A 144,179-nucleotide genomic window follows, 5' to 3' on the forward strand; every position below is an offset into this window, starting at 1 on the left:
ACTCGAGTAACCCCTACTTCCCAACCCAGCCAGTGGAACTACCTTCTAGACAGAGGGGTAAAAAAAAAAAAGGAAAAGAAGAAAATTATGAAAATGAGGGTGTTTTTTTCCCTGTTAAATCATAGTGATTACTAATCACAAAAAAAGTGGGTTGTGGAATTTTCTTTCGAGGTGGTAGCCTATATAAATTACTCGGAAATTACTCAAAGAGCAAAGACTCACAGAGCTCAGCGCAATCAACAAGTCGACCCACCCTGACACCAGCACCCCGACCATGCCCTCTCTCCTGCACTGTGAGTACTGGCTTCTGAGTGCCTCCTCCTCCTCCTCCTCCTCCTCCTGCAGCTCTCTCTCACACACTCCTCTCTGTCTGTCTCTGCAGATCCTGGCTTGCTTCTGCTCGCACTGCTCCCCCTGGCCTCGCTCGGACTCTACAGCGGAGACACGGATTTCTACGAAACATCTGGAGGCGAGCTGCAGAAGGATGCGCTCGCGCCAGACCACAAGTGGCTTTCCATCGCCAGACAGATACGGAAAGACATCGCGAGCGTCGGGGAGCAGGTAATGCGCACTTACAATATTAGAGATCATAAGACAGAAGAGAATGTGCTGTGTTTGATCGGTGTGAATACCTCAACTGACTCGGGATATTTGAATCCAGTTGAAACGGGACTTCCCAGAAAGCGAATTCCCCAAAGCGAAGATTGATACTCCGCTCCTGAGCTCCACTGACGGGTGTCTGCCCTCCGACTTCAGCCCGGTAAGTCAGAGAAAACTATCACCACTGCGGCTGCAGTATCAGTATCTTTTAGCTTGTTACTACTGTCTTCTCACAAGATAACATCTCGTTATTGTGGGGGGGGGGGGGGGGGGGGGGGGGTGTTATTTCCTTAATCTACAACAAGCAACAAGATAGCATCCCGTTATTATGAAAATAAATCTCGTTATTAATCGACAACATTCAGTCGTTAAGAGAAAAGCGCGTTGTTACTGCAAGAAAACATCTCGTTATTACGAGAAAGAAAAGATGGATTATTTAGTCTAGAGAAAGGTGTCTTCTTACTACAATTAAAACATTTCGGTATTACGAGGGGGGACAAAAACATTTTCTTACTCCAAGAAAACATCTGGTTACTGCAAGAAAATGTTATCATTATTACAAGAGAAAAGTACGTTACTATAAGAAAACATCTGGTTACTACAAGAAAACATCTGGTTACTACAAGAGAAAATCTTGTTACTACAAGAAAACATCTGGTTACTAGAAGAAAACATCTGGTTACTACAAGAGAAAATCTTGTTACTAAAAGAAAACATCTGGTTACTACAAGAGAAAATCTCATTACTACAAGAAAACATCTGGTTATTATGAAAAGAAATTTCTTTACTCTGTGGCAACATTGAGTCGTTAAGAGAAAGGCCTGTTGTTCCTTCAAGAAAACATGAATTATTTAGAGAAAGGTGTCTCGTTATTACAACAAAACATCTCGGTATTAAGAAGGATGACAAAAACATTTTCTTACTACAAGATAACATCTTGTTACTACAAGAAAATATATCATTATTACATAGAGAAATGAGAGAAATCTCATTAATACAAGAAAACATTAATTATTAAGAGAAAAGTGTCGTTACTGAAAAAAAAATCTCTATCATAAATGGGATCATTATCATAGGATTAGATTATGTGGAGCTGTAGACACGATGACAAGTTCTCCATCATCTCTCTGATGTTATACATTTCTTAAAAACAACATGGCCTTATGGTCCTCTAAATAAAGATGCTCATGTTTTGTTTTGTTTTTCTTCTTGGTGTTATAACATCTTATGAACACTACTTATAAGATGTTAACCATTCATATTGCGTAATAAAGTTAGCTAGCTAGAGCTAAGGATGTAATGCATTTTCCTGAACAACTGAAATTTTGTGTAGAATTCCTTGAGTGTATTCTAACATGATATGAATGTGTTCGTAGTTCATTATTGCACCATAACCTTCACAGGAAGTGATTAGATTTAGTCCAGATTTACTTCATGATTGGCTTAAAGCAGAGACGCGAACGTTGATCAGACTTCTTACATATTGCTTTGCGGTCAACGTGAATGAGATGGGAAAGTTCATGGTCAGAGATTGAAGCGTATTAAAAGTCTACAGGCTGGGTATGTTGTTATGCAAAACACTTTCAGGGTGCTTGGACAAATTTCGAATCCTCGTGAAGTTGAGCTGAAACGTAGGAAATCAGTCAAATTGGACAAATTCTGTCAACTACGTAGATTGTAAAAACGATCCGTTTTGTTGTTTTTCTAACATCTCTCTCGTAATAAGGTGATGCTTTTTTATAATAAGATGTTGAGGGTTTATTTTCTCGTATGGGTGTGTTCAGTGAAAGCCCTGTCTTACATGGTGTGTGTGTATGTGTGTGTTTGTTTACAGCAAAAATGTCTGCAGCGGATCTACCATGGTTTGCGGGTGTACCAAGCTTACCTGCCCTATATAGAGAGAGAGAACCTGATGTCAGCTCGCATGATGGACGTTAAAGTCGGGACCACCAGGCTGTTACATTTAATCAAAGAAACAGTAAAAGTAAGTGATTACAAAACACACACACACACACACACACACACACACACACTGAAAAAAGAAAGTACAAAACTACTTTTCAGGTACAAGAACAAAAAATCCCTTTTTACATTGTGAGGGAAGCCATCTTCTGCCCCACTCATATATACAACAATCAGCCATAACATTAAAACCACCTGCCTAATATTGTGTAGGTCCTCCTTGTGTCACCAAAACAGCTCTGACCCGTTGAGGCGTGGACTCCACAAGACCTCTGAAGGTGTGCTGTGGTATCTAGCACCGAAACGTTAGCAGCGGATCATTTAAGTTGTGAGGTTATGGATTGGACTTGTTTGTCCAGAAAATCCTACAGATGCTCGATCGGATCGAGATCTGGGGAATTTGGAGGCCGAGTCAACACCTTGAACTCTTTGTCATGTTCCCAAACTGTTCCTGAAGGGTTTTTACAGTGTGTCAGGGAGCATTATCCTGCTGAAAGAGGCCACTGCTATTAGGGAATACCTTTAACCTGAAGGGGTGTACTTGGTCTGCAACAATGTTTAGTCAAAGTAACATCCACATGGATGTCACAAGGCCATTTTAATAGGTACTATCACATACCACACAAGACCTGCTGTTTTGGAGATGCTCTGACCCAGTCATCTAACCATCAAAATTTGAGCCTTGTCAAAGTCACTCAGATCCTTACGCTTGCCCATTTTTCCTGCGTCCAACACGTTAACTTAAAGAACTGACTGTTCACTTGCTGCCTAATATATCCCACCGCTCAACAGGTGCCACTGTAAGTGAGATAATTTACGTTATTCATCTCACCTGCCAGTGGTTTTAATCTTAAGGCTGACCGGTGTGTGTGTACATATATATATATATATATATATATATATATATATATATAGCATGCACATTCACACACTATGGACAATTTGGAAATGCAAATCAGGCTACATCACATGCCTTTGGACGAAGTATCTGGAGGAAACCCCCGGGGAGCACCGGGAGAACACGCAAACTGCACGCACACAGGGAAGAGGCGGGATTCAAACCCCAAAGACACGAGGCAAACGTGCTAACCACTAAGCCACCATGTCGCCCTATGTACACCATAAAAGTCTTATTGTTTATTGCACATTTGTTAATTCCGTGCTAAAGAAAAAACCTCAAACCTGTTACTCAAAACAAGCCTGAACCAAAAGCCTGCCACCCGTGCTTTCCATCATCAGTCTGACGAGTTCTAGTTTCTCATTAATGATCAAAAACTCAAAGTGCTCCAAGACTAAACTCCCTCCACTCACCATTATTATTATTATTACTACATCATACAGATTTGATTATTACACAGTGTGATGCAAACGGTGACTGGCGCTAACTTTATCCCGCTAACGTTCTTTGCATTTGTACCTGCAGGTAAATGAAGAAGTTCGCCCGACCTCCTTACCTGATGCTTCAGTGTGGACACGGAGAAGAAACATATACTTAATTCTGTCCAACTTCGCAGACTTCATGACTGATACCAGCAGGGCGATCAATTACATGAAGACTACGAAATTAATGCAACACATGGCGAAGGAACACGGGTGGCCCTCCAAACACGAGCAATGAATTTCCTGATGTTGTATCTATTTTATTTATCTAGTTACATATTTATTTATTTATCTATCTATCTATCTATCTATTTATTGCAGGTATTTAAAAAAAAAAAAAAGTTTAATATTTAAAATGTTACAAGTTTAATGTTCTAAAGTGAAGGGAATTAATATTGAGAGTGAAATTTAGTGGAAATTTGTATTTTGTAAAGCATCTGAACTGAAGATAATGGATGGTGACGAAGATAATGGTCTGAGTTACATTAACTCCACTTGGATGTGTTACATTAACACATATGTGACTGTTTTTGAGAGATAAATAAAGCTTTATGAGATGAAATATCTGCCATTTCGTCATTTATTAGCTGATGTTGGTGTAAACACTGAAAAAATTCGTTTGAGCAAAAACTGAATGTAGGGAATAACTTTGATACGACAAAAAAAAAAAAAAAAAAAAAAAAACACTCTAAATCACATTAAATATGTCCAGACACATTAAAAACACGACGATCCCAAACAGCGAGATGGAGAAGAAGGAAAACTGAAACAGTGCTGAAACTTTTCAAGGACACGTGCAAGGCATAGAGTCCCTTCCGAGATGACGAATAAACACCTTGGCTGTTTATTATGGGATGTAGCGACGGTTTGGTCTTCTGCAGGAGCGCTTCTTCATCACTCCTTCATCCCCAAAGCAAACTGGTGAAACACACAAAAAAAAAAAAAAAAAAACAAGTTGGTTACAATCAGGACAGCGCGAAAGAAGACACACAGCCTTGTATAACATGTACACAGTGCTAAAACACCAGACACGAGAGAGATGCTGAATTCTCAGTTCTGGTCAGAAGGTGTTGATTCATTTTCGATAGCAGCAGCTCGGACAGTCGTTCTGACTTCCTGGCGAATCAGAAGTCAGGGTCACCGGAGCACAGCGAGGGAGCTGGCATTCGACCCAGCACTTCAGACAGACAATAACAGACAGGTCTGACTCGGTTGAAAAACCAATCAAAACTTCCAGTTCAGCTGTGGGGTGTGACGTTTCTCCTAATGGTGATCTCCTATCATTGAGGAGTTAGCCATAAAGGGTTAGTCGCGCTTTGGCGCTTAATAATCGTGTGATGAATCAGTAGCGTTAAAGTTTCAGTATTTTAAGTGACATACAGTACCGTGCAAACGTCTTAAGCACCATTTTTTTTTTTAGGACAAACTTTTAGATTTTTATTTGATGACTTCTACATTATCGAGTCAGAACAAAAACTTTTTTAGATTCCCAAACATTAGTTTTCCAGCACAAAATTAAATGTTAGAGAAAAATGTTTGCGTGTCAGTAAAGAAAGCAGTATATTAAGTAGTAAGAGACGCTTTTCAGACAAAAACACAATGAACGCTGCTGGGTTTCGCTGCAAAAATAAGACGTGAGTGCGACAGTCAAAGTCTCCAGAAGAACCGTGACTGGTTCTGCACCACGCTCAATAAACCTTACAGCTCATTCCCTTATGAAACTGCACTGATTCTACCTCAGACTACTTTGTTTTTTAAGCAAAGAATCATCACACCAAATATTACCTTTGTTTCATTTATTACTGTTTACTACTCTTTACAGGATTTTTTTTTTTTTTTAAACGGAGAAACATTTAATTTCATTATTCTTGAAGGCATCTTTGCTTTACAGCATTTCTTGGCATGTACCTAAGACTTTCACACAGCACTGTATGCACATATTCTGTACTCTGGATCAATTACATGAACATCCTCGGGTGACATTCTTCAAATAAATCAACCTTAAAAAGGTTTTAACCGGAGAATTTGCTGGTCTCCAAACTAACTCCGAGGAATTGATATTTACCACTTGATATATTTCCTCGGTGTATGCAACACAATTGTATGTAGAAAACGTCACGCTCAGTCTAACGAACACTTCTGACTTGTGTTCTTGACGCTGTATCCGGAAGAAAAGTCGATCTCTACACACACTACAGGATGCAAATTTGAAAGAGTGTTTAATACTCAGCAATCTGCAAAAATTCTAAATATTTGCAGACAAAATGAGGACTTTTTATAACCTGTAGACACCCTGAATCAGCCGAACGCACAGTTTGGGCTGTCCCCGTAAGACTACTGGAAAATACACCATAAAAATTAGATTGTGGTGGTTTTCTCTTATTAATAAACCCTGTACAGAAAAGATTATGACTAATCAAATTCCCCAATCTAACACCGTAAATCCCATTCAGTGGGGATAAAAATCTTCTGATATCATCTTTCCACCCCCCAACCCCGAGTATCTGCTGAAACCAAATACTGACACTAGCTTTCCGATTGCACTCATTTGCATAAACCTACCATCGCTCGTACTGTTCACTGCTCGTCTACAACTTTCATGCTCAAAAGTCGTGGTGTTTAAAGTTAATCTACTGATTAAGGCTCGAGTTCATCAAAAACAAAACAAAACAAAACTAGTGAGTTTGTGTTACAGTTGGGGATTTTTAATAATTTTATTTAAAAAATTTAAATAATAAATCCAATCGAGTCATCAGTTATTATTTAAAATAATTTAAAATAAACAGCAGTTTTGGTGCTTGTCTAAAAATGATTTTGGCTTTTTAATAGCGGAAGGATAACAATTATAGTTAAACACTAATCGGCGAAAAAATTAAGCAGATGATTGAATTGAGTAAATAGTCAAGTAAAGCACATTTCAAGCGTTATATTAATGCAGAAGAAAAAAAATAACTGCGCAAAACACTAGCAGTAGCTCCATACCATGCTTTTAAATCTTATACAACAGAAGGAGAAAGTTTTGCTTAAAGAAGGAAAAAAAAAAACATGAGCCACCATCATCATTAGTCTTAAATGTTACTGATTTTATTCAGCCTTGATGCTGATATGATGTTATCTATTTACCTATTTATTTATCTCATCTTACTTTACACAGATTCTTCAGTTAAACTCCTTTAACACACAGGAAAGCCACATTACAAATGGCTTCTTGTTCACGGCATATGCTCTCACTACATAGGGTATAACCCCTCAGCAATGAAAAACTGAATGACAAGCCCAATAGTCTGACAATCAGAATTTCAGACACTGAAAAGGAACTACTTCAAGGAGTATCTATTAGCAAGTAAACGTCAGAAACTGAAGCACTGCATCATGGGATTTCCCCTAACATTTAAAAAAAAAAAAAAAAAAGACATATTTTAATTGAAAACTGAATGCAGTTTAAAGTTGCTGGATACAGAATGAATGAATGAATGAATGAATGAATGAATAAATAAATAAAGTGGATTTATTCACACCACCTTTCCTTTACAATATATGAGGGCCATTTATCAGTTTAGGAAAAAGACCTGTGTGGAATCGTAAAGTATTTGAAACTGAAATGAAAACTCATTCCAAAAGCTAAGAGAACAGACTTCCCTTTTTTTTTTTTTTTGGCTTGCGCAAGGCTGCTGTGGGGGGAAAAAAATCTCTTTGGTAAGGATTTGTCAGGAATAAATAATAACACCCCTCTGTGTGAGGAGACTCTTCTAGAACAATCTGAGGCCGATATGAGAACCGGTCCGTGTTTCGTTTTGTTAACCGTAGTGTGGACTCGATCAGACGAGTTCCCAGTTCTTCAGGTGAAGAGACCGGGTCACTCGAGGGCACAAGCTGTAATACCTTAGCACTGTGGGTTCTGGCATCCCGGGATCTGCTCCGCGCTTGAACCCTGCGGAAGGAGAAGAAGAAAAAGAAGTACATGTGAATGAAACGTGTCAGAAAGTGTGTTGCAGAAGCGTCATAGGCGCTGAAACCTGGTTTGCAGAAGTAAAACTTTCTGTCGGTGTAAACGCCGCATATCATTTCGATCACTAACACTGTCTCTGGGAGGGAGCTTCTAGGAAATCTGCAACAGATAACAGCAGTTGTGAAACACTTACGCTTAAGATTAATGACTGAAAAATAACTATTAGAGATAAACACCGGCATAAACTTCCTGTTTTTTTTTTAAATAATTTTTTTTGTACGTCTGTTTAAATGACCGTATTTTAAACATTTAAATCTAACCTAGCAACAGGTTTAAGAGACTTAAATGTTTAATATTAAATGCTGGTTTTTTGTCTTGAGCATTTCCCATTTTAGGGTGTTTTCATATACAAGTCTTTTATTGGTCACATGTACATTACAGCACAGTGAAATTCTTTTCTTCGCATACCACAGCATGTTAGGAGGTTGGGGTCAGACATGATACAGCACCCCTGGAGCAAAGAGGGTTAAGGGCCTTGCTCAAGGGCAGCTTGGCAGTGCTTGGGCTTGAACCCCCGACCTTCCGATTAGTAACCCAGAGCCTTAACCGTCAAGCCACCACTACTGCCTGTGTGGCGTTTATGTGTGGTGTTTAGTCCGAACGAATCGAACCCTGGGTCACACCAGTCACACCTGCTGATGACCAAACAACCGCTCCGAGAGCATGTCTCATTTCGGCTCCAAATGAACTCCAGTACGGTTCAACTCCTACGAGAGAGTAATTCGACTCTGAATCATCCTGACTGCAGGAAATGATCACACATTACACGTATTTTGGGTTCCAACATTTTATACCAATATGGACTGAGCCAAAAGAGCAGAGAACTGTAACACTGCGGAAATGCCGTGTGCTCCGGAGATTTAGACCGACAAACAAAAACAGAAAATGAACCCTGGATGTAATACACAAAAAGTTTTGAAGCTAGTTCTTCACAGCCTTGTCTACTAATTTATTTAACAATGAGCGCATGTTCTCCGTGCTCGGGATTTATTAGAGCACTTGGTAAAGGTTGGTTTATGCTTTTCCGTTGCTGTATTTCTAAGAGAAATTTAAAGAGATTTAAAAGGATATTTGAAGTGCTACACACACCTCAGCCAACATGTTTTGCTTTTTGGATTGAATTATGGGCAGCATGAACCAAATAACCCAACGGACCAAAAGTATTAATTACACTTTGACTTGGAAACAAATATAATAATGTAAAATAAATGTAATAAAAAAAAATAAATCGTAACAAACAACCCATTCCACTTCCAAGGAAAAATACTTTTTCCATTTCCCTACCGTTCCATTTGTTATGGGATTAGATTGAATTTATTCTTTTTCTCCCCCTCTGACCTCCAATTCAGCATTGTTTTTGCCAACATTGGCCTGATAAACATTACCATCTCTAAATAATCAAATTATAACATGGTTTTTTTATGGTTAATACTGTACCAGCATTCAAATAAAAGCCTCTACAAATACAGTGGATATCAAAAGTTTACACACCCCTGTTAAACCTGCAACATTTTGTGATGTACAAAAATAAAAACCCAGATAAATCACGTCAGATCATAGGGCTGGGTATTATGACCAATTGGGCGATTCGGTTTGATTCTTCTTTATACGGTTTTGATTCGATTATTTATCAATAGTTCATTTGAAATGTTAGTTTTGCAGACACGGAATCCATGTTTTAATATAAATGCTGGTAACTGAAACCCTCCTGCTTTGATATATTACTGTAATACACATTTACATTAACAATTGCCCACACAATTATGTTTAATTACTTTTTACTTTGAGTAGCAAACATTGTAACAAGAAATCATAAATGTGTGTACGATGCACACAAGGAAAGCACAAACTGCACATTACTGTTTAAAAAAAAAAAAAAAAAAAAAAAAAAAAAAACACGTAAATGTGCTGCAGTGAAATTTATTAACAACTTAAAACATGTTTAACAAACAAAACGTTTTCAAAACGTGAAAGACGGCGACGTGTTCAGGACGAGAGGGGAACTACAGATAATATCCACTTCCTCTCAAATAAAGCACGCACATTAAGGATCGATTCGGGGATTTCCTGTTTCGATATCGTTTCGTTAAATTGAAGATCGATTAAAATCGGAGAATCGATATTTTTTACCCAGCCCTATCAGATCGTTTTCTACCTTTAATATGATAGAGCAACCAACAGCTTATCACCCAAAGAACACCATTCCCCACGGTGAAGCGTGGTGGTGGCAGCATCATGCTATGGATCTGCTTCTCTCCAGCGAGGACTGGGGCTCTAGTCAAGATACAGGGCCTAATAAATAGCTCCAAACACCAAACCTTTGCGGGCCTCAGTTAGACAGCTGAAGATGAAGAAAAATGTCACCTTCCGGCATGACAACGACTGAAAGCACAACCCCAAACCAACAAAGGAACGAATTCAGAAAAGAAGATCAGTGTTTTGGAAAGGCCCAATCAGAGACCAGATCTAAACCCTCTCAAAAACCCGTGGAACGACTTGAAGAGGGCTGCGCACAGGAGATCGTCTCGCAATTTGATAGAAATGGAGCATGTTTGAAAGGAAGAGTGGAATAAAACTGCAAAATTGAGTTGTGCCAAGTTGGAAGAGTCTTACCCAAAAACTACAAGCAAAAATTGCTTTAAAAAAAGTATTAGTTAAAGAGTGTGTACACCTGTGCATAGGTTATTTTTAAGGGGGGGCGGTTCCCCCTAAAACATGTCTAGTTGTTTCCCATTTGAATTTTTTATTTATTTATTTTTTACTTGCTCTCAAATCAAAAGTGGAAAAAAAAAAATCAGACATGATTGATCTTGGTTTCCTTTTTTTTTTTTACATCATTAAAACCTGCAATTTTATCAGGGCGGTGGAGACGTTTTATACACCAGACTTACTAGAACTGTCAGTTATAACTACGATTTCAAAGAATAAAAGAACAGACGCTCAGCAGGACCCTACTGTGCGAAACTGAGCCTAGTGCTGCTGAAAGAAGAACAGCATTCAGAAGCAATAAAGCCTGATGTCATGAAATTTACAAGGTCACATTACACTTAACAGTCAGTTCGAAAGCATTTTAAACAGAACACCAGTGGCGCTGACGCTGATGCTGCCCCGGTATCCGGATGTTTTTCCTCGAAAAAAGGAAGAAAAACTTTTTTTTTTTTTTTTTTTTTAAAACAACTAAACTGCATCAAGCAATTCATCCAAGAAGTGACTCGGATGTTCGTAGAATATTGTTATTGCAATATTTTGTACATGTGCAAGGGGAACTCATCAGGAAGTGCTGATTCATGAAATAAAGCAGAAATGTGATGACCAGCCCTTCCGGTGAAAAAACTGCATTGTCACTGTCAGAAACCGGGTTTATCTCCAGGTCGCCACTGGGATCTGAACGGGCGGTAAATTAAAAAATTAAAATAAAATTTTAAAAAACTGAATTGTGCTATTTGGTGGGTTTCATTTTCTTTCAACGTGTTGAATGGCAAGGTGACTGCAATATGATCATCCATTTTTATACACACACACACACACATTCCATCGTTATACACGCTAATGACTACACCTTGGATTTAGGCTACATCTACATTAATCTGGGTAAATTTGAAAATGCATCGTTTCCTCCAGGTTTTGGTTTTCCCTCCACACCGAGAAGGCATTTCTGTCCAGTGAAAAATGAGCTGTTTGAAATCGCTCTCCCAAGTGGATAAACTTGAAAACCGCTGTTTTCGTGTTGTAGTGCGGACTGAGAAAACGCAGATATTCAAAAAACATTGACACGTTTTTAGTCATGTGATGCAGTCATGTGACCCATTCAACTCGACACAAACAAGACGGTGGACGACGTCGTGCTGCAGTTGTTGTGCCTGTTATCCAGATGGATATTCCCGACAGAAATGACGCAGGCCAAACCTCTACAGAAGTCTACACGTAGGGTGATAGGATATTTTGCTCATATCGCCCACCCCTAGAAGAAATGTGTAAAATCAAAAAAATAAAAAGTATTAAGCTGTAACTCAGTGAATCTAATCCTGCCCAGATTAGGATTTATTTCACCAGTCAGATTATAGATATGAACTTTGTCAGAACTATTACATGGTGCCTCAGCATGAAAAACTCTCTCCTATACTGTATCGCTCATCACTGCTCACGTGAAAGAAACCCAGTGTAAAGTAAATGGTTATGAAAACGAGAGTGCAGGGTTCTCAACAGGAAGTCTAAATATAACTCAATCCCGGCATCCCAGAAGATGATAAAGCCTGTATTTCACAGTCACGTAAAAAGTGGCCGGGGACTACGACGGTAAGCGATATGACGCAATGGACTGGTTGGGTTTTCCACTTCATGTAAATGGAGATGTTAGGAAACACAGGGTGAATCACAAAGTCTCCACATCCAATGAATCCACAAGGTGCCAAAGACTCCAATGATCTGCGACACACAGCCAGATGGTCCACAAGTGACTATTATTATTATTATTATTATTATTATTACTTAGTCAGTATAGTTACAGTCTAACTACTGGTTTTATTTAATAAAATTAGGGAAAGTGCTGTTAATAGAGTGACATCATAATACATCACAATACACCTTCATAAGTCTCATCAGTACTTACTGTAGAACACTAACCAGCTCCATTATTATGGATTAATAAGGAATAAAAGACGATGTCGTTATAGGCATCATCATAATCACCGACAGGATGGTGTGATGTGTTAACACCCAAAAGTTGCTGGTTTTCCAATAACAGCAAGTGTTTTACTCCTCTAACCCTACAGCAAGTTGAAAACCATTAAGCTATTTTTTTAATGACTTGATGTTTAATGATGCAGTTCACTGTTACAAAGCACCGACACTGGAGACTCCTTCCACAAATGTTAGGCTAAATAAACATCTCCATAAAGAAAACTTCAAAGGCATTCTTCTTATTTAAACGACATCAGGAATTTTTTTTACATCTGTTTATTATTAGTCTTAGATTATGTCAAGCACCTACCATACAGGTCATATATAAGTACATACGTACATTATACCAATCAGCCATTACATTAAAACCACTGACAGGTGATATGAATAACACTGATTATCTCGTTACAACGGCACCGTTCGAGCGGTGTCAGTCAGTTCTCGATGTTGATGTGTTGGAAGCAGGAAAAATGGGCAAGCGTAAGGATCTGGGCGACTTCCACAAGGGCCAGATTGTGATGGTTAGACGACTGGGTCAGACGGTAATTCAAAACTGCAGGTCTTGTGAGATGTTCCTGGTATGCAGTGGTTGGTACCTACTAAAAGTAGTCCAAGGAAGGATAACTGGTGAATCAGTGACAGTGTCAGAGGCTCCCAAGTCTCACTGATGTGTGTGTCCAGTGAAGGCTAGGACGTCTGATCCGATCCCACAGAAGGGCACAAACTGCTGAAAAAGTTAATGCTGGCTCTGATAGAAAGATGTCAGAACACACAGTGTATCACAGCTTGCTGTGTATGGAGCTGTGTAGCTGCAGAAGGGTCAGAGTGCCCATGCTGACTCCGGTACACCACCAAAAGAACCTACAACGGGTACGTGAGCATCAGAACTGGACCATGGAGCAATGGAAGAATGTGGCCTGGTCTGACGAATCACGTTTTCTTTTACATCATGTGGACGGCCGGGTGCATGTGTGTCGCTTACCTGGGGAAGAGATGCCACCAGGATGCACTATGGGAAGAAGGCAAGCTGTTGGAGGAAGTGTGATGCTCTTGGCAATGTTCTGCTGGGAAACCTTGGGTCCTGGTATTCATGTGGATGTTACTTTGACACGTACCACCTACCTAAATATTGCTGCAGACCAAGTACACCCCTTCATGTTAAAGGTATTCCCTATTAGCAGTGGCCTCTTTCAGCAGGATAATGCACCCTGACACACTGCAAAAACTGCTCAAGAACGGTTTTAGGACCATGACAAAGAGTTCAAGGTGTTGACTTGGACTCCAAATTCCCCAAATCGCAATCTCATTGAGCGTCTGTGGGATGTGTTGGACAAACAAGTCCGATCCATGGACTCGCAACTTACAGGACATTTTACAGAGCTTTTGTTTCTATAGCAACAGCGTACACAGGGATATGTAAGGCAGAAGCTCCACGTGTCATTCATTTCTTGCTAAACCATAAACTATTTAATAAGCGCTTCAATAAAACTGCCAGCATTGGCATATTGTTGTGAAAGGGGGAGGAATGGGGGGGGGGTCATCTTGGTGTCAGACTCCATCACACCACCGTGTTGTTGATTGTTTTCCTATAACAGCACGCCCCCAAGTGTTTTATTCCTTATTTAACAGCCACTCCATGCTGGAGTTTCTTTTTTAAATGTTAAGAATTTTAACAGATTTTTAAAAGGTTAATGACACTAAATGTATTTAGTGCTGTGCTCTTAATAATGTTTTGGTTTGGCAGTTGTTGTTTTTTTTAATGAAGGGCTCCCTCACTGTAAATAACCTCTCACTATGAAGTGCACACTAGCCAGCCATTTGAGACACAGCCATGAGGTGCAATTAAGCTATAGCTATACATGATATAAAAACATTAAAAAAATAAAATAAAATAAAAAAAACCCATCAAGCCCAGGTGTGATGTTAGGTCACGACTGCACTGAATGTCACCATAGTAACAAGCCTTTTTTTTTTTTAATTCATAGACAGGAACATACTCAGAGAGAACAGTGTACTAGCTAGCTACTAGCATTCACTAGCATAGCATGGAGTAAAAAGCTAAAGTTACTGACCTAGGTAAAGAACAGTGGGGATAAAACCCCACCGAATAAAGAACTGCCCGCACTGGAAGACCTGCTGCAGCCTCTGCTTCGTCTCTTTGCTCAGTTTCGGCATGTCTGCGATGTTGTAAAGGTTTAAGTTGCTACCTGAAGCAAAGCTACAGACTCTGTGAAGGACAGAAAGCGGAAACACAATCGAGCCACGCTGCCGTAAATTGACGCGATTGACGACAGGTTTTACGACAGTCGCCGTAACAGCGCCGCTTATGGTAAAATCCGCGTTACAACATGACGCCCCGAGTAGCATGTTTACTGTAGGGCACAGGTTCCTAATCCTGTACATTTCCCCCTGTGTTTTCCCTGCTACACGATGTACTACAGGACCTTGCTAAATATGATAACAATTTAATAACCATTTATGTTCACCTGCCATACACTGTATGTGTAAAATCACTGTTGCTATGTGTAATGTATCACTCCCTCTCTACTGCAAACCCTCAGAGCCGAGGACCAATAATGCAGAAGATCCACAGTCAACTACTATCATTATTATTGTTATTATAGTTACAGTCGAGTGGGAAAAATGTACACTATATGGCCAAATGTTTGTAGATAGAGTGCCCTCATCTAATATTGGCACCCTTGGTAAATATGAGCAAACATATCTGTGAAAACTTGACTTTATTGTTTAACCTTTTGATCTTCAAAAAATTCACAAAAATACTCTCGTGGATATCAAACAATTTCAAACAAAACATAGGTTTATAAAAAATATCTTTGGTAAATATAGGTGTGCAATAATTATCAGTACTTTGTGCTACCTCCCTTTGCCAAGATAACAGCTGAGTCTTCTCCTATAATGCCCGATGAAGTTGGAGAACACATGGCGAGGGATCTGAGACCGTTCCTCTATACAGAATCTCTCCAAATCCTTCATATTTCAAGGTCCACGCTGGTGGACTCTCCTCGTCAGTTCACCCCACAGGTTTTCTATGGGGTTCAAGTCAGGGGACTGGGATGGCCAGGGCAGGACCTTGATGTTGTGGTAGTAAACCATTTTTGTGTTGATTTTGATGTATGTTTTGGATCATTGTCCTGCTGGAAGATCCAACCACGGCCCATTTTAAGCTTTCTGGCAGAGGCAGTCAGGTTTTCATTTGATATCTGTTGATGATAGTCCATGATGCCATGTATCCTAACAAAATGTCCAGGTCCTCTGGCAGAAAAACAGCCCCAAAACATTAAAGAGCCACCACCATATTTAACCGTGGCCATGAGGTACTTTTCCATATGGCTACCTCTCTGTGTGCACCAAAACCACCTCTACTCTACATCCAAACACTTTGAATTTGTTTGTCAGGATTTGGCACCATTGAACACCACTGAGCTATCTAACAGACAAAGCGTCAATTCTCAATGAACGAATCACTGGAAAAAAAAAAACTGGACATGGTACTACTAACTGAAACCTGGCAAACACCTAATGACTTTTTACAACTAAATTTGCTTACTCCAGACGGATACAAATATTTATCTAAACCCCGACAGCACGGAAAAGGGGGCGGACTAGCTGTTGTTTGTCGAGATGGCATTGTTTTACTGATTTTTCAGCTTCCAAAGTATCAGCCTCATTTTTTCTCCAAACTTTGTGAAATACTCACTTTTGCCTGTGCTATGTTTCCCCATGTTATACTGCTTGGTGTTTTCAATATCCATGTTAATACTGACTGTTCAAATACAACTGAACTCATGATGTTCTTGAATGCATCAATTTAACACAGCATGTGAATTTTTCTACCCATACCCATGGACATGTACTTGACTTAGTTTTTACATCAGGTCTTAATAATGTTTCTACAACTGGTACACAAATTGGCATCTCCGATCACAAACTTATAGAATTTTCATAAAATTTTCCTCACTCTAAGTCTAAGAAAACTGCAGTATCCTATCGCAACCTAAAAGCAGCCGACCCCTCATCATTCTCCACCTCTGTTTGTACATCCTTACTTTCTACCTCTTTGAAACTGTCCTGCCCTAAAAAAACATCCTCTCCAATTATAATTCAGCTATCTCAGCTGCTCTTGAGGAGCACTTCCCCATCAAGACAAAGCTGGTGCCCTCTTCTCACTCATCGCCTTGGTTTACTCCTAAACTGCGGGCAATGAAGAGAGTTGGAACGCACCTGTAGAAAACTGTGCCTCACAGTTCATTCATTATCTCTTACAGACATCAGATGAAGTACAGAGCAGCACTCAACACGTTCAATGTACTTTTCCTCTATTATCTAACAAGCAAGTTGTAGACTTAGAGCCGTCTTTGCTACAGTGAACAAGCTAATTCCCTCGTCGGCTCAGGACTCACACAACTCATGAACTTTGTGATTCATTTCTGCACTTCTTTCAGGATAAAATTGTTTCCATTTACCAAACATTCACATCAACCATTTATGAAGATCCTCTGCAAGAATTTCTGTCTGAACACCCTATCCACCCTTTCTCCAACTTTACTCCCACTTACCCATCATCAGTCAGTGATTTTATCACATCATCGGGTCAGTTGGACCCTGTCCCAACCTCCCTTCTTAAACACTGTGAGTCAGTCATTTCGGCAACAATTTCACATACGATAAACACATCTCTTGCATCTGCCATTGTTCCAACTGATCTTAAAATGATTTGCAGCTGTTACACCAGGCCTTAAGGGTCCCAACTTAGATCCATCTTCCCTCTGCGACTATCGTCCTGTTTCTAATCCACCTTTAATATCTAATCTTTAATATCTACACTCCCAGTTACAATCACATCTTGCAGATAATACTCTCTATGACCCTTTCAAATCTGGATTTCGCCTATTCCACAGCACCGAAACTGCTCTCTTGAAGGTCCTTAATGAGCCACTCTTCTCTGCTGACTCTGGATTTCTCAGTATTCTGATCTTGCTTGACCTGAGAAACACTCCTTTCCTGACTTTCGGATATTGGTATTACTGACACTGCTCTATCCTGGTTTCCTTCCTACCTCACTAGCAGACAATATTTCATCTCAGTTAAGAAAAACAAATCCCCTACTGCTCCTCTCACTCAGGGTGTCCCACAGGGTTCTGTACTAGGTCCAATACTGTTCATAATTTACGTTCTCCCACTAGGTCAGATCATCCGTCGTCATGGTCTCAGGTATCACTGCTATGCTGATGACACCCAGATTTATACATCCGCACGTTTTGACGAAACACACGCCACCAGCTCATTCACTCCCTGTATCAATGATGTGCAAATTTAGTTAAACAGTAATTTCCACAAATTCAATGCTGACAAAACCGAGATCATGATTTCTGGTCCATAAACACTTATAAGAAATATTGACATTTGTGTCAATATTGATGTAAATCTGACCAAACCCTCTAAAACCATTAAGAATGAACCATTTCTTCCATCTACGTCACACTGCACGACTTCGTCCCATTCTCGGTTTGAAGGATGCAGAATCACCAGTTCATGCTTTCATATCATCACGTCTCGACTACTGTGATTCACTCTTTCCTGGCCTAAAAGCTAAAACTACTGCCCCATTACAATACATCCAAACCTCTGCAGCTGGAGTTCTCTCTAACACCAAGCGTTCTGCACACATTACTCCCATCATGTTTAGTCTTCACTGGGTGCCTGTCTCAGGCCGTATTAAGTTTAAAATTCTTCTCCTGAAACACAAAGCTCTCAATAATCTGGCACCTCGTTATACATGTGATCTGCTGCATCCATACACACCAGCACGCACTCTTCGCTCTTCTGATTCCACATTGATGTCTGTCCCTAGATATCGTCTATCCACGTTCGGTGGGAGATCCTTCAGTGTCGTTGCACCTAAACTGTGGATCTCTCTACCTCAGAGCCTCAGTGAGATCTCCACTATATCTATCTTTAAAACTCAGCTTAAAACACATCTATTCTCATGTGCTGTCTATTACGGATTGATGTTTTATTTCCTGCTTTGTTATAACTTCTGTTGAAATGTATATTAATGTACTTTTTCCTGATAAATGTATATGAAGTGTAACGTGTCCATGAACTTGTGGAAAGGCGCTATATAACTTATAAAACTTATTATTATGGTGTTTATTGCCAAAAAGCTCTCTTTTGGTTTCATCTGATCATAGAACCCGATCCCATTTGAAGTTCCAGTAGTGTCTGGCAAACTGAAGACGCTAGAGTTTGTTTTTGGATGAGAGTAACGGCTTTTTTTCTTGAAACCCCTCCAAACAACTTGGGGTGATGTAGGTGACTTCGGATTGTAGTCTTGGAGACTGATTTCTGACTTTTAATGCTTTCACGTGAGGTCCGCCCAGTCTTGAGCTATTTTTAAATCTTCTCTTAAAAACTATGTATATGTACAGCACTTTGGATCCTCTACTTTTGTATTCAAACATGCCTTATAAATAAAATATGACTTGACTTGACTGGAAAACCCCAAATGTTTGTTGACCAGTGCAGTCAAGCTGGAGAATAACTTCCCAGCTACCAGTTTGTGTAGCTCAGCCTGGGTTTCATTAAATTATATTACAGTACACTTGCTGTTCTGTGACATTTACAGTCATCCTCATACCTCCTTACCAGCTCTACACTACACTGTATTCTCTGTATCTATCCTTATAGAGAATATACAATGCAGTACATATTACTGTCCTCTTACGTTGTCTCTGTAGGTTATGTATGCATTTTAACGTCAGCTGTAGGAGCATGTTATGCCCAAGTCTTGTATAAAAACCACATACAGAGAAGGAATATTTCTTTACTCTGAGGTTTAATTAGCTAGTCTCTAGGATATAGGGTGCATTATTAAAGCAAACAGGAATCAAGTAACCAATTAAAATAAGGTGTTTGCACTAGATGACATCATTAACTCTGGGATTCTTTACTTTCTCAGGACTATTTGTGTTTCTGAACACTTTGTATCATCCATCAACTCTTTCAAGTGTGCACACCACACACTGAGAGTGCAGTCCGTTTATTTCTTATTTATGACGATGACGATGATTATTTATTTTTCCTTTGTGACATGGTTTGTTCCATATATAGGAACGCCTTTTATGGTTTCCAATTGATTTATTACCTATTAGTAACTGCATTGATTGATGAATCCGTAATCATTAAGCGTTTCAGAATGACTACGAAGCAGCTCTTAAAGTGTTTCTATGAGTAAAAATAGCAATTCAGACAGCTCCTCCTTCGTGCATGAGCGTTTGGGGGTTCTAGCCCCGGTGTAACGCAATGACCCGATCGGTGTGTGTTTCGTTTTAGACAAACACTAAAGCTGGTCAAAGGGCTGAAATTGTGAAGGGTTGAAATAATTCCCACGATTCGAATGCAAACGGTCACACTTTTGACAATAAATATTGATGCTTTTACATGCATAAAAAATACACAGCTTTCGATACTGTTCAACCATTTCAATTTATTAATTAAAAAAAACAAAAAAAACAAAACAAAAAAAAAACCACAACCTCAAATAAGCATTAACTTTTCAGACCAGACATTTTCAAAATTGGAGAGGAGGAAAAAAAAAAAAAAAATAATCATGGCTTTTATTTTTCCAAAACAAACACACAGGTTCATTACAATACCACAGTGTTTTGTCAGAGTTGCTCAATAAAAGCAATCCGACAGCTCAGTATGAAAAATCACGAAACTCTTCCAAACAGGAGAGCTCACACCAAACAGGATGAGACGAGGATTATTAGAATAATAATAATAATAATAATAATAATAATAATAATAATAATACAAAAAACCAAGAAGGATTAAATGGTGAAAACAATTTGGCTGTCCCACCAACTGTTTCTAGGTCTTCGACCTTCGAGTCACATTAATACTGGATTCTACTTCGGTGCAACACCACTGCTTATACTACGTACAAAAAATAATCAATACAAAAGTCAGATTCGGTTGCCAAAACAATGCTATTGCTTCGGAAATACAACATGAAGAAGTTGTAACATGTAAACAAATACTATAGTTTGGTCTTAAAATTCATAAAATCAGTTTTGATGGGACTTCAGTATTTGGGGATTTAAAAAGCAATATATTGCCAAAGTATCAGGAATCAGGAGTGTTCGTTTAATAGTGACGGCTTTCCTTAAAGCCAAGTACATACAGGAAGGCAGTGAAAATTCACCCCAAATTTATTTTAGGACCCATCCACCCACCCACACACACACACACACACACACACACACACACACACACTTAAAGAGCAAAGGAACCATCCTTTGCATACATAATCATCATCCTGCTTGGATGGAAAGCTACTTGAGCAGAAATGAGAAATCAGTACAGCATCAAAAATATCTTTAACATCCCAAAGTCAGACTTTTACATACAATCCACTGTATCAAGTTCATGATACAAACGAGGAAAAGTGGATTTTTACAAATTTATTTTTGTACACACACACATTTTTAAACACAACTTCAGAGAAGACACCACAAAAATAAAAAGAACTGGAGTTTCTTTAAGGTGCAACAGTTTTGATTTGCCACCAGGGGGCAGGAGTGGTCTCTTGATTCCTCCAAGAAATGACAAACTGCGAGTTCTTTTAGGACACCAGTGGAAAGTATGGCTCAATATTCGGCAGGTCTGGAAGCGAATCGGTACCGTCACGCGTCCGGGCCGAGCTGCAGGCTGACGTTAGCCGGGCTCAGGTGCTCTATGTAGGCTTCCTCTTGCAGACTGCAGGCTGAGTGCCTGTTCTCCTTGGGGCTGTGATTTGAGGCGGGGCTTGATGCCCGGTTGGTCACACCCAGCGCATTGCTGACCTGCTCGAAGGAGCGAGAGAAGGCGGCGCTGGCCGTGCGCGAGAGGTTCAGCGCACCTCCTTTAGGCACTGATTGGCTGGAGGTGAGCGTGAGGCGCTTGAGCGAGAGCAGCTCCAAGTTCTCGCTCATGGCCCGGCCGCACGACTGCTTGCGCGAGACCTCTCCTTCTTTCTCCTTCTCTCTCTCCTTGTCCTTGCTGGATTTGCTGCCCGTTAGGCGCCGCAGGCCCTTGCCAGCTGTTTTCCCGATGCTCGTCGTGACGTTGGTGCTGCTCACCACGATGATCGGCGGGCTGCCCTCCTTCACTCCGGCCTGTGTACAGATGCCCTCGTCCACCTCCGAGATCTCCATCAGCTCTTCCGGGGAACCCAGATCCACTGCATCTGTAACAAAAGAGGAAGGAGTTATACGCCTCAGCTTTATGTTCGAGTGTTTTCTATCGCCATTTACTGTAGCGGTGTGTCGAGCAGACTGGACTTCTCGAGTCCTGAAATTCTGCCACTCATCCTTTGAGATAATGATTGGGTATGCAATCATACGAGTCACACTACACCTTACTCCTCAGACACACCTCACCTTTCTAAGCTCCCATGAAACAATAACAGTGGATATTCAGCTGGCATATTCAAAGTACCCCAGAACATGTTATTTTAAACCATTAAACACCAACTACCACACACAATGGATCCCAGTACGCATTCAAATTTAGTGCGTGCAACTGGGAGGAAAGTGAAGATGTGCTGGAGATACCCACACTTTCACCAGCACCATATCTCCCTGCAGTGCTCACCTGGTTTCTCACTGAAGCTAAGCAGGGTTGAGCCTGGCCAGTACCTTGGATGGGAGACCTCCTAGGGAAAATAAGGTTGCTACTGGAAGTGGTATTAGTGAGGCGAGCTCACCATGTGGTGTGTGTGGGTCCTAATGCCCCAGTATAGTGACAGGGACACTATACTGTAAAAAAAAAACCATGGCCTTTCTGATGAGAGGTTAAACAGAGGTCCTGACTTTCTGGTCATTAAAAATCCCAGAACACTTCTTATAAAAGAAGTCCTGGTGAAATTCCCCTATTGGCCCTAATAATCCCCATCTCCTCTCCACTAACAGCTGGTGTATGGTGCCATTCTGGAGCACTATGCCTGCCATCACATCATCCTACACGCAAGTGGTGGTTGAGGAGATCCCCCAGGTGTTTGGGGTTTTTTTTGTTGTTTTTTTTTTTTTTTATAAACAGAGTCCAAATGGGTCTCTTTGAAAATAAGATGGAAAATTACCAGGAAACTAATTTTATACTACACACACACAGTTTTCTGGATTTCTATCTTACGTTCAGATAGCAAGGGTTAGGTGTACTGAAGAACAGTTTTAAATGTCCGTAACGTATTTGTAGCACCAATTTACAGGCAGAGGTAGCCATCCAACAGGAATTAACCCTCCTTTCTTTAATATATTCTTTTTTATAGAGAGTTCAGAGGTACTTTAAAGAAACCAGTCTTCAAGTGATTAATTGCAGATGTGTGTTTCATTTAAGTAAATTACAGCATAAATACAATCCATAGAGCAAAGTCATGAAATTACAAATGTGCTTTGGGAAGGAAAGGACAGGAACAGTTAAGAGAGGACAGGGGAAGAGAAGATGAGGAAAAGATAGGACAGGAACAGGCATGGAACGGGACACGGAAAGGAAGAGAGAAGGACAAGGACAGGTAAGGAAATCACAGGACCAGATAGGACAAGCAAAGAAAGGAAAGGACCTCATAACCCATCAGATTATTGCAGACAGGCCAGCTAGGCGTGTTAGACTGGTTATGAAATCTGAAGCAGGTTTCTGAGCACCTAATCCAAGTGGTTTGCATTAAAACAGGCTGCAGTCTTATCTCGAGCTGCCCCGGATATTGCAGTCCGTCTACACGGCGATGGTTTCCCATAGCAACCCAGCAGTCAAGCGTTGCAGCTAAATTACTTTTCACAAGGCCGTTGTTTCAGTTGCAGTGAGGAGAGAGGTGTCATTTTCTGACTCGTGAAGTTGTTAGTTGGCTCGGGGAATCCAACTGCGCGAAAACACTGGCGTCCAGTGTGCCATGCGATGGAGAAAGAATGCAGAGATGAAAGATGGCAATGGAGATGAAAGATGGGAAATGGTGAAGCAGAGCATGGGTGCAGGATACGTTACAAGAGTTAGGAAAAGATTTCAGCAAAGTCCTAGAGGTAGATAAGCTCGCCTAGATCCTCACAAGGAAATCTCAGCACAATATTTAAAAAGCACCAACAAATTCGTTATGTAAACTGTTATATTTAATTAAAGGTGCAGTTTGTAAGCTTCTTTTTCCCAAGTAAAAGTGTTTATTTATTTATTTATTTATGTATATATATAAAACCGTGATTCTAATTACAGCCATGCAATCAGTCTGACTTGTTTCTTCATTTATGGCTTTTATTTTATCTTTCCAAAGCAGAAATTAGCCCCGCCCCCAACCAAAACACTTTTGCCTCTTTAGCTGCAAAAAAAAGGCAACGTGTATGGAATAAACTGGTTTGCCATGGAGGTGAGGGTGATTTGAGGAAAAAGAAGGCTCAGTAGTCTTTTTACTGCTGTTGCAGTTCACCTCACAGGCAGCAGAGGGCTCCAAAAATTACAATCTGCTGCCTGAAATCTCTCAAATTTTACTAGGTGCTTATAACAAACAAGTTTTAATTTCCTTGTAGCATCTCCAGGCCAATCATGCAAAGTTAAAACTGGAGAAGTTTATACCCTGCCCGGTTAAAACATAGCTCCCCCCCACACACAGTACCTCTGGGCCTAAAGGGAGAGGGGAGGGATATCAGGTCACATTGTGTGTGGAGGGCCGAGGGGCTCTAGAACTGGAGCCTCCCTGCGGAGGGCGTCCCGTCCTCCACATGCCTCCGCAGAGACTTCTGCCTCCTGACCTCTTGACCTCTAGGGTCCAGCCCCAGCTCAGTGGTGCCCCCCAGCGTCTCTGCTTCCGTCCTGGCACGAAGCGCCTCGCCGTTAGCCACCCGGTCGCCGCTCACCCCCGTAACGCTAATGGTGGGGATGGGCCCGACTGGAGTCGAGTCTGGAGAGTCTACACTGTTCTCTTGAGACTCTGAATGGGATGACAGTGACACACACACAGATATAGAGACATATATGGACATAGGATGGCTGAAATGAAAATAAAAACAAAACTTCAACTGACCAGACACAAACAATACACATGAAATAATAAGCAAAACATGAAAATGGTAAATGAATGACAGAGTTCCTAAAGCTCAAGAGCAGGGACTTGCTGATAAATAGTCAAAGAATATTTGTGACATTTTTTGTCTTCTTATTTTTAAAGATTAGATTTAGATGTAGACACTTATGGCATACTTTATTTTTACAAATTTTTAACTGATCCATCTACTTTCCAGTTCATCCATTCATTTATTTTCAGGAGCCGGTTCATACCGGTTAAGATCGCAGTGGATTCGGAGCCTATCCCAGGCGTGAGGAGGGAATACACCCTGAACGGGACTTGATTTTTTTTTCCTTTGGCTGAATCTCTAACGATGTCCTAGTGGCCATGCAGTACAATATTACCCTGTTATACCCCATGTAGTGAGCATATACAGTGACTATGGAGGGATCTGCCTAACAGCGTTGGGAGGCCTGAATAAAAATAATAAACATTCCTCCTTGAGGGTAAGTTGAATCCTAACAACATCAACAAGAAGAGTTATGAATTTGTAACAAAAGTATGAGAAAATTCCTCCTCAGGATTTAATGCAGTTAAGAGGGTGATGATTTTCACTGTGTACGTGATATGAACACACAGTGTAGCGCTCCTGCTAATACGTCACTCTGTAGCAGTATAAATGATAGAAACAGTAATATTAAAATGCAATCGAATACTAAATATTAGAGGTCGCCCGACTGATCGAATTTACCCGTTAATCGGTACTGATAATCGATTGCTGGATATATCGGTTTAATCGGCAAAAATCCTCAGCGATTGTTTATCCCGGCTGCCTCCGTTGCTGAAGCGGCTGAGAAGGGTACGAGAGCGGCCTCTAGAGGCGAAATAAAAACTATCACTGACCAATATTATTGTGTTATTTGAAGTGGTTTTTTTTTTTTTTTTTTAATTAATTTTAGATGTCTATTTTTATTTGTTGTTTCGAGTGTTTATTCAGTTTGGATGTACATCTTATTTACTCTAATATTTATTAATAGCTAATAAATATACATTTTCATGGTACAGTCAGTACTGTTTATTTTTGTAATAAAGTTCAGCAATATTTGACTTGTTTTTTCATTTAGTATGAATTTTAAAAACTATCAGTTGATTAATCGGTTACCGGCAGGTAGGGACTGCCCGACTTCGTTATCGCTATCGGTAAAATCAGTCGACCTCTACTAAATATTTAAGTATTCTTTTTTGAGGAGCAGCTCTGGTAATGAATTAAGATGTTTTCAGTATGTGCGCCCTCATCCACCCACCCACACACACCCACACACACAACCACACAAACCTTAAGTCACAGTTCAAGCTTTTCAACTTAAGATTAAACTTGAAGTAAAGGAAGAAAGCGCTGCATGTGACGTGATGCTTAATTGGAGCTTTCTGTGGCACGGGCTGCTGAGACGGCTTACAGAAACACAAAGCTGTAATTTCTTCAGTGCTTCGTTGCAGACGTGAGCATGACAGGCTCTAATAGCAGTCAGCAGTACCAGCTCGCATCTCCACGCAGCTACAACTGCAGGCTGCTTACAGCCAGGAAGCCTCGCTATTTCACCATGGAAGTAGAGAACGAAGACAGGAGATCAAGATGAGAAATAAGAGCGTAAATGAGATATCTGTGCCCATATGATACAGTGGGGGAAATGAGTATTGAACAAGTCAGCATTTTTTTTCAGTAAATATATTTCCATTGAGGTTATTCACATTAAATTCTCACCAGATATTAGTATTAACTCAAGAAATCCGGAAGTATAAAGAATTCACAGCATTAAAGTCCATAAATGAAGTTATGTGTAATGAAGAGGAATGACACAGGAAGAAAGTATTGAACACGCTAACTGAAATGTATTTAATACTTAGTGGAGAAGTCTTTGTTTGTAATGACGCTTCAAAACACTTCCTGTATGAAGAAATTAATGGGCCGCAATATTCAGGTGCGATTTTCGGCCCATTCTTCTAAACATATCGTCTTTAAATCTTGTTCAATTGGATTCAAGTCAGGTGACTGACTGGGCCGTTCTAACACCTTGATTTTTTTTTGTCTGAAACCAAGTGAGAGTTGCCTTTGCTGTACGCTTTAGATCGTTGTCCTGCTGGAAGGTCCAAACACGTCTCATCTTCATCATCCTGGTGGATGGCAGCAGATTCTTCTCAAGAATCTCCCGGTAAAGGGCTCCATTCATCGTTCCTTCAATTATATGAAGTCTGCCAGTACCACGTGATGAAAAACAGCCCCACATCATGATGCTTCCACCTCCACACTTCACTGTTGGTATAGTGTTTTTAGGGTGATGTGCAGTGCCATTTCTTCTCCAAACATGGTGTGTGGTATGACAGCCAAAAAGTTCAATTTGCCCTCGTTTGACCAGACTACACTCTCCCAGTATTTCGTAGGCTTGTCCAAATGCGTGGTAGCAAACTTTAAATGAGCTTCGACGTGCCTTTTCTTTAGTAATGGAGTCTTGCGGGTGAGCGTGAGCAATGGAGTGCATTGCCAGGTGTTTTCTCAATGATGGTGTTTCTGGAGCTCTTTCCGAGTGGTCCTTGGCTCTTGGGCTACTCTTCTGACTATTCTTCTGACTCCCTGCTCAGAAATCTTGTGAGGAGCTCCTGTGCGTGGCCGGTTGATGACGGAGTGATGTTGCTTCCACTTGCGGATAACGGCACCAGTGGTGCTTACTGGAGGATTCAGAAGTTTTGAAATACGTCTGTATCTGATTCCATCAATATGTTTTGCAACAATAAGGTTGTGAAGGTCTTGGGAGAGCTCTTTGCTTTTACCCATCATGCGATGTTTTTTGTGTGACACCTTGGTAACAAAAAACCTTTTTACAGAGCATCAATTTACTAACCCAGCTGATTTCAATTTGTAAATTAATTACTTATGGATTTCCCTATGGTTCCTTGCCTTACCTTGCCTTGGAGAACTGCTTTTTCTTAGCGTGTTTAATATTTTTTTCCTGTGTGCTTCCACTTTATTTATGGACTTTAATGTAAATTCTTTAGATTTCCAGATTTCTTGAGTTAATATTGATGTCTGGTGAAAATTTAATGTGAATAACCTCATTGGAAATATATTTACTGAGAAAAATGCTGACTTGTTCAATACTTATTTCCCCCAACTATGTGTGTGTGTGAGATATATATATATATATATATATATATATATATATATATATATATATATATACACACACACACACACACACACACACACACACACACACACTCACACAGAGAGAGAGAGAGAGAGAGAGAGAGAGAGAGAGAGAAAGAGAGAGAGATATGAGATATGATGGAGAAACACAGTGGCGGGATCTCAGCTGGGCTGGATACAAGACACACTGTTCCCCCTGCATGTGTAAAAAGTGTGAGAAGAGCACAAGGTCTGGTCACACTGTCACAGTATGGAGTGTAGGTGGACAGCTCCTGCTGCTCACCGTGCCGTTTCCAGCGGTGGCCGCGGATGGAGAGACTGGTGACGGCGTTTCTGGAGATCCGTGAGGAAGTAGGCGTGATCTCGACCTGGATGGACCGCGTGCCTTCCTTATTGGACTTCAGAGCAGCACCACGGAGTGACGACTTGATGGCGTTTCCCACCTTTTAAACACAAACAGTGGTACTGAAATTTAACAAATCACAACAAATGATCCTTTTGAAAGACAGACAGTGGTGCAGTGTAATGTGCTAGAATAAATCTACTAAAAAACAAAACTAAAAAAAAAAAAAAAACAAATGCAAAGAGGCAAGTAATTAGTAGACACTGCTGCAGACCTTTATAATCCCTTCATAAAAAGACACAAAGTGAACCCACCAGCAAGACTTCTGGGTAAAGCTCCAACTGAGCTCGATACAGCACGTCATCCAGAGCTTTGGAGCCCAAATCAGGCTCTCCGTTACACCTACAGAGTGACAGAAAAGCACAAAGGAAATAATAAGAAGAGTGAATCTTAAAAGGATCTTCATCTCCTGTGTGCTGAAACTACAAAATTCTGTCCAAACAGAAGCCTGAAATGAACAAGCAGGCCAAATCCATTCCAATCCGTCTCCATAAAAATCCATCTTTTCAGATGGTACGATTATTACACGTCTTTATACCACAGTGCGGTTGAATTCTTTAATCGGATTTAATCAGAATAGCAGATCAGACGGTAGTTCCAGCTGCAATTCATTTATTAATGCATTCATTCTAATACATCATTGTTTCTATAGTAACAACATGTACACATTTATAAAAGGTGGACATTACACATAATCCAAGTCTAAAATACGTCATCGTTGATGTGGGGACGTTTTCAAGAATGTAAAGTCTAATGTTTATGGAAGGAGTCTCCAGTGAAAGTTTACTTCCCCGCGAGAGTCTTTTGGACAGATGACTTTTGCACGCTCCGGTTTCTCAGCAACATGACAAGCGTGTCTTTTTTAATTCACATTTTATTACAATTTCTTTTAAATTTTATGTGCTTCCAAAAGCACAAAAGAGAGGCTGCTGAGGGAATTACTGCATGTATCTCTTATAATGCAAGTAATCATAGGGACTAAATTGTTTCCTGGATGTTCCACAACAATAAATGTAATAACTACAAACCAATAAAACGTACCGTATGTCGTTCTTTAATAAAAGAAAATCTTGACTAACTGCTATGGATTAAGAGGAATAAAACATGCTGTTGTAGGAAAATAAGCATCTTTGAGATAACGGTAACTCAGCTTTGTATCAGGGCACATCACACCATCCTGTAGTTTATTATTTTCCTAAAACAGCACACTCCAGTACGTTTTATTTTATACTTAAACACCTTTAACCAACTTTTAATCTTTCTTGATCTAGTCTCTAAAGACAGACTTAAAAAAAAGATTTAAAAGTACAGATCTGCTTCTAAGACACACTGGAGGCATGCAGTGCTTCTGGTACAATAAGAGACAAACAGAAGTCACTCACAGAGCAAAGTGAATGCCCGTGATCAGCTGGACCAGGAACTCCGATGTCACGATCATCCTGCTGTTGATGCCTTTATACCGCCGAACCTGCTGCCTCGGATAGCCACAGATACACACTCTGCAGAGACGACGAGACATGTGTGAGCGCACGGACTACATCACTAATATTACTGCAATGTTGTCCCGGAGGAACAAACGGAGAAATAAAATTGGTGTGGATGATGAGAGTTATTGCTTGGGATGTTTGCAAGATGATTACAGTGTAAGTAGTAATAATGCCTTACTCACATGAGCATACTGAAGCAGATTGTAAGGACTTGTGTTTCTTATTGTGAAACTCTTTCACTTGCCTCCAGTTCTGTCTCTTACAGACATTTCCATAAGTTTATACAGTATGCATAAAAGCCTAAAGTTCTGTGTTGTTACGGTGGAAAATATGGCTTTACACTGAAAGGATTTTGTACTTGGGATCATTTTTTTTTTTTTTTTTTTTTTTTTCATTTTTTTTACGGTGACTAAGTGGTTAGCACGTTTGCCTCGCACCTCCGGGGTTGGGGAGGGGTTCAAATCCTGCTTCCGGCCAGCGTGTGCGGAGTTCGCATGTTCTTCCCGTGCTTTGGGGGTTTCCTCCAGGTACTCCAGTTTTCTCCCCGAGTCCAAAGACATGAGGCTGATTGTCGTTTCCAAATTGTCCGTAGTGTGTGAAAGTGTGCGCGAATGTGCCCTGCTATGGGTTGGCACCCCGTCCAGGGTGTCCCCCGCCTTGTGCCCAGAGTCCCCTGGGATAGGCTCCAGGCTCCTACGCAACCCTGTGTAGGATAAGCGGTAGGGAATATGGATGGATGGATGGATGGATAGATAAGTTCAAAAGTTGTGTTTATTCCTGCTAGAGCACAACGCAGCTCATTGATTCCCAATATAAAAGTTGGTTTTCTCCATAATCCAGACTTAGAGGTTTCAGTGCAAAAATTTACACCCCCCAATGTTTACAATTTATACTTAAAATATATATATATTTTTTTTAATACCAATGTTGAATGAAATGTGGGTTTACTTTTGTAATAAGTGTTTTAGGACAACTCCAGATCTGATTTAAAGAAAGCAGTGATTTCTCGAAGTTTGTCAAAAATGAACAAATAAAATGTATAGTACAGAATAGAATACAGATAGTACAGAATACTTTTTTAAAAAAAATAAAATAAAAAAATTAAATTAAAATATGAGATGAATGACCAACTAAGAGGATCCAACAGGTTGGAGCAGGTATCAAGGGAAAGATTAAATCATATCATTTATATTTGAATTAATTCATTTTTTTGATAATTTTTGGTCACCAGCATTTTCTCCAACTTACACCATCACTGCCTTTCAAGCGACAGGTTAATTTAAATTTCACCTAGTCTGATGATCACAGATCAGCAGAAAAAGACTAAATACAAAATCAACTGCACAGTCGAGACAGCTGTGCACAGCTGCTAACATTTCAGAGCCGCCATTCCTTTCCATTTGACCGCTCGGGACATCTTTCAGAAGAACCTGTACGCTGAACGTGCAGAGTCACGTGTCCCGTCATGAGACTTTACGAAGGAGATTTAGTGAGACCTTTGTCCGGCTTCTGAGCGGAGGAGTGTGAGGCGATTTCTGCTCTCACTGCACTAGCGCAGATCTGATCGCTCAGGACTCAGAGTGCTCGACACTTCGCTGTGCAATGCTAATTAAGAATGTGTGATGAGGGTGGGAAAGACTAACGGCAAGCAGGCCTCAGACTGGCTCACGGGACCACGCAGGGAGCTTGGAGTCGTTCCCAGATTTAAGTGTCTAAGAGGATCAGAAGGAAGCGGATAAGCAGAGAGGATTTATCTGGGGTGGCACGTGCGAGGATTTCAGGTGTTGGCCACCGCACAAGCAGTTTTCATAAACCTGAAGGGACGCGAACATCACGAACACGCTTTTGGGAGGCGTTAAGCATTCTATATTTTGTTGTTCACTTAACTAGACACGAATTATCCTTACTCTACACTCTCAAAGATATTATACAACAATTAAACGCTGTTTCACTAATCTGATTGGTCGAGCAGTGTTTCAAGAGCGCCTATATTTAGCAGAATGGCACTGGGACGTTTCAGTGTGTGTGTGTGTGTGTGTGTGTGTGTGTGTGTGGGTGTGTGTGGGTATCACGCCGCTCATTTGTGTTCACCACATCAAATTCCACTTCCTCATTCGAAACGGTTACTACAGTAGAGTTAACGACATTGTGATCAGGCATGGCGAATGTTATTTCCAGGATTATTTTCAGTTTTTGACTTAAAATATGAAGGCTTGTCAGATGAAAAGGAAGAAGGGAAGCTGATTTTACTGGAAGCACCTTTAACAGGAATGTACAAGTCAATGTGAGATCTAGCCAGTGCTATAAAGCGAGTGTGGCGTCCTTGGGATCTTTCATCTGAACATCTGTAAAAGACCTTATGCTAACATTTTAACTTAAGGACCACTGTTACACTAATAAATAAATAAATAATAAAAGAAACAACAATACAAGCATCTTCACAGACACAAAACACAAGGTTCAGGAACTACTTTTCTGCGAGTGAACTTTGTGTGCACGCGCGTGTCTCTCTTTCTAACCTGGAGCTGAGGTGACACAGAGACTGAAGGGAAGAACTGTTCATGTAGCTCAGAGCAGCATTGTAGCAAAGCAGCAGGAACGTCAGCACTTCAAACCTGAGACAGGAAACAACAACATCCAGAAATCACCAACACTCAATCTTCAAAGCAATACTCCCCCCCACCCCCCACCAAGCCATTTGAACATTAACAAGTATATAAATGTGATTACAAACAGTGCATCGGATGAACACAAGTGCTACACCAGGTATCATCATGTAGATTTAACATCCTGAATAAAAAAAACCCTCAACATTAATAATAATGTATTTAACACGACACTTCGATAACTGAAACAGTTCATGTTAAAAACATCATCAGATCTACGTTCCTACAGTGTGTGCTGTGCATACACCCTGTTCTACACCATACATAGTGCACTACATACAGTACAGAACACACCGTCTGATATTCGGCCAGAGACGACAATGTGGTGAAAAACAGCCGAATTTAACACAGCATATGCACATCTCTTTCAATATTTATTTAGTAAGATTTAATAAAAAAATCTCCACTATTACAATACAATGACTTTAAAAGGTCACAGCTGCTCGACACGTTTAACACTAAATGTGAGAGTGTGACAGTACTGAACTACATCTCTGCCTCTACTTTCTAGTACTGAATCCTCCTCACTTACATGCTCACTCCTCGATGTTTAACTAAAACTCAGTCTAACAGCACTCATGGGTTTTTTTTTTTTAGATTTACACTAGCAAATTATAGCAGTTTGGCTGAATATCTTTTTCACACTGTGATCTTACAGTAATGACCTCGTACGCGCGCATATACACACACACACACACACACACACACACAGACCTCGAGCATGAGAAAGAATCACCTTTACACAGTTATACATATATGTCTTGATGGTCTTCAAGATTTTTTTTCTTTTTAAAAACATACACAATTATAATGTAACAAAAAAAATTGTTAGAGGATGGTACCTGAGAAAAATACTGAAACCTTCTGTGTTCTAATTATTATATTATATTTTATACACACACACACACACACACACACACACACATATACATACACATATTTTCAGTAAAGCCGCAATATTTCAGATTTATTTATTACCACATTAACGGGTTCTTTGAACTGCTGGATTTAATATTTCTTATGCAACCTGTAATCTACATAAAAATCTACCTTCTTTAAACTGTATTCATTAAATTCATGTAAATTATTATTTTTTATTTAAGCTAAAACACAGTGAATAGGAAGCCATTTGACATTCATCCCCACTATATGTGGTTATTACATAGGGTTTAACATCCTATGAAAAAAGGTCATTTGAGGTTCAGCTCAACAGCAAATTTTACATGAGTTTTTACATGTAATATCACTATTAGGACACATACCTTGTTTATTTTTTATATGGAAAATTGATTTATACTTTTTTACGTCAACAGATTGTGCCAAACACGCCTTTGCTTAGATCCCTGATTTAGCCTGTGTTTGGGAAATGACCTTTTGATGGATGTACAATGTACACAAAGTGGATTTTTTTGCATTTGAATGTGTAAATATTAAAACTGGAACAGCGTTATTATATTTGTTCTGACTGTCCTAGTCTCGTGTGCACAAACACACACACACACACACACACACAGTCTGAAGTCTGCATTACCAATCCTCATTGATGTCTGAATAATAGATGGAGCAAATGAATGCAATGAATGTTTGATGAGCAGCTCCACCTGTTCTGCGCTGTGAACGTCTCTCTCTGGAGGTGCGGTCCACTGTAAACAACTCGACTAAGCCCGTGATTGGCTAGAGCTCCTTCAGTTAGGGCCATTGAACCGATGGTAGAAGGCTACGAGGGAAAGAAAAATAAAACTCGGTGACAGGAATTAGTTGACCCATGTCTTGGTTTGCAAGAAGGAGATGAAGTAAAGCTCTCTGAACATACCTCATGGTACACTGATGGTTTGGATAAGGAGGGGATGGTGAAGGATAACACTTTGCTTTGACCATCTTTATCAACTATTTCCTGAAACAGAAAGTTTAAATGAAGCCAAATAAGAAGTTAATATTTGATTGATAGCGCAAGTGAAATCCTAAGGCTGCACCAACCATTTGTGATATTTTGCTGACATACAGTTGCAATCAAAATGATTCAACCCCCATTGTAACAGGTTTATTGTCAAAATGTACAGACTTTCAGCTGTTTGTGATGAACAAATCAAACAAAAGCAATTGAAATAGTTCAACACAACGAATGCTTCAAGTGGTTTCCCCAAATTCAACTCAAAATGCAACTTATAATGATTTCTCCAGTTTCAGTCACTCGAGGGTTTTTCACAACCTGCCTCCTCAGAAATCTGGTTGCAGCCATTGATCGCTTCCTTTTTCTGCCCCGTCCTGGTATTTCATACATTTTCTGTCCCTAGCCAGTTCAGGTATTTCATATTTAGTTGCATCAGGTGTGCTTGATACAACACCTGTTTTGTATATGTGTGCTGTTGTGAGGGATTCTATTCAGGGGGTTGAATAATTCTGAGACTGAAGAAATCATTATAAGTTGCATTTTCAGTTGAATTTGGGGAAACACTTCAACTATTTCAAATTACTTTTGTTTGATTTGTTCTTGGCAAACTTTGGTGAAAGTCTGTACATTTGGACAATAAACTTGATTTGCAATGGGGGTTGAATCACTTTGATTGCAACGGTAGATCGTATACTGCCACACTCACAAACAGCTCAGATCAGATTTCTTGCACATCCGATACTTTCAAGTAAGTTTCTAAATCAGAAGCATATGCGATATCTAGGTCATTTGGCGCGCATATTCCTGTTAATTCAGTACAGCATTTAAACTGTATCCTTATCCTTCCTCTCACTTGCAGGAACTACACTCTGGTCACTACAACTGGTTACTCACAACCAACCCCCGTCTATCTAGAAACACAGACCTTGATCTGATTCAGGGATGTCTCACTGGATATCTTTCTTAGGTCATTTGTGAATTATTGCAGTTACCTCAAAAAAAAAAAAAAAATCAAAACAGTACGAATATCATCAAACTAAGGACGCAAGTTTTATTCCAATTTGTTTTCAATGAGATGCCAGCTTCATGGAGGCTTTCTAGAGCGCTGATGAAATCGCTAATGTTTTACAATCCCAAAACAATGCATCTTTGTATATGAATGAGCAGAATCCAGCAGGGGAAATTTTCTCCTCAGGGACAGAGTAAGCCATTATGGTCAAGCAGCATAAAAGCCCAGAGGCCAACATTTCTATGGACAGAAAATAACAGCATTCATCTATCTGTGTGTTTAAGAGATAGTATCTCTAACTTTCCACAAGCCGATTAAATAATGTGTGCGAGATCCCTCTATGGGAAAATGGCTGAAAGGAGTGGCATTCCCACACTATAACAAATCCCTATTAAGGCTTTATCTGACATGAGGCTCCAGGTTACTTCAGGGCACAGGGGCGACTGTAGAGTCAATAATGTCAGAATGATTAAACGCTGCCTGACACTGGATGGCGGGTGATTGGCAGTTGACCTACTCCGTTATTCGGGGGGGGGTGAGAAGGCAGGGGAACGAGTATAAAAAGCTTCAAACAGAGACACAGAGATCCCCCTCCTGGGTTTCCCCTTCTAAATAATACAGGCTGGTCTAAAAAAAAAACAAAAAAACTTTATCCTTAAAGCTAATCAGCTACACTCAAGTCTTGCATTAATGTCTGTTCAGCTTAGACCAAGGCAATCTTAATAAAACTATAATCATATTAGGGTGCTGAGAGAGAGAGAGAGAGAGAGAGTTGAGTTACATGCCAGTGGTGAGGATTTAATACTGAAACTGAACATCCATATTCAGTACTACAGACTTAAGCACTATTCAAAAGTTACATGAGAGCTGTGTGTACAGGTTAGATTTGCAGAAAACAAATGGTGCGTCTCAGATACATGCAATTCTCATCTTTATTCTCTCTCAATATCATTCAATATTAAATATGAAATCTTAAACACAATATTTCACACTGAAACACCTTTCTGACTATGTAAATACACTCAAATTGTGAAATAACTTTCAAAGGCTATATAAAACATACAGATATAATATTAGGAATAAACAAAACGGTATGAATCGTCCTTGTAGAGGCCACTCATCTTTTTTTTTTTATCTCATCTCGAACACCGAATTTTATTTGTTAACCAAGGGTGCAATATTAGTAGTGGGCACTGTACAGAAACTGACACTGGTTGTGATTACATAAACACAAATACAAAACCGAGGTTTACTGACCAGGTTGTACATGCCGAGCAGAAGAGCCTCGATGCAGCCGCTGTGGTGAGGGTTCCTGCTGGCGCTCACCGACAGATAGCTCCACACCAGCTCAGGCAGGAACTGCAGGGTGAAGCGCTGAAGACGAGCCTCTCCACTCCGGTAGAACTCAAACAGCTGGTGACATACTGGCTCCAAGAGCTGAGATACAAAAAGCAAAGGGAATTACCCGTCTAACTCGCACGTCAAATGATATGAACAAGAAAAAAAAAAAATCTATTATTCCAGCCATGTATTTAGTAAATGGTCTGCACTTATATAGCGGTTTTATCCAAAGCGCTTTATACTGTGTCTCATTCACCCATTCACACACACACACCAATGGTAGCAGAGCTGCCATGCAAGGCGCTAGCTTGCCATTGGGAGCAACTTAGGGTTCAGTGTCTTGCCTAAGGACACTTCGGTATGTGGAGTCATGTGGGGCGGGAATCAAACCGCTAACCTTACGATTAGTGGACAACCCGCTCTACCACCTGATCCACAGCCACCCTGTGTGGACAGCTATAGTGGACAACTATAGAGCTACTCATATTAACGCCTACAAGTTTTTTTACTGTGACTTCCTATCACACTACAGTTACCAATCAAGAGTGTGAAGGCTAACGCGTCCTTCCTATTGGACACGTGTGCCAGCCACAGCATCTTTTCAAACTGCTGGGTGCTAATGCTACGTCACGGGTGGAAAAACTCGAAGGAAAGCGCTATCTGCCCTCTTCCACATACATGAGCTCCATGACTGGTTAGTTTCGCTCTGACTGACAGGGAAGAGAGAGAGTAACAACATCCCTCCAGCCCAGAAAGGATTCAACCTTGTTATCCTGTTGTTTCACACTGAAGCACCACCTACAGATCTTTAAATAAGACCAAAAACGCTCGATTTTGCAGCACCTTTTCAAAATTTGCGATGTAATTTGTGGTTTTTTTGGGCTTCTTTTGGCTGAAAACTACTTGAATTGGTGAAACTGCAATTGCACGAAATTTTCTTTCGCACTGATGTTTATTGGTAAACGAGACCTTTTAGCTGTCTTATTGTTCGACGCACGTGAATTCAAGAAGGCTTTGATTGAATGCTCGTTGTGATGATGTCACATGACAAATCTTGGCCCAAATCTGCAGAAAATCTGTGGCAATTTTTACTTTTTTTTTTTTTTTTTTAAATTGCAAGCTCCTCCATATATTGCGCCGTTCGCTCGATTTCGCATTAATTTCGGTGATCGCAGAAATCACTAAATCCTGGAGGGACTGAGAAATGATAAAGAACTGCATAGAGTCGAAATAAAAGCGTGGCTCACATGATGTTCATACTGTAACCAACGACGATTCATCTTGTATTTGGTCTTTCCATGTGGATAGAACAGTGGTGGTTGAAAGACTGACACAATTACTGAGCAACAAAATACACAACCTTGATAACGTTCCCCTTCGACATATTTAAACGTCAAGTTAAAATCTGCCAACATGTGGTCTGGTGTGGTCTGTAATGTGCATCACTTGACTTCTGGGTTTTTGTTGTTGTGTTTAAATCATGCATAAGCATGGATGTGGCTTTGCAAGCCTACACACACAAACACACACAAACACACAAACACACACACCAGACTGAGAATACCAATAACCTTTCCCTCACACAGAGCTATGAGACAAGCAGCCTAACGTCCTCATTCAAATGACTGGCAGCCCACACTAAAGCCCCATTACACCAATCTACAATTCCCCAAAATCATCTAAGCGCATCATGATTGTTTGCACACAGCTTACAGCTTGTTACATTTTAATATTACAACACATTTAGGCGCTCATTAGCACAGACAGTTATTAGTAATGAGAAGTGTGTGCACAGTTTAGCTTCTCGAAGCACGGTCAGTCTTGCGTACATGTTCTCTTTCCCTTCAGTCAGTCACAGTTTGTTTTCCCATTAGTATTACAGTCTCATGGGATGAAAGACTAGCAGACTGTGTACCAGTTTTCCGAAAACAGTACCACAGTAGACGCTACACTGAAAAAAAAAGTTCCATTATAACAGGTACTATTGAATGAGACACGTTATTGTGTATCCTCATGACAATACATAAGCTCACGAGTGCATAACATTACACGTTAAATAAGAACACGGTCATGGCATCACATATAGAACAAAATCCATTAATAAATAAGTGATTTATTTTTCTTCCTATAACATACTTTGACAATTTCTCTTCAATATGTTTCAACAAATGACACAAATGTTTTTATTCAACCTTAAATCTGGTCTTTTCTTCCAGATTATCTTCCTGTAATGAGCATGTAATCTAAGCGAAACGTGATTTCCTCACATGGTCAACGTCACGCTTTGATGGAGTTGTTGGAGAACTATGCACTGTAGTACAATCAGTTCCTTCCAGGTTTTCCAAATTGTGATCGCAGAAATTAACATAAATTCAAGCAAACTCCACAGCATTCTGAGGCGCTTGGAATTTTTCCAAAATGACCGAAGATTTGGGCCAAGACGTGTCATGTGACGTCATCAGAACGTGCATTCTGCCAAAGCCCTCTTCGAGTACAGCTAAAAAAAAGTCTCGTTTACCAACAAACACCAGTGCGAAAGGCTGTGCAAAACAATTCCGTGCAACTGCGATTTCGACGATTCAATAGTTTTACGCAAAAAAAAAAAAAAAAAAAATCAATTTTGAAAAAGCAAAATCAAGCATTTTTGGACTCTAAAAATAAATAAATAAATAAATAAAAGGCTAATTCAGTTTGAAATCAGATACCGGCTGTCAAAATGCCCATGATGCTCCTGCAACACAGCTGGATTATGAAATATTTATAAACAGTGGGGGAAATAAGTACTGAACGCGTCAACTTTTTTGTTTTTTTCCCCAGTAAATATATTTCCAATGAAGCTATTCACATGAAATTTTCACCATTCTTTGGTATTAATTCAAGAAATCCACACATACAAAGAAATCCAAACATTAAAGTCTAAAGATCAAGGTTCACAAGAGGGGCCCTTGAAATCTTCAAGACACTATGTTTAGAAGAATGGGCGAAAATCACACCTGAATACTGCGGCTGATTAATTTCTTCGTACAGGAAGTGTCTTGAAGCATCATTACAAACAAAGGCTTCTCCACGAAGTATTAAATACATTTCAGTTAGCGTGTTCAATACTTTTTCCCCCGTTTCATTCCGTTTTATTACACATAACTTCGTTTATGGACTTTTATTTATGGATTTCTTTATAAGTGTAGATTTCTTGAGTTAATACAGATGTCTGGTTAAAATTTCATGTGAATAACCTCATTGGAAATATATTTACTGAAAAAAAATATTGACACGTCCAATACTCATTTCCCCTACTGCACCATTCCCCCCCCCTCGTTTCTCTTGTGTGTAATCAGACTTTAAAATGCAAGAACTTTACTCTTGGTGGTTGAGACGTGTGCAATCCAGGAAAACCTGTGGTTTTCAGAACTACCTGTAGTGCAAAAATGGGTTTTCCCCAGGCAGCCATGCATATATTTGGGCCATGACGAGCTTCAGCTGATTGGCCAGCTTCACCTCACCAGTCTCTCTGGAGCTTTTGTGTATAAAATGTCATATTTCTCCAAGATTTCCACCTCTATGGAGATAAGTGTGTGTAGGTGTATGTTGCCTTTCCAGAAATTTGTGTTTTATCAAACTGAACCAATTCATGTAACATTCGACCGTGTTCTATATCCACGTCTCTTCCCAAAACACTGACTGTTGATATTAAATGATCTTTTTTTATATTGGAAAGAGACGGATAAGCCAATACGGCCGTGTCTGCTTGTGTAACAGCTTGAGCAGGATGTCCGTGTGCGTGTTTGTGTGTGTCCCTGCAGATGGTGTACTGATGGAAGCCGGTGAAACATCGTGATTAGGGCTCTTTCACTGGACTAGACTCTTAGATCAAGCGTGGACTAAAATGGAAACTTCTGCCCCGAGAGTTGCAGCTGATGCCAGCCTGGAGAAAGAGAGCTACAGCCCACACACAAACCCAACACGCATTTAAAAGATCCATCCATCCCCTCTGGGTTTCTTTCATACAACACAAGCAGGAGAGAGTAAAACACAAATGTTTTAAACACCACCACAAAAGAGCTCGAGTCTTACATCGCTGTAGTTCTCTCGGATAACTTTATAGAGTGCCGGGACCAGTGAAGTCTTTTCCTTCAGAGACGCAGCATAGCTGGAGATGGCCGTCTCAGGCAACGTCTGCAACACAGCAAAGCACAGCAGAGTGAGAGGTCACAGAAAGCATAGCATTTGCACAATCATGCACGGAGGAGGGAGAGAGAAAAAAAAAAGGAGAAAAAAAAAAAACAAGACACTGCTAGGAGACCAAATTTTTTTCCAGAGAGAATTACTGGTTTATTAATTTGGTGGGTTTGAACTAAAAGGCAGCTTAGAAATGAGACGGGATGCAACACACTGCTATAGATGAGCACTTGGGAGTTAAAGGTGCACTGGGTAAGATTACTCTGACTATTGTGATGTTAAAATTCTGAGCTCCTATGAAAAATTCACAATGATGCCAGATTTTTTTATAATATTTTGACATTTATGAAAAGGAGGAATAATAATAATAATAATAATAATAATAATAATAATAATAATAATGTGCAAATCAGCTAAGTTACTGTGAGCTGGTCAGTAAACTATAATTCACTATCCAGAGAATATTGCAGATTTAAATCATACAATTTAAGACTGCCCAGGCCTAGTACAGCACTTCAGGCATACAGGCAGACGTGTAGAGGCAGGTCTGATGGACAGCCCAGCTGTAGTGCTTCAGGGGATTTCCAGAGGATCTCGTTTCAATATGTCACTCTGTTCTCCCAGCCTCCCCCTTGCTTCTTTTTCAGAAACCATCCTGCCGTTAAGCTTCCGCCTCCACCTCCATGCCTACAGAGAGGATCCTTCTGCTGAACACTTTAGTAGCCATTAGCACTTGAGGGGGTGTGAGTGAGAGTGAGTGTGTGTGAGGAGAGAGAGAGAGAGAGAGAGAGAGAGAGAGAGAGAGAGAGAGAGAGAGAGATAAAGAGCGTATTAAAGAGTTTAACAGAAATGAATAAAAGGAAGGAAGGAAATGACCGAGAGGCACAGAGAGACAGAGATAGAGAGAGAACGAGTGCATGTTTAATAGACACTGAGGCTGTAAGGAGTGTGATGGAGACGCTCCAGGCATCAAGTAGTCTCTACGCCCACCTGTGTCCACTCCACCAACACAACGTGTATACACACACAGACAGACAGACACAGAGAGAGAGAGAAGAAAAAGAAAAGAAAAAAATAAATAAAAATAAAATAAAAAAAAATAAAACAAACACACCTCACCTTGTACTCAGACAGCCATTCCTCCACCATACCTTGGTCCATGGCCAGCATTGTTCCTCATCTGGTACAAAGAACCTTCAATCTGCAAAAAAAAAAAAAAAAAAAAAATTCTAACACACACATTACAACAAAACACACAAAAATCCAAGATGCCTAATCTGATCTGATCTGTAATCTGATCTGAATTCACTTCATGCATGATAAAGCCTTTTAACCCCTAAATATCTGAGCGTTTCTCTACAAAATCTAAAAAATAATTCGTCTACAAACATTAGTAACAGTGTACAGTATTTTATTTGGCAATAACTTGTATATTGATTTCAATAACAGCTGGGCGATATGACAAAAATATCATAGCAGGATTCTTGAACTACGAGACACATCATGACGTATACGTACAACCTCCAGCAAAAAAGAAATAAAAATCACACAAAAAAAGTTTGACGACATTTTATTCAATGTCTACAAGACATGCAACTTTTATATTAAAAATATCTATTTTATATAAACAAAAATGCTTTTTTTTTAAAAACACTAAACAGGAGAAAGTAATTAAAATAAATTTTTAAAAAAAACTTTTACTCTCTTACACTCTTACAAAATATTAAGATCAGATGCTTCTAGTCAGTTAGTAATTAAATTCATATTTAAAAATATCATTTAAAAAATACAAAAAAGGATATCATGATGTCCATGATATCTCAGCAAAGCATAACACGAGATAACTGATGATAATATCTGTATCAGAGCATCCGATCGCACAGCTCTAAAACACATTTTATTTATGAAATAAAAGTTGTGTGTGAACTTAGGAATGTTAATATATAAAAGACTCGACCGTTTGTTAAAAAAAATTAATATTTTGTTAGGACTGAATCATACTTACACTTATTACATTTATTTATATTTACAATGTACAGGATTTATGTGTCAAAGAATTTTACTGTGAAGTGCTTCATTTTAAAAGCAATTATAACGCGTAGTCATTTTGAAAGAAAACGCTATCAGACGGGTAGAAGCTAATAATCAAGTTTTCATTAGAGGTATCGGAAAAGAAAAACGTGGCATCGTGCTCCGTACTCAAACTGTTTCGTATTTAACTGCATTAGAAAATTAACTGTCCTGGAAATCTGTGTGAACTTTAACCCACAGAACATTTTCCTTAAGGTCACTGACTCCAGGGCTTGGCAATACATCAATATAATATCCATATCGTGATAAATGATTATGCGATACATTTTTCTGAGATATCGTTGGTATGGTGATGTATTTTTTTTTAAACATTTTTAATAGTTACAATTTAAAATGGTACTGAACGGATGCTGCTGATTTGACTTTTTTTTTAACTTAAATCTTCTTTGTCTCCGTAGGGAGAAGACAAGACTCTGTCTTTCGTCAAACTGTTTCGCAGACATTTTGTTAGCTAAATGATATATTAGAAATGTCCTCGAGTATCGTGATATGATATTTGTGTCATATCGCCCAGCCCTAACTTACACTTAGAAATCGATGTACTTCCGTAACCACCCAACACACAGTTCAGTTACATCCCAAAGGGCTTCCTGTTACCTACATATGCTCACTACCTAGGGTATAACTACAATGTGTGCTGCCTACATAGCACAGATTATGAACGTGCCAACAAAAATGCACCACTAACACTTGCTGGAAATGGCCTACCGATACAGAAGATATTACTTCCTCTGAAAATATTTCTCCAAGAATTCTTTGGATTTTTTTAAAAGGAGGTCCAGGTCATTTCTAAAAGAGAAACAGACGACGCACGTTCCTCCAGACGGAAGACGCAAAAAACTGTAGTATACTAGAATAAACGTTTTCCCCGCTCGGAAGATTATTAACTGTTCAAATATGCATCAAGCAACTTAGACATTTAATTAGGAAATGTGATTTATTTGGTAACCACAACAGCTTAAACATCCAAATGTGGATCTTCTGTCTTCAGAATACAGAACTATTAGGATAAACCAGGTAGGGAGATCTGCGCTGACGTTCAGACCCTCAGTCTCTAGCCAGAGCTCCAGACAAGAGCGGCATTTCAGCACAGCATTACTGTTCCAAGTCCATTTAACACACACACACACACACACACACACACACACACACACACACACACACACACACCAGATCAACATTAACAGTATTAGCGCCGTTCGCTCCACAGCCTCCACTTCCTCTCCGGGGAGCAGTGAAATGAAGTGGAGCTGTAATGAGAGCGGTTTACCTGCAGCGTCCGAGCATCGCTCAGCCGACACACGATCCTGCATCACACACACACGCAACACACCGCTCAACAAATCGTCACGGATCTGAGACAGGACCACGGGGAGAGAGAAACACAGTGCAAAAACAAGTTCTGGTCATAAAGATGTTACATTGTGTTGCTCATGGAAAGTAAGCGAGGATGTACAGAGACTCACGGGCGCAGCACTGGAGAACGGTGTCACTCTCCTGAATAAATAAATAAACACACACACACACACACACACACACACCCCTCAGTCTCATGCCCTAATGATGCAAATCAAAATCCTCTCACTCCTTTAATCTCACAGCAGTACCTGCAGCTGCACTCACTCTCTCCATACATCCTCCTTTCACGTTTTAACTCAAGCGCCACTGCTCTTACCTTCTTTCCCCTCTTTTTCCTCCCACCCTGAAGAGACGGAGAGACAGAAAAAGAGCGCGTGCGTGAGAGAGAGAGAGAGAGAGAGAGAGAGAGAGAGAGAGAGAGAGAGAGAGAAACAGAAAAGAAAAAATCCTCACAGTGGCACTTCCCCCAGGTCACTGGCATTGCATAAGAGTGTATACAACACAATGTAATTAAAGAGAGAGAGAAGAGAGAGAGACAGACAAACAGACAAAGAAAGCTTAAGAAATGGACAAAGAAAGAGGATGTGAGAGAGAGAGAGAGAGAGAGACACACACACACACACACACACACACACACACACACACACACACACACACAAAGAGAGCCAGAGATAGCATAAGACAGAGAGAGATTATTGAATTTGCCCCACATTAGTGCATTAATTACTGGGTTAAAGTGAACTGAACATTTTTTCTCTGTACAAAGTACCAGAACTTACGTCACCTTTGCCATCAATAGCGAACGTTCCAGTTGTATGGGTTTGGTACTTGCTTAAGGTTTGTACAAATAAACACACTAACTACTGGGTGGGGCTAGCAGCACTGTGTGCAGGTTGACACGCGTTCACAACGCAACTAAACGTCATTCATACATTCAATCGTTTTTAAATGAGCGCGATTTCCAGTGACAGGACGCAGAGTAACTATCAGACGTGGAGAAGTTAACGCACGTGAGACGTGAAGTCGTTTGTTGACTCTAAATGGCAGCGATGGACTGTGACACACTTCCTTTTTCCCCCTGCTGTGAAACATTTTCCATGAGTCTGAATCCACATACTTGTTCCTATTTTCAGTAGATGATGCTCAGCTTTGTGAACAAGGGGAGAAAATGACTTGCCCAAAATAAAGCAGCGCCCAAACACTTTAAGCCTATCAAATAAGTGAGAGAAACTGTTAAGAGCAGAACATTGTGTTCAGTGCATTGTGACACATGACATGCTGCATCAATGCAACTTACTCATTCAATACTAAATAAATAAATAAATAAATAAATAAATAAATAAATAAATATCTATCTATCAAAGCTGCTGCTGGTGTGAACAAAGCGTAAAAAACTTACAATTATACTAAACTGCAGTAGACACATAATTAAATAAAAAGAAACAGCACACAAACATGATTTTTATGCACAAATATACTTTAGTTTTCTGATTTTATGGGTTGCCAACTTGTGCCCCAAACAATCCATGGTAACCGACTTGGAAAGAGTCTGATCGATTTTCCCGAGACCCGATCTAGACGCGATCCAGTGCTTCGGCTTGGAGAAACACGGATGCCCAAAGCAAGCTTATAATTGTATGGCTAGTCACAAAATTTTAGAAACATAGAAAGAGCTACGTTAACTATTCCTGCACGATTAGCGATTAGAAGCGTACAAGATATGAACAATATCGTTGCCCAAGTTTGGACTTTTCCCTTTTTGAGGTTTTCCGAGTGTTGAGCACAATGGATTGCCGCATTAATCTTTAGAGAATTATTCTCAATTTGCCATTTTTTCATAAACCAGTAGTGTTTCGATGGCAGATTTTTTTTTTTTTATAAAATGTTCATTTAAAAAATAAACAAATAAATGTGGATAATTATGTGCAGCTTATGTTAACCATTTAGCCAAACAGAGAAAAGAACAGTGTTGGACCGGGAGTTTGAACACCACAAAATGATCATTCTAACAGTTAGTAAATTGGAATTTATATAACCATACACACCAAGATGATGTTCATGATGCAATTAGGCACCAAATAAAAACCTGCTCATACCAAACTTGCACTAAACTCTCCACACATGCTACCGAAGCTACACTAATGCCAGATGCTCCCAGAGTGCACTAGGGCAGAGGAAAAATAGCTTTAAAATAATGTTTGAGTATTTGTGTGTATTTCAACCTAGATGATGGTTTTACAGTCTGTAGTTCTGTTCTTAGGAAAAGGACGAACTGCTTCCTGCTGGAGATTTTCAAGCTTCTTAATGCAGTAATATCAGGATGAGAAATAATCTGTATAAGCAGGGTTAATTACATCTTAGATCGGCTGATCTGTTGCCAGCAAAACTCTCAACTATTGCGGATGCCGACGGATTTTCTCAGAACCAAGAATCTCTGAAATCTTTCACTTTGGTTGCACATAGCACACACATTAAGCAGGCCAGAAATCGAAAGCATTTGCTGTAGGGTCAGTGGGAATGGACACATACTTTTCCAATATTGGTCCCTGACTTTCACAAGTAGATAAAAAAAAAAAAAGCATTTGTAAACACATACAAATACCTGAGATAAGCAGAGAGCCAGGATTGCTGAAGAGTCAAAAACAAGAACATCAAGAACAAGAAGAATCAAGATCAATAAGGAGAACAAGAATCAAAAAGAAGGAAATCAAGAACTAGAAAAATCAAGGAGAAGAAGAAGAAGAAGAAGAAGAATCAGGAGGAAGAAGAAACAACAAAATGAGAAAGAACAAGAAGAATCAAGCGGAAGAAGACAAACTAATAATAAAAAGAAAGATAGGAAGATGAATCAAGAACAAGAATCAAAAAGGGGAAAAAAAATCAAGAAGGAAGAACAAGGAGAAGAATCAATAACAATACAATCAAGAAGAATCAAGATGGACATAATATAAAAACAGTGTTTTGTGAAGTGTTTTTGTTTTCTTCAGTCTATATATGCAGAATAAAATCACACTTGCACATCATAACTCAATCTTTCAGCACTCAACATCTCGGTCATGTCAGGTCACATTTACAGCTTGCAGGTCAAAAAAAACAAAAACAAACAAACAAACAAAAAAAAACAAAAAAAAAAAAAAAACACACCCCCCCCCCCCCAACAGGTTTGATTCATTTGTTTACTCGGCTGGTCTCAGGACAGTTGTTTTGGTCCTACACTCGAGTGTGACTGCCGAATTCACAGCTGTGCAAAAAAAACAGGACCCAAGGGGGTAAACACAATGGCTTGAATTAAATAGCACACATGAAAACACTGTAGGGAACTAGGGGAATTTTGTTCTGGGAACGAGCCAGATGCCAACCAGGAAGTCTAGCTCATTTTTCTTCCAGAAAGTGTTGCATGTCTGAGTCAAGCAGGGGGACTTCAGTTTTGTCCATCAGGATTTTATTAACTTATGAAAGAAGCATGGAGTTAGATCTAGATAGACGTTTGCATTCCTGCAACACCATCGGTATTCACAATAGGAGTGTTGCACTGCACCTGCGAGTGTTAAACACGTTCGAGAATTAGACCACAAGGCATAGAGTACCTCCAAAATCTTCACTGCGATGCTCAATGATGCACAGCATGACGATAACCCTTGCACAGACAGAAGATACTGCACTACAGATAGTTTGATGGCAAACCATTCAACCATAACCAAGGTCCACATCGAAAGACTACATGCTGCTCTCCTTGTTGACAGTGCACTATACACCAGTCCCAAGCCAGACATTCAGCATAGTTTGGACCTGTTTGCCACCACTCCCATCAACTTTGGTCTTATGATCAGCATAAGAAAAAAAAAAAAAAAAAAAAAAAAAAAAAAAAAAAAAAAAAAAAAAAAAAACACCAGAAGGAATGATCAGGCTTTACAGGAGCTAGCTTATATAAGAGTCCGTCAACAGACAGACACTAGCATGTATGGATAAATTCACCTACATGGGCAGCACTCGTTCCAGATGTGTCCACATAGACGATGAAATGGACACCGGAATCGCGAAGGCCAGCATATCCTTCAGAAGGCGGAGGACGTCTTTGTGTAAGAGAAATCCCGTAAGGTTGTCAACCAAGCTGAAGGTATACCGTGCAACTGCCCTGTCCACTCTGCTGTATGCATGCGAGACGTGGACTGTGTACCAGCGTCATGCAAAAAAAGCTCAACAGCTTCCACCTCTGCTGCCTACTTAAGCTCCTATGCATCCAGTGGCAAGACAAGATACCAGATACTGAGGTTCTTAGCTGAGCTAGCATGCTAAGCATCTTCACACCACTGCGCCAGTCCCAGCTTTGTTGGGCTGGACACGTTACAAGAACACCCAACAAGACACCCCAAACATATTCTCTATGGCAAGCTGATGTCTGGTGCACACTCCTGTGGTGGCCCGAGGAACCAATTCAAGAACTTAAACATCAACCGCGCATCATGGGAGTCACTTGGCACAAGACAGACCAGCCTGGAGTAATGCCATCACCAAAGGTGCAGAAGCCTATGAGCAGCAGGGAATCCAAACAGCACAGACGAAGTGCTCGGCGAGAAAGCCAGAGAGGGCAATACCCAGACCACCCCAGACTCTTCAACCCTGTTTCCCCCTGTCCATACTTGCATCAGAACCTTCTGTGCAAGGATTGGTCTCATCGGCCACCTCCGCACCCACCCCAACCCTGACTGATTATGGTCCGACTTCCCTCCGGACTTACACGTGGAATGATAGATCTGTGAGAAGAGCGCTAGACCTCCGAGAAGAGCGCTGGACCTGCGAATGTTAAACCTGCAAGCGGGAGTGCTAGACCCACAAGCGACCCCTGGCCAAGGATAGATGTGGCATCAGCGGTATTCAAACTCGACAAGCTGAAAGCTCTACAAATGCACATTCAGAAATCAGAAGGTATTTAGAGGTGAACAAAAAAAAAAAAAAAAAAAAAAAACGCCTCTGCACTTAAGCAGACAATTTCTGACCTTTAAGTAATTAGCACAGATGACTCACGCAAAATCCAACCTGGCAACATGACAGAACAATAACACAGCCGGTTTTGATTTCTGCTTCAACTCCTCCTCCTGTCTCAAACCTGTGTCACCCGTTTTTTATTTCTTCTCTTCTTTTCTATAGACAAATACTAAACATGCAGGCCTGCACAGATTCCACCCTTTTCTCTAAAACAGTCTCCCATCAAAGACTTTCCGTTTGGCACCATCAGGTCTCGTTCTACATGCAACAGCCTCACCCTTGATACATATCGAAGCAATGCAGAGCAAGTGAAAACTCCTAGGATCTGTTCTGGTGACCAAGAAGGAATAACTGTAGAGCAGCCTTCTAATAAAGAGAGGCCCTATAAGCCCCTCTAGGCTGGAGGCTGGAGAGAGAGAGAGAGAGAGAGAGAGAGAGAGAGATTTGTGTTGAACTCATTTCCATTTCTAGAAGACTCGCCATTAATCCCTAGTCACCTCATCAGCTCAGTTGAAAGAAAAAACAAGTAAAGTGTATGATTAATTTATGACAGGATGGGCCTGTTGTGTGCATGTTACATGTGTATTGGCCTTGTGCCCAAGTAAAGCAGGAAAGAGAGCTTCTTTACACAAGCGATCTGTCAGGTTGTGTGAAAATCACTTGACAACCTGAAACTCAGCATAAAGCCACCCATGCAAGCTTACGGTGGGCATGCACACAGACAAAAACCACAAACCAACTTCTCAACATGAATAACAAAACTGCCCTACAATACAGATAAATGCATCTCCACAACCACTGTGTGTGTCATTATAGCAAAAGCAGGTTATAATTGGCACATTAATCCTAATCTTAATTCTCCTCGAATTTTTTATTTTTTTTTTTAAACAGTGTAAGAAAATTCACAAAGCCTTTTAACACTACAAAAAGACAGAAGGGTAGTCCGGGGAACTCCTGTAACCAAGAGTACTTTGAGTCTAATGCAGAGCAGAACTGAGACTTTTGGTTCCGAGGGGCATGTAAATATGGAACCATTCGTAAAATTCCTTCATTCAGAAACACAGTGATGGAAAAATGGAAATAAACCTTGTAAATTAAGATGAGTTTAGCACACAGACCCAATAACATGTTAGCCAAATACTGGTAATATGCATTCGCAAAACTCTGGGCTAAAGAGTCCTTTAGTGAAAGTTCATCTCCACTACTCCATAAATAGCTTTTAAAGACGTTTATGGTTGGGGATTAATGGTTAATTCTTCTTTTAGAAAAGCAGCAAACGACCATTCATTTTCTATATGTGCGCAACAATGAGCCATGATTTCAGCGACGACGACAAGCATCATGGTGACATTTGGTCGCTGGTGCCTCCAGTGAGTATACATAGCTAGTACAGTTAGTACGCTTTGCTAATCTGCTAACACAAAAACACAATCACAAAAATCTCAACGAAATGATGAAATGACCGATTTTCAGGAAATAATGTGCTTTAGAATCCTAAATAAGCTACTAAATAAACACCAACAGACTGAATGGGGGTGGGGGTTAATATTAGGAATACCGTATATAACTATTTTTATTCTCCACTGTCTATTCGTCAGAATTACTTACATTACATCAGCAACTCAAAGTGCGTCAACTTCATTTCCAAGCTTATCAAGAGGTCAAACATTCAAAACAAGAACTCCCAAGAGTTGGAAAAGGTCCTTGTACCATCCATACATGCTGAGGACTAATGCACGAAGCACTGCAGCACTCTCGTCTCGTTTTATATAACCACATCAGTCCTGAAATAGCGCACCACACGTCATATTATACACAAGAAAAGTGGAGCATGGACGTCCATCCCGCGACGGTGAAAGAAGAGACACTTTTACGCCATTTCCCAGAATAAATTCAGCGATTTTTGCATTGAGTGGGCTCCGTATCCTTCGCCACATAAAAGGCCTCAGAAGCAGTCACGCTGCCACCATTCATATCCTGCGGTGTGTTTTTTTTCCCTAGAAGACACAGTCATTACTGTGTTTCTTCTGACTCTGATGACAGAGCATGCACTTACAAAGGCCTAATTACACCAAGTCTCTCTGGGTACGTTGGCAAATCGGCCAATTAGAGCAGTGTGGAGCTAATGACCTGACCGATCTCGATCTCAGTGTTCAGCACTTCTAAACCTCTGACAGACAGAGAACGTCGTTAATAACTTCCTATGAAAAATGCTTGCATCTGTCAAAAAGAAGACGCTTCAATGTTTGATCTGCAGGACGAGAAGCACAAGACATGGCCCCCCATTTCCAGCAGACAATCTTGTTATGGCTAATGGAAGCAGCATACTCATTTGTGGAAGAACAGCATGTAGATATATTTACTATTATTTAAATTAAATCTTATTGTTCGGAGCAATACAGCTTTCGATTCCTGAACTTTCCACTGAGAAAACACAATTATGTCCGAGTTGACTTTAGAGCTTGGTCCCCTAAATATCATAACTTTGTTGCTTAACGTGAGTTGTGATTTCCACCACTGTATCATGGGCCCCCTGGCAATGCTTCAAAAAGCCCCAGAGGTCCCCGGTCCCCATTTTGAGAACCGCTGGTTTAAAGAATCAAACATATGTGATGAGTCAGGACTGATGTGTGCAACCAAACACAGTGACTCTACTTCATTCAGTATACCAGCCAGTGGTCACTGCATAACTCATGACAGATGGTGACTTGGAGACTAAACACACCAAAACATTCGGTCCAGTGTGACTCATCTGTGCTTTGTGGAAAGAACAGCAAAGTGTTTGGAACACATTTCTCAGATGCAAGGGAAATGAGTTGCATGGCACAATGGTGAAGTATCTGAGATTCCATGCTAAAAGAAGAGCATCTGGTTTAAAGGGCTAAAGTCGCCTCCCCTGCCTGGGCCAATCTGCAGCTCCGACTGTGTCTCTCCACAGGCTCGGAAATTGGCAGGCTGGCTAATGAGAATGGATGAGATAGTAATGAACAGAAAAGACAAGCAGAGACCTTATTAAGGCCTGGCGTTTGACCTTCTAAGGGCCTGTCATTGCTGCGTTGCCACCCAAGGATCAATGAGCGCATATGGAGTGCTACGATTGCTCATGCAGAATAATGAGAAGGTCAGTTTTAGTTGTAAAGAAGCTACAATATGAAAGGACAGTCCTGGTTTTACATACTTGTGCTAATCTATATAATTAACAGATACACGTTGAATTTACCTGATACGTAGGGTGTTATGTTTGAGGTTTCAAAGTTAGTCACAGTGTATGGTCAACATTTTCCATCCGTGTTTTTATTACCCAATCAACTTCCTTACTACACTGCGTTCATGCCATCTGCCCTCCGGAAAAGCCTGGTCAACCCATCGACTCTGAAATACATGTGTGTTTATGCATTACAATTCATGGTAGCCGGTTTACAAAAAGGCATACGGAAGTGCTGTTTGTTCTTTCAGCTTCATTAAACACTAGTAATGTCACGATACCAAAAATCTAGTAGCCGGCACTGATACCACCAAAAGTACATGATACTCGATACCAAGGTGGTCCATTGTGGCCCATTCGGAGGTAGTTTTTAACATTGCAATGTGTTAGCGTCGTTAACAAATAACAGGCTATCGCTAACATTACATGGAGCATAACGTTAGCCGGTCTCACGGCAACAATGCCATCTGCCTCAAACAAACATAATATAGGACCGTCTTTCAGGTGCTTCGCCAAATTCCAGGTGTTTCCTTGCTTTGTTTGAACTGAACGATAGCATCGGTTGCACACCGGAAACCGATACTAACTTTCCTCTCTTCGAGTCGGGGCGGAGCTAAACTTGTTAAGGTAAGCTAATCTTCAGTAGTTTTTCCCGTGTGCTTGTAGGCATTCTTCTTCTTCTTCACCACTTGTGGACCGACTAAAACACTTGCGCATATTTGCTGCCCCCATCAGGTCCGGAAGAATTGCAACCTCGGTACCTCCATTAGAAACGGGCGTTTTAACAATGATGGTACCGACTTGGTAATGAAGAATCGGTTCTCGTGACATCCCTATTAAACACATCCTTAAAAAAAGCCACTTGCATCCAACAAAAAAGAAATCAGCAGGAGGAATGGAGGGTAAGAAAAGTGGACAGACCAGTTATTTAATAGAAGCCTAGATTGCATTAAGGAAATATCCATCCATTTTCCAGACCGCTTATCCTACACAGGGTCGAGGGGAGCATATCCCAGTGCCAACCCATCAGAGGGCACAATCGCACACACACTACAAACATTTACAACAACTTTACTCAAAGACTGATGAGGCCCAATGTAAGAGAAAAATATCTTCTAAGAAAGAGCAACAATTAGGGCATTTGATCTTTCTGTGAGATATATATATATATATATATATATATATATATATATATATATATATATATATATATATATATAAATAAATGCACACAACAGTCCCCCCCTCTGCACCCCCCTCCAAGCACGGGGAGATCATGCAAACTCCATGCACACAGAGCGGAGACAGGATTCAAACCCCCAAACCCAGAGATGTCAGACATGCTGTATTCAAACAATAATACTGGGACTGACATGGTAGGCTTACCAAATAAAAGGGCCAGTAAGTGAAGGCACAAAATAGGTGCAACTAATAAACTGGAAACCAAGTGTATATCCGGAACTGTTTATGTAAAGAATTACTCACTTCAGTAGTAACTTTATACCATATACAACTAACAAGTATTTACTCATTAACCGAACTCCAGAGATTTTTTACAATGCTGTGATTGATTAATGTATTCTCTCCCTCCGTCTCTGTACAACGTCCACAATCTCGTCTGTGAAGCATTTATCTCGATTTGCTTGCCAAGAGCAGGGTTTTCAGAGGGCTTAGGTGCTGACTGGGTTGCGGGGGGTGGTGAAATTATCCGAAGGAAATTTGAAGTTTTTCCATGTAGTTTTCAACTATTATCCTTACCATATTTGTGAAAGAAAGCCGGCAACACTTACTGTACTTATAATCAATAGTCTATTCATTTCACCAAATAACATGTTTGAGATTTAACGGAAATAAAAGCCTTTTTATGTTCATTCGGCTTGAAGTGCTCCGCACAAACACTTAGGTGCTAAGCCTTTCTACAGCAAGGAAAACCCTGAAGAAGTACTTCAGCTGAAGCTCTGAGCTATGACATCAGGATTGCATAAAAAAAAGAAAATGGAAAAACTGGGATTGGTGCATGATTAAGGCTGCGTTTTTGAATCCCAGTACCACCAAGGGTTAGGCATCATCTTCTCTTTAGGTCCCTACAAGCAGCTATACCTTCAAACAAATACAAAAAACAGTGCACAAAAATGGAAAGAATTTGTATTTTTTTTTTTTTTTTAAATAAATAATTTTTTTTAAAAAGGAGCATATCTACTCGTGCCATGATTTCTGTCCAGCTTTTTCCACTGATGTCATTTAAGAATTTTTCCATTTCACTGGAATACTACTTCTGTGGAAGAAGCACCAAAACCACAAACTGCTAAGCTGAACTGCTGCAAGAACACACTTCCTTAACACGCTGAGAAAAGAAGTGAACACAGACCACACGCAGAAGACCGCCACACTGCAGACACTGTTTAGTGCTGGAAATGGAAAGCAATTCATCCGAATGTAATAAGACTAATGAGGCACGTAAAGCGCAGCAGTCTGAGTGCAGAGCAAACAGCGGCATGTTTACTTTTTCACTTAAACTTTCGTGGAACACGTGAACGCGTCGCCATAGCAAACAAGTCCCCCCCCCGCGCTCTGCTTTTCTGCTGTAAAATCCCGGCCGGTGTGTTTGGGGATACTGGAAGCAGATGGACGCTGGATCATGTGTCCATCAGTGTGTGGACTAGAACTACATTTTTTATATTATATTATATTATATTATATATAACAATAATAGAAATTCCTAAGAAAAAACATCATGAAGCCAAATCATAATTTTAGCATGAACAACACTGAAGGTAAATAAAAATTAACGTTTTATTGTTGCTAATATTTAGGGGTTTTCCCTACATATCGGTTTTAGTACAAATACTTTGTTTGAAAATGGATAAATAAGTCATTAAGTCATTTGTGTGTGTGTGTGTGTGTGTGTGTGTGTGTGTGTGAGAAAGATGTGTAAATATACAGGTACTCCATAAATAACGGGTGTTCAGAGAGCTCAAGCCAAAAGGGCTGTCCAGGATACCCTGGCATGCCAAAAAATAAATAAATAAAAATGGAATCATGCTTTCATTGGTCCTTCATTTGTACTCTTTAAAAATGATTCTTTTCCCGTTTGGATTTTGACTTATTATAACGGCTATATTTCAAAATAAATATAATCGCAGAGAGTGACATCACCGTGAATTAAACTCCACTGAATTGAACCAAATTACTGTTTGATGTTTTTGCCTTATACCACAGCACAGAGAGTTCTCGATTCTGATTGGTGCTGATGAATTTTCTAAAACAGTAGCTCGCACAGTAGTTCTGACTACAACTGAAGTCACTGGTTTATATTAATACGCTCATTCAAAACATCACGTCTACAGCAACAGCTCAATTTCTTTTCTTTTTTTTACAAACGAATGTGAAAGGGTTTTATTATACAGTTGCAATCAAAATTATTCAACCTTCATTGCAAATCAGGTTTAATGTCAAAATGTACAGACTTTCAGCTGTTTGCAATGGACAAATCAAACAAAAGGAATTGAAATAGTTCAACACAACGAATGCTTCAAGTGGTTTCCCCAAATTCAACTGAACATGCAACTTACAATGATTTCTCCAGTTTCAAAATTATTCAACCCCCGGAATAGAATCCCTCACAACAGCACAAATATGCAAAACAAGTGCTGTCTTATGCACACCTGATGCAACTAATCAAGGGCTTCATTAATTGCAGCAGGTGTGCTTGAGCTGGAACACATGAAATACCTGAACTGGCTAGGGGTAGAAAACATATGAAATACCTGGACGGGGCAGAAAAAGGAAGCTATTAACAGCTGCAAGCAGATTTCTGAGAAAGCAGGTTGCGAAAAACCCTCGAGTGACTGCAAAAGACCTGCAGCAAGACTTCATGGCAACAGCCACTGAGGTTTCCGTGAGCACAGTAAGGCACGTACTAAACGCAGAAGGTTTTCATGCCAGAACTCCAAAACATAAACCACTACTGACCCAAAAGCACAAGAAAAGTCTCTCAAAATCATATAAATAAGCCACAGAAGTTTTGGGATTCTGTTCTGTGGAGCGATGAAACAAAACTGGAACTTTTCAGCACGAGGGATCAGCGGTATGTCTTGAGAAAGAAGAATGAAGAAAGAACACACTGTCAACAGCATGGTGGTGGCTCGGTGATGCTCTGCGGCTGCTTTGCATCCTCTGGCACTGGAAACCTGCAGCAGGTGGAAGGTGAGATGGATTCATTGAAGTATCAGGAAATCCTAGGAGAAAACGTCATGACGTCTGTGAGGAAGCTGAAGCTTGGGAATCATTGGACCTTCCAGCAGGACAATGATCCCAAGCATACCTCAAATTCCACCAAGGCTTGGTTGCAGAAGAAGTCGTGGAAGATTCTACAGGGCCATCACAGTCACCTGACTTGAACCCCATAGAAAGTCTCAGGTGGGATTTGAAGAAGGCGGTTGCAGCACGCAAACCCAAGAACATTACTGAACTGGACTCCATTGCTCATGAGGAACGGGATAAGATTCCTCAGGAACGCTGCCAGAAACTATGCATCTCATTTGCAGCAGGTCATAACAGCAAAAGGACGCTCTTCTAAAGAGGCCTGCCATGAAGGGGTTGAATAATTTTGAAACTGGAGAAATCATAAGTTGCATTTTCAGTTGAATTTGGGGAAAACACTTGAAGCATTAGTTGTGTTGAACCATTTCAATTGCTTTTGTTTGATTTGTTCATTGCAAACAGCTGAAAGTCTGTAAAGTTTGACAATAAACCTAACTTGCAGTGGGGGTTGAATCATTTTGATTGCAACTGTGTAACAGTGAGGAGTTGAGAGTCACCAGATTCTTAAACCGGCGTCTCATTCTTGTGCACTCCCCCACCGCGATGACTTCATGTCCAGTCAGAGAACAAGCTCAGCTGTGCCATTTCATCATATACTAATCTTTCCCTAATGCAAAGCTACATTTCTAGTTTGGCTTTTCCTTCCCACTTAAGCCCACACCGTAAGTCTCGGAGTGACAAATCAGTACCACTCGAAACAATAATGAGGCAGCAGTTCAATCTAAACCAGGCGAAACTCCACAGCTTCACACGCAGCTCCTTCTCCTAAATAAGCACTCTTCTCCAGATGCTTTATACTTCCCGGCCAAGGACACGGATCAAAATGTGACTCATTCCACCGCGCAGAAGCCGGATGGAAATATTCACACTCGCCCACGCCGTACTCCACAGACCCTGACGGCTTCACGCCAGGAACGCACAGGAGAAATCCTACAGAGAAATATATTTATGGGGTTTAAAATATACTCACCGTGTCCAGCTGAAGAGAGAGACGCGAGACGGCACAACACACCCACTGACTAACCCTGCTCAACTCTGAAACCTCAACTCGTTTCCTGTTGCACACACACACTTCGTGCCCCACCCACCTGACTTCAGATCAGTAGTTAGGAAGCACAGGCACCAATCAGGGCACAGAGGGGAAAGGTTTGAGTAATAGCAGGGTGTAAATAAGAATAATCCAGCCTGGCTGCTTTTTCCTGTGCCGCTAGATGCATACCATTAATTTCACACACACCTCTCCAAAAGATCCCTCTCTCGACAGAGCGCTAAACACGGATATAAAAAAAAATAAAAATTCCTGCAGGAAAATAGAGTCCCAAAATGACACAGAAACAACCCTTGATGTCACTGCTTCAACTCTTCATGACCTCTACAGGCTGCAAACCAGAAGTACTGAATGGAAAAAAGAAGACTTAATATCCAGCAGGACGTCTTTGCTGTATAAAGCAGTGTCGAGGAAGGCGTGCGAGCTGCAGATGTTATTCAGCGAGTGCACCTGGAGGAGCGCAGAAACTCCCTGCTTTAAACATGTGCGTGAGACCGAATGACGAGGCAGCCTGCAGGAAAGAAAGAGCCAGGACCCTTCATATCAGTGGCCGAACAAACAAGGAGACGAAAGCAGAGGAAGGAAACGCATCTGGCAGGGGGGAGGGGAAAAAAAGAAAAAAAAAAGAAAAATGACGTTACATATCCAACATATCCAGCTAGACTATAGAAACATTTATATAATCTTCATTACTGCTTTCGTTAACATGATGTTTACATTTATTCATAATACATGACACTTTTATCCCAACTGAAATCAGCAGAAATTCGATTCGAACCCCGCGCCAAGACTAAAGCCCAGTTCGGACTGGACTGGTTTTACACGTAGACATGAGGCAAGTATTTAAAAAATAAATAAATAAATCTTTTTAAAGGCTGCACATAGATGCTTCTAGAAAGACTACATCATATTGTCCCTTCTACAGCATGCCCAGGTAATATACACTCAGACACAATAATAGGCACACCTGCTCATTCATCATTATCCAAATCAGCCAATCCAGTCCCTCCAGGATTTCACGATCTCAGAAAATAACCCGGAATCAAGCAAACGCCGCAAAATTCAGAGCAGCTTGGAATTTTTCAAAATGACCGTAGATTTCAGCCAAGACGCGTCATGTGACGTCATCACAACGCAGATTCAGTCAAAGCCCTCTTCAATTCACGTGCGTCAAACATGAGTACAGCTACAAGGTCTCATCTACCAACAAACATCACTGCAAAATTTCGTGCAATGGCAATTTCGCAAGTTCAAGTAGTCTGCAAAAAATAAATAAATAAAACCCACAGAAAAATCCGCAAATTGCCTTGCAAATTTATTTTTTTGCACACTCAAACACTTTTGGTCACAACAACCAAATAAAACTCGAAATCCTGTACGGACTGCCAATCACGTGCCCATGCATAAAATCAGATACAGAAAGGGGATAACGTGACTGCAGTGACTTCGACCGTGGAATGGTTGTTGGTGCCAGACGGGCTGGTTTGGGTATTTCAGAAACCACTGATCTCCTGGGATTTCTCTCACACACACACACACACACACACACACACACACACACACACACACAACCCCACCCCTCTACACAGAAAAGTGTGAAAAACATCCTGTGTGAGGCAGTTCTGCAGGCAGAAATGCCTTGCTGATGTGAAAGGTCAAAGGAGAATGAACAAAGTGGTTCAGTGGACAGGAAGGATACAGTAACTCAAATACCAACTCTCAAGGTTTGGCATGTTGTGCAACCCGAGATGCTTTTCTGTTTGCCACGGTTGTAAAGAGTGATCATTTGAGTTACTGCAGCCTTCCTGCCATGTTTTAATATACGACACCAATCTGAACTTTAACTGACCTGCATACACAAAAGCCTCCTGGCACACCCACTGAGCAGTAAGTTTAAAAATAAAACAGACACATCATCATGGATGAGATCGTTAATCTTTCAGATAATGTCCGGTGGAGTGAAGCTGTGAATTCTCACGTTTGATGGCTTTATCTGTGGAACTCACGCTAAATACATGCTCTAGTCTGTGTTTGTTTCTAAGCAACTCTGATGAGTAAGGGGCATTATCTTATTATTCATTAAAGCGCACCTATAATGGTTTTGAAACGTGCCTAGTTTTGTTTTAGAGGTCTCATACAATAGATTTACATGCATCCGAGGTCAAAAAGCACTTTAACATGCTCGTAATTTAAATTACAGCATCACCTTTTCCCTCCCCAGTGTCATAAACGACTCTTTAAATGATCCGTTCTAAATGATTTATTCTAAACTCCTCCTTTCAGAGAGCATACTCTGCTCTGATTGGTCACATGTCCTAGTCTGTTGCGATTGGTCTACCACTGTCAGCGAGCAGCCAATGAAGACCAGAGGCGGGGTTTTTGTTACATAGCTTAATATAGGAAGTAAGTCTGGAATTACTGACAACTCGTTTCAGCTGTTCAGAATCGGTTCCTTCTTTTGGGAGTCAGTAACTCCGTTTGTCCTGCGCTTTGATTTGTGAAACTTTGCAGACTTTTTACATTCACAAACAGCTCTAAAACACACATGAAAGGTAATATTTGAAAAATCATAAGAGGTGCACTTTAAAGCAAAACACTGGACTTAACTGGGTCTTCTCTTGAATTAATCATTGTATCATTATCCTCTGGAGGATTTAAACAAGATAAACGCTTGGGTCCTTGATGTTCACCATTTACTTTGTATTTCCTTCCGTTTATTTAGCAAGTAAACACCTTCTCACGTCAGTGCTTATCAACAGGTGTGGGACGGCCGGTGTTATCTACTGCATTATCAACCATTTCCATCTGTCCTTCTCGTACAACAGGCCAAAATACATAGGTCGAGTTAGCCTTGGTTTTCTGCCATACTTTCCACACACGCATGCTTATCCAAGGACTTTAACAGTGTTTAAATTCTTGCAAGAATACAACACAGAATTCTGCAAAGTGTTCATATGTTGCAACATTTTCGAGTTTCAGTGCCTCTGCATATTTATTATTGGTATATTACACAACATTATTTCCTTTCATGCTCTCCCAACTCTTGCTCACAACACTCACTCGTCCTTCTGTCTCCCCCCCCCCCCCACACACACACACAAACGCCACAGATCAGTGCCGATTTAAGCCCCTGGATGAAAGCGGGAACAAACCCTACACATTATATAAGGCTGAAAGCTTATTCAGATAGAAGAAATGCCATGCTTAACGGACACTGAAATGTCAGTGGGTTTGCCCTAATCCGCACACATTAGATGTGACATCTTTCACAAAAAATAAAGTATGAGAAACGCACTGTTTCCGAACGTTCAGGACGAGCCCGAGGACAAGCACGTTAAATAAGTAAGAATGAAAATGTCTCTCTTGGCTTAAAGACATCCAGTGAGAAGCAGCTCCGCAGGTGGAGATGCTTTGTTGATGATGAGGATGGCTTCAAACAGGTTTCAGCTGACAGGAACTCAAAAGAAGTAGCTCAAAAGAACCACTCTTTACAACTGTGGTGAGCGGAAAAGCATCTCAGAACAACAAGACACTGAACTTTGAGGTGGATGAGCTACAATAGAAGAAGACCACATCAGGTTCCACTTCTGAGGCTACACTGGGCACATACTCACCAAAACTGAAAAAGACCAGGCCACATTTCATTCAGTTTTGGCGAGCCTGTACCCACTATAGCCTTGGATTCCTGTTCTTGGCGGACACGACTGGAACCTGTGTTTCAGCGTTTCTTTTTTGGCCATGTAAAATTAGCAGTGTTCCATCACATGGCTTGGACCGTACTTCAGAAGTGTCCTCCAACAAATAGTTTCAAATGGATGTCTAAAAGAACAGTCTAATGTCTTCAGCACACGCTAGGGTGAGTGTGATAATTTTAGTACATGTAACGAAGCCCAGCACCATTCGAGTTCAATTTCCAGATGATATTATTGTACAAAGCCAGAAATAGCCTCTCTCGCCAAGACAAATATCCTCATCCATCAACCGCCAAGCCTGAAAAACCCCTGTAGCAAAACTATTCTCATGACTCTGATTCACACAAAAGGAAACTCAAGTTACCTTTAAATTAACCACATTAAAAGGTTCGAAGAAAGTCAGTCATTCAAAAAAAAAAAAAAAAAAACACTCCACAAAACATTAGACAGCATTTGTTTTCTAGACGTCTGATCGATCTTTGACGATGGAGTCCTCAGTGAAGACCCAGAGCCCTGGGATCTTCAAGCTTCAAACTATGGTAAAACCAAATTACAAGTCTGTAACAAATAACATTTGCATTTTACCCAGAGCAGTGGTGCTCACTGGTACAAATCGAACCTGCAAAACTGACCAGTGAGCTGGACAAAAAAAAAGAAAAAGAATCAATTGGCCACAACAGGACACCATGTAGACAAGAGGACAGGACAGTAAGTAAAAATGACAACCGTGCAATTAAGATTATAGAGGGCAAGAGGAAATTAGCTTTGCTTTGCTGAGACGTCAACGGGGTATCGGCAAAATAAAGAAAAAAAAGCTTTAATATCTTGTCGCTTCAGAGGGGAAATTATTAAAAAGCACATCAGAAAAAACTAATCACTGGTCACTTCAATCATGGGCATAGCCCCCAACCAACCAACCAGCCAGCCAGCCACTGGGCATCGCTCCCAGCGACCAATCGCTGGCCGGCATCGCTCCCAGCGACCAATCGCTGGCCGGCATCGCTCCCAGCGACCAATCGCTGGCCGGCATCGCTCCCAGCGACCAATAATGGATCACTCTTATTTGTCCCACGCTTTGTTCTTCGTTTTAGACTCTTGGCGATATTTACAATTAACAAAAACAAGTTACTTCCTCCTTAACCAACTACTTCATAACTTCTTACTCATCTTTATCTGCGTTCCTGCTTCGTTCAATAAAAAACACGTATTCGGAGTATCCTTATAAAATCTTCCTACCTTCACCTACCATGTTCTGTTATGCAAATATTCATGACGAAGCAATGAATATACAAGATTATGCAAAGAAATATGCAAATGTCCCCCTAAAAGAAGCTGCCAACACTGATTATATCACAGGGTGCCAACAATAGTAGTTAAGTTTATCAAATTATACGAACTAAAAAGCTCACACCGACACTGCAACTAAGCCTGAACAGATGGGAAAAAGGTTACCATTTCGAGTAAGGCTTCTTTTACTCCGTATAAACAGGTTTTTACTCAATATAAACACGTATGCAAATCCCATCTGACAGCTCGGTGTTGCGCCTCTGCCACTCTACAGCTGCCAATTATCTTTCCAAGTTGACTCACTAATTCAAAGACAGCTTTATCATTTTTATTTGCTTAAACGTACGCGCTTGTTTTCTAAACTAACCGTAAATGTTTGCTTTTGCTAGCAGCAGTTAAGGCGGTGGTGAGACACTCAGCTGCTCCATGTGACTCACTATATATCATTCTATCTACTAACAAGTTAGCGAGTTAGCATCTAGCTAAGATCATGTTCAGTTGTTAAACAAATACTCACGTTCATGCTATCTTCAGATTCCCTTCTGGACTGTTATCTTCCGTTTGCTTTCTTTTCCACCGAGAGATAGATATCCTTCACTTCATAAACGCGCCGCCTAAATAATTCAGCACCATCAACGCGTTCATCTTCGGTACTTTCACAATTCAAACTACCTTAGATTACGGGATTGTTTGTAACGGACAGCAAAACTAACCAATGGACGGTGACTATATAAAGCGCACGCAGGTCGCTACAAATAGCAGCCAATCAGATTCGAGTAAGGGCGGGACTTTTTGATTTCCATCAGTGAGGTAGGTTGTCGACGTTTTCATCAAGTCAGTTATGCAAGCAAGTGTGCAAATGTTGTAAATCATCTTAATTATGTTTTCAGACAACACTGACTATAATCATATCAAATAAAAAATAAACATAATCCTGATTTTAATTACAACTTTAACAAGCTCTGTATAAACTCTGTACAATAAAGAAGGCATTTGAAAACATAATAATGTGCTGTTTAATTTAAAGTGCTTAATCTGTTTTGGTCTTTATAATTGAATTAGTTTTTTATTATTATTATTATTTAATTATTTTTTTAATTCGTATTTTCTATTTATTTATTTTATTCTATATTTGTGGGGTTTTTTCCCTACTACATAATAATAAAATTCTAATGTTTTAATTCTAATGTTGTTTTTGCTCCTTGAATGTTGAACGAAAAGTGCTCTATTATTATTATAAAATAAAAGTTACATTGTTGGGTTTTTTCTACCAAAAAAGTTTGCACACCCTTAGTACAAATTAAAGAAAACAAACAAAAAATTATTTATACCGACATGACATTTAGTGTGGTAGGTACAGACAGATGTTCCATCATTATTACAAGCAACAAATCTGGTCAAATTGTGTATGTTAATAGAGGGAAAATACCAATGCAAAAGTTTGCGACTTCTCTTCTGAAAGTTATATAAATAATCTGTAATAATGTGCATGCTCTCCCTGCATCAATGCAGCAAATCGTTTTCATATCATTGTGTAGCTTTTTATAATTTTTTTAAGAATAAGATAACATTTCTACTAATAATTATAATACTAATATTACTATAAAAACTATTAATAATAATAATAATTGGTATGTTCCCCTTTTTGCTTAGCACGTTCGTCTCACTACTCCAGGGTCGGGGGTTCGATTCCCACCGCTGCCCTGTGTGTGTGGAGTTTGCAAATTTTACCCGTGCTACAGGGGTTTCCTCCTCTGGGGTTTCCTCCCCCAGTCCAAAGACATGCATGGTAGGCTGATTGGCATGTCCAAAGTGTCCGTAGTGTATGAATGGGTGTGAGAATGTGTATGTGATTGTGTCCTGTGATGGATTGGCACCCTGTCCAGGGTGTACCCCGCCTTGTGCGCAATGCTCCCTGGGATGGACTCCAGATTCCCCGCGACCCTGTAGGATAAGCAGTATAGAAAATGGATGGATGGATGTTCCCCTTTTGAGACAGAACGCATGGGGGATGCAAACTTTTGCAGTCGACAATATAATACAAATGTCACGACTATAACCAAAATAAAATGAGAGAAGGCTGCACAAACACATGGAACAAGAAGAACATGAGGCATATTTGCTTTATAGTTATATTTATAGATATCTTAATAATATAAAACATATCAATTCTTCATTCAATAGTAAATAGATGATCATCGATATATACAGTTAATCATATACGTAATATGTTTTGTACACAGGTCTATTACAGATATGAACTGATTACTTTTCCCAGCTTATGATTTATTTCTCTGAAAAACCCTCAGTTGTTGTTCCTGCTAAAAATGTACAATATATATTATAAAAGCATGCTTAAAACTTAAAGAAAGCTAGCTAATATTAGAAACAGAGACCAGCTGGAAGCCAAAACAGTGTAACAGAGATTTGTTTCCAAAAAAGGATATTACATACAGAACACAAATCATCCTAGAAGTATACAAAGACCGTCATCCATGCACCTCAAATACATTTAATTTCTTTCTTTTAATATCACAAGCCTACCTTCTCCACACTTCTCTACCATATATGAATAACACATATGCATATAAAAATAGTGTTTTTAATAGGGTTTACTGTAAGTGTTAATCAAAATCACGATATTTAATATCTTTCATATTTAACATTCCATAAATACATTAATATAAACATACATTACTATAAACCTGTGATTTGCCTGTAGAAAATTAATCAACACCTTCTGACCGATTATGTTCAAGAATTTAACAGCAACTTGGTATAAAAGCAACGCACTTTTATCTATATTCTAACAAATTTATCCTTCCAAATTCATTTTCGTCTAGTTTCACAAATATATATTTATATTTCTGTGACTGTAACCCTTTATCTATTCTATAATTTATCCTTTACTAAATATAGTGCTTTAAAAATAAGTGTTTCTTATATACAGTAGATTCTGGAGTTACAACGGTCAGTATATATTCCCTAAATCATCCTTCACTCATTCTTATTGTATCCTGTATTGTCTTTCCTACCGAGAAAGTGATTCATGGATTGACCCCAGACAGCAGGGCCACCTCATTGAAAAGTTTTCCGGCCTCTTCCCTGTAGCAAGGACTGAGCTCTTTAGCTCTCGATGCCTCACGCAGATTCTCCCTCAAGTTGCCTCCGAGTCGTTTACACTCCTGGTGCGTCTTAGCTTCCGTATTCACCTGCTGAGTCAGGCTCTTTTCTGATTTCAACAGCCAATTGATCATCTCCTCAAGCTTGGTTCCAGCCGCCACGATGGCTTTGACGGCTTGACACAGCTCCTTGATGTTCTCCTGCGTTCGCTTCAGCTTGTCAGGCACCGGATCGTCTGGTGTTACGGCCAAGCTGAAGTCATAGCCTTTCATCTGCATGCTGATCTGGTGGTCGTCTGAAAGATACAGATAAAGTTTAACCAAAATGCTGCTTAAGAGTGGGAAAAATGGGGTGGCTAACATGTATGGGAAATGTAAAACCAAGTATCTGAATTGAGTGCAGAAGTATTCACCTCCCTTGGTTTTTGCTTAGAGGAAACCATGTACCTGTTTTACAGTTTATCCATAAAAAAACATATCATTTGCACTTTTTTTCCATCCCCTTTCATTAAAATACATTAAACAGGATGTAAAAGGCACGCTCGATGCTACAGCAGTATGTTTACGCCGGTTTGAATATCCCGTTCCTGATCTGCTACTGCCACCTGATGGAGACTCAACATTAATGTGCTCTAACTCACCATGTTCATCCTTAATCTTCTGGAGGCACTCGGTCAGGCTGCTGTCAGGGGCACAGCGATAGCGGTACATCAGAGTTTTCCGCTTTTCCTGCATACACTCATAGTGTTCCTGCTGCTTGTTGAACGTTTCTGCAAAGTCAGAGAAGCGCTGATCCAGATCTGTCACACCAACGTGCCGGACAATAACCCTGCCACTTCTGTACTGGGAATCTGAGCAAGAACGTTGTGTGTGTCATGTTAACATTTAGGCATGTAATGGAACAACAACATGTTTTCAGATTAAGATAAAAATTTGTGAGTTCGCGTCATAAAATAAACAAAGACAGGTCATTTTTAACAGGACTAACCATTAGTAGGTGAACGAGATATTCTTGCAGACTCTGGTGCACCAAGTATAGGCTGTCTCTGAAAAAACAGTGATAGGTTACATTAGTTTTACAGTATGGAGAAAATTACGATTTACTAACTGTTCTCTGAACAGCCATCTATCCATCCATTTTCTGTACCGCTTATCCTACAGGGGGTTCCAGGGGGGTCTGGAGCCTATCCCAGGGAACTCGTGGCACAGGGTACACCATGGACACTCATCACAGGGCACAATCACACACATTCACACACTACAGACAATATGGAAATGCCAATCAGCCTACAACGCATGTCTTTGGAAATCCCCGAAGCATGGGGAGAATGTGCAGAGACAGGATTAGAACCCCCAGCCCCAGAGGTACAAGGCAAACATGCTAACCACTACACCACTGTGCCCCCCGTTCTATAAACATACCAGTTCAAATCTGAGGAATTTAAGGGGTTTGAAATGATGCCAATCACACTGATGTGCTTCTTATAGACAGATTTTCATTTGATAATTTAAATGACTTAAAAACAAGGGTAAATAATGCAATTTAGTTTACCCCTATATGTTAATCAATACATAATAATAACTAACAAAAATGTGCCAACATCCGCACTGCCTCCGGTTGTGTTTTGTTTTCCTCCATAGTCACGCCAGGGGTTAATGGTTCAAATAGACAGGGCAGAGGACCTGCAATGCTATCTATTGTGTCTCAATTTAGCCCTGGGGATTCAGGAGAAGAGAAGTCCTCTGCCTCATCTGCAAACTTTTTGTCACTATCCATCTTCATTGTGAGTGTTCTGAAGGCTCCCCGCCTTTCGCTGCCACACCCACGCCCACTCCCCCTCCCTTCTTCGCACAGCCATCCACACCCATTTCATCTACATTGAGAGTTAGACTTGAGCTGAAAGAGGGCGGTTTCATGACCCTTTAAAGTGGTTGTAATTCATGCATGAATTTATAAGACTCGCATCATAGTTAAGGTTAACGCTTCATTAGTTTGTGATTAGTACATACCTTAACTCATCATTAGTCCATATTTAAGTAAGTATTTATTCAGGTATTCGTGCATGATTATTCATATACTGTTATTCTAAAGTTTTGCCAATAAATATAATGACATGTTTATCTAATGTTTGGAATATTTGAAAAGTGTACACATAAAACAAATCTGTATCAGATAAAAGGGCGAGACGTGATTTATTCTACACTGAAAGGGCTGTGAAAAGTTTAAAAGTTGAAAAAATACTTTATACTTTCTTCATAGCTACTACACTGACATGTTTTGGGTCTTCTTTTTGGATATATTATATTATATGCAACATATTTGTTTACTTGGCAGTAACTCTGAACTTTACAGCTACACTTGACTCAGTTCATTCTGAATAAACTGAATACAACTCTACTTCTGCACACTGTTTACACTACTGATAAACACACAAAGAAAACAAACTGTTAGTTTTTTACTAGTGTAATTCCTCTGTCTTTAATTCATTAAATTATCCTGGATTAAGTGTCTTACCTCTTCCTCGGAGGACAGACCTTGAAGACAGCAGCACAGAGAGCTCAAACAGTTCATTTTAAGGGGAGAAGAAAGTACTTTTGAGAGAAAATGGTGTGAAGTGTTCGCGGGGACGTCAGAGTCACGAGGACCACGTGATCGAATTCACCTGCCAAACGTGTTTTACCGTTTATTAAAGCAACAAACCACTAGAGGGCGTTTTTTTTTTTAACTTCCATTTTGGTGATGCGGTCACAGGTCTGTGTGTGTGTGTGTGTGTGTGTGTGTGTGTGTGTGTGCGCGCGCGTGTGTGTGCGTGTGTGCGTGTGCGTGTGCGCGTGTGTGTGTGTGTTTGTGTTTGTGTGTGTTTGTGTGTGTGTGTGTTTGTGTGTGTGTGTGTGTGTTGAAAGCTTCGAAGGCATCTTAGCCGATCAGTATTTAGAACCGAAATTACAAGCAGTCAACGTCCACTTTATTAGGAACACCTATAGGCCTAGACCTGCTCATTCATACATATACAATACAATCAGCCAATCATGTGGCAGCAATTTAATGCAGGAAATCACGCAGATACAGGTCAAACATCAGAATGGAGAGAAATGTGAAATCTCTGACTGTGGCAGTCGGATTGGTTAAAGTATTTCAGAAACTACTGATCTCCTGGGATTTTCACACACACACACACACACACACACACACACACACACCTCTAGAGTTAATGGTCCTGTGGGCAGAAATGCCTTGTTAATGAAAGCGGTCAAAGGAGAATTGGCAGAAAAGACCAGGTGACATTTTTCCAACCTGCTTTCTTCCAGCTGCCCAGTTCTGGTGAGTCTGTACCCACTGTAGCCTTAGATTCCTGTTCTTGACTGACAGGAGTTGAACCCCATGTGCTCTTCTGCTGTTGTGGCCCATCCACCTCAAGATTCGGTGTGTGTTGTGCATTCTGAGATGCTTTTTTCCTCACCACAGCTGTAAAGAGTGATTATTTGAGTTACAGTAGCTTTCCTGTCAGCTCAAAACAGGCCATTTTCCTCTGCCCTCTCATCATTAGCAAGGTGTCTCCACCTGCAGAACTAAACTCAAACTAATCTGTCTGGCATCAACACCTTCTGCCATGGTCAGTGAGTCACTGAGATGACATCTTTTCCCACTTTGATGTTTGATGTGAACATCGTTAACATTAACCTGTAGCTGGATGATTTTATGTATTGCACTTCTGCCACATGATTTGCTGACTGGATAACTGCATGAATGAGCAGAGGTACGAGTGTTCCTAATAAAGTGGTTGGTGAGTGTAAATATCTAGATAATTTCGACCGAATGTCAATGGTTTTCTACTTCTTTTGTAAGTACACTAGAGGAAAATATTCTTCATAAATCCAATAAATTACATTAATCCAATACACTGCTTTTCATTAATAGTGTTTTGACTAAAACCAGTGTTTCTATTGACTTTATTTATTCTCTGAGACGTACACAATTTAACAATATTACCTAATCTTCGAAATAAAGCCTAATTAAAAAAAAATTGTGCTGTATTTGTAAAAAATAAATAAATAAAATAAAATTAGAATTAAATAAATAAATAAAAATCCAACCACTAGAGGGCGCCTATGAAACGCATTTAGACTGATTTAAAACCGCGCGCGCGTGTGTGTGTGTGTGTGTGTGTGTGTGTGAGAGAGAGAGAGAGAGAGAGAGAGAGAGAGTCTTCTAGCCCTACGTCAGTTTCTGACTACAGAGCTGCTGTTGGATGGAAAGTTTTGGTTGGTGGACTCCATCACCTCAAAACCACTCACTTGCTGTACCTGATACACTCTTAACCCAGCAACACACTCTACCATGTCAGTATCATTACTGGGGGGGGGGGGGGTCAGTAACTGTTTGCCTTCTGTAATAGCTGTAATAAAAATGCCATTTAAATGAACATTGAAAAACAGTAATGCACATGATTGTACCAGCTCACAATTTAGACTCTTCTTTATTTTTCTTGTGGGTTTTTTTTTCTGTGAAAGGCTTTATGAGACAGCAGAGATGTTGGAGGTTGGAGAACACTGGAGAACCCGGACGAAACCCACACAGACACATGGAGAACATTTATTACACAATTATTGGACTGTACGATACGGGACTGTGCAATAATTATGGAGTTGTGCATAAACTGTGGAGTTGTGTAACAATAGCGAGGCTGTGCAATCACCTCAGGTGAAACACTGTCGTTTTAACTCAGATGATGACACTACATGTGATGTATGTATGTAAATTTGTGATTGAATATATTGTGTGCAATTGTGTATGTTGTCGCTCAAAGCGTTGAGCCCAAGAAAAGTTTTTCCAGAGTGTATATCTTCTCTTATATTATGTACAAAAACTCCACTCAGCCCACATCGACCACTCCATTACCCCACCATGATGTATCGCCTGAAGAAATAAGACCAGGAAATATCCACAACACAGCCTGTTATTGTGTTCTGCCTGGGATCAACCTTAACAATCCAATCATGGTGATTAAAGGTACAGTCAAAGATTTCCAAGTCAAAACACTTTTTAATACTTGGTGTCGTTTATTTCCTCACAATCCTAGCAGTCTTAAGGGGGAAATGCTGTGCACCATAGACATCCAACCAGTCAGGACAAGAAAGTGTCTCAAATGTCTGTCAATCATGTTGCCTGTCATTTCAGAAAACTCCACTTTCCAGACTGGACTTTGAGTTTAAAAAGATAGTTAACTTCCTCCAAAATCACGGATTGATCCTTTAATGCATGTGATTAATGCATGTTGGGTAGCTATATGATTTGGCTCCATATGCTTGCTGGAGAAGTAGTTTAAGGTTAGTTCCGCTTAGCACCCTTGTGCATGTCATTAAGCACGCACACACACATGCAGAGGATGCTCAAAAAATAAAAAATAAAACAACAACAAAAAAAAGTGGCTCCATAGTAGACAGCGCGCTGAACAATAGTGGAACAGCTGTGTGTAATTTGCGCTTTGCGCCGCGGGATGGATGAAGCGCAGCTACCTGCTGTGCGCACGGGTGCGGGCGGCGGGGCGGCGGCGCGCGCACTGATTTCCTCTCCTCCTCTCTGCACACACACACACACACACACACACACACACCGTATCATTTCGCTGTCATCCAGGGAGTCGTTAAGCTCGGCGCGCTAATGGGAGCGCTGGGGAATAAAGAAGCATTTGACGGACGGAAAAGCGCAGATCGTTTTATCTTTCTCACCCGCGCGCGCCGAGCGGCTCTCCGGATGCAGGTGCATGTTGTGCTGACAAACAAGCAAAAAAAGAAAAAAAAGAAAAAACCGACTCACTAAGGTGCCAATTGGGCAGAAAAATGAAAAAGAAAAGAAGAATCGAGAGGAAAGATGTGTGTTTAACTGACACCATCATGCATATGCCAAGTGAAGAAGACATGTGGACTGGCTTTCTGTTGATATAAGGAGCTTTAATAATCAGTCAGCAGACAAACACTAACAAAGATTATTGTCATTAGAGCATCACTTCAGCAACACACTTTAAGACCTTCTTCTTCTTCTTCTTCTTCTTCTTCTTCTTCTTCTTCTTTTTAGTCGTTTTGTTCTTCTTCTTCTTCTTTTTAATCTTCTTCTTCTTAATTGTTTTCTTCTTCTTCTTTTTCTTCTTTTTAATCGTTTTCTTCTTCTTCTTCTTCTTCTTAATCGTTTTCTTCTTCTTCTTCTTCTTCTTCTTCTTCTTCTCCTTATTATTATTATTATTATTATTATGGGGCGCATGGTGACTTAGTTGTTAGCACGTTTGCCTCACACCTCCAGGGTTGGGGGTTCGATTCCCACTGCTGCCCTGTGTGTACGGAGTTTGCATGTTTCCTCTGGGTACTCCGGTTTCCTCCACCAGTCTAAAGACATGCGTGGTAGGCTGATTGGCGTGTCCAAAGTGTCCGTAGTGTATGAATGGGTGTGTGAATGTGTATGTGATTGTGCCCTGCAATGGATTGGCACCCTGTTCAGGGTGTACCCCGCCTTGTGCCCGATGCTCCCTGGGATAGGCTCCAGGTTCCCTATGACCCAGTAGGATAAGCGGTATAGAAAATGGATGGATTATTATTATTATTATTATTATTATTATTATTATTTAAGGCTCATTTAAAGCTTAGGCTGCACTGTTCCATCTTTAAACCTTTAAAGCAGTGGTCACCAACCTTCTTCCTTGAGATCTACCGTACCTTCCTGCAGGTTTCATCTCCAACCAAACAATCTAACACACCTCTATTAGTTGATCAAGAACTTCTTAAGGCAATGATTAGATAGTCAGGTAGGCACGATTATAGTTGGAGCTAAAGTCTTCAGGAGGGTAAATCTCCAGGAACCGGGTTGGTGACCACTGCTTTAAAGGAAACCTCCACCATTAAACACATGAAATGTGTTTAGATTGAAATATTTGTGATGTTTTTTAGGGATTCTTGTGGTAATTTGCTGGTTTATATTGTATTTTTGTTATTTCCGCGAGATGTTAAGGTTGCCTGTCACACTGACGTCACAGGGGGAAAAATATTTCAACAAATAATATTTCAAACAAAAAATATTTGTTTTCTCTTGATATCGGCATAACAAAAGTTGTTTTCTCATGATCATGACTTAATTGTTCTGTGTACTCGACATAACATGTTTTTATTGATCTGGAGGCAGCAAATAGCTAAATGCAATCGCACAGCATCATGGATGAACAAATTGGTTTTTACTCTGATCAGGGATTCCCTCAAGCTGAAATAGCTTCAACATTAATGTCCGACACTTGAGAAGGAGGCTGTCAGGTCTACAACTTCATCATCAAAGACAATATAGCAACCCTGGTTTCGCTTATTTGCTCCTAAAAACAAAAGACATTCTTTAATCACTCACCATTTGCCAGTGACAGTCAATACAATGTTAATGAGAAATCCAGCATAGAATTAGTGGAGATGTTGGTGAAAACAATGGACTCAAAGTCAGAGAATACTGTACATTGCAGCTACATGACACCGAGTTATGGCAGAGACTCTGATCGGCTAGTTAGCAATCTACGAGGTGACGAGCATGATGGCGCTGATGGTGGTATTAGCATTAAGCTTCGGAAGCTGATCTGTTTGAGCAGAGTGTACAGATGATAAGGTGAGAGACCTGGACAGACTAAAGGACTAAAGCTCTGCTGCATCACTATATTTAGGTAGAGATGTGTGGCTAAATCCCACTGCACCACTTTCAGCAGGTGGAATGGTATTGTGGGTAATGTGGAATTTTTAATTGTAAAACGTTAATTATCTTGGACACCACTGAAAATCACACTGCAATACTAAAGATCGACGTGTACGTCGTTCATGGTGGATTTTAATGTTCCTTTCATTTGTCCCTCTGAGAATCAGAGAGGGTTCCAAGTAGAACTTTTTTAGGAAGCTAAAAACCCAAAACTTTATAAGCAACCACTGATGAAAACTTTTTTCTAAGGGAGTTTCATGTATGTTGTATCTGAGAGAAAAGATTTCTTAATTCTGTAATGCTATATACTGACAATAAAAGTTCACTCTTTTAACCTGAAATGATTCCTTGGATAGCTAAGGGTTCTTTTGTTCCTAAAAGACTTCTATTTCTACTACTCCATCAATTTCCTCTGGAGGAACAACTAAAGAGCCATTATGGGTGCTGTTTTTTTGTGTGATTGCTGAATTGAATTTGCCCAAACTGTTGCACCTCATGAATACACTCATTAATTAGCAAACCACCAGACTGCAGTGTGGAAGTTGAGTCCACTAATCTGACTGGTTGAGTGGCATTCCACGAGTACTGATATTAAGTACAACCACACTAGGACTTTTCTCTGTGTGTATCACTCCGATCGTCTGTGTTCGCCATGTAAAATTCCAGTTCTAGCAATTCCCACTGAATTACTCTACGGTTACTACAATACAGTTATACTGTCCCATATTGTGCCCGAAATGTCAGTTACTCAATATTAATTTTAGATTTATAAAACTGTTGTATCAAAGCAATATCACACTCGATTACCTGCAGCACTACAGCCGACTTACAGCCGTGCTGATATTCAGTATAACTGCACTATTGCTCATGTGGTGTTGCTTAATTATAATGGAGTAAGCATAGACTTGCTTGAAATGAATTGTTGAGGTAAGTTTTATTCACTTGCCAACACTGAGTGGCTATATTTAACTAAGCCTGTTTCTTTGCTAATGCCAGGTTTGACTAGCATAGATTCCATTTCCTAACCTAATATGGCTAGGCAGCAAAGCAAAATCTAGCTAATGGTAAATATTGCAAACTTACAGAGACCGAGTGATGTTTTCATGCAAAATGATTGATGTGTAAATGGTTACAGTATCTCTGTCTAAACATGTTATGACCATGACTTTAAGATTTATACATTATGAAAGGGACAAACAACAAAACAGAGAGCACTTCAGCGCATCCTACTGTATAAAACCACACAGTGTGTTTCGTAACCGAACAATTCGCACAAATTCACAAACTACACACAACTTAAATTCATGAAAATGTTCTCCATTTATTTTATAACGCTTATGCAGTCATTTCAACTTTAGATAATAAGTGACAGAGTTAAGGCAAGTATTATGAACATGTCTTATTTCCTGTGAGAAGATCAGTATAGAAGATAACACTGCTGACTTTGTAACCTTTTGCTTATAATTACACGTGCACTGAATACGATATTGTAAATATTGTCAGAATTTTCGATTTAAAAAATAGATTTTAAAAAATAAAGTAAATGGGTTAATTAGGTAGTTTGGCAAAACATAATTCCAGCAAAATACCTGTATATTACAAACTGGCATCCCATCCAGGATAAAAAAAAGGCTACAGAAAATGAATGAATGAATGAATAAATATATGTACAGGTTAAAAATAGAATGGAAAAGAGGCAGATGAAGAAGATTAACTCGTGTAGTGAAGTGAATCAGAGGGGAAATCAAGCACTCATGTGTGAACACGCCAGAACTTTCAAGATGATAATTCTGAGAAAAAAATGAAAGCATTTTCAAATGTCATATACACAAATGAATCCTACTTGCCTAGAATCATGTCTACAGATCACTGCTTACATGATCAGTGATCAACATCTTACTCAGCTAATGATTTCTTTTAACTACTCTGCTGTTTGAATCATGCATTTGTGCTGTTTATTTTATGACAGAGGATATGTGAAGCAAATTACCTGCCATGTTCCTCTCATATGAACCAACATGGCTGTATCATATTAACACATTCCAGATAATTCTTTAAACTCGGTCTAAAACTAAATGCTGTCCTCTACATATTTTGAAAAAAATGTAGTAGGATAAAAAAAAAAAACGTCAGTGCTGAAATGCTAGAAAGGCCTTTTAGAAATGGATAACGTAATAGGATTTTTTATATATATATATATATATATATATATATATATATATATATATATTTTAAATAGGCCTGATTATCAAGGAGAGGGTCACTATGGCAAGCAATAAATAAATAAGTAAATAAATAAATAAATAAATAAATAAATAAAGTTTAACCATTTTTTAATTAAAACCGCAAGTGTTCACAAATACTGCACGTTTTAACGCACTTCATAGCTTCTGTATAATGCTGTGGTTTTATCAAGTAGTAAACCGCTAACAATAAAGTTCTTTTCTATACAGAAAACACACTTTGTTTTCTCCTTATATACAAAGAACTTCCGGTCCGCGTGCTCACTTTTCCCGCGAAACTACAAAGCCTTATGCCGTGGAATGTACCATTCTGAAATCACCTCAGGCAGAGGGGTGGTGACTCCAAGAGATAAATGAAATTGTGTTTTTGTTTTGAGATAAACGGATATACATATCTGTTATTTTTTAATCATGGATGTATGTAATATAAGATGATTTAGACTAATACGTGAAATATACTTCGAAAGTTAATTGACGTGACCTTATGATTGTAGTCCCACCCCTGCATTTCTTCCCCGAGTGTGTGCGCTCTTATTGTTGTTTAAACTCTTCATTGTGTGCTGGATTTTCAGTATCAGCTGGAGCTGAGAATTAGTCTGATCATTCGGTTAAAAGTTTAAGAGTTTGGGAAACGTGTGTGCACAACAATGAAGGTAAGAAATACTGTCGAGTGTATTTGTCCCCTTTTTACTATATTTTTATTTCAAGAGTACGGCGTACGAGAGCTAAAATTAATGTCATACAGGCGTTAAATAAAAATAAACTAATAAAAGTAAGATATTAATCAGGTGTGTGTATATATAACTATACTTTTAACCTTAGTGATTGTGATCCTGTTAAATTAACTAACCATTTAATTTTTATTGCCATTTATAACAATTACCTTTAGCTTTTGTTTTATTTAGTATTTTTTTAAACTTATTTATTAAACCTGTAAAGTAAATGTAAATAAATCTTCCAACAACACATGTGGTATGCAACCAAGTCCATTTAATGTTTTTCTTTTGTAATGAGCTTTTTCTTTGTATATTTATGTGCATAAAGTATAAGTATTATTGTTGTTGTTGTTGTTATTGTTATTATTATTATTATTATTATTATTATTATTATAAATAATTATTTTAATTTGCAGGACTTTGCAGTACACGTCATGCTTCCTTGTTTAGTGTCTTGCATAATCCAATCTTTCATTCAACCTTACTATTTTAACCTTTTTATTTTATTTGTACTTTCTTGACACTTTTTAAAAAAAAAAAAATTAATTAAAGTAAATAAAGGACATTTTATAATTTTAGGTTTGGGCTATCAAATAAGGGAACACTGACCAGTGTGTATAAAAATAAACATTTATACATTTGACATATTACGTGACTATAAAATGAACATAGTTAATAAACTTTTGTTTATTTAGCCTAATATTTTGATTTAATTTTCAGTCAGAGTTTAATTTCTGTTCGAGATCCAGGTGTGTGTGGGTTTGATTGGTTTATATGTAGTAGTATTAATGGTAATACAGTATCAGTAATGTAATCTTTTAGATTACGTAATAGTCTGCTTTTACACTGACTTTAGTCCTTTTTATGTTTTAACATTTGTGACGTACATTTTAGGAATAAAAACGCATAAAGAAAGGATACAATTGTATTACAAAAAAAAAACAAACCCTTCCCGCGAACATAGTATTTTGTTACAAGCGTTTATTAAGACATGTTTATTGAGTTGACATGTTGAAGTTAATATCACATGGAATATCACCTTTTATTATTTAACAAACAATTCCTCCAGTTATTTGGCTTCATGTCAGAATTGAACTTTGCCCAAGAAAATACTGCAGATTTTATTGTTTAAACTGATGTACTGCATCTGTAGCTGTTCCCATGAATATTAACTTCAACCCATGTCCTTTTCCTTGACCTGGGATTGCTGAATGAATGATAATGGACATTTATAAAGGGCAGTTTCTGAACTGTGTCATCATCCCAAATTCCAAAACGTTAATGGGAACAGTAAGGCTGTTCGGATGTGACCGCCATGAGAGAAAGTCTTAAAACTGTTCTGGAATTGTTTTGAATTTTCCAGCGCTGGAACAAGACAGGAAAAAAGTCATGTTACTGGATTTCCTGATGGTTTTTATGTCTCCATACGAGCATAAATTCTTCCGTCTGGAAAAAGTATTCGTAAATGAATTTCAGAGTTCATTAGAGTTTAATTTAAAGACACGTTTGTCTGTTCTTTTCTCAGTAAATGTGTCCAAATTATTCTCTGATACTGACGGTTACGTAGAGGTCGGGTGATCGTGGTACCTACCTGCCGATGTCCGATTAGTCAACCGATTAGTTTTTAAAATTGATGCTAAATGAAAATATAATCCTCAAAGTAAAATATTGCTGAACTTTATTAGGAAAATAAACAGTACTGACTGTACATTGAAAATGTACTGTACTTTTTAAAAATGAAATAAATATTATGTTAACTATTAATAAATATTAAAGTAAATAAAGGGTATATATCCAAACTGAACCAAAAAGAGACATCTAAAATGAAGAAACCCCCCCAAAAAACACTTCAAATAACAACAAAATTGGTCAGTGGTAGTTTTTATTTTGGATCTAGAGGCCGCTCTCGTACCGTATAATGACGGCGGACCCTTCTCTCAGCCGTTCCCACAACGGACGCAACCAGGATCAACTATCAGGCAGCCGATTAATGGGCAAAACCGATCAATCGGCCGACCTGTAGATGTAGTGGATTAGTCTGATGTGTGTGTGTGTACAGTTAATTTTTTTGGCTAAGCCTGAGTAACTATTAGATGACATATTTTCAGAAAGCCTTGGTGGACATATTTGAAGGCCCAAGCGATGAGGAGGAGTTTCTTGGTTTCAGAGGTGGTGCTTCAGGGCAGCTCTCTGAGGAGAGCCGAGACAGCCTCCACTCCCAGACCTCATGGAAGCCGGTGAGCGTTGTCGGATATTTCCGCTTCTTAAAAAGCACACGCTGGGAGCAGATCGTCTACACCCGCTGTAGCGAATCGGTCACTCCAGGAGGACACACACGTTTATAATATCAGGAGAAGACTCGCTAACGTGTACCTTCTTCCAGAATCCATGGATCCTCGAAGCATGTTTTATTTCACTGTACTGGTCTTAACCCCGTGAGAAATAAAATAATAATAATAATAAAAGGTTTATTTATTTATTTATTTATTTTTATTCAGTCAACACTCTGGAAGAAATTCTTAAAGTCGAACCTAATGCAATTTTTAGAGGGTTTTTTAAATTTTTTTTTTATTATTTTTTTTTTAATAAATGGATTTAAAAAACCTTATATAGAGTTCCTTACACATTTCCCACCAAGGAAATAGCCATAGAAGCATGGTGTTAAACAAACAACAAAAAAAAACGATCTTAAAAAGCATGATTGATTAGTGTTTATCCATCAAGAATCCATCGTTCTCTGTAACGGTGTCTCTGGTTCTGTTCTAGGTTCTTCGCTTTAAATCGAAATTCATTACGGATGAGCTGGCTCAGGTCTTCGTGGACACGGACAGTGAAGAGGAGTTTGAAGGGTTCAGTAAAGATGAGAGCACTCTACATAACAGCTGGATGAGTCCCATGGTAACTGACGTCTATATATGCGTGTGTGTTTCTTTATATCTGTCGGTCTACCATGAAACCCATGCGTGCATATTGAAATATCTATGAGGTCTGTAGTGTTCCTGGTGCTAATTTGTTGGGTCTTGCTGTGCTTTTGTCAGTCAGACATTGCTAGCGTAGTTCCAATGACGTTTAATAAGAGAGAAAAAAAATCACAATGATTTCACATATAATTGAAAACACCAAGGAATTGCTGTTGGCTCCTAAAAACGAAAGCGCCAGAAGCTTCTGGACACGGTTACCATTTTCAAGTGACGTTAAGCGTAGACATAGTGGAGATTTCGGTGCAACTGTTGGACTCGAAGACCCAGAATGCAATGCAGCTACAGTTGCTCTGAGTTACGGCAGAGGCTCGGCTAATTAGCGATCTACAAAATTGATGGCTGTATCAGTGTGAACGTTGAAGTTTTGGAAGCTGATCTGTTCGAGCGGAGTGAAACGGATGAGCGAGCCGGACAGACTAAAGGACTAAAGTGCCGCTGCATCGCTCTATTTAAGTAGAGTTGAAGCGATTTACTAAATACCACTGAATAGTGCTAGTCGAACAGCATTGTGGGTAATGTAGTAAGTCGTAAAGAAAAAAAAATAGACCAACATGTAGATGAAAGATTTAAACTGATATTATTAGAAACTTATTAGAAAATAAATCGTGGATGCCATTTAAAAAAAAAAAAATAACATGCAAGTCATAATGGGTGGAATTTTCCATGTGTGTTTCCAATAATTCCTCTCCTCTTCCTCCCTCAGGATTACGAGGCAGAGGAAGACAGTGACGACATTGGGTTTTATTCAGACGACGAGGAGGACGATTCAGCCCTGCAAAAAAGGCGGAGCTCAGGATTGTGTGTCGCATTCAGGTTTCCTGCCAGAAGAAGTTCCGCCCAGGAAAGTACTGTGCCAAAGGAATCCAGAGTTTCCCTGAACAGAGATCAGCCTGTGGGGAGAGGCAGAAAGAGGAGAGGAGGCGGTGCAGATCCACCTGCGGCTCAGAAAAGCAGAAAAGTCGAGAAAAGATCCAGAGCCCCTAATAATGACTCTGAGGAAGAGGATAAAGATGAGGACGAAGAGGAGGCAGTCGGACTAACTGGGGCAGGTGTACAGATACTGAGTCAGAGAGCTAAAAATATTCAGGAGAATAAAGCAATGGTAAATATTCTCTTTGAATAACGAATGAGATTAGCGTCCTACATCCATTATAATCTCTGAATGGTTTTTAAGAGTGTGTGTGTGTGTGTGTGTGTGTGTGTGTGTGTGTGTGTGCTCGCTCGCAGCTTGCAAAGCTATTTGCAGACCTGACCTCATTACCTGTACTCTCCCAAAAGACCACGCCCGTGGTAAGTGCTGTATTTTTACTTGTATCTTTTTGCTTAATATTAACTGTGTATTTATTTAGTTTAGAAAAAAAGTTTTCTTTATAAGCCAGTTCTCTTTAACGACATGTTTCATTTTCCATTTGAGATTGTGTACCCTTTCAATTCTTCTTCTTCTTTATTTTCATGTACAAATGGCTTTTGAAATGTGAGCTATTAGTAACGAGGCCACGTGGCTCCTCACTTGCAAGGTGATAAACAGTGTAGCGCATATATATATAAAATTGAACAAACAGTTGTGTTACTGTTGAGTTTTAGTCTGAAGTTTATATTTGTAACACTCTGGATTTTATTATAAATAAATGAAAACACGGTATTGAAAGGGTTTTTTTTTTTTTTTTTTTTTTTCATCCGAGTAATGTATTAATCGGAAATAAATAAATAATAATGGCCGGTTAATCGATTATAAAATAATCGTTAGTTACAGCCCTAGTTTTATCATGGCTGTAAATCCGTCCTAGTGTTTATTTTCCTGAAGCACTTGTTCACATGGGGACACTGGGTATAAAATCTGTAATGCTCCGGTTAAAAATGTTGTTTAAGATGTTTCAGTAATATATTGTAGGCTTAGGCTGACTATGGCCTCGTTTGGAAACACAAATGAAACAGCAACCACTGAAAATTGCACTGTGTAAGAAGTTAGAGTCTGTTCTCGGTCCCACGTGATGATTCACACACTGCTGACAGCCAGAAAGTGAGACCCATATATATCAGTGTACAATGTTGAAAACCGCTAAGCAGGAGGCACTTGTAGTGAAAGTAGCTACCTGATGACACACATTTGACTTATTTACTTATTGTTTCCAACTGTATTTAACACTCGTGTTTTTTTTCCCCCTGGAAAACAGAAGAAGAAGAAGCAGCAGAGTCCGAGAAAGCGTGCGTCTGAAGTGCAGAGCGAGAGGCGGAACCCGAGCCGCAAAGCCAGACCCCCCGAGCATTTCGGGCTCGAGCAGGAACCAGTCGTTGCTGCTGCGAAACCAAGAAAGAGTGTTGAATTTGACCTGAAGAAACTGATGGAGGTGAACAACAAACAAACATTGCATGTACTCCGAGTTCCTGTTGCGCATTACTGTGCTACAACCACTATCCCAGGATGATGTGTAAGTTAGGGTTTGAGTTGTTGATTTAATGTATTTTGAACACGCAGATTGATGAAGAGCTGCGTGTGAACAGAGACACACCGAGAAGAAAATCCCGAAAGCGCAGTTCTGTACGAATGCCAGACGACATCACGGAGGAGGAGCTGGACAACGTGGCTGACCGTGCTAAAGACAAAATTCTTGATAAAGAAAATGTAAGTTGGTGGTTAGGGCACGTAGGCTTTATTTATTTATTTTTTAAAAATTTGCGATACATATCATATAAAAGGATTACATATTTGCTTATCCATTATTTTCATCTGATCAACCATCTCTCTTCATGTTTTAAATCAAAAGTCATATTCCTGAAAAGTATCGTTTGCCGTGTTTGCTGCTGATGTTGCTAATTCTGCTTGCTAATTCCTGTTTCAAACCAGGAATTGCAATTCATCAACTATTACCATTTTAAAATTTATGTAAGAACGAAACGGCGTAATTTGTATCCATTAATTGTTGCATTTAAAAACAAATAAATTCCCGTTCTCACTTCGCTTACCCCCCCCCCCCCCCCCTTTGAAAACATCTTATGTTATAGAGAATCCAGAAAGGTCGGCATACAGGTTTCTGTGAATGTACCGTTACTATAGAAATGATGACGTATCAGAACAAGTTCGTTAACTTGGTATTTAACTACTAATCAACACATTCTGACCAATCAGAATTGAGGATGTGCTATAAATATATTTTATGCATAGGTTGACAATTGTCATTGAACACATGGATACAGACTAGACCAGTATTTAAAAAATGGATCGAGTATTTTCTCCATCATCATCAGATGATGGTGAAATCTTGTTAAATCTCTGCTGTCTGTCACCTGGAGTCTTAAGAGAGCAAATTTGTCCTGCTCTTCAGGTGGAACAGACATCTTTGCCAGTCTGAGCGACTACCCCAAGCGACTATCCCAAGCATCTGTCTATCCCAAGCATCTGTCTATCCCAAGCATCTGTCTATCCCAGGCATCTATCCCAGGCATCTATGTGGAACAAGCAAATAGTTCCTCCCTCTTACTAATGCAATACCTTAGATGAGACGTGTTAAATTCTTCATTCTGACCGACCGGTAGTCGTGTGGAACTCGACTGCCTAAAATGTATCCTTAGACCTGTAATCAGTCTTTGTGCCGTTGGACACAGTGGTGTTCATGCTAATTGGAACCTGGCCTTTGTGGGAACGGGTCATACAGCTGTGTTTTGATTTGATGTGTGTATATTTTTATTTGACTGACATCAGGACGTTGTGTTTTGCAGGGCAGCACATGTCACCAGTGCAGACAGAAGACTTTGGACACCAAGACTGAGTGCAGGAACCCGTACTGTCAGGGGGTCAAAGGGCAGTTCTGTGGGCCCTGCTTGCGAAACCGCTACGGAGAGGACGTCCGTACAGCTCTGTTAGATCCGGTAAGGATAAACAAACAAACAAAAACAATCAAAAACAAGGAATTTGTAGAACACTGTAAAAGTTACCTTCCATGAATGCTACACGTTTTAAAATCCACTTCCGCTATACAGGTGTTAATTTAAAGTCGTTACTATGGAAACAATAATAGACACATTCTGACCAATCAGTATGGAGAATTTAACTGCACTTTAAAGGCTCAAATGAAACCTCATAAAATTAAATCTATATATTTCAAAAACTGAAAAAATATGAAAGAATTGTGTTAAACTTTTTTTTGTGCAAACACAGTACTGTGCAAAAGTTTTAGGCCCCCTTTTTTTATTATTTATTTTTAGTATAAACTTTTAGATTTTTATTTGATGACTTCTACATTATCGAGTCAGTACAAAAACTTTGTTTTAGGTTTCAAAACATTAGTTTTCCAGCACAAAATTAAATGTTAGAGAAAAATGTTTGTGTGTCAGTAAAGAAAGCAGTATATTAAGTGGTAAGAGACGCTTTTCAGACAAAAACACAATGAATGCTGCTGGGTTTCGCTGTAAAAATAAGACGTGAGTGCGACAGTCAAAGTCCAGAAGAACCGTGTCTGGTTCTGCACCACGCTCAATAAACCTTACAGCTCATTCCCTTATAAAACTGTAGAAAGTGTACCTGAGACTCCTTTTTTATTATTATTTTTTTAATAAAAGCAAAGGGTTGTCACACCAAATATTGCCTTTGTTTCATTTATTACTGTTAATTGCTCTTTATAGTATTTTTTTTATTTTAATGGAGATTTAATTTCATAACATTTTAATTTAATTATTTTGAAGGCTTCTTTGCTCTACAGCATTTCTTTGTATGTGCCTAAAACTTTTGCACAGCACTGTATATTGGTGTATAATTGGATGTGAGTCAATTGGAAAACCGTAAAAGTGCAAGATAAGTTAGAATCGAATAAATTATTTTTCTCTAGAAGAATCCCGACACCCGTACTGTAAGCACTGGAACACTCGTATTTAAGAAAATGGAGATTATGTAGGGAAATGATACACTTTGTGACACATTTTTAGCAATAAACAATGCAAAAGTAAACAATAATAATACAAAAAAGTAAAGGTTTTAATTTGACTTGATTTTGTGTAATAGGAAGGTTTTATATCATTCTTGAAAAAGTAGGTGGTCAGAGTTTAGCTGAATGTTGCTTTGTGATTGTGTTTAGTTAATGTGTGTGTGTGTGTGTGTGTGTTAGTTGTGGGAGTGTCCTCTGTGTCGAGGTATCTGTAACTGTAGCCTGTGTCGTAAACGGGATGGACGCTGTGCCACCGGTGCTCTTACTCACTTAGCCAAATATTATGGCTATGACAACGTCAAGGAATATCTAGAGAGGTATGTGCACTCCTTTTTAACATGTTGTTTTTCTTTCTTTCTTCATTGGCTTTCTTCTGTCTCGATCCGATTCCAATTACATTTCTAAATATAATGTGAAGGAAGGACACTTTTACTGGATGTAGGTCAGATAGCGGTATGAACAGAGAGATGATTAATATTGTACTGGTGTGCACATGCTTTATAAGTTTCCACATCAGTCTTATATCTATATCACTCTTCCATTTTTCCTCTAGTTCAATTAAGTAGACAGATACTGACTTGACAGACACATACTTGTAACTTATTTGTCGTTATACCGGTACAAAATTAAAAAAAAAAAAAAAGCCTTACTGGGGAAGCCAGTGTGTCCATGTACACCACCTTTTTGGGAATTATGATTTTTTTTTTTTTTTTTTTTAAATTTAGTATTTACTAAATGAACTGGTATGGTTCATAATCCTGCGTGTTTAGAGTTTGCCCATCTTGTCCCCCGATTCACCTGGGATAGGCTCCAGGCTCGCCATGACCCTGTGTAGGATGAGCGGTACAGAAAATGCACGGATGGATGGGCGTGGCTTATTGGACAGCTGAACTTTAATAAAGTCCCCATGAAAGTGCCTTGAAACACATAGCGTTATTCGATGTGTTGATGTAATTTCCACTGAAACAGGAAGTCAGGGTGGGACATATCAAGTGGCCCCTCCCCCTTTTTAAATAGCCAATAGCGTTTAGCTTACCTCCCAGCCAGGAAACTTACAACAGTCAGGAGCGGGACACTTCAGATTCTAGAGAGCATTTGATTGGACAGAAAATCTGATGAGCAAGCGAAGTGCAGAATGATGTCATCAAAATTGTTGATTCATATTGGTGGTAGAGAGAGACTGTACATTTTTAATGATCTTTTTAAATGCGAATTTCGTCATTATTTTTGGAGCACACTAGCTGATAGATAGACCTTTGCTAATACAAGACCTTGTCTGGAACAGCACCCCCCCTATATCAACTCTTTGAGGCTTACGTTCCCTCAAGCAATCTGCGATCGGTTAACGACCGACGCTTAGTAGTGCCTACTCGGCATGACTCAAGGTCCCGTTCCAGAACCTTCACACTATCTGTCCCTCAGCGGTGCAATGAACTTCCAACCTCGATCCAGACCACAGAATCTGTCACTATCTTCAAAAAACGTAGTACACATAGAGCACGTAACTAACCCCCAAAACGCCAACCCCACATTATCCTTAAAAAAATAAATAATAAATAAAAAAAAACATACTCTGGCTCTTACACCTCTACTCTGTGCACTTTGCTTCTCTAGAACTCAATTATAAATCTTGTATGGTAGCACTACTTGTATTGTTCTCCACTTGATATATCGCTTTGCTTGTATTTCCTCATCTGTAAGTCGCTTTGGATAAAAGCGTCTGCTAAATGAATAACTGTAAATGTAATGTAGATGACCTTAAGGCTAAAATATTCATACTAAAAGCCACTGATTGATGCTGCTTTGCATGATGACCTATTACAGATTATTGTTGCATATTTTTTGATTTTATTGTATTTATTTAATTCATTTATTTATTTATTTGCAGTCTGCAGAAGGATCGTGACTGAAATCCAGCCCGTGTGTTCAGGAACCTACTGTAAGCCGTTAAAGGAACAGCGCAGCGTTTTTCAGCCTTATCTCTATCCTCCACATCTGTAGAGTACGTGAGACCACTGACAGGCATTTTGACTAGTCTCGCTACACTGAGGAGAGAAACCGAAAACCTGTTCTTACTGTTCTTGTATAGTATTATCCCGAAGTAACTACCGAAGCCGAAATGACAAAAGTATGCAGATTTTAAGCATTTTGTTTACGAATACCTTTGACTGAAAAATTCACAAGTAATACAAATTATGCACGTTTTGTGTACGCGGTAACGACATCCGTGACACCGACTGCCCTTAGACTCCCTGACAGGTTTACAGTGCTTTTACTGAAGAAGATTGCATGTTTTTAATATACTTGTTCACTTCATCAAAAACAAAAACATTCCTTTGTCAATGCAAAGAATGTTCCTCTGGAGGATTTGTTCAGCACTCTTCATCACTTTGCGCAAAATCTTTACCAGTTTTATATTTATCTAGGTTTTAAACCTCCTATAAATGAAATCTGTTAAAGATTTTTTTTTTTTTTTAATGTAATGAACAGGTTTTCTTCCCCAGACATAATAAAATTAAGCATTTGAAGCATTTTGGATGGGACACATTTCGAGACAACTGATTTAGAGACAGAATTCTGCTTGCAGTCGTTGTCTAAATAAGAGACACACTTAACATAAAACTGTTTTTGTTGTATTGGCTCTTTACTTTCAAATGCAAAGTGCTGCAATAAACACGTTAATTTTTAATGTGATCCATTGCTGATGATGGACTAGACTGATTAAAGTTTGCTTTTAGAAATTGGTCAGTTTTGTATGTTTGTAACACAAAGAGAACTTCCCGGTTTTATAATTGCACTCGGTAAAAGTTCAACAGGAACTGTACTGTATTGTATTGTAACTTTTCCCCCCACTTTTACTGTCCCAGTGTTTATAAAGACAGATTTGTGTACGTTCTTCAGCTTGGGGTTCTATAAAATCTGTACAATCGTAGTTGTTTTCTAAATAAATACCTGATTTGGTTTGCGTGTCCCGGTTATTGAACGAGTCGATCACGGTTTGTAGAAAGTGGATATGCAGCACGTTTATGGACATTTCACTGTGCAACAGCACAAAGTTCTCAGCAGCTGTTCCTCTTGCCCTCTCCATGACCTTGTTCAGTACTGACCTTCGGTGCTTGAGTGCTGGATAATGTGCTGAAGGGAAACTTCCAGGCTCCTGCTTTCTAAACGAAAGCTCTTTGTAAATGTGAAACTGTGACCTTGTGGAGTCTGGCGAAAGCACGCTTGACTCAAATGGCAGGTAAATGGGCTTCGTGAGGGGCCATTTCAACAGAATCGCTCGTGAGTGCTGGTGTGAGTGTTCAAAGCAATTTTCTGTGCTTGAATCTGGATGGAAATATAAAGTAATGTAGACACTTGGAGTACAGCACAATGTCACTTTCTGTATCTGTTTTGTGTTACAAATACCTGCTGTGCTGTGGAAAAGTATTTGCCGGATTTCTTCGGTTTTTGTGTACCTCATACTAAATAGTTTTAGATCTTCAAATGAAATACAACATAAAACAAAGGCAATCTGAGTAAACACACAGTACAGTTGTTATTTTTTATTGAAGCAAAAAAAAAAAAAGAAAGATATCCAGCACCTTTGACTTGTGAAAAACTAATTGCCCTGTTGTACTTAAAATCTGCAACCGGACGCTTCCGCTAACTGGAGATCAGTCTTTCACAGCGCCGCGGTGGAATTTTGGCCCACTCTTCTTTGAAGAACTGCTTTAGTTCAGCCCCACTGGAGGGTTTTCAAGCATGAACTGCCTGTTTAAAGTCCTTCCACAGCATCTCAATTGGTTCAATTCAGGACTTTGGTTAGGCCACTCTGAAATTTTAATTTAATTTAAAAGATTTTCTGGTAGAGAGCAGAATTCATGTTTCCCTCAATTACTGCAAGTTGGCCAGGCCCTGAAGCAGCAGAGCATCCCCACATCATCACACTTCCACCACCATGCTTCACCGTAGGTATGATGTTCTTTTTGTGGAATTTGGTGTTTGGTTCACGCCAGATGTAACGGGACCCCTGTCTTCCAAACAGTCCCACGTTCGACTCAGAACATTTTCCCAAAAGGTTTGAGGATCATCAAGGTGTGTTTTGGCAAAATTCAGACGAATCTCAATGTTGTTCTGGGTTAGCAGTGGTTTTCACATCACCACTCTTCCATGGATGCCATTTTTGCCCAGTGTCTTTCTGATAGTGGAGTCATGAACAGTGACCTTTATTGATGCAAGAGAGGCCTGTAGTTTCATTGATGATGTCCTTGGCTCTTTTGTGACTTCCTGGATGAGTCGTTGCTGTGCTCTTAGAGAAATTTTGGAAGGTCGGATACTTCTGGGAAGGTTCACTACTGTGCCGAGTTTTTCTGTTTGTAGATAATGGCTCTCACTGTGGTCCTTTGGAGTACCAGAGCCTTTGAAATAGCTTTGTAACCCTTCACAGACTACTGTATTTCAGTCACATTCTTCATATTTCTGGAATTTCTTTCAACTTTGGCGTAGTGTGTTACTGGGTAAGACCTTTTAACCAACTTCATGCTGTTGAAAAAGTTCTATTTAAGTGTTGATTTGATTGAACAGGGTTTGCAGTAATCAGGCCAGGTTGGGTCTAGTCCAGTTGAACCCCATTATGAATGCAGTTTCATAGATTTGGGGAATTAATAACTATGGGGCCAATACATTTACACACAGGCAGAGTAGGTTTTGGACAAACATTTTTGCTTCAATAAATAACATCAAGATCACAGAACACGGCTCAAATATTTCTCATATGTATCTCACATGTAAGTCACCCCCAACACCTCTGTCTGAGTGTAGATCCACACTAAAGCACACCCCCATCTGCTTCAGATATTTAAAACCTATTTTTTAAGTGATTCTCTTTTCAATAATCCTCCATCCAAACACTCACTGTACACCGGATCCAAAAGCAAACGTGATTGGCTGGACAAACTGAGTGTGAAATTGTTGCACAGGCTACAGATCATGGACATCATTTTTGTTTTAAGTGTTCAGACTCTTCCTAATAGACAACTTAGGTGGAAGTAATAGGGAATGAACTACAGTCTCCTGGCAATGTAATGTCATGGTGGGACTGAGAAACTCTCGAAATCCCAACAGGAAGTTCCGCCATTTATTTATTTTTTAATCAAATCTTTCTCTGGTTATTTTAACCTCCTGTAGCAGCACATGATAGCAGGATATTTAAAGCAGCTGATGTTACTCTCATAGTCACACACATCATTTCTTTTCCTTTATTAAGATTCCTTCTGTGTTTGTGTTTTGTTTCACTTTAGGGGGCCCTGGGCCATGTTCAGAGCCCAGAAGATTAAGCCCCGTAGAGTATGTATGAGAATATGTTAGTGGTTTAGCTGTCGAGAGAGAGAGAGAGAGAGAGACCGAGAGAGAGAGAGAGAGTAAATGTTAATTATATCATCCGAAAATGAGTGAGATGTGTCAGACAGCCAGTTTCTGTGCTGCTGCATATGCAGGACACACACACACACACACACACACATCTGTGAGCTGTTTACCCAAATGGATTCCTTCCCACAGTGGAACATTATGATTTTAAAGCTGTCAATCAGACTGAGAGATAATACATCTCCTTCTCTCTCTCTCTCTCTCTCTCTCTCTCTCTCTCTCTCTCTCTCTCTCCTAAAACAATTTGTTGAGGAGAGAGTTGCTCATCATATCTCCTGTGTGTGATCATTACACCCTGTGACTCATGCACAGAATAAGTTGGTAAAACCGGAGTGTATCACAAGGGGTCCCTGATGCATAGCCTTTTTTTTTTTTATGGTGGAGAGTATCGTATAAGTCAAAAATAACAATAATATGAAAACAAAATAATATAAATTGCAAAATGTCTGAAAAGTCATTTAGTAAAATGAATGTAAATAAGTAAAATAGCAATTTTGTAAAAAAAAAAAAAAAAAACAATTAAAAAAGGAAATACTTGTTGCCATATGGCAACACAATTCATTAAAGGGTTAACTATGACAGTATTCTTCTTTAACCATTAACAATTGTTTAACTGGCTACACACATTTCCACACAGACACAGTGGTTCGTTGGTTACATCACACTATTCACAATGAGCTCTGTGTTTGTAGAAAAGTTCAAGCCAGTGTGACGTGACTTCAATGAGTAACTTTCTGAAAATTGAAAACTGAAAGTGCACATAAGTATAATTACTTTGGTGATCACTACTGTCACGATTATAGAGGCGGATATACATGCAGATTCACAGTTTAATAAAGAATAAACAAAACCCCCTGTACACGAGACACGCGAAACAAACATGAGCCAATACCTAGGAGCCAGGAGAGCATGACGTGATAGCACACGACAAACAAAACCGGACAAAGAGTGAGGTGCAAACATTGACTATATACACAGTGGTGCTCGTTAACCAGAATGAGAGTCATGTGCGGCTGGTCATGTGACGGGGGTGCAGAGGTGCAGTGGCTGCTGGGAATTAAAGTCCAGGGTTCCTTCCGGCGATTCGTAACAGATATCAACCAACTGTTGTTTCATAGTTATTATTTAGTCATTACAAGTAAAATCGTTCATTTCTAAAGCTAAAGCTTAAATATAAAAACTAATAATTCTGATTAGTTCTGAGGTTGTGTCTATCAAATACTAGGGTTGTGTTTATCAGGTACAGAGGCTGTGTTTACAAAGGACTGACGTTGCGTTTATAAAACATTAAGGTTGTGTTTTATGAGGTACTGATGATGTATTTATAAAGTACTGAGTTTGTATGTGTAAAGTACTGAGTTTGTATATGTAAATTACTGAGGTTGTATTTATAAAGTACTGAGTTTGTATGTGTAAAGTACTGAGGATGTATTTGTAAATTACTGAGGATGTATTTATAAAGTACTGAGGTTGTATGTGTAAAGTACTGAGTTTTTATATGTAAATTACTGAAGATGTATTTATAAAGTACTAAGGTTGTATGTGTAAAGTACTGAGTTTGTATATGTAAAGTATTGAGTTTGTATTTGTAAATTACTGAGGATGTATTTATAAAGTACTGAGGTTGTATGTGTAAAGTACTGAGTTTGTATATGTACAGTATTGAGTTTGTATTTGTAAATTACTGAGGATGTATTTATAAAGTACTGAGGTTGTATGTGTAAAGTACTGAGTTTGTATTTGAAAAGTACTGAGATTGTATTTGTAAAGTACTAAGGTTGTATTGGTAAAGTACTGAGGTTGTATTTGTAAAGTACTAAGGTTGTATTGGTAAAGTACCGCGTTTGTATTGGTAAAGTACCGAGTTTGTATTTGTAAAGTACCGAGGTTGTATTTATAAGATATTACAGTTGTGTTTATCACTGATAATGTATTTTTATATACCATGGCTGTGTTTATCAGGTACTGAAGCTGTTTATCAGCTGTTATTTTATTTTTCGTGCATTCTTTATTTTCTTTAGCTTTGAAGTAGAAACATCAACATAATTTCCCGCACTGGTTTATTTGCCTTAAAGCCAGACTTTGTCAGACTAGGCAGTATAGCACTTGGCCGTGGTTTAGGTGGGGCCATGGTTTAAAGTGGATCTACACAGGGAGGAAGGTGTTTGGGGACGAGTTAGAGTAATGACTAACATGGCACACCTGAGTCCTATTGCACCTCTCTCTCTCTCTCTCTCTCTCTCTCTCTCTCTCTCTCTCAGGGCATGAACACAAATACAAACCTGCTCTATGTACTCTAAAGTATTTTTGACTTTAAGTGATACTTCATCCATAAAACTATGTTAACCATGCACTTGTTGTGTATGCAAATAGTGATTTTAAAGACTACAGCAGAGCTCAGAATTCTTGGTTCTGTTTGGTGAGAAGGTGTTGGTTACTTTTCTATAGCAGCAGCTTTCTGCCTACAGAAACAGATTATTAAGAACATGTCATTGTTGATGTGGTGAGGTGTTTGTTAGGTGCTTATTTTGGAATTTTGGAAAGAGTTTCCAGTGCCACTACTTTGGAAAAAAAAAACAACCCCAGAGGTGAAGCTGTTGTACCTGAAACAGGAAAGTCTTCAGAACAGGAAAGGCTTTGGGTTTTGTGGTTTCTGGGTAACATGACACGCTGCATTTATTGTTCTATTCATTTCACAATGTATAAAAATTAAGTGGAAAACAATCAAAAACATTTTTTGGGGGAAAAAAGGAAAAATAAAACCCTTACAGTAACCTTGTTTCATAAGTGTACACACCGCTAAACTAATACTTTATTGAAGCAGCTTTTGATTTTATTCCAGCACTCAGTCTTTTTTGGGTAAGAGTCTATCAGTGTGGTACAACTTGCCTTGGCAATATTTTCCCACTCTTTCTTGCGAAAAACATTCTAGATCCATCAGATTGTGAGGGCATCTCCTGTGCACCGCCCGCTTCAGGTCACCCCACAGAGTTTTAGTTGGATTCAGGTCTGGATTCTGGCTAAGCCATTCAAAAACATTGAGCTTCTTTTGGTTAAGCCATTCCTTTGTTGATTTGGATGTATGCTTTGGGTCACTGTCGTGCTAAAAGGGGAAATTCCTTTTCATCTTCAGCTTAGCAGCAGACACCTGAAGGTTTTGCACTAAAATTTTGCAATAAAAAGACAAGCAGCCCTAAAGTATGATGCTGCCACCACCATGCTTCACTGGGGGCATGGTGTACTTTTGGTGATATGCTTTTTTTTTTTGCCTTTTTTTTTTTTTTTTTGCACCAAACGTATCTTTTGTAGTTTTGGAATTATTATACCTTTTGAAATTGGTCTGATCAGACTGATATTTTGCCACATTGAGCTTGGATGTTTTAGTAATGAAGTGCTTCCGTCTAGCCACCCTACCCCGTAGCTCAGACATGTAAAGGATATGAGAGATTGTTGTCACATGCACAGAGTAATCAGTACTTGTCGGATATTCCTGCAGCTCCTTTAATGTCTCAGGTCTCATGGCAGCCTCCCTGGTAAGTTTTTGTCTTGTCTTTTTATACATTTTCGAGGGATGTCCTGTTCTTGGTGATGTCACTGTGGTGCTCCATTTTCTTTATTTGTTGATGATGGTCTTCACAGTGTTCCATGGTACATCTAATGTTTTGGAAATTCTTTATACCCCTTTCCTGATCGATTCCATTCAACAAGTGAGATACTATACATGATTTGTAAGCTCTTTGGGGAAGCCATGCTTCCATGGCTTCAGCAGGCAGATGAAACCAAGAAGATATGAAGAAAATCCGACAGAAACAGCTGGTCTCTATTTGCGGTTAATCAGAATAACTTCATTGATGACAGCTGTATGATAATTACACATAAACACAGCTATTTTTCCTGAAAATGTTTCTCACTTAATTTTTTATATGTTGGAATTTCACACTGAGGCTGGATAAAGTTCTGCCATGATTTATTTATATATATATATATATATATATATATATATATATATATATATATATATATATATATATATATATTACACAAAAACCTGCCATTTTAACAGGGGTGTGTAGCCTGTTTATACCCATTGCATTCAATTTAGTTTAAAGTTTTAAACTAATACGAGTAAAGGGGAAAAAAACAAGCCTGTTACGTGCTGCCTATTATATCCCTAATATTTAAAATCTGTATTGGTGTAATATTTTCATCAGGAGCTCTGTGTTTATTTTCTTACACTGAAATGGGTCAAAAATATGCAAAAAGTTTGTGTACCCCTGTTTTATTTTTATTGTGTCTGGTACACAGTATCGAAATAGAGCCAGTAAGTGAATGGTGCCTTTGTGTGTGTAAAGCAGTGAGGTCAGTGTTGTGTGCTAAATCTCTGTTGTCTGCAGCCAGAAGATGGCATTTCAACTGGACACTATAACAACATGCCTACAACAACTTCTTTAACACCCATCTGATACTGCTCATAATGTTATGGGCTAAGAGGGTGTAACATATTTAGGTTTATAGGGTAAAACAAAACAGGAAAATATGACTCTGAATGTTGTGAGCACACACTGGCCTCTGCTGAGGTTTGTACTGTGGAACACAAGGTCAAAGTCTGCGGTTTAATCAGCTTTATCAGTGGCAGCACGCAACACGGCTTCAGTACAAGCTCGGATCTGCTTACGTGTGAAGCATCAGTGTAGTGAAATGCAACGATAGTCTGATTAAAGGAGAACTCCTGTGTCCTTTTTTTTCTTAACCTAATCTCTATCTGTTGTGTACGTGCAGCATATGTGAGATTACCACAGATAAGAAGTTTAGCTTGTTTACTTGATCAAAGGTTTACATGACCAGCACTTATAATGGATGTGTAAGGGCAGTTGTTGAACTTGGGCAATAAAAATTAATACAGGAAAAAGACATTATCTGAATAATTTGAAAAGTATCTTTACGAAATAAAAATCAACCAGTGCGTGTTATCTTTTTTTCTTTTTTAATAAGGCAATGTTACATTTTTGAGAAGTTTTTTCATCTTTATTTGAGTTGGCATTCTCACAGATTGGCCGTGGAGTTTTGGTCTAGATCACCCAAAATCCCAGCCTGCAATTTCTTACTTTGGGGACTCATCGAAGATCATGTGTAGACCACTCGGGTGACAGACACTGAAGATCTCAAGGCAACAATCACGTCTGCTATTGTAAGTAACGGTGTGGATAGTGTTTGTTGTAGTGTACACGAAAGCATTAGGATTATCACCTGGATTCTCGACAGCTCATACTGAATGTTTGTAACTTTAAGGGGGGGGGGCCCAACTTTGGGCTTTTGTGTCTAAATTTCCTTGGTTGGTAATTCTATACACTTTAGTAAAAAATTTTCCATTTAGGATCTCGTTTAAAAACGAATTCCTTGAAGAATTCCTTCCTTCAGTTTTCATTCAAACGTGTATGAGCATTAAGCGTCTGTATAATTCATTGCTGCAGGAACGAGACCGCTGTTTTAGAGGGAAATATTTTTGTTTACGTCTTACAATAAAACCCTCGTTGATCCGTGAAGTAACCTTTTACCATGTTGAGCCAGTGTTGAAAAGTTGGATAAAACTATAAACAACTTCTCTAGTATCTCTAGAACTTTATGGTTACAGAAAATCCTAGCAGGCAGAGAGAAAACAAAAACCCTAGAGTGTGTTAGAAGACAAGACAGCCAACTTTTTTCCAGATGTGCTCCAAGCAGGACGAAAACAACGAGGAAAAAGTGTGGTGTAAGCGCTACTTAATCATAAGCAGCTTCTCGATTTTTTATCTAACAAAAAGATCACAGTCCTGCCCACTTCTTTTCTATTGGCTCACATGTCGGGGAATTGTGAATTCACCTTCATAAAATCGGCCCAAACCAACTGGGTTCTTTCTGCTGCAGTGAACTAAATTTTTTTTATTGAGTGAATTTTATTTGAATTTAGTCAGCTTTTTTTTCTATAACCTTAAATGCAGAAAGTACATGGAATTGTGTTGAAAGTCTTGTCTGTGGTAATCATACACATTACACGTACAATAAATAGAGATTACGTTGTCATTACGTTGTATTTTGACGTTCTCAAAATATGGTAACAATCATACGCGGTATAATTAAGACCGATTTATTCACTTTTAATTTCAAGTGTTATGCAGGCAAAGATCTTTCTCTTTTTTGTCCTTTTTTTTTTACCCATTAACATAACACATTTGTACAAAGTTATTTTTTAAAAATATCAATAAACTGGAGCCTTTCAGGCTAACCTGGCCAAAAAAAAACCCAAAACTTTTTTTTTAAATGTCATGAACACAAAGAAACATCTTAGAAAAAGATTTACAAATGAGATGCCACTAGAAAATATCAAAGAAAAAAAAAAATCAGTCATCACACAAAATATTACCAAAAAACATCTAAATTGTTTGGTATCAACAATTCATCTGAATTTTTTTTCCATCTTTTTTTTTTGTCTTCTGAAATATGTTAGGGTGTGAGAGAAGAATTTGTATAAATTAAAAAGCTATGGTTATGTTTATAAAAAGGACCACAAGTAGAAATAATTCATTGCTTATACCAGGGGGGGGAAAAAACAAACAAAACAAACAAACAAACAAACAAACAACAAAAAAAAAAACAACAAAAACATGCTGCACATAATCTCTGACTCAACAGCGTACGATACACATCAGCGACTTGAAAAGGGCAAATATTGAAATAAGGATAAATAATAAATTAGGGATATTAGACAGTCTGTGGTAACAGATAGAACCAGGGGAAAGAAGGTAAAAGGACATAAGAAAATAAAACATCAAAAAAATTCCACAAATCCAATTTCCACAAATAAAAAACAAAACAAAACAAAAAAACCACGCCACCAGACACATATTAGAACATCAAACTGAGCTACGAGAACTTGACTGACCAAACAGGTGGCCGCAGATCTACAATGATTCAGGAAGCGGACATCTTTAATGGCACCGACACTATGAATACGATGACGATGAGGAAGAAGGTGATGTTAATCTAACGAGAGGAGGAATTAGCTGAGAAGCGCAAAAAACGTGTCACTCAGAAGTCGAACGGAGATTTTAAAATGACCTCTCCTTACTGGCCACAGTGTTTACTAGCATAGAAAAGAAAAAGAAAAAAAAAAAGCATGTGGTCAGCTGTGTGCAACTGTACACGAAATCATCATCCCTTCACTGAAAGACCCGCTTTTCCTTCCACCCCCGAATCCCCCCTCCCTCCCTCCCTCCCTCCCTCCCTCCCATTTCCCCCCGACATGAGCGTCTCGCTCATCACTCTGTGTTAAGGCATTGTAAGACAGTTCATATGACTTTTGAGACGCAAAAAAACCTTTAGGCTGTTTGCTGTGGTTTCCTTTTTCACTTCTTAAAAGAAAATCTATTCTGCCTCCTATTTAATGTAAACATGGTTTCACAAGGATTGTCTTTATAGTATTGCTTTCATTTAACCTGATAAGCAAATATCAGGAAGCCAAATTTGCCTCTCATGGTTTTATTTTTTTCCTGCCTCCCACCATCATCATCATCACCACCACCATCATCATCATCATCCCTCTCTTCATATAGGAATGTATCATCTCTCTCTCTCTTTTTTTTTCCTCTTTTTGTTTAAATATAAATCTATCACTTTTTCCTTTTTCAATTTGTGCTTTTTAGGACCGTTTCACTGTTAGGTTCTGTCTGGTCCGGTCTCTTCTTCCATAATTTCATAGCTGGAGATCTGCATAAAACGTAGTTTCTCTAAAGTCTGGCACCGAACAGTCATCTGCTGATGGGATGGCGTTTAAACATCGACTCGGTATAGAACGGCGTTCGGATGTCGAGCTGTCCAGTCCCAAATCTCGTCCGACGGCATTCGCGAAACTATTTTACGTTAAAAACCTACATTTACACCAAACTCCTCGCTCCCGATAATACGTCGATCCCATAATTTGAGAAAAGATGTACAATTTTGTGCATAGAGACAGAATTTAATCCTAAAGAAAAAAAAAAGAAAAAAAAAAAAAAGACTCTTCATAGTGGATTTGCGTACTGGGAACGACAGATCCCCTCCTCATGCTCCTGTGAATAAAACACTCTCCGACAACTCGTCTCATTTCCAATAATCACTGTAGGTCTCTCAAAAACCAAATGGTACATTTATAATTTTCTATTATAACATTTTTTTTTTTTACATTTCCATATGAAAAAATCTGAAAAGTTGATGCACTCCAAGAGCTGTCCATTCTCAAAAGAACGAAAAAAAAAAAATTGACAAATAAAACAAAAGACAGACAACTAAAAGCTGATATATAACATGGTGCTTTGAGCGGAGGACTTGGACCCCGAGCTACTCGAACTCCTCGTCCAGGTTGTTAGATGTCGTGGGCGTGGCCGGGTCAGAATCCTGCGAGATGGATGCGACGGTGACGATCCTCGGCGAGCCCAGCGCCTCCTCTACCTCGTCCTCCATGTCCTCGGTGGTGAGGATGGCCAGTGCAGCACCTCCTTTTTTGCCCTGGTGAGTTTTGATGTGCTTCGACAGGTGGTCGCTCCTCATGAATCTCTTGGAACATTCCGGACACTCGAATCTCTTCTCACCTGAAGAGCACAGTGGGATTTCTTAGTATTTTATTTTTGCAAGGGCTGATACAAAGTTATATACAAACTATATGCTTATTAATATTTTTGGGGGTGGGGTACTTGGATTAGTGTTTTTATTCACCCCACCCCCAAAAATTTTTGAGCTAACCATATCTTCTATCTTTTACAACTGTTGCTAATGCTGTGTTACAGGTAGGTGCAACACACTGAGAGGAAAGTGCTATCCACCATCTTCCTCATACATGAGTTCACTGCTGCCTGTGATTGGTTAGAGTCACCGTGATTGACAGAGGAAACCATCCCTCCTACAGTCAAATATTGCTGTCTTGCCTCTATCTCAAGCTCACAGGCTGAACGCTTTTCCCATCGTGCCTCTTATTTAAATACTAATCCACATCTTCCGACTAATCAGAATGTAGAATTTAGCAGCGTTATGATATAAGGGTATTCATCTCTAAGTTGGTGTATGTGAGGTGTACCCGTGTGTGTCCTGCGGTGCCGCTGAAGCTCGTCACTCCTCGTGAACCGTTTTCCACAGAAGATCCAGTTGCAGACGAAGGGCCTCTCTCCGGTGTGCCAGCGCAGGTGAGCTCGCAGGTGAGACGTCTTGCCGTAGACTTTCCCACAGCCTTCCATGTGACACACGTGCTGTTTCTTTTTCGATGGGTCGTTGTTGTTTCTGTCGGAAACGTCAACAGGTTTACATCTCAATCTACACACACGTTCTATATTGTATATATATATATATATATATATATATATATATATATATATACACACACACACACACACACACACACACACACACAGTGCCCTCCACTAATATTGGCACCCTTGGCAAATATGAGCAAAGAAAGCTGTGAAAATTTTGTCTTTATTGTTTAACCTTTTGATCTTTTGTTAAATTAAAAAAAAAAATCACAAAAATATCTGCTCTCATGGATATCAAACAATTTCAAACACAGGTTTATTTTTTTATATATCGCTGTTAAATGTAGGTGTGCATCAATTATTGCCACCTTTTAGTCAATACTTTACTCCCTTTGCCAAGATAATATAACGCCTGATGAGGTTGGAGAACACATGGTGAGGGATCTGAGACCGTTCCTCCATACAGAATCTCTCCAGATCCTTCACATTTCAAGGTCCAAGCTGGTGGACTCTCCTCTTCAGTTCACCCCACGGGTTTTCTATGGGTTTCAGGTCAGGGTACTGGGATGGTCATGGCAGGACCTTGATTTTGTGGTCAGTAAACCATTTTTGTGTTGATGTATGTTTTGGATCATTGTCCTGCTGGATGATCCAACCACGGCCCATTTTAAGCTTTCTGGCAGAGGCAGTCAAGTTTTCATTTAATATCTGTTGATATTTGATAGAGTCCATGATGCCATGTATCATAACAAAATGTCCAGGTCCTCTGGCAGAAAAACAGCCCCAAAACAATAAAGAGCCACCACCATATTTAACCGTGGCCATGAGGTACTTTTTCATATGGCTACCGCTCTGTGTGCACCAAAACCACCTCTGGTGTTTAATGTTTATTTTGGTTTCATCTGACCATAGAACCCGATCCTATTTGAAGTATTAGTGGAAGGCACTGTGTAACACATATATACATACACACACACACACAAACACAATATTAATCCATGAAAGGAAACCATCAAACAAATTAAACAACTTGTCTGCACAAATAGGAACATAAAATAGCACAATACATAAAATATTAATAAATAAATAAAAACCTCAGTAAACTATGACATAACCCTATACGTTACATACAAATATTAAATGGTGACTCACAGGACCATCTACCCTGTGCTGTAATCATTACACAATTCATGTAGAGAAATGCAAAATAGTCCCTCTTTTGTTTTCTTTTCACAGGTCAAAGTGAAAGTAACCACAAACGTGTCTTTCACATTCAGCGTTTCCGTGAGCCGAGTTTTATTCAGCATGATGTACGCTACCAGTAAAAAAGTCTGGTTTGGACACACTACTAGGGCATTAGTCAAGTTAATTCCCAAGCACACATTTATTAAGAAGAATACTGTCAAGAATTTAAAATATAAAACGGTTTTGAGTAAACACTTTTTGTGGTTGCTGTATAACTCTGTGTGTATTATTTCACCGATAGGAAGTGAGGAAATGCCTCGACGAGCAGGTGTGATAGGTCATGTGCATTTAACAACGCCCATAGAGAGAGCAGAATTAAGGAGAAGAGTGAAAAACAAGCTACAGTTGGAACGTTTCCTCTCAGCTGTGATCTGGATCAAGGCTGAACTAAATAAAGAGATGTAAATATAAAGATAAATGGTTTGCCAGGTGGAGGGAGTGTATGCATGTACGATCAGCATATCTGCATATTCATAGATTTTGGACTCCTGGATGATTTCTCATGCCGTTATGTCAGAACATATCAAATTGAAAAACTTCCTAGACGGACTTCCACGTAACTCGATAACCACCACGTTCACCACAACGAATAAAACACTCGGGGGTATGCTGCTACAGGAGAACAATCGACGACAGGTCGTTGTGATGTGACCTCATACAAAGCGGAGTCACTGTTACCTACCCAAACTTGATTACTGTCCAATAACAGGGTGTCCTGAAGGGGTTTTTCCCCTCTTACACCAAAGCAATTTGCCAATGATTATAATTATTTATTTTATTTTATAAAAGAGAGACATTTGACTTTTTTTTGTAAAATGCTGTTGAACAAGTTAATTCATGTTAATAATGTTATAACAGCTAAAAACACTCATTCCCTCACCAGCTTCTCTCTTTTTTCTCCCTCTTCCTTGAGGTTAATAAGCCAAAAAAAAAAAAACGGTCATGTGACTGAGAAAGTGCAAAGCCCTCCGTCTTGAAGACGCTCTCGTGGCGGAAGACTTTACCCCCGACACGGCAGACGTCTTTCAAAAACGTCCAACAAACATGACTACGTTTTGTGGTGGCGCGTCACGTAGCATACACGTCCCTGTGAACGAGCTGCTACTAAAGAAACGATGCTGTATTAGAGTGAGCGCATTAACATAAACGTGCTGTTACAGAAATGTAACTCAACACCGCCTGACCGGGCAGAATCGAGAATTCAACAGTGCTGTGGTATCAGGATTTTTAAACAACAAACATTGTTTAATATTCAATTTTGACCATTTGACTTGTATACAAAGATTTATGAAAACGCTTTCTTCCATAAAGTGCCATGTCACAGTAGCAGAAATGTGGTATGAACACCACATGAGAAATGGTATTTCTCATTCCTTGAAGTAGCTGCGTTTTTGTTTTTTTGGTCTACTTTGAGTGCTCACTACTCTCGGGCTAAATCATTATGAAGTCAAATCTCTCATTTAACTAGTTATGAATCAACAAGTGAAAAAACAAAACAAAACAAAAAACCCCTCATCCTTTCTAGTGTGGTTGTGAGTGTGGCTCTCACCTTCCCTCTCCGTCTCTGCAGTTGGGGCAGGAGCAGGCCACCCTGCGCAGCCTCTTGCTTGGCTGACCCTCCTGCTCCGAGGGACTCTGTGCTTGTCCCAGCTGATCCGGACTCACTGCGTTCAAACTGGCGTTGGTCAAGTTCCCTACGGTGACGGTCACCGGACCAGGCTGGACTTTAACACCCTCCTGACCCTGCTGCTGGCCTGTGGAACGAACACACATGTCATTTTTTCTTCTCTGCACATTCTGACAAGAATGTAAAGAACTTATGACAAGACCAAACAACTGAGAACATGTCTGACATTTCAGGAGTCTGTTATGATTGTTCCACTGCAGTCATATGGATATTGTAAAGACTTGCACGCCCCCGCACTTCCATAACCCCGCCCCCCAAAAAAACCCCAACCATTTATAACCAAGACTTTCTTCAAACCTTGCTTCAGTACAGTAAATTATCTCAAATGGATACTGTAGATTTGTACCTATGAACTGCTGCTCTACTCATACTGAACATTCAGTAAACACACTTAGTGCTGTAGTGTAGCGGTTTTCACTCTTCATCCCAGGGGACTCGGTGAACATGGTGGGAGACACCCTGAACTGGGTACCTACAGTGCATGTCTTTGGACTGGGGGAGGAAACCCGAGTACCCAGTGGAAACCCCCGAAGCATGGGGAGAACATGCAAACTTCGCACACATGGGGCAGAGGCGAATCGAACTGCCGACCCTGGAGGTGCGAGGCGAATCGAACCGCCGACCCTGGAGGTGCGAGGCAAACGTGCAAACCACTACGCCACAGTGCCGCCTCTGACCATGTATTATATTTCTAAACGTTTTAAAATCCACAATATAAGTACTAAAGGGCAACTTACTTGTGGATTGTCCACACATTTATTCCCATTAAAGCGACGATTCCAGTTTGAAGTGTAATTTTTGCTTACTGTTTCAGCAAACAAACACACACACACACACACGAGAGGAGAAAGAGTCAGCAAACTGACATCTGCAACTGCTTACAGCAGAACCACAGGCGCTGTCAAACCCGAGCTCATGCTCAAATAATGCTTCAGTTAGGCTTTTTATCCGCGAAGTGCATTTCAGGGCCAAAGTGAGTGTTCATTACAAACGGAACAGAACTCCAGAGTTTTTAAAACAATAAATATTACAAAATTAGTCTGCAGTAGGGCTGGGCGATATGATGATAATGTCGATATAGCAATCAATTACACTCACTGAGCACTTTATTAAGAAATTATAAAAGACATGTTTATATATTAGTTTATATTATAAATATTTGTGCATTATTTTTTATTGATGCACAAAAAAAAAAGACGGATAACTAAACTCCAGTCCTAAATTAATAATAAAATCTCCCTTTCACTGCACCTTACGGTTTCTGTTCGTCACTGCCTTTAGACATGTTTTACTTCTGTTTACTTTGATCGTACTCTTTTAATTAGACATTACAGATCTTACTCGTGCTACACTGTGCATCACCGCGTCTACGCTGCGAGGGAGGAGCGACGCGGCCTCGTTACTAACAGATCGCTCCTGTTATAATAAAAGATAAAAGTTACACTGTATCACGCAAATGATATAATGACAATAAACGTGAATTAAAGTAAACCTTTTAAGCGACTCGCACCATTTAGCCCCTTGCAGACTGTGCAGCATTTTGGATATAAACATAAGTTTGTACTCGTGCTTCACTGTCGTGTGTCTGTGCTACACAAGCTCCGCTTTGTAAAGTTTGATCTTCTTCGCGGTGTTTAATATAAAATGCCCCCCTGCCTTAGAGGACTTGGAGGTCACAGGTTTCCTCAGTCACGTGACGATTTCGCCTCTGTCTGATGGTGACTGAGGACATGTTGGGAATAAAAGGTAACGTTGACAAACAGTAAACTGAAGAAAGTCATTTTCGTTGACTCTGCTAAAGCTAGCGGTGTCGTATTACGTGCGTTTGACCTCCTGTGCCTTCGCCTAGGAAGCGGCTTATACTTCCGGTTAGTAAAAAAATGCTCGTGTTCTATTTGAGATGATTGGTCATGTTTCTAAAATTCATACACTAGATGGTAGAGTACACAGTGCATAGTGTAAGTGTACAGTACGTTATTTGGGACAAAACTTTAGAATTTGCTCTCCGACACGTGTTTAACGTAATGAGTAAACATGCACCGTGCCGCACGCAGACAGACTAATCGATAATGACATTCGTTGGCAACGATTTTCATAATCAATGTTATTGATAAGTTATTGCAGTGCTATTGATTCGATTGATATGTTATTCATTAAACTCACACACTCCACCTATAGGCATCTTTTTGCGAGGTGGGAGGAAACTGGAGAACCCAGATAAAACCCAAATGGACACAAGGAGAACATACAGACAGTACTCCATACAGACAGTAAATCGAGCTCAGGATTGAAGATGGAACCCTGGAGATTTGAGGAAGCAACGCTACCTGCTACACCACCACAATGCATTTACTCATCCATTTTCCATACTGCTTATCCTACACAGGGTCGCCTATCCCAGGATAAGGTGGGGGATACCCTGGATGAGGTACCAACCCATTGCAGGGCACAATCACATGCACACACACCCCCTGGACAATTTGGAAAGGCCAATCAGTCGACAGTGCATGTCTTTGGACTGGGGGAGGAAACCGGAGCACCTGGAGGAAACCCCTGAAGCACAGGGAGAACAAACTCTGCTCACGCAGGGTGGAGGCGGGATTAGCAAACGTGCTAACCGCCAAGCCACCTTAATACTTTTTCAAAATTTTATTTAATGGTGCACCCTGTTTTTTTCTATCAGTCCTATGAAATGTGCTCATTTGCATTGAGGTTCACAAAAGCCCATTTTCCACGTTCAGTCTTATCTCTCCTGACTTCTTGTAATCTAAGCAAAGTGCATATGTTGAAAAGTGAAATAAATCTGTCTGTTTTTTGAGTTAACTAAAAGAAAAAAATGGCTTAACAGTGTTTTGTCTAAGTCAAGTCATAACTGTCTCACTCAGCAGCGCTATACGGTGAAAATAACCAGGAAGCTGTGCTGACACTGCTGCAAAAATTTGTTACCCAAAAATACAGGCCAATGAGCTTGTAAACTTTAATATAAAGTAAATGGAGTGCCAACTATAAAAATAAATGCCAGTGAATTTTCATAGTTAACGTAGTCGCAGTTTGTAGTCTAATCATTGCAGTCCTAACTGTGGCACTATGAAACTGTGACATCATTTGACTTATTATTCAGTATTACAGGAATGGTGGTATTTCAGCAGACTGAACCGAGTACTTGAAGAAAATCTGTAGCAGAGCCAAAAATCATTCACATTTATGTCAATTAATTAGCTGAAGGCAGCTCATCTGAACAAGTTTAGCCACAGAAATAGAGACTTTCATATTATATTATATATATGTGGCATTTCGGCAGATGCCCTTATCCATAGCAACTTAAATTGATCACATTTACACATCTGAGCAGTTGAGGGTTAAGGGCCTTGCTCAAGGGCCCAACAGTGGTAGCTTGGCAGTGCTGGGGTTTGAACTCATGACGCTCTGATCAGTAGGCCAATGTCTTAACCACTGAGCTACCATTGCGCTCTCTTGACTCATTACTGAACTGATGGCTCTTTTCAAAAAAGTAGCTTCAGAAATGACGACTGGACAGAGAAGTACAGAAAACCTGTCTTCACGGGCAGTTTGTGATCCTCGTCAAAAATTGGACGTGCCGGTGCGAAACAAAACATAAATCATTAAATAGGTGTGTCTTGTTTACAAACATAACCCAATCATTAACTGTTTTAAGCATTAAAATCTGACCTAGAGTACGTCAGACTAGATAATTTGTAAGCAACGATTTTATGTAACTTCTACACTTTTTAGCTCTGTGCCCACAAAATATCATAAATAAGCTGCTATTAAAGCGGAAGCTCAGAGGTTAGCTCATGAGTTCAAATCTCAAGACTGCCAAGCTGCCGCTGCTGGGCCCTTGAGCGAGGCCTTTAACGCTCAACTGCTCAGTTGAATAAAAAATAAAAAAAATAAATAAGATAAAATAATGAGATAATTGTATGTCGATAAGAGCGTATGCCAAATGCCATAAATGTAAACTCTGCTCTAATGCATTAGCCTGAAGAGTACAAAGCTTAAGACTGAGCTGAACATACATCAGCGGACTCACTTACCCTGCACCCCGGTGATGGTGAGTGGGACGCCCTGCACCTGGACCCCTGCAGTGCTCAGTCCTGCAATGTTGACCGTCTGCACGCCTGTCCCCGAGGCCAGCTGGGCCGTGTTCAGCGTGATGGGCGTTCCTCCGATGGAGAGAGGAGCAATCTGTGTGAATGCACCGCCGCTCGGACTGGATGCAACCGGAGCCAGCGTGAGCTGTTGAGCCACACCTGCGTTCTGGACCTGCACTGTCTGCCAGCTGATCTGGCCAGTTGGCGTGAGTGTAGGTGCCCGGATCAGGACCTGAGCCGGGTTCTGGAAGGCCTGCAGCTGTACGTTCTGCTGTAGCGGCTGCAGCGTCTGAGCCGGCTGCAACTGGATGGAGCCCTGGACCAGCTGCTGAGGCTGCTGTTGTGCCTGCTGCTGCGTCTGCTGGATCTGGATCTGCTGCAGCACCGGGTGACTGACGATGTGAAACTGCTGCACCTGGGTCTGCTGCTCGGACATTTGCAGCCCGTTGGACTGAGCTGTGCTCTGGCTGTCAGAATCGCCCCCCTGGGACCGTATGTCTTTTTGCCCCTCTGCACATGCGTCAGATGTCATGGACACTGACGTTAAGGCTGTAGCGTCTGCAGAGATGGAGTCTCCGCCCCCTGATGTGGTCAAGCTGGTGGTCCCGGATGTAGATTCCACGCTGGTTGTGATCAACTGGCTGCCATTCGCTACATTCAGGTCACCTGACTGCAGCAGCTGCACCGATCCTCCTCCTGCGGCCATGTTGTTGATGACGGGCAGAGCCAAAGTGACGCCGCCAATATTTATGGGTATTGTAGTGACCATGGGGGCTTGTGTGCCCTGAATGGTCTGCAGCTGGAGTGGAAATGACGGGCGAATCTGCACAGGGATGGCCTGATTTGTGACATTTTGGGAAACTACACTGGCTGACGTGGCTCTTGGAGGCGTGGCCAGAATGGCTTGGTTGTTAATGAGTTGAATCTGCTCAGGTTGGACGCTTAAAGTGGTTGGGTTGCTGGGGTTTATCTGGATCTGCTGACCGTCAGCAGTCTGTAAGTGTGGGATGACCTGATACTGGATCCCTCCTGTGGAATTAGGCATGTTTTGGACCTGGATGATCTGAAATTGCTGCTGTTGTTGTTGTGCGACCGATGCATTGTTCACACCGGCCGATTTAACCTTTCGTCCGGGCGTTGCATCAACAGGGACCATGCTGGTCCCGGTTGCTATGGTGGCCACGCCAGGAGCCTGTGTGTTGTCCTTGGTTGTAGTAGCTGTGGCAGGTGAAGCGGCGATGATCTGCCAGCCGTTTCCTGTGAACTGAGCCGGGAGAAGCTCCAGCTGCTGTGGGGCGTTCTGGAGCTGCACTAACCCTTGGCTGGGGTCGATGATGATCTGCTGCTGCACGCCGGCCTGCCCCTCCCCGCCCACGCCGCCTATTTTACTGCATGTGGCTGCAAGCAGAGCGAGAGGAGATGGCTGTGCATCCTGCTCACGTACACACACACACACACACACACACACACACACACATGCAAAAAGAAAAAAAGAGAACAAAAAGAAAGCACTGAGTGTCAAAGACGTGGGCGGGATTACAGGAAGAGTGGGTGGGTGTGTGCGAACCACAATTTCTCCATTTCTTACATGCACACTGCCTGAAAACTGGGTTGATGCAATACAGGCACACAAATAAAATACATACGTGTCATTAGACTCAGAAAGACTAAGAGTTTTGCCTATGATCGATTTTGTTGCTAATGTTCTAAATAGGTCATTAAGTGTATCTTGAAAAATGAAAAATAAAATAGGATCTGCATTCAGGAAGCTGTATTAGTGCAAAATAAGAGAATAAAAGGTGTCTACAGGTGTCATACATTTAAAATATTTCACTGTCAGTGCTACTTTAAACAGGATTTAAGCTCTGGATTTGCAATGATGAAATACCAAATATAAAAAAATATAGAGAGAAAAAATGTCTGTGCATTTTACAGCAAGATCTACATCACTTTCTAAAGAAGTCAGCTAGCTAACAGGGTCACCGAGGTTCCTGACGCTGCAAAAACGCACAAGTTCATGTTATATAGTACGTCAACTACCATAGCTCACTTAGTGTTTTGTCGTACCATCATACGTATAAATATACACTGATCAGACATAACATTAAAACCATCTGCCTAATATAGTGTAGGTCCCCCTTGTGCTGCCAAACAGCTCTGACCCGTCGAGGCATGGACTCCACAAGACCTCTGAAGGTGTGCTGTGGTATCTGGGACCAAGACGTTAGCAGCAGATCTTTTAAGTCCTGTAAGTTGGGAGGAGGGGTCTTCATGGATCGGACTTGTTTGTCCAGAACATCCCACAGATACTCGTTCAGATTGAGATCTGGGGAATTTGGAGTCCAAGTCAACACCTTGAACTCTGTCATGTTCCTCAAACCGTCCCTGAACAGTTTTTACAGTGCGTCAGGGCGCATTATCCTGCTGAAAGAGACCACTGCTAATAGGGAAAACCTTTAACCTGAAGCGGTGTACATGGTCTGCAGCAGTGTTTAGTACGTGTCAAAGTAACATCCACATGGATACCAGGACCCAAGGTTTCCCAACAGAACATTGCCAAGAGCATCACACTTCCTCCACCAGCTTGCCTTCTTCCCATAGTGCATCCTGGGGGCATCTCTTCCCCAGGTAAGCGACACACACGCACCCAGTCGTCCACATGACGTAAAAGAAAAAGTGATTCATCAGACCAGGGGACAGCATGGGCACTCTGACCTGTCTGTGGCAAGCTGTGATGCACTGTATGTTCTGACATTTTTCTATCATAGCCAACATGAACATTTTCAGCAATTTGTAGCTCTTCTGTGGGCTCGGACCAGACGGGCAAGCCTTCGCTCCCCACACACATCAGTGAGCCTTGGGCGGCCGTAACCCTGTTGCCGGTTAACGGGTTGTCCTTCCTTGGACCACTTTTAATAAGTACTAACCACTGCATACCGGGAACACCCCACAAGACCTACGGCTTTGTAGATGCTCTGACCCATTCGTCTAACCATCACAGTCTGGCCCTTGTCACTCAAGTCGCTCAGATCCTTACGCTTGCCAATTTTTCCTGCTTCCAACACATCAACTTTGAGAACTGACTGTTCACTTGCTGCCTAATATATCCCACCCCCTGACAGGTACCACTGTAACGAGATAATCAATGTTATTCGCGTCCTCTGTCAGTTGTTTTAATGTTATGGTACATTCTGCATCCTTACATTCGGGATGTAAAGATAGCAATGCCGACTGATTCTTAATGCGTTTCCATCAATAAAGGAAGAAAATCCACTATGTTATATAAAACATCTACATTTATACCACAGTGCTGCTGAATTCTTGATTCTGATTGGTCAGAAGGTGTTGACGAATTTTCTATAACAGCAGCTCTGACAGTATTTCAGACTGCTGTCATACACAGGTTTGTAATTAAAAAAAAAAAAGTTTCCATTAAACGTACCTATAAACGAAATACAAATACTTTGCGCTCTTTAATAAATAAAAACTGTAATCCTTTGGCAAACCCGTGGTATAAGAGGAATAAAATACTTCGGGATGTGCTGTAACTAATCAATGTTATTACAGTCATACCCCCCCTGGCCGTGGATTAATTTTGGATTAATTAAAAACGTCTGCGAGTGTTTTATTCCTTGCATGACTAACGTGAAATAAACAATAATGTCTTGGCTAGCGGGGCTACGAAGACGTTGACAGAGGCTAATGCTGGGTGAAGTTCCCAAAATGCATACTTTATACTACAGTTACGGTCATAAGTTTACACACCTCTACAGAGAATCTGCAGAATGTTATAGCGCTCATAAATAATGCATTTAGTTGTTTATTTAGTTCTGCCCTGAATAAGCTATTTCACATAACAGATGTTTACATACTGTATAATCCACAAGATACGATAATAACTGAATTTACACAAATGAGCCAGTTCAAAAGTTTACACACGCTTGATTATTAATACCGTGTGTCGTTACCTGGATGATCGACGACCGTGTTTATGTTTCGTGACGGTTCTTCACGAGTCCCGTGTTTGTCCTGAGCAGTTAAACTGCCCACTGTTCTTCAGAAAAATCCTCCAGGTCCTGCACACTCTTTACTTTTCCAGCATCTTCTGCATATTTGACCCCTTTCCATCAAGCGGCGATATGATTTTGAGATCCATCAAATCCAATAACAATTTACCCCAATCATCCTGTTCAGAAGTTTTCACCCCCCTGGCTCTTAATGTATCGTGTTGCCTTCTTGAGCATCAGTGAACGTTTGCACCTTTTGTAATGGTCGTGTACGAATCTCTCAGTCTTCCTCAGTGTGAAAAGATGGATCTCAACATCATATGGAAAGCGGTCAAATATGCAGAAGATGCTGGAAAAGCATAGAATGTGCAGGACCTGGAGGATTTTTCTGAAGAACAGTGGGACGTTTAACTGCTCAAGACAAACAAGGGACTCATGAAGAACTCTCACAAAACATAAACACAGTCGTCGATCATCCAGGTAATGACAGGTGTGTAAATTTTGTGTAAATTCAGTTATTATTGTGTCTTGTCGACTATATGTAAACGTCTGTTATGTGAAATAGCTTACTCAGGGCAGCACTACATAAATAATAATAATAAAAAAACTAAATGCAATTGTTTATGATCCCTCTTTCTAAAATTGTATTTATTTATTTATTATGAACATTTTGCAGATTATGCAAGACGTATGTAAAGTTATGACCTCAGCTGTAAATAATATGTCGAAATATCTTTTTTTTTGTCATGCTACAAAAAACAACCCATCAGGTGTCGTGACATCCCTACTGAAACCACAAGAAAATTAAAAGTGTAATCACAGCACGCCTACTCCAGTTAATTATCATTAGACGTGTCTTAAGAACTTAAACAACATAAAAATGCACTGTAGTGCAGACAGAACAATAATCCTGATTAAAGACATACACGCTAGAGAAGATCTCTGGGGAAGGAGGCCATGAAGTGATGAAGGGGGGCTAAAGCTAGAGCTAGGTAGCAACCAAAACTCACACTTCCGCACTAGATAATACGTAACCTCAAGTGACTTTGATGCATGCTGTGTAGTGCGGAAGTGTGCAGTGTGATCAGGAAGTGTGTGCACTAAAAGTAGTACGCTTGGACGGAGCCAAGTTGACAGGACAAAACTTTTTAACACTCGAAAATGTAATACCTGTGATGACGTTTTTCCTTTATTGCCCTTTTCACCACCACCTGATTTCCCCCCGTCTGTCGCCATGACTTCTTTCTTTTGATCTGCAAAAATAGGTTCATGTTATTTTTTTTTTTTAAAAAGACATTCGCTCGCTTAGAGCTGAGTCCCAAATCGCTCACTGCTCCCTTGATGAGTAGGCACTACAATAAAGGCTCACACACCCTACGTAGTGCACTCTGTGTTTCATAGTCATGCGTTTGGGATTGGACCTGGCTTCCTATAAGTCTAGTTCAATGGGGGGGGGGGGGGGGGCAAAAACAACAACAACAACAACAACAACAAACAAACAAACAACCTTTTAATCTAGCTTTAAATTAAACCTGAATTTAAAAAGACAGGTAAAAATGAACAACGCACACTTGAGCACTGGAGACGGTATAAGACATTCAGGGCACAATGGAAGTGTGTCGTGTCAAAACGAAGGAATAAAATGCAGCCGTATACAGGCATGATCAATATGGATTTAACAGCAGCAGAAAGAAAACAAAACAAAAACACGGAAGAGGAGAGAAAAGGAGGCGACAGGTTGCCGATGCGTGGACACACAGAGAGGGAAAGACAGAGGGGTGGAGACGATAATATGGGAGGGAGGGTACGCACCACTCATCCCGCATTAATAAAACCGGAGAGGAGTTGTTAACGAAAAAAAAGGCCGGACGCTGTGGAGGCAGAGGCAGGCAGAAGGCCCGGAGAAGGACGGCCTATTTTTCCCCACGAATGGCTGCTGCTGCTGCGCTGTGCCGCACATCCACCGGAGAGCCGAGGCGAGGCGCGCAGACCCACCCGCCAGGAAGGGCGGTACCAACCGCGGGCACTATACAATTCCACCCCGCTGAAATTACCCCAGCTGTCCGGAATAAAAACAACGCACTTTACCTTCACTCTTTTATTTCCTCCAACTTGTGATTTTGCTGAGAATAAAACGGATTTCCACCGAAACGCATCCAAATCCAACTTAACGCTCTACGTGTGTGTGTGAGTGTGTGTCTACACTAAGCTCCTCCCACTTTTATTTAAATATCAAGTCGGGAAAAAATCCTCTCTTCTGCTTGCTTCTTTTTTTTTCCCCTCGCCTTTTCATATACGTATTCTAATATTTTTTATTATTTCTACCAATATATCGTTATAATCTCCGTTTTTCTTTCAATGTTACATATGCTTCTTGCTTTCTCGCTCAAGCACAATTGTATTTTGTTGCTTTTGTGGGCGGATGCTCCCCGCCCACATATTCAGATTGGACGTTAACCGTCGGAGCACGCGCGTTACTATGGGGATTGTAGTTTAAGCTTGAGAAAATGTCAGTCATGCGGTGCGGGAAAGAGACTACTAGTCCCATGAAGCGTAGCGCTAATACGTGCCTTTAGGGGGTGTTATCATGGTCGGTTGAAGGGAATGAAGAAGGGCGGTTACTTGTGCTATGTGGGGGTTGGGCAAATGCAAACGGGTGGAGAAAAAACGAGTTGTCCACCAGTGTTGCATTCTTTTAGGCGGGTTACCACACTGAAATAAATAAATAAATAAATAAAAAAGATTAATCCTACACATGCATGTTGAGTTGGTTTAATTATTAGTTTATTTCATTCTTAGTAAACATCATTCTCTGAAACATACCTTGTTGTTATGGATTTATTCTTAATAAGTAGGGCCTAGTTTAGCCTAGGTGTTGTCACAGGTGAGATTATGGATAGGAAGATAATTTTCATAAAATGTACATTTTGTACGTGACTATTTACAAGATGCCATGATCAGTTAAACGAGTGTAAACCAGTGACACCACAATAACAACAGCCCTGTTTGTTTTAAACAACATTTTAGTCTCTTGAAATATGGTGTCTTACAGGATGCTATAAATCATTATATCATAAATCCTGCATCTAATCAAATTAGCAGAAGATGATGTAAGAATATCGTGCCATTTATTTATATACCGTATGTATATAATGTACATATTTGCAGACTGGATCATAGTTTTTTTTAATGTAGCTCTATTGTGATAATGCAAACGAGGCCCCCTGGTGGTCATGAGCATCATTGCATGTTGATGTACATTTGCAAAAGTTTAGATACGACAGTAGGAACTTTATGCCCCCCTGACAGGGGGGCTTCCTATCCTTTACAAATGTTCCCATTATTTCCTAGCTATTGTGTCTTTTCCAGTTAAATTCCCAGTTTCACTTCATTCCACTTCAATTAATTAACTCGAGATGATATGAGGAAGAAGCCTTGAGAAGAACCAGACTCGAAAGGGAACCTGTCCTCTTCTGTGTGACACTGGATATTGGAATTACAGATCATTGTTACTCCTCTACAATTGTACACCAGGTTAACCATGCTTAGGTTACTGCCTGTGTGTTTCTCTCCTCAGGTTCTCTCTGGGTTCTCCAGTTTCCTTCGATCTCCCAAAACTATGGGAATGTGGGATACTGTAAACTGCCTACTCTAAAATAGCCCTAGGTGTCAGTGTTTGTGTGCATGATGCCCTGCAATGGACTGGCATCCCATCCAGGGTTTATTCCCGCCTTCATGCCCAGTATTCTCATAAGAGGAACAAACTGGGCGAAGAGCGAAAAACAAACAAACAAATCAAAACAAAAAACGAAGCAATTAAAGGAGTCTCTGACCAAATCATATCCATCCAGTGATCCTCTTAAAAATGGCTACAACTGAATTCCTGGATAACCTGAATGATGTGTGTGTGTGTGTGTGTGTGTGTGTGTAAGTAAAACTGTTTGGAGTGTAAACGGACTGGGACCCCAAGAGTCTGAGAACGGTTCATACAGTATTTGCCTGCACAGTCACTGGTTCATTGCTTGTCCGCTAGGGGGCAGTATAGGACCTTTACAACACAGTCACGTAGTGTGTAAAGTAGGAACAGAGACGGCAGATCTGTATTAATAGGTTTCAGAATTGGACTTGTATTTGGGATTAGGTTTGGGACTTGGACTGGGATTGGAATTGGATTAGGATTGTGGATTGGATTTGGATATGGAATGGGATTTGGATTGAATTTGGGATTGCATTTGGTTTTATGACTTGAACTGGGACTGGGATTTAATTTGGAGTTGGATTTTGGACTGTATCTGTATTTGGGATTGGATTTATATTTGGATTTGGGTCTTGAATTGAGACAGGGATTGAATTGGGCATTGGGATTGGGATTTGATTTGGATTTGGGATTGAATTGGAATTTGGGATTGGATTTGTAATTGAACATATTAAACATTTTAAATTAAGGTTGTTAAAAACGTTTGTAGTCAATTAGCTAGAGCGCATTCATTCATTCATTCATTCATTCATTCATTCATCTCCAGGAAATGCTTCATCCTGGTCAGAGCAGTGGATCTGTAACCTACCCTGGGAATACTGGGTGTGAAGCAGGACACACTACATTGCAGTGCACCATGCACACACATTCACACACCCTCACGTACACCTAGGGGCACTTTAGTGTAGTCAGCCCACTTACTGGCAAGTGTTTGACAGTAAACCAGTCATGATCACAGCACAGATTAATTTCATGAACTAAACCAAACTAACTAGCACGCTTTGTGAATATGAAGAATATTATGTACTCAATGGAGCCACTAAAGGAATTTATTATCAACTTTCACCCACAGAATCTAATCCAGATACAGCGTGTTAAAATACTGAGCTGAAATACGTTTATTCTAGTTTTATTCAATTACATATTATATATTCAGCTTCTGAGTTTTAGATTAAAGCCATTCAACTGAATTTGACCAAGCAGTTAGGATTATAATTATACAGTTAAATGATAACTATAACAAATAGAGCTATTTTGATAAATCTTCATATTGATCTCTAGCTTCATTACAAAATATCATAAACACTCTGTGATTCGCAGACTAGCCAATATTATCACACAAAAACATGAATGACTGTAAGAGCTTGTTAAAGTGTTGCAACTTGCAGACAAATATTTAGGTAAGAAATCACTCTTATGCCTATAATCATGCAATCATGCTTGAGGGTTAAGATGTCTGTTTTGAAATGGCAATCAGCACAAACATTGGTGTGAAACTAGAGGAACTTTGGCACAGGTGGTACTTCTTGTTTCTCTTCAAGAAGCCGATAAGAGGACTGTTGCAGAATACATGCAGAAATGAGAAGTCTAGGCACATGCTGGGAGACGAAACTAACTGTTTAGACAAAAAGAAGGGTAAGGTTGTTAATGTAGTTTTGGCAAAAGGTCGTTTGTTTAGTTTTGTTTGTTTTTGGTTTGTTCAAATTCTCTAGTTGTTCTTGGTTTCTTTCCATTACAAACAGAATCACAGTTTTACCGCACTGATTGTGGCAAGACATTCGCAACAGAAACAAGCAATTTCAAATGGAAAGTGCTAGAAACAAACATCCTGATGCTGCATGACTGCAAAAGTGATGAGTTTACTGAGTAATATGCATCATGGTCTTGAAAAACCTGTCAGACATTGCCGTGGCTGAATTCTACCAAAAAAACGGCCAAAAATGATGAAAAAAATCAGGTTTTGACCAAAATTGGAGGTTTCAGCCAATATACTTTGACATCTTTATTTAAAAATCAATATTTATTTCTCTTAAATATAATTATGGTTATTTTATGACACTCTAAACTTGCCTTGGATGTTTGCCTATGAAGATCATGTTATGTTAGGAGACAGTTTCACAAACAGAGTGGTAAAAAACAGTGAGTCTGTCTAATGCTAAGTGTGATTTCCTTACACAATGAATGTCAGGCTTGGTTTGTAATGAAACAGATATAAACCCACTTTGTAGTCATATATAGGCTGTGAAAATGTCCGCAATGATCACATCATCATCGAAACAGAGAAGAGCACTTACATGTATAGACAACAGCAGACGATATTTCAAATATTAAAATGACCAAATGAATTCGTTAATAGAAAGAAATTCAGCCAACAGAACAGAAGTGATATGTTGAATCAGTGATTCTTTCCCCACTGATGTTAGTGTGATCAGATCAGTGGAGCGAAGAGGCTCGTGTTTAAGTCATTTTTCTCACATTAATGCTGATCATTAAAGTTATGTAAAGGTGAAGTAGATAAAGGCAGCCATGGTGGCTTAGGGTTAGCACATTTGCCTTCCACCTGCAAAGTTGGGGGTTCAAATCCCACCTCCGCATGTGTGTGGAGCTTCAGTGGTTTCCTCTGGGTACTCAGGTTTCCCTCCCATTCCAAAGACATGTGTTGTAGGCTGATTGGCATCTTTAAAGTGTCTGTAGTGTGTGAGATTGGTCCCTGAGATGGGTTGGCACCAGGATGTCCCCTGCTTTGTGCCCTGAGTTTCCTGGGACAGGCTCCCCCTCGAGCCTGTGTTGGATAAGCAGTACGGAAAATGGATGGACAGATGTGGGACTCTATTTGAGGGGTTAAATGTTTTGTCGTCCCATGTAATCACAAATGATCAGCACTGTTTCTCATGCTTCCTTACTTCTTTATCCTTCAAAAGAGTTCATCCAAAATGAAATGACGGCCCAATTCAGAATTTGTGTCATATAGACATGGGGATACATTGGATGATGTTGCTGCTCATACAGTCATATTGTGTCTCCGTAGCCCAAGCCATTCTTTATTCAACTCTTCTCTTTGTCTCTGTCGTTTTTAGGGTTTGGGTTTTGATTCAATACAAGATTCAATACAAAAAAGTGTTAAAAAAAAAGAAAAAAAAAAAAGGAAAATATGGAATTTGGTAAATTCTAAAAAAATTAATAAAAATAAAATAAAGGAAATAAACAGATGTAAAAATAAATTCAAGTAAGCAAACAAACAACCCTCTAAATATAGTATTTGATATTTTGGAATTGCATTTTACTATACATTTGGTTTGGCTTTCTCAAAATACAGACATTTGATAATTGAGCTGTAGAAACACATTTTTTACTTTTGGTAAAACACTAACTGACAAATAAAATGATATAATAATATGTTTGCACATTATCACATGTTATATTCAATTGCTGAATTAACAATAAAGTTTAAAAAAAGCAAGGAGAAACCTGTACATGGTCATTACTGTAAGCTTACTCTGTAATTTATTAATTTTATCAATAAAACAAGAATATAATCATGAGTCTCAAACCAGCGTAAGGGTATGAGTTGATATTACTTCCTCTGCTTCATGTCAAAACAGGGCCATAAAACAACAGCTGTTCCTTCTTGGTGATGAGTCAATAACCAGTAGAATGTGTTGGTAGACTTTATGAATGTGTGTCTGTGTGTGTGTGTGTGTGTGTGTGTGTCTGTGTAAACACTTGTAACCTACTTTTCACTGTAAAACGCTGGCACGCTTCCTCAAGCACTTGCAGCGCGCGTGTGTGTGTGTGTGTGTGTGTGTGTGGCGTCTCAGTGTCTCGGTGTCCCGCGGGTAAGACTCGGGGTGATCTGGGTGCATGTGAGAGCGTGCTTTGGCAGCCTACCCTGTTCTTCATAAAGTGAGTGTGTTGACAGATCAACACCAATGTGTTTTATTAACCCACCACAGAGCTGAGGTGTGTGTGTGTGTCTGTGTGTGTGTGTGTGTCTGCGTCTGTGTGTCAGGTGGATGAATGAGCTGAGGAAACAGGTTATATCGATGTCCCATTCACATGTTAATTCATTCATCTCTGGACCTAGAGCCCGTCCCAGGAACATTGGACATGAGGCAGCAATAAGATAAGATAAGATAAGATTTGATAAGATTATTAATAAGAAATTAGGGTGTCACAAACTAATATATATATATATATATATACATACACACACACACAGAGGGCAGAGGCAGGAATTGGCTGACCACTTGTGTTCTAATCACTTGGGAATGTTAATCAGTGGAGGTCTGTTAACTGTTAATCATCCATGGGGCAGGTGTGGCCAAGTATCGCCATTCATGTCACTCATTCAACAAAGGTTAGTCTTCATCACGCCCTCGTTCCTCAGTCTGCAAACCCAGACGTTTTAAATTCTGATAAAATACTAAATACATCTTTTGAGTGACCAGCGATTTTAAAAAAGCGTCACTATATAACAGGTGTGAGCCAATTTCCCATTGATTTGTGGGAATGGGGGACTACGGAGTGGATAATATCCGTACATCAGAAATGCATGCGAATTTATTTCCCATGCAAAGGCTGAGAAAAATGTTCTGTCTTTCTCAATGCCTGAATATTTTGGGATAGTTTCAGGTCTTTTGAGTGTTTTTTGAGGTGTATTTAGGTTGAAACCTGGCAACCCTGTTAAATTATTTTATCTTTTTTTGTGTTTGTCTCGCTAGTGACAGGAAACACACCTGCTAGATCAAAAAATGTTGAATAAAGTTACATCTAAAAACCTGTCAAAATGAGCTGCTAGAATATAAACTGGGTAACTATAGCAACTGCCTATGTTACTCTAAAAATACACTGGATAGTAGCCTATAGGATAAGTCAAGTAGGACAGCCTCTCAACTTAATTTTGTTTCAGGTTATGTTGTTATAAATGTCATCCTGCTCCACTAAAATATACCGTCATGAGCCAATGTTGATGTTAATACAAGGTGAAACCTCTCTCTCTCTCTCTCTCTCTCTCTCTCTCTCTCTCTCAACAACTGCATTACTGGAGATCCTGTGCAAATGTCCTTTCCAGAGTTGTACATAACTCCCAGCGAAGCTCCAGATGATGACAGCACAGGTCAACTCCTCTCACACAAGGGACTTAAAAACATCCACCTTCTCAACGGCAACAAAGGACTAATTGTACAAATCCTGCATAAAAAAACTTTCATGAGAGCTCAAAGGTTGTGCAGACACAAAATGGAGAATACATCTACCCATTCCTACGCCTCAGTCCCCTACATAGAGGGTGCTGTACAAAAGTCCTCGCCCAAAGCGATCTAGAGACCTACAGTGGTGAGTTCTTCACTCTGCAACGCCAACCAATACCTTCCCTAACCCTAACCCTAACCCAACCAATACCTTCCCTAGCCCTAACCCAACCAATACCTTCCCTAACTCTAACCCAACCAATACCTTCCCTAACCCTAACCCAACCAATACCTTCCCTAACCCTAACCCAACCAATACCTTCCCTAACTCTAACCCAACCAATATCTTCCCTAACCCTAACCCAACCAATACCTTCCCTAACCCTAACCCAACCAATACCTTCCCTAACTCTAACCCAACCAATACCTTACCTAACCCTAACCGAACCAATACCTTACCTAACCCTAACCCAACCAATACCTTCCCTAACCCTAACCCAACCAATACCTTCCCTAACTCTAACCCAACCAATACCTTACCTAACCCTAACCGAACCAATACCTTACCTAACCCTAACCCAACCAATACCTTACCTAACCCTAACCCAACCAATACCTTACCTAACCCTAACCCAACCAATACCTTCCCTAACCCTAACCGAACCAATACCTACCCTAACCCTAACCCTAGGGAACAACAGAGCAAAAGAAATTAAGCAAGAATGTGGAAAAGGAACCAAAAATACAGATCGACATGAAAACATGTAGGTAAGTTTTCTCATTGCTAATAAATGAAAAAGTGACTTTTATGTGTGCATTATTTGCAACGAGTTAAAGAAAACTTATCTACATGTTTTCACTTCTACATCAATGCAAAGGAATGTTAGATTAATAAACCAATCACCAGTGAAAAACTATCTCACCACCATCCATTATTGAAAATAAACCCTTTTTTGCACGCCATTTCTTTTTAAACATTTTCACGTTGTCGTTCATTATATGGAACACATGTTCTAGTTGGATCAGTGACTCTATTACGCCATTAAATAAGTTCATGGTGTTGATGTCTCTTCCTACTATTTTAGTCTATGAGACTTCCAAATGGTTACTTATGCCTATCCAACTAGAAAACTGATCAACATACAGCGCTCCCAGCACGAGCGGGAATATTTACAGCCTAAAATAAACGTTGTTCTGGAAAAACGTGTACCAAGGTTGTTGATTGTTCTGACTAGTGTGTTGAAGAGAGTATCCAGTCTGTGGCAGTCACTGAAGCAGTGAAACACAGTGTCTGGTTGCCCACAGAACCTGCTGAGGGAAGAGGTTATGGTTAGGGTTAGGGTTAGTCCTCCTATGTGATTCATGCAGACTTCATGAATCATATTTTTCATATTTTTTTTCCATATTTAGCTAATGTTGATGAAATCATCCTTGAAATGTTTGAGATATTTTCAACAGATCCTTTAGTATGAAGAACTACAGAGCAACTGAGGAGCTAGTACACTAATACGTACTGCACTGTGGAATTAATTCAAGGTATTCTACATCTGTAATGTTTGTCCTTATACATAATTAGCTTGTGCTGTCCCTAAGTGTGCTTTTCTAAACACTATGATACTCTGCAGCTGAAAAACCTGAACATGCTACTGGAAGTAATAATAGCACATTTTAATAAGAATTAGTTATTAAAAGGGTTTTAAAATAAAAAGAAATCTCTCTCTCTCTCACTCTGTGTGTGTGTGTGTGTGTGTGTGTGTGTGTGTGTGTGTGTGTGTGTATGTTTTCATCATCTTTTATCACTGTGTGCGAGTAAAGACACAAAGCAAGTGATGTAACAAACCTGCTATGCCTTTGTCATGTCCCTCAGGGCAGAGTCAAATTATTTATTTGCCATTAAAACCAGAGATCAAGAATCTGTGTGTGTATGTGTTTGTGTGTAAAAGAAAGAGAGAGAAAGAGAGAGAGAAAGAGAGAGAGATGAACGAGTACTAACAGGGTGTTAAAAGGTAAGTCCCTGGGCGATTAACCGCAGGAATGTGTGTATGCTGATTTACTGGGGAATAACATAACTTCCTTAACCGGAAACCCATCACTCCCAGCCAGTCAGAGCGGCTGTGGAAAGATGGTGTGTGTGTGTGTGTGTGTGTGTGTGTGTGTGCGTGCGTGTGTGTGTATGTGGTTGCGTGTGTTTATGAGCCTGTACTGTATGTGATGCAGCTTGTCAGAATGTTGGCATCGTGTGTCTCCCGCCAGTCTCAGCTGCTGACGTTCTCATTGTCTCCTCCAAAATAACAACACGAAGAAAAGAAAATGCATGTCTAGTACTTTAAGTGTTTGGTTATGAATGAGTGCCAGTAAGGGTGTGGATTCTATTACCAGCTTCATGTTTAATCCCACAGGCAGAGCATTTTCCTATTCTGCATAACATCTTGTACTAGGGTGTTGTTTGTTTTTACAAACTATACACAGGCTTATGTTTTTTTAAATATACATTATAGGAAAGAAGCAGTTTTCAGTAGCACCCAGTTCACGTGTCTGGGTTAGAACAATGCTGAGGAAATGGTCGCTAGAACATACAATCTGTAATGCTTTCTCAGTGTCCCTGTATATGCTAGGCCCTCAGTCTCTGTCCATATTTTGTTTTATTAAATGATCTGCTCTTATATAGCACTTTTATCCAAAGCGCTTTACACTGTGACTCATTCACCCATTCATACACACACACACACTCACACACACACCAATGGTAGCAGAGCTGCCATGCAAGGCACTAACTTGCCATCGGGAGCAACTTGGGGTTCAGTGTCTTGTCCAAGGACACTTCGATATGTGGAGTCATGTGGGCCGGGAATCGAACCGCCAACCCTACGATTAGTGGAGAACCCGCTCTACCACCTGATCCACAGCCTCCCCATTTTTATTTGCTATTATCAAATGGCTTAAAGACACTACTTTGCAGTTCATCCAAAGATGGATTCACTTTGGAATTACTCCTCTGACCTTATTCACCATCATTCACATGGTCTGCTAATCCTTCTGGATACCCTTATGAACTGACCATGAACAGTGATCACAAAGAAATACCATTTGAATACTAAGAGAACATCTGGATGGATGAAGTAGACTACATGAAAAAGCTTTTCGCTGTATTACAGTACTAGGAAAAAAACCACTAATATATATATATATATAAAATTCAGTGTTGCTTGTTCTGACTGCATAAATCATGATCCATTTCAAAACATGAATATAATATAATCATTATCAAAGCAATTTACAGAAACTATTAAAACAATACTACTTTTATAGGCAATTCCTTTTTTTTTAAAATTGTGTTTGCAGGTAGCAATTGCTTTTAAATATGAAGACTGAAGATATTTATGGCAGAAATACTTATCGTGCTGTGTGTGTGTGTGTGTGTGTGTGTGTATGAGCAGTTGTTAAGAGTTGACAATAGGAATACTGGTAGTTGATAATTTAGCTGTCTGGCTTGTCGCTGAATATAGGCTTGAGTAAGGAGTGGTTTATTTAGTTTCCTACTTCAGTGTCTTATGTAATATAACTACTGTCTTCACACACACACACACACACACACACACACAAACATGCACGCATGCACCACTTGACTCTGGCAGCTGTTATGAACACAGACTACAGTACACACCTAGTGATACTGACACTGCTTATAACATTTAGAAAAAATAACATTTTAAGGGAGAAATCCAGTTGTAATGTGCAAAAATTGTTATTTAAAATAAAATTCCACATTACAATTCTAACATGATATGTTTGACAAAGTGAAATTAACATTAAAAAGTGAAAAAAATTATTCTTTTTTAATGATTTTTATTATTATTATTTTTTAAAAGTTTTCATATTTAACCCAAAAACATCCATTATACAGTGTGTCCCAAAACTCTCCATACATAGGGCATGTTTGCCAGCACCATGTTTTTTTTATATACACAATGTTACTTATATACACAACCCCAGTTCCTAAAAAGTTGGGACAGTATGGAAAATGCAAATAAAAACAAAGAGGAGTGATTTGTAAATGTACTTTGACTTGTATTTAAACAAAAAACCTATAAAGACAAGGTATTTGATGTTTTACCTAATCAGCTGCATATTTTTTTGAAGAGAACAGTTTATTTTGAAATTGATGTGTGTGACACGTTCCAAAAAAAGTTGGGACAGAGGTGATTTAGGACTAATAGCGAAGTGAGAAGTTGAAATAAGAAGGTGATGTGAAACAGGTGAGGTAATCGTCTAATCAGAGTATATAAGGAACCTCCGAAAAAAAGGTCTAGTCCTTCAAGAGCAAGGATGGGTCAAGGCTCGGCAATCTACCAACAGATACATCAGTGAATAATCCAACACTTTGAGAACAACATTCCTCAAACACAAATGGTAGGATTTTGAACATTTCACCTTCTACAGTGCACAATGTAATTAAATATTCAAGGAATCCGGTCAATTCTCGGTGCGTAAAGGGCGCGGCCGAAAACCACTTCTGAATGCATGTGATCTCAGATCCCTCAGACGTCACTGTCTTAAAAACTGTCATGAGTCTGTAATGGATATCCTGACACAGTGGAATCGTGTTTTGTGGTCCGATGAGTTGACATGTCAAATAGTTTTTGGACAAAATAACCATCGAGTTCTCTGGGCCAAAGAGGAAATGGACCATCCAAGCTGTTATCAGCGTCAGGTCCAAAAGCCAGCGTCTGTCATGGTATGGGGGTGTGTCAGTGCCAATGGCAGGGGTAACTTGCACATCTTTTGAAGCAACATATGCTGCAATCCGGACATCATCTTTTCCAGGGATGTCCCTGCATTTTCCAGCAGGGAAAATACCAATGCTGTGTGGTTTTATCCAATCTTACCAAAGATGAAGTTTCGTGTGTTTTCGTGTGTGGTTTTATCCAAGTTCCCGTCACTGGAGCATTGCAGCAAACAAGCAGTTCTGATTACTTACACATGACAAGTCTGAAGGTTTTCTGAGGGAACAACTGGAGGCTGAGGCATGTCGGTGTTTACTTTGAGCTACAGTATGTTGATGACACATGACCACAAATTCTTCCTTCTGAAAAAGGTCCCATCTCAAATAGGACGAATAAAATACATTTAAAGGTGAAATAACAACATTTAATTTACATTTTACGGCCGCACTTAACGCCTTCGTTATAAGTGCTTTTCAAATAAACAGTTTTTCTGTTGTTTTTTTCCTCTCTTCTCCATAGAGCTGACATGTTACAGAAGCTACAGATGTAATAAATTGATGAGATTAGCTTGAAAAATGCTAGACATCTCCATTAAGCATCTTGCTCAAGGGCTAATTTCAGTCCTGAGATTTCATCTTACATCCTACTGGTTATTGACGGTAAGGTACTTTGACCTTTTGTAAATGAAAGTGTACTTTGTGTTTAGCGAGTATTACTGCTCCAGACAATTTCATTCTCAGTTAATATCAGTCATTGTTGCCATAAAAAAAAAAAAATCAATCGAGTCACTGAATTACATGCTAAAACTTTCAGCCTCTGTGTTTCTGTAACATGATAATCCTGTTTGAATTTCAAACTTGGCTCTCAGTGAGCAGTGCTAAAACTTCTGTTGGTTGAAAACTTGCAGTTTCTCCAACCAAGCTCAGTTTATCTTATGGTCCTCGGCAGTGACCTCATCAGAGGAGGTATTTTAAGATCAAACAGCTGAGCGCCATAAAGGAGTGCGGTGCGCAGGTAAAAGCTTCCTCCCAGACTCCCATTAGAGCACTGCACACTGGGTGAGGCCTTTTCGCACAAGACACCTTTTAGCCCCAGGTGAGGGCCTGATTGGTTAATTGCCCTGGGAACTAAACCGGTATGTGGACGCGTTTTGACATGCACTTTACTCAGCAGGACAAGTGTGAGGGATGTAGAACTCAGCTTGAGGTTAGGAACAGCTTTAATGAACGCAATTTGGCAGTTATTTGTTGCATTCAGCACTGTGAAAAAGCAAGGAGAATTCAGAGAAAATAAATGTGCTCCACTTGGATGACTGCACGAGAAATGACTGAGAGCTTAAACAAAACAGAAATGTTGTTATGACAGAGCCTGTTCTTCAGGGTTGTGCAAACAGAGACAATGGTGTGTGGGACCTCATAACCAGTGGCAGTGAGAACCAGGGTTTGACGAGAACTCTGCCCTGTAAAGGCACCTTGCTTCTACTGGATCTCCTGTCACCATGAGACCCAATCTGGTGTCGGGAAAAGTGGACAAGTGTGCAATCACAAAACAAAGGGCTCTTTTCATGACTTAAATGCCTATTGTGATGCTAAAGGCAAGAAAAGCATTGGCTAATTACACGGTATTCATGAGACACCTTAAGGCCTTTGTCTGCCTGGTAAGGATTGATTGAGTTGGGAGGGGGTTGTTATTTTACAACAGTTATCTGAACCTGCTCCACTTCAAAAGCAAGTGAGGACGAGAGAGCAAGAGAGACAGAGAGAGAGAGAGAGAGAGAGAGAGAGAGAGAGAGATTGGTAGCCTCTAGACTTTTGCAAGACTGCCTGAGGTGTCCTGTGAGCTTGGTCTTATCACACTTGTTGCTATTGTCATAATGCTGAGTAATGTATGAAAAACATTTTATTCTCTCTCTCTCTCTCTCTCTCTCTCTCTCTCTCTCTCTCTCGGTATTTATAGATGCTTTGTAGATAAATGGTGCTGCAGCAATCTCTCACAATTCCCCTGGTCATAAGTTATACCATCCTTCACCTGACTGTCTTGTCATCTTAAATTCATCCTTTTCATCTCAGACGTTTAACCTCGAGTGTTTGCCATAATGCCAGACACAACCGGACAGTAAAGGACGAGTCAGCCAGGAGAAATGGACACCCCAAATGCTGAAACTGTTACTTTTTTTCAACTCAGCTTTATTTATGTGGCACCTGTTGAACTTTAACAGCATCAGAAGGCAGAATTAGCCAATATAAAACAGTAAATAAACAATATAAACTCAATAGACAAAAGAATGCAAGTGCTAGACATGGCAGTAAAAATAAATGTTAAAATAATGTAAAATGTTAAAATACAGTCAGAGCTAAAGCTATTCCTTTAATTTTCTGACAGGGCAAAGTCTTTACGGAAAAATAAACAGTGTCAGGGAAATACAGGGAATTAAAGCTGAATAAATGTCACAATAAAAAAACGGAGAGCTAATAACACAACAAGAAGATGTTTAATATCTTAGGTTTCACTGAAGTTCATTTATTCACATGCAGCAAAAATGGTCAAGAAGTTCAGATAGTAATGGTGAAAATAATTAATATGATATTTGTTTAAAAGTGTGTATCCCCCTTTCTGAATGACTAGCACACCCACATTGATCTATTTTTGTGTTGATATTTTGTGTTTTGGATTGTTGTCTTGTCACATGATATGCTGGAATCACTCTAAGGGTCTTTACGTTCACCACATTTTTTTTATGGAATACTAGGACTGTCTATTGCCACTTTATCAATAGGATTAACAGCTTTACCGTTTACGTGCGCATGCCTTTAATAAAGCACTCACTACACTAACAACGAGCAGTTTATAAGTTCCAGATTTCCTGATCATTTTGTGTGGGTTTTTGGCAATAACAGTGATTAATCTGTAATAAAAACACATGAAACTCCAGCTGTTCAGAAACTTTTGACTTGGCGTACACCATATCTCTTAATTAACAATGAAGTTAAGGTTTATTGAGAGATGTTTTAGGCCTGGATTTAAAAATCATTACAATATATGAATTGCGAATATTGATTGGTTTCATCATTTTGAAGCTCTCCTCTAATCTTTTGTAGATGTTTTTACTCTTTTGACTCTTGTCAATCATTTATAATATATGTTAAGAGGAACACATTTTCTCTGAACACATCATGTTAGCATGTTTAACCACAGAGTAGGCATGCTGTGAATTTTTTTATACGGAATTGGCTAAACTTGTATGTACGCTTTATACAGAGGACATACTTGTAACATAAGCCAACAGCAGGAAAGCAGCAAAGTGCATTCGAAAGAGTTCAAAAAGACTTTGAAGATGCTCCAGGTTAGAGATCAATTGAGCGAGAGAGAGAGAGAGAGAGAGAGAGAGAGAGAGAGAGAGAGAGAGAGAGCGAGCACATGAAGGGCATTTTACAGGAGCACTAAGTGGTAGGTGCAGCACACATCATAAAGATTGATGTGAAGATAAAACTAGTCAGAAAGAGAGACAGAGTTTGGGAGAAAGAGCAGGAGGAAAAACCCATCCTCTGTGCATTAAGTGGTGTACAGGAATTGGCTTGCCCAGCAGGACTGAGGAGAATAACCCAGGCGCCAACTTCTCTGCTGTACATCTGGTTGGGTGCTCTGTGTGGCCACGGGCTAACACCCCGTTTCCCCATACACATGTTTCATCTACAGGAAACATGTTTCATCAACAGGAAGCATACTTCTGAGAGACAAAACCCTTTGGTATTTCACATATGTTCATTTATTATTACAAAATGGTCAAATGGTATGTATTAAAATATTAAGTATAATAATAATTTATATATATATATATATATATAATATAAAATGATATTAGTTTAAAAGTTTGCATCTCCTTGAGTTCATACCAGCTCGAATGCATGCTGCCATTAAAACAAAAGGGTGTTATACCAAATACTAAGGAGCTCATCAAGAAATTCATGTAAATATTTCAAAGCTTCTCCTTTTCATTCAGGTTATTGCTGATAATATAATCTATAATGAAAAAATTTAAAAATGAAGAATGAAAAATAGAGGTGTTTCCACTAGAGGTCTCAGACACTTTATTCTTTTATTTGTGGATAAAGTTAATGGAGATAATATGCTATTTTGTTCTTATTATATGTGACCTTTTTCCATTCAGAAAACATGGGGGGGTGTGTGTGTGTGCAAACTTTTACCCTTGACTCATTTGCATAAAACCATTTCATAAAACTATAACTTAAAAGCATGTTAAAGCTTATTTAAAGATATAGAAAACGTTTCACATTGCCACTCCTGATAGCATGGGTCAGGCTCTTTCAGACTCTTATGAGAGCACGTCGGTGCACAAAAATATGAAAAGCTTGGGATGAACTGCGTAAATACCACTGCAGAGTTACGAGGCTGGTTAGGAGTCTGACAGAATGGGGCTGATCCACTGATCGGTGATTCAGACTAGGGTTTAATGATGTGGTTAACTTCAGAAACCATGAGCAGGATACACAGAGAATGCTTACTGAATGTCTTCCTGTATAAATTGTGTGCTGGCATGTCTGTATTGAGATCCGGTGGTGTTGGTGTCTAAATGTGTTGAGCTTACTTTCTTTATTCTTTAAAAGATAAGATTTTGGATAAAAGAGTAATAGACAGATATATGGTAAAGTAAATATTATTATTCAGATCCATAAGTTAGATCAAGCTGAAATTTGGTGTACTGCCTGTTTATTTATTTATTTTGTGCTAATCTGTAATTGTATTTGTTATGATGACTGGGTTACTTAACAAACATGGACACCATTAGCCAAGCAGCTTTCAGCATGCTTTTCACAGAGTTATCATTGAGGTGCTATCATGAAAATTGAATAGTGTGTTGATCTATGGTCTCTTTATTGTTCTATTTAACATGGGCAGTCCTATTTGAACTGGCCATTGGAGTTGTTATTTACAAAGCATGCTTGGACCCCTCAGATCACCACTTGTGGCTATATTTATTATTAATATATTGTTGTTTCTTTCTCTTTTTATTGGCTAGTCCAATGTAGACACTCTACACGCAAACAGAAAACCTAACTTTCGGATTCTAGACCAGTTTTAAACAACGTGCAAAGGGTTTATGGTTGTTGATGTTTAGTATATAATCTATAATGAGTCCTTATTAATCACATATACAGTACAGCACAGTGAAATTCTTTTCTTCGCATACCCCAGCATGTCAGGAAGCTGGGGTCAGATCGCAGGGTCAGCCATGATACAGCGCCCCTGGAGCAGAGAGGGTTAAGGGCCTTACTCAAGGGCCCAACAGTGGCAAGGGCTTGAACCCCCGACCTTACGATCAGTAACCCAGAGCCTTAACTGCCCAGCCAGGTATTTCATGTGTTCCAGCTCAAGCACACCTGGTGCAATTAATGAAGTCCTTGATTAGTTGCATCAGATTTGCTTGAGACAACACCAGTTTTGTATATGTGTGCTGTTGTGAGGGATTCTATTCAGGGGGTTGAATAGTTTTGAGACTGGAGAATTCATTATAAGTTGCATGTTCAGTTGAATTTGGGGAAACCACTTGAAGCATTCATTGTACTGAACTATTGCAATTGCTTTTGTTTGATTTGTTCATCGCAAACAGCTGAAAGTCTGTACATTTTGACAATAAACCTGATTTGCAATGGGGGTTGAATAATTTTGATTGCAACTGTACATACTGTATACATACAACTGAGGTTATCTACCCAGCAACAAGCATGGTACATTTTAGTGCCCTTTTTTATGAGAGTGTAAGATGGTTTACTGATTGCCTATATTAGACTATTCACACATACAAATACCAAAATATTTATACTTTTTTTTTTTTTTTTTTAATTGTTGAGCAAAATATGATTAAAGCATGGCGCGTTGTGTTTCTTCACTGACCAGTGCTTAGTATGGTATGCAACATTTATATATCAGGTATTGTGAAAATGAAACCCAATTCAACACTAATGTGGTTCTATTAATAAACTGAAAGGTTGAATACAGACCGGACATTACAATAATTGCTGTCCATCACTAGACCTTTTGTGCAATTTTCTTTACTGTAGGTGTTTAAAGCACAAGAGCGTGAACACATGCTGGAGATTAAATGGATGAAAGAAGTCATATACAGCATGTGTGTATATCTGCTGCAGTAATGCTCAATTAAAATTTATACTCTTTACATATAATGCTCTGCCAAAGCTCCATGGGCCCTATGATGAAGTGCAGTGTTGCGATAAATGGGTGTTAACCTTCCGCTCGCCTCCTTCATCCGTCTCTGACCGTCGCGCAGGTCCACACCCCTGAGGTGATTTATCGTGCCGGAGGTGGTGGTGATGGTAGTGATGGTGGGGTGGGGGTGGAGGCAGACAGCAAGACCCGATGGGCTTTTGATGAAATTGTCGGAGAGATCCAGAACGATAAATCCTTGTCTGTATGTCTAGATCGGCGAGGCTGCTCTGCCATTCTCTCTCCATCAATAACCTCCGACACCACACACTACACAAAAGTCATAACTTTACATTGCTGGCGGGCCGAGAGGATGGTGGTATATTTACGCCAGAGCAAAATACACACTAGACACAGACTATGGAGGATGGAATGTAAATTTGAGAATATTCTTGGATAAAAATAAAATGAAAATATTTTTATTATGTCATGTACGCACCAATGCATTTTAATACAATTATCAATGCAACTTCTTTCAGTACAATCATAATTGCTACTATTATACATCTGTGACGCCACCTTTTAAATCATCTGAACCCAAATGTGGTCCTTTATCTCAATGAGCTACTCAATGAGTCCAGGAACTGCTGAGCTGAATCATTTTAAAATAAGGGTACTTCTAGGTTTAGTGACTAATTTTGCAAGAAATTTGTTTTGTATTCACCATCCAGTATGACGTTGTACTGATCCACATGGCACAAGGGCTTACGGATTGTTTGGCTGAGGGTGAAAATGATGAAAATCACATGTTAGGACCGTCACATTTACCAGATATCAACCCAGTTGAACACCTATGGGAGATTTTAGAGTGACATGTTAGACTCGTTTTAGGCTCTCCATCACCATCATCAAAACACCAACTGAGGGAATGTCTTTTAGAAGAACAGTGTTCATCACTCCACCACCATTACAGAGGATTGTACTCTATCTATGCCAAGGAAAATTGAAACTATTCTATGGCTTGTGGTGGCCCACCACCTTATTAACATTGGTTATTTCCTTTAACTCTTCACCTATCTGTAGCGGTTATGAAACTAAAAGCTTGTATGTGTGAGGATTGCTATAGGGAAAAATTCAATGGTTCAAACGGTAACATTGTTTAAGAGTTCATAAGACTTTGTACTTTGGTTATAGTTTTAGTGAGAGTTATAATGAGAGAACATTCAACATGTATGTTATAACTGAATATGTCAATATGTATATATAATTCTTATGTTGTTTAGTGTACTTTTAGTGTACTTTTAGTGTATTTCTAAGTCTTTGTGCTGCTGTATTAGTGACTTTCCCTCTGGGATGAATAAAGTGATCTATCTAGCTATCTAATACATTTATATTGGCTTTTCTTTTCATACAGTATGTCTGGTCTGTATGAGTATGTGTCTATTTCTCCTGCTTGTTGGACGTGTCGTGCAGGGATCCAGCGGAGAAGTTCAGTTGTCATTAACCCTACACAGCTGGGCTCTCAGGGAAGCTTCAGTCCTGACTGTGCTGCGTGAAAAGACTGCAGCGGCTCTAATCTACACCATTGTGATCAGTGACAGGAGACAGAGAGAGGAGCTCAGAGCCTTACACAGGCACCAGGGTCTGCCGCTGAGAGGCGCAAAACGTGAGGCTAATTTCTCCAGTGCCTACACACACACGCACACAATCACATGGTCTTTATCTCTCTCTCTCTCTCTCTCTCTCTCTCTCTCTCTCTCACACACACACACACACACACACACACACACACACACACACACACACAGACACTTCTCTTTCTCTCTCCAGCTCCACACCCCTTCCTCTAAAACCCACCTGCACTCTGCATCTCGTCCTTTCATCTCATCAGCCTATGTTTAACACACAAAAGAGCCAGGAAGGAGAGCCCATTAAGTCACTTAGTTAAGACCACTCGACAAATTAACACAATTAGCACAATTGATTCATGTCCCACAGCTTAGGGTCTCATCCACTTCCCAGAGTTTATTCATTCTAGTGTAAAACAATGTGAATAAAATGCCAAAACGGTACAAAATCTCTAGACAGTATTCTGAGAAGCAATGTAAAATGTAATATGCATAGACCAAAAAAATCTGGCATTAAAAACGGATTTAAATGATCCCTTTACATAGGCCTTTTGGAATTTATTAACAATTTCAATTTGCATAAAATTGCTAGAATTTTTCCAGTCAATTTAACCAAATCACTAAAGCATCTATTAGCTTTCAGAACCCAAACCAAATGGGCCTCTACACTGCAACACGACTCGCTGCAAAGCCTGGTGTGTCTTACAACAAAAGACCGCCAAGGAAAAGTATTAAGAGAAAAGAAGAGAAAGCTTTTTTAATAACTTAGCACTTTAAAACATAACATGACTGGTGTTTTATATAGTGCTTTTATATAGTTGTGCTGCTGAAGACTGAAGTAAATGACATTAATAATACTTTTAAAAGATATAGACATTCACAGATACAGTACAATTTTCACATGCTGAACAGCTCTTCAGCAAAAATTACTGAACGACTTTCAAACGTTTTAGTCAAACTAGACAACACCATCTGTTAATTCAATTAGGCAACTTAGCAGTGTGTGTGCAACCCTCAGGAGGCTTTACAACACCTTCAATAACATTTCAGTGTGATCCTGTATTTCTTTAAATGAAAAGGCTTTAATAAAAAAAATCAGCATGTGTTTTTTTTTAAACACACCGAGTTTTCTACACTTCCATGCAATAAAATACCATTCATAAGTAAAATATCTCATTCAAGATTGCAATCATATACTAATTGTAGGTCTCTAAACCAAATGGTGAAACGAAAGCTTTTATTTACAGAACTTGCACAGATCAACATCATCATGGTTAGTAAAAATCTAAAATATATACATGAATGAACTCTATGATGCTGGACTTATGAGACTCCCTTTATTTGATCATCTTGTGTAATTTGAAAACAAACAAACAACAACAAGATTTTTGATAAAATTCCATTCATATGTTTGTGAACTAGAAAAAAGTCCTCACAACTTACACCAACAACAACAAACCTCAAAGCAAACAAAAACAAAACAGCAAAACTATTCTAAAGAATGTATGATTAAATATATTGTACTAAAATACTAATTATAAGTTTATAAGACTTTCCATTTTTTGATAATATGAGATAAGTAATAAGCTACCATTTATATGGCTACAAACTATAAGAAAAGATTATTTTACAGGATTAAAATAGTTTAGGTGGTGTGTTAACGACCTGAAAATAACCAAACATTTGCACAAATAGTTTTAAAAATGTAATAAAATACCATCAAATAAAACACTATAATAAATCTGTAAACCTATCTCACAGAATCATGGAAATTTGTTTTACATAAATACTACTCATAAGTTTGTAAATTATGATTTTTTTTTTCTATTTTATAGAATTTCAGGTCATTCGAGACATCATTTGTAAGTCTTTAAACTATTAGAACTTTCTCAGAGAATCTGAGATCACCGTAAGGTTGCAATAAAATAACATTAAAACGTTCATGAGCTAGCAGAATGCAAAATCTCACACAAAAACAGGATCGTTTCTCATTTTGTTTCTTACACAGATTTTAGTTACTTTTCAGCTAAAACTGTCTGGAGTCCATTTTGGGGAGAGAATTCTAGCAAATGTGTCAACGTCTCCTTTCAAATGATTTCAACGAAACAAATCAATAAAAAGAGGAAAAAGGCAAAAGCAGCAAAGGGAAAAAAAACATAGGAAGGGTTTAGAAAAAAATTCTACCAGGGCTTGAGTGTGTGTTGACTTGGATGGGTATATAGAGAGCAGGAGAGAAGGAGACGAAGACGAGGAAGAGGAGAGAAAAGCAGGAGGGAGGCTGTTCTTGGACCAGTCAATAATTATCCTCCCTATCCAGGCTCTGTGTATCACTGCGACAGGGCCTTTGGGTCTCATATAAACCCTATTCAGACCACACAACAGAAAGACACCCAGGCCGCGACAGGACCCCTTTTACTACCCGTCTTTGTTGAGCTCTCTCTCTCCCTCTCTACCCTTTTCCCTCTCTTTCCCAGTCATTACCATACATATCCATATGAACAGTCAGGCCGGGTCCTAAGCAGCTGTCCACAGAAGTGCCGTCAAAAAAAAAAAAGACAGAAAGGCGTCTGAATCCTTAAGCGATGAACAACAGAGGCTCTTGAAGGGGTTTCTCTCTCTCTCTCTCTCTCTCTCTCTCTCTCTCTCTCTCTCTCTCTATCTCTCTCTGTGATATACCTCAGTCTTTTCAGATCCAATGGGGCAGAGGTGGGTGCAGGGCCACAGAAAGGGTGAAGTCTCATTCAGCCTCGCTATTGAGAAGCCAAGGGTTCACAGTGGCTACAGTCTCCAGGTCAGAGGCAGCATTTTATATACATGCAGGTCAGATTCATCTCCCTGTGTGATAACCACACCAATTTCTTACACAAGTAAAAGTTCAAATGCTCTGCTAAAATGTCCTGGTGAGAAGTAAAGTACAGATTTCCTAAGTAATGCTTTACTTAAGTTAAAGTACAAAACTCTTAAGTAAGAAAGTAGAAGAAGCCTCTGTAATAAAACTTACAATAAATAAGTACACCTTTCGCCTGACTCTTAGCCAGAGACTGGAAATAGCAAATGTTCTGAACTTAGTACATTAAAAAACAAAAAATCATTCTTTGCAGCTTTTTTTCATTTCAGACTTTTAACTTCTTCTCACTATATTTTTTTAAAAAAACCTCTACTTTCTACTCACAACATTTCAAACAAAAAAACCCTTCTAATTTCTTCTAATGATATTTCAAACAAAAAAATCCTCTACTTTCTAGTGATGATATTTCAAGCAAACAAACAAACAAACAAAAAACACATTTGAGAGGTTATCTGGTGAAGCTGCTGTTAGTTTACTTTAGTTGTTGTTTGCTCATGTTCCTCAATGAACTTAAGTAACTTGAGTGAAGAATTCAAAGCTTACTTTTATCAGCTTATTGCTTTTTAGATGAGTTTTTCCACTTTTATTTAAAGATCTTTTGTACTTCTATTTCTTCTACAGCTAGCTAAGAAGGGATAGCTATAATTCCAAGATTTAAAAGGTTGATCTGTTGATCTGAATGGTATATACATGTCCTATTCATATCACTGCAATTACAACATTCAACAACATTCATATTTGGTTCTATATTGTTCTTACGAATTATAAGTGTTTGTAAAGTAGCAGTCAGATGTTCTGAGGACGTCTCCAGGATGTCAATTGACTTGGCAAAACCAAGGAACATGGGCAAACATTACCTTAGGCTAGTTTACAGCAGCTAAATCCCTTAGGCTAACATCTAGAAACATTAGATTAGCATGCTAATCTCTCTGATGATACTACCTGGCTTGGATGCCAAATGCTAGGTATCACTACTGGCTAGTTAAACTGGCTTATTAAATACAAAATGTAGATAAAGACAGATATTTATAGAGATTCTTATTGGATCACTCCGCTGATAAGGCAAGTGTTAATGTTTCCGTTGGCACAAATATCTCAGGCAGTTATTTTAGGTGAGGCCGGGGATAAGGTATGCTCTGCAGCTCATTTGCTCTTTTGACAAGTGAAATGTATGAAGTATTGAGATTATAGAGAATTGTAAAGATTAAAGGATAACCGGTCTGTTTTAAAATGTAATAAGGGGTTATTTTTGCTTTATTTCTATCACCTCAAGTAAAGTTTATTTGCAAGGATATGTATCTATGTGCTAGTGTATGTCTATAATCCAAATCCTAGTAGTTATACTAAATGCTTTTTGAGCAAGTAATGGACCTTAAAGTTTTTCATGGAAGTCTATTTTGGCCCTTGGAACTGTCACTCCCCCCGTCCCCCTCCTTTACTCCCTCGGCCTCCTGCTAGTGGACGATAGACGGCTTTTAGACTGCATTTGGAGGAGATGAATGGGCAAGCTCGGCGTTGCAAAGCAGGCTTGTTTGTTGCTTCACGGGCGGCCTTCCATTCCATCCATCCATGGAGAAGTAAGAGAGGGAGAGAGAGTGATTGATAAAATCTCTTGTGCCGGCTCTTTTGCCCTCTTTTTATTGCCTCCCTCAGAGCCTGTGACCCATTACTCGCAGAGCACAATGGCCCTCGTCGGCACTTTCCACGCTGCTGCTGAGTCAAACAGCGCTGGGGGGAACTCGGGTCAATTGTAAGCGGCCGCTGCTCTTTCAGGCTCACTGTGAGAGCTCAGTGGGACTGCTACTACCCAACAGCCAGTGGACTGCTTATCTCTACTGACATCCATCTCTCTATCCATCCATCCATCCATCCATCCATCCAAAGATCCAACCATCCATCCAGCCACCCATCCATGCCGCAGTCCTCTTCTCCTCTTCATCAATGGCTTTTTTTTTTGGAGCACCAAAACAGCTTGCTAATCCTTCCCGCTCCCTCCCACAAGTCTTTGTGGCCGTCTCTTTCTCTCACCATTTCTTATTGTGTGCCTCTTATTCTCTTGCTCTCTGCTCTGGTCGCACCTCTCTTAATCCCACTTGTTGCTTCCTGTCGTAGGTTGCCTCGGGGCAGGCGGGCACCGGAAGCTTCTCCGAGTCCGAGACACAGTTACGGCCTGCCACTGGCTGTGTTCTCACTCGCAACTTGAATTCAATGAAGAGAGAGAGAAAGAAAGAAAAAAAAGAAAGCAAGCAAGAGAGAAGAGAGGGAAATAGACAGAAGGAGAAAAGGTTTGGAGAGAGCAGGGGAGGAGGGTAAGGGTAGTTGACTTCTTGAGCCTATTTTCCCCATTTTAATACCATTAAAAAAGAGTAGCTAAGCGATTAGTAGAGCGAGAGGGGAAAGACACCCTTGAGTGTGAGCAGGGTTAAAGTGGAGGGGGCACACTGGGCTCTCAATGCACGAGGCTCACCGGCCACAGAGTGCTTCTGCTTCCTCAAGCACACTCCATGGAGACTCCAGTCAGGTGGAACATTTAACTGCCAATTCTCTCTCTCGCTCTCGCTCTCTCTCTCTCTGCTCCCAGGGACTCTTGTGCTTCACTCCTACCCATAGTGAAAAAGATTTCACATGACAGAGAGATGATCTCAACCAATTAGGAACATAACAGCCACCTGCAGGCATGCTGAGAGAGATAGAGTTTGAGAAAAAGAGTGAGAGATGTGGCTTACTGGCCATACTTTATTTATGCACATAACTGAATGAGAATTGAGTTAAAAATGAACGAGGCCACATTTATTCATTTCTAAATAGTTAAACATTTATTCAGCTAACAATGTTGGGGACAAGTTATCTTTGTGCATTGGTACTGGGAAAGAATTAGCCGTCATTAAATGCAACTTGTATTACCAACCTCACACCCAGTATTCCTGGGATAGGCTCCAGTTTCCATGACCATGGCCAGGATGAAGCAGTTTCTTCATTTTGAAGAAATCAAAAATTGTGAAATATTACAGTGCATACGAATTTGGCTATAATGGATGTTTAAATAGGAATTGGATAATATTTTACATACGGCTTTCGCATGTGCACTTTTTTTTTACGATCTTTGTTTATACCACAGCACCTTTGAATCCTCTCATTTGAATACGTTATCGTTTCTATAGCAACAGATAATTAACAGGGATATGTATGGCAGACACTCGACGTAATCTACGCATAATAATAAATGTGTTAAAAATGTGCTGCTTTCTAACAAAGAAAAATGTATAATCATCGGTATGTTGAAGTTTTCTTTCTGGGCATTTTTTTTTTTGTTTTGTTTTACATTTATGGAAGGAGTCTCTAGTGTCAGCACTCAGTAAATTGCCCCCTCACATATTATTGCAAAATTGTTTGTATTGTTACCCCACTCTTTCACAAAGTTCTCCATCACATCTCGGGAGACACACAGTTACATGTCATTTTACACTGCAAGGACAATCAGCTGTCCTTCCTGTCTCTCTGTATCACCGTCTCAGGCGTCTTACATTACAGACATTGCAGTTTATTGCTCTGAACACATCTGCAGTCCTCATGTCTCCCTGCAGCAGGTCTATGGCATGTTCACGCAGGTGAGCAGGAACCCTAGACATCTTTCTTCTGGTGTTTTTCAGAGTCAGTAGAAAGGTCTCTTTAGTGTCCTAACTTATTGTAACTGTGATCATAATTGCCTAGTGCCTATAAACTGTTAGTGTCTTAAGGACGTATGATCAAGAGTTGACTGACTGAATTTAACTCACACTCTACTCTGCACTTGTTAATGTAATAAGGATGTGCAAATAAACCCTTAAATTAAATTGGTTAAACATTTAAACACACACACACACACACTGCAGTCCTTCAGAAATGACATGAAACATGAGCAAGGTTAAACACAATCACACTGTCTGTGTGTGTGTTTGTGTGTGTGTGTTACAGAGCTAGATCAGAAGAGATGCACACACTTCTAACAGAGTTCTGGAGAAAAAGAAGAGACAGTGGGCAGTAAATTAATCTTTTTTTTTATGGTATAGAGGGAAAAACAGGAGAAAAATGGCTAACGTTATTCTTCTTAACAAGTTGAGACAAATGAGCTGAACAGATCCAGTCCTAATGAAGGACGTGGTGAAGAAGACGAGGGAGAGAAGCTCCATCTGAAACTTAATCAGTCAGAGAGAGAGAGAGAGAGAGAGAGAGAGAGAGAGAGAGGATTGACTGGGTTTGCTGTACATCTTTACATAGAAAAACAAGAAGCTTTTAAAGCAAACGAACAACTTTCCATTTTATGCAAACTGCTCCAAGTTTTACAGTTCTGCATAAAATTTAAATATGGATTTATAAACAAAGAAGGATAAAGTACAGCTATAACACTTGCTAAAATAGCAGTCAAGTTCAGAATTATTGGCACCCTTTTGTGAAAATGCTTGAACATCTAGAGACACAGTATTTTTTCCCTCTAATATAAGATGTATTGCATAAGTAGTGCATAACACTGATTTCCAAATTATTGGCACCTCACACTTAATATCTGATGAAGCCTTCACTGGAGTCTCTTTGTGTTTAAGGTTGGACATACAGTGCTTGTGGAGGATCTTGGATTTGATGTAGAACATTTTAAGCTCCTTTATTCAAGGAGCTTAAATTTTTTTGGAAAATTGTACTTCATTACTATGCTTAAGTATTATTTGGTCGCTTTGGTAGAATACTTTATTCAAGTATTATTGAACTTGAATACCAAGACTTACATTTGGCTTTTTTTTTCATTACCAATCTCAAACAGATTTCTATTTAAAAAAAACCAACAACATCTTTGTTGTCGTTTTCTGGAGTTACCAATATATGCAGTACACAGTGCACATACTTTTACTTAAGTATAGTTTCAGGTTACAGGTTTGTACATGCACACCATCAGACCAGTTCTCAACAAGGCTCACATACAGAGACTGAGATGACAAATTGCTAAATATTATTTGTGTGTGTGTGTGTGTGTATGTCTCAGGTCATTATCTTGTTGAAAGATTAATCTATGGTCACGTTTTAACCTCCTGTTAGCAGTGAACAAGCTTTGACCACTAGCCCCAAAGCATCAATGATCCACAGCCATATTGTACAGCAGGTATTACTTTCCTTTCTCCCAAACATGCTGATGGTGTGCAAAGAGTTTGATTTCATTTCTTCTGATTTCAACACAGAATTCCATTTGTAGCTACAATAGATCCATTTCTTGACATTTCTTTAACTGTTCCAGCTTTTTTTTTTTTTAATACATGCTTTGCTTAAAGTGTTAGATAAGGGAGACAGGTGCAAGAACAGGTTCTTCATAATCAAAAATACAAACAAAACAAACAGAATGGGGAAGCCAAATCATTCATAGAACAAAACAAGACCAAGGCACATGGATCTAAATAGAGAACACACAGAACTTAAATAGGGGTTGCTAATTAGGTGAAACCCAAAACAGGTGCTAGTGATCAGAGAGGCATGTGACTGGGTCATGTGATTAGCTGTGGGTGATTGGATGTGTAGTCCATCACAGTTACTGGCACTGACATGACATAATGATTCTTGTAGCTGTTTGTGTATGTTTTATATCCATATCCATGTCCAGCCTTGTGCTGGTGAACAAGCATCTGTCTTGAAAGTGCTTTTATTTTCACTGTGGTAATTGGTGACAAAATGGCAAACTAAATGAAAACGTTCATGGCGACCTTGAGCAGTTTTACAAGTATTTTATCATTTTAAAAATGTAACATTTTAACAAACTTGATTGATTGTGTTATGCTTATTTTAAATAGTACATTTTGCCCATTCACTCGACGGGTGTCTGGAGTTTAAACAGCATTCCTAATTAAAAGTAAAAATGTCAAATTGTCATGAATTACTAGTACAGCCACATGCATGAATGAGTAAATGTGTGCATGAAACTATACTGACGCAGATAAATTCTGTAAAAAAATTTAAATAGAACGAAAGAAACTTAGCACCAACTTTCCTTTCATCTGAGTCATTATTGTTTGAGCAAATGCACTTCTAGGAACCACCAGTGAGATTCCTCTCTCTTAGGCTCAACCTTCGGTCTCCTTTTATAATACACAACCTGCACCCATTAGCAGAATGGAGTTAGGCTAAACCATTCAGCTCTGTGAAAAGAAACACTTTCCATATATTAGATGACAAAACAAAAATATTATCCAGATTTGAAAGGAATAAATCCACTGGACAAAAGGGTAATTGGTTGAGCAAGCGCTGACTCTCATTACCAGGATCCACGGTGGGAAACGGGCCACTGATTAGGCCATTCTGAGGGCCTTGAAGGCCATCCTGCAGGGAGTCATGCTGGAGGAAAATCTGGCCAGGGGTTTAAATAGATTTGCAAGCAATTTACCTTTGCACCATGTTGGCAATCTGACGCAATTTGAGTGCAATTTGTCTGCTTTCAGACTCTTAGCTGCCTCTGTGCAGCGCAAATGGCAGAGAGTTGAAAATATCAGTCTGCGAGAACCGAGCGGCGTATGGCCACTTCTGAAGGGGGCTGCATTGACAACAATTAGAATAAGTGCTATGAGAAATTTTCAACTCAAATGTCAGAGGAAAAAAAGCCAGACACTGGCTTGCTAGGAGGCGAGCAGCAGAATGGCACAGAAAGGATGCGCCTATGGATGTACAGTATAGACGTTGGATATGGAACACGCATCAAAATTACCCAGCGTCCCTTCTGATTGTACGCATGGAAATTGCTCTGACATTTTCTAGAATTTGCAGTCTTGACGTCACTCACAAACCAAAATGACCATGATCGGTGACCATTCCATGCCACCGCGCTCCTCTATCCTGACTTGCCCTCACTCTTGCTTGTCCACTTTAAAGTTTGCACAAGTGTCTGACTACTTGCATTAAGATTCTGAATAATAGTACACTTGTCCTCTGAAATGCACTGCTAAATAAATTGTGAAGCATTTGTGTATAAATGTCTGGGCTGAGGTTGGGATGAAGAGTTTGTGTCAGAAAAAAAAAAAATTGTGATGGAAAAATGGAAAGTATAACGTAAAAGTTTAGGCACATAAGGGTCCATTATGGCAGTGACTAGTATATAAAGGGCACAGTTAAGGATTTGAAAACTGAAATGTGATTAGTCAGAAGGTATTGATTAATGACAGTAGTGCTGGTTGTAGTTCACATCACAGGTTTATAATGAATGCACCTGTTCTAATACATTATCATTTCTATAGTGATAATTTACTTCTGAATCTATTGGACCAGCACAGCCAGTTCATTTATTTGTGATAAATACACCAAAGACATGTGGGATCAAAAGATGGATATGAGACGAGGGTTTCAGCGTTTATTTCCTGGTATTTACATCTAGATGTGTTAAACAACATAAAACTTTTGTATCAGACCACCCAATTTGTAGGGGAGCAAAAGTATAGGAACAGATAAGTCTTGAAGTAAATTAAAGTAAATAGCACTTAATATCTGGTTGCATATCCCTTGCTTGCAGTAACTTGTTGGTGATGTCGCTGCCGATTGTTTTTGGGTTTTTCTTCACAGCTCTCACAATGTTTCAGTCATCAGTTATTGTATTCCTTGGCTGACCCATTCACTGTCTGTTGCTCAGTACACCAGTGCTTTCTTTCTTTTTCAGGACATTCCAAAGTGTTGTATTGACTATGCCCAATGTTTGTGCAATGCATCTGATTGATTTTCCCTCTTTTCTCAGCATCAAAATGGCTTGCTTTTCTCCCATAGATAGCACTCTGATCTTCATGTTGGCTAATCCTTTTTTAACAACAAATGCAGACTGCACAGGTGAAACTGAAGGCTAAAACCAAGAGTAGACATTCAAAGCTCTTTACTGTTTAAACAACCAAGCTAACAGGACACACCTGGGTAACAAGTAAAACCTGTCAGTTACATGTTGTAATATTTTTGCTCTCCTACAAATTGGGTGGTCTGATACAAAATGTGCTATATTCTATGTTGTTTACCACATCTACATATAAATTCTCTTCTCATATTCATCTTTTGATCTCAAACACAAATATCTTCAGTCTACAGCATAAAATGAATTGGCCTTGCTGTTCCAATAGTTTCGGAGGGGACTGTATGATGGATGCGCCACATATGTGCATTAAAAAATGTGTAATTGTTGATATGGTGAAGTTTTCTTTGAGGAGATATTAATTTTGCATTTTCTGAAGGAGTCTCCAGTGTCAGTTTTCCATTACAAGAACTTCACAAGAAAGGAGAGAGGAGTTTTCCAGTTTCTCAATAACAAGAAGCTGTTTTTACAAAATTTTGGGTAAACACAAAAGGTTGGGTGAATCTGTAGCTAATGGGCTCTCCATTAGCTACAGATGCACCCGACCTTTTGTGTTTACCCAAAATCCTCAAAGGCTTAGCTTATTATTCAGTTATTTATCTGAAAGCATATAATGCTATGAGGGGTTTTTTTAGGAAGTCCAGTGAAACTAACAGAGATGGTCTATAAAGTGAATATATAAAAATATATATTTATTACATTAGTACATATTATTTTTTAAAACAGAAACATACTGTGTATCAGATTATTAAATAGTATACGGTATTACAAATTTTAATATGTAAAAGTCTCATATAGATTAATTTCTACTTTTATGGTGATACATGCCCTTATACTGAATGACAATTTTACACCTTCAAACATTTTTTTCTTTACATAAGTTTATATGACAACAGAGCGGTAACATAAGTATTTGAGCAGGTGTTGGGTGCAAAAAAGGGCACATCTTATCTTTGACCTATATACGAGGTTCACTGTGCATCCATTAATTTTGCTTAATGAACTCAGAAAACACACCCAGCTTTGAATGTTTTTAAGGAAGGTAACTCCTACTGTCGATACTTAATTACGCTTTTCAGATTCGTCAGTTACAGACAGACATGCATAATATTTACAAGATATGTGGAGAATTTTGATGTATTACCTATTTAGTTATTGCCAGCTGTAATCATCCATTCATGCATGCTTTGTTTATTTCCGAGTTGTGAGGAAGGATTGTGGAGAGAAGCGTTGCGTTTTCCCAGGAAGCCCCAGCAGGCCGCACACGCTCAGCCAGTTAGAAAGGAGGGAGGCTGATTTTGGATGGACCAGATGTTCTCTAATGGGTCCAGCGCAGAGAGGGGAAAAAGAAGTAGCGGCAGAGACATTTTCCACACAATTTCACCATCTGAAAGGCCCCGAAATACTTAACGTATTATAAGGGTTCCCACAGCTGTTTTTCCTAGCCAGGGCGGGAGGAAAAAAAGCCCCAACAATTCAATGTCAAAACGCCTCTCTTTCACCCACATCTTTGCTTTCTTTATCTCTGCCTATCAAATAAACTGACATGTTTTATGTAATGCTGTCAGGCAATAATAGTTCTATGGGACGGGGGGGGGACCCCTGGCATGTACCTTCCAAAGTGCACTTCTTTTTTCTGATCATATTGCTGTGCTGAATAACAAGTAAGTCTTGGTTATTTATTATTAGCTCACATTTGATAAATTGCATCACCAAAGAAACACCATTACCTACATCAACTAATCCCTT

At 39.6% G+C, this 144,179-nt stretch overlaps 6 protein-coding genes across 10 annotated transcripts; 2 read left to right on the forward strand and 4 right to left on the reverse strand.

Annotated features, from left to right (window-relative positions):
• Positions 1-357: 357 nt before the first annotated feature.
• On the forward strand, positions 358-4,180 carry il6 (interleukin 6 (interferon, beta 2); the record flags this gene model as incomplete). Its single annotated transcript, XM_053613504.1, has 4 exons — positions 358-561; positions 662-760; positions 2,435-2,584; positions 3,986-4,180. Coding segments are annotated over 4 exons (648 nt in total), but the record flags the coding sequence as incomplete, so codon positions are not given.
• A 326-nt stretch (positions 4,181-4,506) lies between these two features.
• On the reverse strand, positions 4,507-14,911 carry tomm7 (translocase of outer mitochondrial membrane 7 homolog (yeast)). Its single transcript, XM_053613247.1, has 3 exons — positions 14,704-14,911; positions 7,825-7,873; positions 4,507-4,860 (listed from the first exon to the last, which is right to left on the reverse strand). Exons 1-3 carry the CDS (start codon positions 14,804-14,806, stop codon positions 4,845-4,847), a joined length of 168 nt encoding a protein of 55 aa, XP_053469222.1. The 5' UTR covers positions 14,807-14,911; the 3' UTR covers positions 4,507-4,844.
• Positions 14,912-19,520: 4,609 nt separating this feature from the next.
• Positions 19,521-59,404, reverse strand: hycc1 (hyccin PI4KA lipid kinase complex subunit 1). Of its 2 annotated transcripts, XR_008384537.1 has the most exons (12): positions 57,793-59,402; positions 41,978-42,059; positions 40,754-40,855; positions 36,599-36,778; positions 34,255-34,335; positions 34,043-34,158; positions 32,295-32,390; positions 29,671-29,787; positions 28,543-28,630; positions 28,169-28,328; positions 24,294-24,608; positions 21,796-21,884 (listed from the first exon to the last, which is right to left on the reverse strand). XR_008384537.1 is itself a non-coding variant. In XM_053612641.1 (11 exons), the coding sequence occupies exons 2-11, from the start codon at positions 42,026-42,028 to the stop codon at positions 21,343-21,345; spliced, it is 1,533 nt and encodes a 510-aa protein (XP_053468616.1). In that variant the 5' UTR covers positions 42,029-42,059; positions 57,793-59,404; the 3' UTR covers positions 19,521-21,342. The 2 variants fall into 2 exon arrangements, 1 of the variants encoding a protein (XP_053468616.1); XM_053612641.1 differs by lacking the exon at positions 24,294-24,608 and having other exon boundaries at positions 19,521-21,884; positions 57,793-59,404.
• Positions 59,405-64,974: 5,570 nt separating this feature from the next.
• Positions 64,975-68,648, reverse strand: si:ch73-345f18.3 (uncharacterized). Its single transcript, XM_053613021.1, has 4 exons — positions 68,487-68,648; positions 66,960-67,017; positions 66,613-66,822; positions 64,975-66,267 (listed from the first exon to the last, which is right to left on the reverse strand). Exons 1-4 carry the CDS (start codon positions 68,541-68,543, stop codon positions 65,897-65,899), a joined length of 696 nt encoding a protein of 231 aa, XP_053468996.1. The 5' UTR covers positions 68,544-68,648; the 3' UTR covers positions 64,975-65,896.
• Positions 68,649-76,150: 7,502 nt separating this feature from the next.
• cdca7b (cell division cycle associated 7b) lies at positions 76,151-87,508 on the forward strand. 2 transcript variants are annotated; one of them, XM_053613356.1, is made up of 10 exons: positions 76,151-76,584; positions 78,756-78,884; positions 79,414-79,545; positions 80,332-80,730; positions 80,856-80,918; positions 81,803-81,976; positions 82,105-82,251; positions 83,346-83,495; positions 84,728-84,864; positions 86,436-87,508. In XM_053613356.1, the coding sequence occupies exons 1-10, from the start codon at positions 76,579-76,581 to the stop codon at positions 86,455-86,457; spliced, it is 1,359 nt and encodes a 452-aa protein (XP_053469331.1). In that variant the 5' UTR covers positions 76,151-76,578; the 3' UTR covers positions 86,458-87,508. The 2 variants fall into 2 exon arrangements, with proteins under 2 accessions (XP_053469331.1, XP_053469330.1); XM_053613355.1 differs by lacking the exon at positions 76,151-76,584 and having other exon boundaries at positions 78,176-78,884.
• Positions 87,509-94,135: 6,627 nt separating this feature from the next.
• sp4 (sp4 transcription factor) lies at positions 94,136-112,893 on the reverse strand. Of its 3 annotated transcripts, none has more exons than XM_053613115.1 (6): positions 112,353-112,893; positions 111,435-111,517; positions 106,201-107,689; positions 102,008-102,212; positions 99,042-99,241; positions 94,136-98,559 (listed from the first exon to the last, which is right to left on the reverse strand). In XM_053613115.1, exons 2-6 carry the CDS (start codon positions 111,498-111,500, stop codon positions 98,309-98,311), a joined length of 2,211 nt encoding a protein of 736 aa, XP_053469090.1. In that variant the 5' UTR covers positions 111,501-111,517; positions 112,353-112,893; the 3' UTR covers positions 94,136-98,308. The 3 variants fall into 3 exon arrangements, with proteins under 3 accessions (XP_053469090.1, XP_053469089.1, XP_053469091.1); XM_053613114.1 differs by lacking the exon at positions 112,353-112,893 and adding an exon at positions 112,077-112,160; XM_053613116.1 differs by lacking the exon at positions 112,353-112,893 and adding an exon at positions 111,834-111,913.
• Positions 112,894-144,179: the final 31,286 nt, after the last annotated feature.

Source organism: Ictalurus furcatus, chromosome 24 (genome assembly GCF_023375685.1).
Source record: "Ictalurus furcatus strain D&B chromosome 24, Billie_1.0, whole genome shotgun sequence".
Classification (NCBI taxonomy): domain Eukaryota; kingdom Metazoa; phylum Chordata; class Actinopteri; order Siluriformes; family Ictaluridae; genus Ictalurus; species Ictalurus furcatus.

What these genes read in the sequence shown, in the direction of transcription:
- tomm7 (XM_053613247.1), bottom strand. Translation starts at nt 14,806, where the DNA reads ATGCCGAAACTGAGCAAAGAGACGAAGCAGAGGCTGCAGCAGGTCTTC. An exon ending in CCCCACTGTTCTTTACCTAG is followed by an intron (nt 7,874 to 14,703) that starts GTCAGTAACTTT and finishes CTCCTTCCGCAG; the next exon opens with GGTTCAAGCGCGGAGCAGAT.
- si:ch73-345f18.3 (XM_053613021.1), bottom strand. Translation starts at nt 68,543, where the DNA reads ATGAACTGTTTGAGCTCTCTGTGCTGCTGTCTTCAAGGTCTGTCCTCC. An exon ending in GTCTGTCCTCCGAGGAAGAG is followed by an intron (nt 67,018 to 68,486) that starts GTAAGACACTTA and finishes CTGTTTTTTCAG; the next exon opens with AGACAGCCTATACTTGGTGC. An exon ending in GAAGATTAAGGATGAACATG is followed by an intron (nt 66,268 to 66,612) that starts GTGAGTTAGAGC and finishes TGTATCTTTCAG; the next exon opens with ACGACCACCAGATCAGCATG.
- cdca7b (XM_053613355.1), top strand. Translation starts at nt 78,741, where the DNA reads ATGACATATTTTCAGAAAGCCTTGGTGGACATATTTGAAGGCCCAAGC. An exon ending in CCCAAAAGACCACGCCCGTG is followed by an intron (nt 80,919 to 81,802) that starts GTAAGTGCTGTA and finishes CCTGGAAAACAG; the next exon opens with AAGAAGAAGAAGCAGCAGAG. An exon ending in GTACAGCTCTGTTAGATCCG is followed by an intron (nt 83,496 to 84,727) that starts GTAAGGATAAAC and finishes TGTGTGTGTTAG; the next exon opens with TTGTGGGAGTGTCCTCTGTG.
- hycc1 (XM_053612641.1), bottom strand. Translation starts at nt 42,028, where the DNA reads ATGCTGGCCATGGACCAAGGTATGGTGGAGGAATGGCTGTCTGAGTAC. An exon ending in TGCTCGGCATGTACAACCTG is followed by an intron (nt 34,336 to 36,598) that starts GTCAGTAAACCT and finishes TTTCTGTTTCAG; the next exon opens with GAAATAGTTGATAAAGATGG. An exon ending in TTTACCCAGAAGTCTTGCTG is followed by an intron (nt 28,329 to 28,542) that starts GTGGGTTCACTT and finishes TGTGTTTAAAAG; the next exon opens with GTGGGAAACGCCATCAAGTC.
- sp4 (XM_053613114.1), bottom strand. An exon ending in TGCAGAGACGGAGAGGGAAG is followed by an intron (nt 99,242 to 102,007) that starts GTGAGAGCCACA and finishes CGTTTCCGACAG; the next exon opens with AAACAACAACGACCCATCGA. An exon ending in GCACCGCAGGACACACACGG is followed by an intron (nt 98,560 to 99,041) that starts GTACACCTCACA and finishes TGTGCTCTTCAG; the next exon opens with GTGAGAAGAGATTCGAGTGT.